At 36.3% G+C, this 144179-nt stretch overlaps 5 protein-coding genes across 9 annotated transcripts in view; 3 read left to right on the top strand and 2 right to left on the bottom strand.

Annotated features, from left to right (window-relative positions):
• Nucleotides 1-16567, bottom strand: part of LOC121367671 (malectin-A-like) — a 25952-nt gene extending 9385 nt beyond the window's left edge. The window contains exons 1-3 of the mRNA XM_041491981.1: nucleotides 16155-16567; nucleotides 5176-5355; nucleotides 245-302 (exon numbers count right to left, since the gene is read on the bottom strand). Of these exons, the coding sequence (XP_041347915.1) occupies nucleotides 245-302; nucleotides 5176-5355; nucleotides 16155-16541 (625 nt within the window). The 5' untranslated portion in view covers nucleotides 16542-16567. The remainder of the gene's footprint in view (nucleotides 1-244; nucleotides 303-5175; nucleotides 5356-16154) is intronic.
• An 863-nt stretch (nucleotides 16568-17430) lies between these two features.
• Nucleotides 17431-27247, top strand: LOC121367670 (60S acidic ribosomal protein P2-like). Its single transcript, XM_041491980.1, has 4 exons — nucleotides 17431-17456; nucleotides 18336-18531; nucleotides 23768-23857; nucleotides 25096-27247. Exons 2-4 carry the CDS (start codon nucleotides 18360-18362, stop codon nucleotides 25158-25160), a joined length of 327 nt encoding a protein of 108 aa, XP_041347914.1. The 5' UTR covers nucleotides 17431-17456; nucleotides 18336-18359; the 3' UTR covers nucleotides 25161-27247.
• Nucleotides 27248-27394: 147 nt separating this feature from the next.
• LOC121367669 (60S acidic ribosomal protein P2-like) lies at nucleotides 27395-36462 on the bottom strand. The gene is made up of 4 exons (XM_041491979.1): nucleotides 36344-36462; nucleotides 32193-32362; nucleotides 29578-29676; nucleotides 27395-27519 (listed from the first exon to the last, which is right to left on the bottom strand). Exons 2-4 carry the CDS (start codon nucleotides 32359-32361, stop codon nucleotides 27440-27442), a joined length of 348 nt encoding a protein of 115 aa, XP_041347913.1. The 5' UTR covers nucleotide 32362; nucleotides 36344-36462; the 3' UTR covers nucleotides 27395-27439.
• Nucleotides 36463-38418: 1956 nt separating this feature from the next.
• On the top strand, nucleotides 38419-48968 carry LOC121367668 (mediator of RNA polymerase II transcription subunit 21-like). Of its 4 annotated transcripts, XR_005957409.1 has the most exons (8): nucleotides 38463-38546; nucleotides 39507-39621; nucleotides 40531-40690; nucleotides 40844-40976; nucleotides 41092-41256; nucleotides 41422-41743; nucleotides 43961-44072; nucleotides 45623-45650. XR_005957409.1 is itself a non-coding variant. In XM_041491978.1 (5 exons), exons 1-4 carry the CDS (start codon nucleotides 38505-38507, stop codon nucleotides 46283-46285), a joined length of 426 nt encoding a protein of 141 aa, XP_041347912.1. In that variant the 5' UTR covers nucleotides 38419-38504; the 3' UTR covers nucleotides 46286-46292; nucleotides 48628-48968. The 4 variants fall into 4 exon arrangements, 1 of the variants encoding a protein (XP_041347912.1); XR_005957407.1 differs by lacking the exons at nucleotides 38463-38546; nucleotides 39507-39621 and adding an exon at nucleotides 39629-39809; XR_005957408.1 differs by lacking the exons at nucleotides 38463-38546; nucleotides 39507-39621 and adding an exon at nucleotides 39629-39809 and having other exon boundaries at nucleotides 41422-41713; nucleotides 45623-45641.
• Nucleotides 48969-63245: 14277 nt separating this feature from the next.
• LOC121367667 (clathrin heavy chain 1) lies at nucleotides 63246-127309 on the top strand. Of its 2 annotated transcripts, XM_041491976.1 has the most exons (32): nucleotides 63246-63431; nucleotides 76416-76623; nucleotides 77314-77463; nucleotides 78713-78831; nucleotides 82097-82108; nucleotides 88011-88172; nucleotides 88567-88680; nucleotides 89056-89229; nucleotides 91301-91498; nucleotides 92022-92225; nucleotides 92500-92592; nucleotides 93063-93245; nucleotides 96657-96794; nucleotides 97577-97669; nucleotides 98336-98407; nucleotides 99391-99571; nucleotides 100284-100447; nucleotides 100854-100979; nucleotides 101505-101647; nucleotides 102664-102786; nucleotides 104856-104967; nucleotides 105958-106226; nucleotides 107712-107895; nucleotides 108374-108566; nucleotides 109781-109938; nucleotides 110457-110621; nucleotides 110990-111146; nucleotides 112073-112191; nucleotides 115348-115911; nucleotides 116546-116767; nucleotides 123018-123093; nucleotides 124243-127309. In XM_041491976.1, exons 1-32 carry the CDS (start codon nucleotides 63390-63392, stop codon nucleotides 124365-124367), a joined length of 5043 nt encoding a protein of 1680 aa, XP_041347910.1. In that variant the 5' UTR covers nucleotides 63246-63389; the 3' UTR covers nucleotides 124368-127309. The 2 variants fall into 2 exon arrangements, with proteins under 2 accessions (XP_041347910.1, XP_041347911.1); XM_041491977.1 differs by lacking the exon at nucleotides 82097-82108.
• The last annotated feature ends 16870 nt before the right edge of the window (nucleotides 127310-144179 follow it).

Genomic DNA, 144179 nt, shown 5'->3' with positions numbered 1-144179 from the left:
TGTATGACATTGTTCAAACATTACTTTCATAAGATGTAGCTCACTCCCAAACCTTGGCATTGTCTCTGCTATGATCTAAGACTTTTTTCAGTTTTCACATTAAAAAAAAAAACCCATCAAAATTGACCAATATATTTGCGTGTATGGTCATACTGCTATATGTACAAGTGAAATGTACATAAACTACACACCACCCATATTCATCAAACAAAATTTCTTTTCTATTAATGCTATTAATACTTACCATCTACAATTCCTTTTGCTACATAAAGGGCATTCACTTTTGGGTTATCATATTCACCCTGAATGGAAAAGAAAAATGTATATATACATTGTATATATTAGCTAATGTCAATTGTCATGCTAAAACAAATTATGACCTTTTTCAGAATCCATAAAACCAGAAAAATAAAATAAATCAATACACAAACAAACACATACTTAATGCTACCATTAATAGCAAATACATAGAAATTTATTTTTAAAAATGTACTTGTGTTCATGTTTTGCATTAATTAATAAACATTGTTATAAGATAGGAAATTGTGATTACAGCTTTAACGCACATTTTATTTGTTACAAACACAAACACAAACACACACACACACACACAAAAACACTGTGGCACGAGTTTTCCCACTTACATACTAGATCCTGACCAAAAGGCAATACATTAAGTCCATTAAAGTGTCAAATAAATTGTCTATCACTGCTATACAGCCACATGTCTAATGATCCTAATCACAGAGTAAGCAATTTATGATGACTGGAGCTCTAGTGTGCTTTTCAATGACGAGGAAGTCGACATCTTGACAATGACAAGTCTTATTATATGATAATTACTTCTTAAAATAGTAAATACTATTATCCTGTTCAATTATTTAGACCCAAAGTTTTTTGCAAATGTTACGTTTATTTCCTATTCTATATTTTTTTCTTTGCATTTACATGAAAACAAACCCAAACCCCGACAGGTTTTATATACAATTCATCATATAAAATGCACGAAGTTGACTTAATTCCACTTTTTAAAAATCTCTGTGTCTTTTGAATGCACATTATTTCTCCTATAAATAACTAAGGTCATTTGCATATCAAAATATTGGGATCTGAGGCTACGTGAAGGCCATTATAGCTTGTTTCACTAAATCAAGGTTATTATTGTTTTGCAGTGTGTAACAGCATTGTCTAATCTTTCCATTAAACATAGATGTAAACAAACAGAACATGTAACCCTTTCTTGTAGGTGCATTATATTTAATAAATTTAGCTAATGTATTATGTATTTTTATTTTATTATATCAATTATATATTAGCGTACCATATCTAACCTAACACAACTGTGGTGTAGCACAGTAATAAACACAAATCACCTCACACACCGCAGGAATGTGCTTTCCAAATTTATAAATAAATTTAATGCAGGGCCGGACCCAGAAGACCGGATGTGTATGTGTGTGTGTGTGTGTGTGTGTGTGTAAAATGTCAAAGGCCACCAACATCAAATAATAATAAAAATGTTATTTAATTTGCCTCTAACGTATATATATATATATATATATATCTATATAGTATTTAGGGTGGTGCTAGGGGCTGGGGTTTGGGGTTTGGGTGTTACATTTGTAATGCGAAAAACCAAAGGCCTATTGTTCGGACTCGTATGGGTTCAACGACTTTTTCATCCCGCAGACACAGCCCTGAATGTTCAAAATACGATAGCATTGCTTGGTCAATAACATCATTATTTCGATCTATGACTGCATGTGCTATTGTAGAAATGTGTAAATCACGTAAAATACAAGTTAGGTAGGGTATATAAATTTGAGGAAAAATATGGGTAAATCGAAAAACACTTCAGTTGATGTAAAATCGTGTATTAAGAACGTTTTCGATTATTTTGAAGATGAATATCAGCGCGGTAGACCTAGGTATGCTTCTTATCGAATTGTCGATCGAGTTGCCGCTGCACTTAGTTTTGGTTTCAACAGTAAAAAGAACTGTGAAATATCTAAGCTCTACGAATCCAAGCATAGAAATCACTGTGAAAAAACGCGACCGAAAACTCATCGATTTATTTGATAAAGATGTTATTAGACGACGAGTATACAGATTTTATAGAGAGGGCGAATTACCTACATTACATAAGATTAACGTGGCTTTAAGGGAGGAATGTGGAATCAACATATCCATATCAACTTTACGAAGAACACTCCATGACCTCGATTTTAAATACCAACATATGTCTACAACTGGAAAAGTGATTTTTGAGGACACCAATATATCAGACAGGAGACTGTCCTATCTCCATGAAATATCCAGTTTACGAGAACAGGGGTATTTAATAGTGTATCAAGATGAGACCTGGGTGAATGTCAACCACACAACATCCCACCACTGGACAGATATCCACCCGGGCACAAGTACCACCAATCACCTGCCGAAATCAGACACTGCTGATCAAGTTCCTAAACTCTGTTCGGTGACTGGGAAGGGAAAAAGACTTATTATTTGTCATGCTGGCTGTGATAAATATGGATTGATAGATGGCTGTGAATTGATCTTTGAGGCTACAAAAACAGACGGAGACTATCATGGTGAGATGAATCATGAAAATTTCATCAAATGGTTTGAAGAACAACTTATGCCTTCTCTACCAGAACCTTCTGTTATCGTCATGGATAACGCAAGCTACCACAACAAATTAACTGAGATTACACAATGTCCTGCACTAAACGCTAAAAAGGAAGAAATTCAGTCGTGGCTACGAAACAAAAATATACCTTTTGAGAGTAACATGACAAAGCCAGTTCTTTATGAACTTGTGAAAAGTAACAAATGTGCAAAGCAATTTGTTACTGATGATATTGCTGAATGCCAAGGGCACTTGTGTCTAAGACTGCCGCCAAGACATTCTGAACTCAATCCGATGGAACTGATCTGGAGTCAAGTCAAAGGGCACATAGCTCGTCATAATGATGGTAAAATGACCACGGTGCGGAGAGAACTTGCACATGCATTGAACTCTGTCACACCTACACCCTGTGATGGTCCCCCTTAACGAAGATAGTGATGAAGAAATGAGTTCGTCGACTGATTATGTTATTTCTCCATACCCATCAGGAGTATTACTTTAATGTATGCATGAACTCTTTAACACCAAAAACTATTTATTTCCATATCATTCACTATCAAACAACCTAACAACCTATAAACTAATCGACTAGAAATGCATATAGACTACACATACATACGAGAGAAATGTTTATTTAACGACACACTCAATGCATTTGATATACGTTTATGTGGCATCAGACAAAACGGTTAAGGAGCATTATGACAGTGAGAAAGAAACTCGCTACCGCCACATGGGCCACTGTTTCCGATAAGCAATTTTGATAAGCAATAAGGGACGTTTTATATGCACCATCCCATAGACAGGATAGCACATACCACAGCCTTTATACATCAGTTGTGGTGCACAGGCTGGAACTAGACACAACCGAATGGGTCCACCATGTGGGATCGATCAATCGACCTACCATGAGCGAACGCTTTACCTCTGAGCTACGTTCCGCTCCATATACAAAAGAAGCCTTAAGTGGGGTTGAGGTTGTGCAGAGGGTCACACCTCCACCAATCGCATGCATACCATATTCTTCTCTCTCTCTCCCTATAACCATATAACCATAGATTAAAATATGTTGAGTGTATCGTTACATAAATGACGTCTCTCTCTCTCTCTCTCTGTCTGTCTGTCTCTCCCTTCAGCGTGCGCGCTTGTGTATTCCACAATATAATTATAATATTTGATACATATATTTTTTTCAAACTGAGGTTTTGTCACTTGAACTCCCCACCTGAATCCGCGCCTGCTTCATGTTTACAGATATTTTCTTAAATATAGGTCATACTACGATTTGTGCGGATAGGACGATAGAACCGAACATTAGTTTGAAACGCACTATACAATGATGCTTTTGATATTCAAATGACCGTAGTTATTTATAGGAGAAATAACGTGCATTTAAAAGACACAGAGATTTTTAAAAAGTGGAATTAAGTCAACTTCGTGCATTTTATATGATGATTTGTATATAAAACCTGTCGGGGTTTGGGTTTGTTTTCATGTAAATGCAAAGAAAACAAATATAGAATAGGAAATAAATGTAACATTTGCAAAAAACTTTGGGTGTAAATAATTGAACAGGATAATAGTAAGAAATGCCTAGTAAGTCAAACATTTTTGACATCGACAGAACTAACACAATACAGTTGTTTTTTCATATTATTAAACAAACAACAAATAAATAAATACACAAATAAATAAATAAATAAATAAATAAATAAATAAAACACCTTAAGTTTGCTATTAATGAAGATTGTCTGTTACTTGAAACATACTTATTAATAATAACACCACCAATCCCTCACATTTTACATGGGCTTTTACGCTTGCACACATTAATTTCATCTCAGAAGCGTATTTTATTGTCCAATTAAAAATATGGTAACAGCAAACCTCCTGCAATTCAAAACTTCTTGTTGTCAATATGTGCAAGGTTTACTCAAGATTTGTTTTATAGAAAACAAACCACTCACCTGGAGCTTATGAGGTGAGTGATTTATCACTCGCCTGAAGTTTAAATATGAAGGACTGTAACACAAACAAGTATATATTTTATTTTGAATTATTTTGTTTGGTTCTGGGACAGTAACACTCAAATAATACAAAGTACCAATATATAGTAACTTCATTAGATGTGGTGTTTGCAATGATGACATCTGTATGTTCATGAAAATGGGATGCTTTTAAATTGTAATACAAATTTAATTATGTACTTGCCTTGTCTCAAACAAGGGAATGCTCTGTTTGATACAGTCACAATACACTATACAAGCTTCAGACATCGTTAAACAATTCTAAAACATTAATTACATTTCCATTCAATTTTCATTCATATTACCATATACATGTACATATATTTTCACCTTTAAGTTGCTAATCAATTTTTAAAACAAAATGTTCCCTACAAAATACCAAGTATTGGAATAAATTCTGAAAAATAATAACTTGTCCATTAAATATGGAACTGCCATTAGTACTGTTTTTAGTAGTAAAAGTAGTACTCATTGTCAATAAAACTGCAAAATAAAATATATTTAAGAAGAACTCACCTTTATAAACTCCACTGATAACTTTCCGTCTAACTGGGAAGCTTCACCATTCACTCTCAACTTGCCTCCTTTTATTGAAAACGGTATAATTTCATCATGGGCAACACCTCTACCCACTTTAGCATAGATATCGAGTTCACTCACAACATTGTGTTCACCATTCAGTACAACATCAAACACCTGCAACAACATCATCAAATACATCTGATATATTGCAATATTGTATTCAGGGTTCTTACACTTGAAAAAACTTAAAATTCAAGGACATTTAAAGGACTTTTTTTTTTAATTTTGAAGGACATGAAATGTTCAATCAATGAATGTTTTTATAACAAACTGTTGTCTGAATTTAGACAGGGTAGGATGACAACAAAAGTACAGATGTGAAAAAAATAAACCACAAAATTTTTGGCCTAAATTTTTAGGACATTCCCAGGATACAATAAAATGTAATGCCTTTTCCAGGACATTCCACCTGTTTGGATTTTAAAATCACCAAATTCAAGGACATTCCAGGATTTCCAGGATGCGTAAGAACCCTATTATTAAATTACATGTGCATGTGTATTTTACTAAAATATATAAAACTGTCAAACCTTAAATGCACTCAAATTGGTAAAACAAATTGTAAATAGCCCTGGATATGTTTGTTGTGGGATTTTTTCATCATTAAACAATCTGTTAGCCAAATAACTTACATTAGTTTATGAATTTTTTAATTATTTTTTTAAAATCACAAACACTGGAAATTGTCTTGGCACAACCTAAGAACTTGTTTAAGGATACCAACACATTTTAAATTACACCTATAATATTTGGTGTCTAGCTATGTGAGAGAAAATTATTTCACAATGGACAACCTATGTCTGACACTGTGTTAGAATTTAACATCCTAGTTATTACATAACAATGGAAGGAAGGAAATGGTTTATTAAACGAAACACTGAAAACATTTTATTTACAGTTATATGGTGTCAGACATATGGTTACGGTCCACACAGATAATGAAGGAGGAAACCCGCTGTTGCCACTTCATGGGCTACTCTTTTCGATTAACAGCAAGATATCTTTTATATGCACCATCCCACAGTTAGGATAGAACATACCACATGCCAGTCGTGGTGCACTGGCTGGAGCGACAAATAGCCCAATGACAGGGATCAATCCCAAACCGACCATGCATCAAGCGAGCACTTTACCACTGGGCTATGTCTCACCCCACATAACAATGGAGTGGGTAAATAATGTGATCCAGTGAGAACATAAAAATGTTGTCCCATTGATATTTTGAATGATAAATGTATATAGTACAATAACTGAATCAAGGAGATTAAAAAATGAGTACTCAGGGGCTTTTGTCACCATGTCACGACAGCTCCATTGTGGTGGAATTTGCATGCATCATGTATGACACTTGAAATGATTTCAATTGTTACGCTAGTGTGTACAGGGAATTTTATTACATGATCAAGAATTGATTTTACTTCTAAAAATACTGTTCGTAGTACTGGATTACAAAAAAAATACAAGCATGGTTCCATGGACTCAATTCAATGGCTTATCAAGTACATCCAGTTAAATCTAGTTGAGTGGCAAACAAAGAACGCTCACCCAAACTGTGATCTTTGGTTGCAGGATTAAGTGCTCAATCTATTCTAGTTTTTCTCCCTTCCCAACCAAAGCTCCATGATGGGTACAGCAAATACCATGGTATGAACTATCATGTCCATAACAAATTGTATATAACAGATTCCTTTCTGCTTTTTTTTTAATGAAATCATAGGGCTACTGATTTTTATTGAGAGTGATTTATTTTTATACAGATAACCTGTCAGACAACCATTAAAAAATGTTAAAATTAAGTTCGTCCTCCAGGGCTTGACATAGAAATCCACCTGCTAAAGCTACCCCCCAAAAATCACAGGTCATTGTTTCAATTATCTCATCTGCTATTTATCTTGTAAATATTCTTTTATATTTTAAATCCATAATGCACTAAAATATATCTCAGTCAGAGGTCCTAATTTTCCACACAAACCCTCCCCCCAAGCCATATTGTCATATTTGTAACAGGAAATATTTTGTTTGGCCTGCTACTTTTAAAAAGTAATAGCAGGCCATATTTTACTTCCTGTTTCAAGCCACAATTAGTCTCTCAAGTTGGAAAGCAGGAAAGCAAGCCATTATTCTTCTGATAATAATTCCCATAAGCATACGAGATGAGGTCAGGGGGTTAAAATGCACACCCTGTGGTGGAGCAAATCTTCACATTCAGGCTATGATGAAGACAATTTTGGCAAAATTAACTGATCTGAAAATGTTCACCATGAATAAAGTTCATCATTTTACTCACAATATTAGTTGTAAAAAAATGTGCAGTGATTCATGTGAAACCCTACAATAGTTATTTGGTAGTAATGCAAATATGAATAAACCCTTTTACTTAGGTTCAGACATTTTCATTTAATTTGGTCAAAAATTAGCCTCCCTTCCTCCCCACAAAAATGGGAGCCTGTACACAATCAATAATTCCAGACGAACAGATCCAGATATTTAAAAAAATAAGCAGTATAATAATTTAAGTTAATATGACACATACTAAAGCAAACTGGTGAAAGGCAAATGCAGAATACTTGATCCACTTTCCATCTTGGGTGGGTATGAGGTGAGTGTGAGCAACTGCTCACCTCTCATAGCGAGGCCTGATCTTCAAAATGAAGTACGTTATATATGACCATTTGGTACATGCCAAAAATGTTATGGGACTGGGTTTTTGTAAGTACCTTTTGGAAATACAAGTACATACCGTACTAATGAATCATCAACAGGATGAGCGACAATTTTTTAACACTTCAGATGATCATGATGTAACATACACTGATTAATAATGAAATACATCGGCAAATTAATAATAATAAAAAATTATATATAGATCTGCCAAATTTAATTTTAATCTGCATTTGACAATTTGTCCAACTAAATATACTACTCAAAAGAATTTAAGGGTCAAAAATTTATAACCAAATAAGTTTCAGAGTGTATTAGATTGATGATGTAAACTACACCAAATTTTTTATTTATTGTTCCATATTTACAAAAAACCACAAATAAACGTCACTGTATACAAGAAAGTCACATGACATGCTGTCAAAGTTGAAGGTTGTCAAACATGCATTTTACACATTAAAACATTCGTTTAATAGTGTGTGAATCCACCCCTGGCGCGAATACACTCGACACATCGTTGCCTCATGCATTATAATGAAATACATCGGCAAATTAATAATAATAAAAAATTATATATAGATCTGCCAAATTTAATTTTAATCTGCATTTGACAATTTGTCCAACTAAATATACTACTCAAAAGAATTTAAGGGTCAAAAATTTATAACCAAATAAGTTTCAGAGTGTATTAGATTGATGATGTAAACTACACCAAATTTTTTATTTATTGTTCCATATTTACAAAAAACCACAAATAAACGTCACTGTATACAAGAAAGTCACATGACATGCTGTCAAAGTTGAAGGTTGTCAAACATGCATTTTACACATTAAAACATTCGTTTAATAGTGTGTGAATCCACCCCTGGCGCGAATACACTCGACACATCGTTGCCTCATGCTGTTGATCAGACATCTGAAGAACTCTTGGGGAATGGCCTGCCACTCTGCCATAAGAAGTTGACCCAGATCATGAAGGTTGGCCGGAGGGGCATGGTTATCCCGAACTCTCCTGCCTAATTCGTCCCAGGCGTACTCTATTGGGGCCAAGTCAGGCGAATATGCTGGCCAATCCATCCTGGCGATACCTTGTTGTCTGAGAAAGTCTGTTATCACCCTGGTGCGGTGGGGTCTGGCATTATCATCCTGTAGAACTGCCCCGCCGCCAATCTGCTGAAGGCCTGGGAGAACCAACGGCCGGATAATCTCATTCAGATAGCGGATTCCATTCAGATTGCCATCCACCACATAGAGGGGGGTCCTGTGGTGAATAGAGATGCCTCCCCACACCATGACGCTGCCACCACCGAACCGGTGACGTTGTCTAACGTTAACGTCAGCGAAGCGCTCCCCAGGACGTCTGTAGACACGAACCCGACCGTCGTTGAACTGGAGACTAAACCCGGACTCATCAGTGAACATCACTCGACCCCACTGAACACGTTGCCACCGCAGATGAAGTGTGCACCAGTGACGTCTGGCCGTTCTGTGACGTGGTAGGAGTGGTGGTCGAACAGCCTGGCGACAGCAGCGTAGATTATTGGCTCTCAGACGATTGCGTATGGTTTGATCAGACACTCGAGTTCCAGTCGCAGTCCGCAGATTGTCACGTAATCGGCGTGCAGTGGTTGTGCGTTGACGTAGAGCCATATTGGTGATGTAGCGGTCCTCTCTATTTGTAGTGCTTCGGGGTCTTCCCGAACGTGGACGATTTCGAACAGAATTTGTTGCTTGGTACCGTTGCCACAGTCGGCCAACGACACTCTGACTGACACCAAGTCTCAGAGCAACATTTCTTTGCGTATTGCCATCCTGAAGCCAAGCAATAGCCCTTCCTCGATCTTCGATAGTCAGTTGAAGTCGTACCATTGTCGAATTTGGAGTGTGCACCGTACACAAACGCAAGCTCCAATTATACGGAAATTCAGCATTGGGAACATGGAATACACGTGCAAAGCGTGCAAATGAAGCGCTTTGCGAAAAAGCAAGTTATGGGCACTTAGCAGACCTTTCGCTTTCGCCCTAATTTACGTGCAAATGTAAGCATGTTTTCGCCATTAGAACTAGTCGACAGTGTCAATGACAGTGGATTTTAATTCATTTATGGGTTGCTTAGACCCACTTTCGTCAAAATGGAACAATACCATGCATGACATTATGGTCTAGCTAATATAATTGACATTCAGAAAATAATGTCGAAAATATCGTCTGACTCTTAAATTCTTTTGAGTAGTATATATAAAAAATCAGGAGTCGAAATTTATATATTTTTTACCACTATTACCATATAACAGAATATATATTTAATGAATTTTAAGAAATACTATTTCTTCAAAGAATCCCATAAAAAGCGTGTGGTAAAACAACTATAGTAATGTACATTGCTGCTCGCTAACCAATACGCAAAACAGCACATCGATCACGCAAGTGTCAGTATACTCAGAAATGAGAACTAGAAATGAACATTAGTTTTTAATGCAAAGTTCGTCATGGGATACTGAAAGATTTTATTTAGTATTTTGTTTTAAAACTGAGTATTTTCGGAATAGTGTATATTTCGACACCTGCAAATGTCGTATCATCAACATCCTTAATTGCATTAGGTTTTAAATTATATTAAATTTGTTGCTTGGTTCACACAATCGACATCCAATTTGTTAATTTTAATTTGTGAGGTTTTTCTTCACACTTTGAAAGCATTTTCAAGTTCAGTATTAAACTTGAAACAAAGTTAAAGTTTGTTTTGTTTAACAACACCACTAGAGCACATTGATATATTAATCATCAGCTATTGGATGTCAACATTTGGCAATTTTTACATATAGTCTTAGAGAGGAAACTCGCTACATTTTTCCATTAATAACAAGGGATCTCTTTTATATGCACCATACCACAGACAGAATGGCACATACCACAGCCAGGGCTTTTGCAGATTTTATTTTTTAAAGTTAACTTTTTAACAAAATTAATTACTTTTATTATTACAGTAAGATTTTCTTAACCCTAACCTATACCCATTTTCTTTCTGGGGGAGGACCCCCATGCCACCTGTTGACTGTGGTTGCATTCAATTCCATAGCACCATAACCAATAATGTCTTTCTGGCAGAAACACTGACAGCCTTTGATATACCAGTGATGGTGCACTGGCAGGAACACTGACAGCCTTTGATATACCAGTGATGGTGCACTGGCAGAAACACTGACAGCCTTTGATATACCAGTGATGGTGCACTGGCAGAAACACTGACAGCCTTTGATATACCAGTGATGGTGCACTGGCAGGAACACTGACAGCCTTTGATATACCAGTGATGGTGCACTGGCAGAAACACTGACAGCCTTTGATATACCAGTGATGGTGCACTGGCAGGAACACTGACAGCCTTTGATATACCAGTGATGGTGCACTGGCAGAAACACTGACAGCCTTTGATATACCAGTGATGGTGCACTGGCAGGAACACTGACAGCCTTTGATATACCAGTGATGGTGCACTGGCAGGAACACTGACAGCCTTTGATATACCAGTGATGGTGCACTGGCAGAAACACTGACAGCCTTTGATATACCAGTGATGGTGCACTGGCAGGAACAAGAAATAGCCCAATGGGCCCCAACGATGGGCAATGACACCAAACCGACTGCGCATCAGGAGAGCCTTTTACCACTGGTTGAAACAAGTAAGTATCTTAATAAATAAATATGTATTAAGTTTTTTATGTTTATTCTTTAAAATGACAGATATCGAATACACTTGACTAGATCTTGTGTCAAACTGGAAAAACATCAATTAAAATTTTCAGAGCTCACATTGGAACCAATTTTGCTTCAGCCAATTTTCAAATATGTAGCTCTAATATTTTTTTAAAGCTATTAAAATGGGGTTAATTTAAAGAAAGTGTTACTTGCCAAATGTTAAATGGTGTAGCCACATTGTATACAAATTAGCAATTGGCTATTTTAGCAATATACAGGGTGAGCTCTGCATGTCAGTATGTTACGTGATCTCATGCATGCCACATCAACAAGGAAGGAAGGAAATGTTTTAATTAACAACGCATTCAACGGGGCTATGCCCCCCCCCCCCCCCCCACACACACACATATCAACAAGGGCAAATTATTCCATTTTTATGATTTTCAACTGCTTTGGTGTTAAACTTTTGTTCTCAATCATGTTCCATTACAGAATGTAATGCATGGTTCTGCCCTATCTGTAATAAAGGTAGATATCCATGCAGAACAAATGTAAATTAAATAAATAAATAAGTGTCTGATTTGTTTTAATTAAGAATAATTTATTAGAAACAAAACAATTTGCAAACTATTTACTGGTATGAACATACTGCCTATAATTCGGGGTCAATTTTAAAATTTAGGGAACCAAGGCAAACTTTTTCTTCAAAAGAGGGGCTGCGCATGATGGTGACTTACTTTCTATCAAGTTTTCACAGGAAAAAATATTCCACCCTGGTATTTTGGGTTCTAGACTAAGCAAAACTTTTTTCAAAAAGTATATTTCAGAAACATACACATCAGGCCATTCAGATATTATGTAACACTCGAGGCTGTACAGTAGGTCCAAACATTACTAAAAAAAATTGATGGTTTTATTTTCATTTAAACACTGTCATGACAATGTAGGTAGTTATAGCTAGACACACAATAGCAATTATAAGACTTGAAATGCACTTTTCCAAATAGTATACAAAAATTATATTACACTCATCAAATGACTTGTATGTGAATAGGAAGGGGTCTCCAAGCCTTACATAATATTTGGGTGGTCTATGGTCTAGCATTAAGGTGGGGGAGAAGTCTAATTTTGACAAAAATAGCATATTAGATATTTTTCAGTTTACTTGATTGGGTTCACTTTTGCCAGTTGTTCTAGAATTTTTATAAAATTCACTACCCATGGGATTAGTGATTTTAAATTTTTTTACTAGCGACAATTAAAAATTCACTAGCCCAACTTTACTTTTAATTTAATAAAATTATATTAAATAATAGTAATAATCAGATATGTCACCTAAAGAGGCACATAGAGCTTAAAAATACTAACATTGGGGGTTGGGGGTGGTAGCAGGATATTCATATAAAATTTACCAAATAGACTAAACTGCAAAATTTGACCCAAAACATTCACTAGCCACTGGGCATGGCAATTGTAGCTATTTACTAGCCCAACAAATTAATTTTATATTCACAGGGTGTTCTTCTGTAATAGCTAGTGACTTTCTCAAACATTTGTCAAACACTGGGTCATACCTTTCATACACAGTAGGCCTACTCATGTTTTATTGTGCTGTTTATTGTTAATCTAAATGTAATTTGGTAGTCACTCCAATGGTGCTAAACAAATGTGTTCCCTTTAATTTTAAAAGTATGTGCTGTTAGTCTACACTGAGTGGTAAAAAAACAAGGGTCATCTAGAAAGTATTTTTATTAAAGTTACTACTTTTCACAAACAGTTTAATGTATTAGTTCAACTGGGCTCAAAACGTCCTTTGGCCTGGGCCCATATTTTCAAAGCAATCTTAGCCTACGAAATCGTAAAATTATCGTAAGCTATGACATCACTATGGCGTGTGCTGTAGTGACGTCACACCCTGCGATGGTTTTACTATTTCGTAGCACTAAGAGAACTTTAAAAAATGGACCCTGGTTGCTAAATGTGACCAATGTCCCATTTGGGCGACTTAAATATTAAAAAATAATGGTGTTAGTCATCCAAATGATATTATTTGGGCAATCTTCTTTAGAGCTATAACATATGAGCCACTATTAATATTTGTATTGCATACATTTAGTCCACATTAAAATCTTGCTCATGGTTCAAGGTTGGCTTACCTTAATTTGCCAACATCCATTATTATGTTTTGGGCCACCATATTTTTTGGCGAGTTTCTAGCCCCGGTTCAATATTCTCAAATAACCGTGAAACGGCCTATTAACATGAAATGGTTTCTGCACATGCGCATTGTAATGTACAGTCAATTTGATGCAATAATGTTTTATCATGTTCCATTTATTGTCAAAATCAACCAACAAATGCTAATATCCATGCCATTTTCTATTGTGAAGATATTAAATGCATATCATAGTGTAATGTTGACATTCTTCAGCTACTCCCATAAATGGGGCTATTGTTTTTTCCAAGAGGGACGCCTGTCACATGATGTCACCAAAACTCTTACAATGTAACATGCAAATTCTGCAAAGCAGATGAGACTTTGACAATGATAGCAGTGAAAAACTTGTTAAATTTAGGTTTGTTTAATATTACACGCCATTTAATATAGTGCGCAGTCGTTTAGAAACATTTCCCTATATATACAACCGTGTCCGGTGATTCGGCGCACTTGGTATTTTGCTCAAGTATGGTTAGGAAGTTGTCATGTTGTCAGTGTTTTTAACAAATTAAAATTCAATTTCTTTTTCAATGGTTAATCAAGTTTCAACATATTTATTGTTAAGGATGCAATTAAAAAAACATTAGAAATCGTTTTTGGATACAAGGGGGTGTCTACATTTATGCACAATTTTAAAATGTTTATTTACTACAGACATAAAACAAGATTATGCACTGCTTTATTGGTGAGAGACACATTTTATTAAGTATTTAACAGTGTTCACATAGAAAATGATTTTTGAATGCTTAGGTGCACCGATACACCGGACAGCACTGTATGTATAAAAATCTTTGAATGTCTACTGATTTAAGTTTGTTTTGTTTAATGACACCACTAGAGCACATTGATTAATCATCTGCTATTGGATGTCAAACATTTAGTAATTCTGACACAGTCATCAGAGGAAACCTGCTACATTTTCCTAATGCAGCAAGGGATCTTTTATATGCACTTTCCCACGGACAGAAAAGCACATACCATGATAGCCCGAGTACTCTGACTGTAAGAGAGCTAGACGGACATTTGGACATAAACACGCTCTCATTACAGTCAGAGACCAACCTATGTCTTTTTTTTGGCAATTCCTGACTACCAAACGGTAGGCAACGAGTCCCGCTCTAATACCACAACAATCCTATGTTTGACGTCAAATACCTTTACATCAATCATTTTCGAGTTAAGTGATACAAAAAAAATCCACATATTAATCACTAATACACATGTATACTACAGAAAGAAACCCGACAGCACCCACATTCAGCTACGCTTCGTGACACTCCGTCGCAACAATTACAAAGCTCGGCGATCTATTTCGAGACTGGGCGATTCCGCCTTGTGCAGCAGTTACAGGGGTCGTCTCATAAGAGGAGGCAGTACGTAGCACATACTTTTGCCGTATCCTGTCGATAACACCCCAAATGTATCCTTCAAATTCAAAATGGAATCAATAATGTGTAATTGTTTTGGTTTAATGACGTAATGAAATCCAAATTCGTCGATAACACCCCAAATGTATCCTTCAAATTCAAAATGGAATCAATAATGTGTAATTGTTTTGGTTTAATGACGTAATGAAATCCAAATTCATCCAAAACGGCATTAGCCAACTCTTCCATGTTGTAACTTCACTTGATATGAGACGGCCCCTGAACTGCTGCACAAGGCGGAATCGCCCAGTGCGCGATCACGTGGTCTACGTCTCGAAATAGATCGCCGAGCTTTGCAATTGTTGCGACATAGTGTCACGAAGCGTAGCTTAATGTGGGTGCTGTCAGGTTTCTTTCTGTAGTAAGTGTATTAGTGATTAATATGTGGATTTTTTTGTATCACTTAACTCGAAAATGATTGATGTAAAGGTATTTGACGTCAAACATAGGATTGTTGTGGTATTAAAGCGGGACTCGTTGCCTACCTTTTGGTAGTCAGGAATTGCCAAAAAAAGACATAGGTTGGTCTCTGACTGTAATGAGAGCGTGTTTATGTCCAAATGTCCGTCTAGCTCTCTTACAGTCAGAGTACTCGGGCTAATACCATGATTGTTGATCAGTTGTGGTGCACTGGTTGGTACGAGAAAGAACCCAATCAGTTAAATGGATCCACCAAGGTGGTTGGATCCTCAAGTGGGCACTCCACCGACTGAGCTAAATCCCTCCCCTTTCCTTATTTGTGCACTTTGTTTTGGGGAAGGTTCTCTTAATTCAACAATAGTATTTTGATGTCATGGTTCAATCATATTCAATAAAAACAAGTCACATGTAAATCTACTGATTTATGGGGTAGCTCAGTTCACGGTTTTTCACGATACATGACAGATGCTGAGGATCAGTGATCTCACCTTTTTATTTGGGGCGGTGAACCAAACTTCGCTGAATTTCAGGACGAGAACATAATCACCATCTCTAGTCAATGGAATATCGTAGCCGAACGTTGACATGTGATATCTCTCGGTTTGGTAAAGAATCTGATCCTGTGGGACAACTCGAGAGATAGATAAGCTCTTGCCGAAGTCGGAAGCAAATCCCGTTTTTAATGGATCGCTTTGGTAGCGAATTCCGTGAACATCGGTGTGAGCTCCGCCTCCACAGTTCACTGCCCATATCGCCTCTACGGCTCCACACGTACGTACGACTAAAGAAATAGCACAAATGGCACTGAAAAGTACCCGAGTATTTGTGAAAAATAAGCTGATCCTGTAAAAAACAGATCCTACTAACGGAAACATCTTCACCGAACCACGCGACAACACGTTCTTCCGCTACGGAAGTGACGTTTTGTGCCGGCCGGTTGCCAAATGAGGGTCCTGCTAAAAACAGGATCTGACTCTGAGTAGTATTAATTTTGACGGGAAATAAAGAAAAAGAAAGAAATGTTTTATTTAACGACGCACTCAACACATTTTATTTACGGTTATATGGCGTCAGACATATGGTTAAGGACCACACAGATATTGAAAGATGAAACCCGTTGTCGCCACTTCATGGACTACTATTTTCGATTAGCAGCAAGGGATCTTTTATATGCACCATCCCGCAGACAGGGTAGTACATACCACGGTCTTTGATATACCAGTCGTGATGCACTGGCTGGAACGAGAAATAGCCCAATGGGCCCGCCGACGGGGATCGATCCCACACCGACCCCACATCGAGCGAGCGCCTTACCACTGGGTTACGTCCTGGCGGGAAATGTGTTGGATGGACACGCAAAGGTGCGTTCGACCAATACAATATCCATTTAGAGTACTATAATTAAGAAATGTATATACTTAACTTCAGTTTATTATTCACAATGCGTATACGAATAACAATTTCTTTATTATTATCTAGGTGCAGGGGGTGGGGTTCGGGGTTCGATACGTTTTCTGGGGAAGCATGTCTAGACCACCTCCCCCCCAACCCCTACCCATCTATAAAAATAAAGTATAAAAATCTTGCTTCTGATCCCCCCCCCCCCCCCCAGCCACGGTGCCCATTTCAGATATCGCTAATGTCGATTGCACAAGTGTTGTGCAAAGTTTATAATGTAGCCCATATAAACCGGTGTATATATAAATAGACAAATATTTTATTCAGCAATAAGTGAACACACCGATCTATATATATTCAATCCGACGCTTAAAAATACATATTAGAATAAGGTAAAGTACATTTTAAAACAATACATTTTTGTTCTGTTAACTGTGTGAATGTTTGGGGTGTTTTGTTTGTTTGTTTGGGTGGGGTGTTTTTTTGTGTGTGTGGGGTTTTTTTTTTTGGGGGGGGGGTTGGTTTGGTTTGTTTGTTTGTTGTTGTTTTGTTGTTGTTTTTTTAAATAGGCCAAATATTATTAAAGTACTAATCAAAATTAAACCCATGTGATTTTCTAGTCTTATATATCAATTACGAAAATCCCTGGGATAAAAACCAGAAAAATGTGTCAGTATTATCATGACCTGTTACGGTATTCAAACAACTGGTACAAAAAATGACAATAAATTACCTCTTATAGATAGAAATATATGAGAGATTTACAATTTCACTGCAAAACATATGTAATTTGAAACAGACTATAACACCCAGGTAGATACAGATTACACCGGACAGGTGAAATCACAAGTACCCAACCTAAGCAGAGTGGTGGTCTCAGGTGTAATCAGTATTAACCTGGGTGTTATAGTCTGTTTCAAATTACATGTTTTGCAGTGAAATTGTAAATGTATCTCATATTTCTATCTATAACAGGTCATTTATTGTCATTTTTTGTACCGGTTGTTTGAATACCGTAACAGGTCATGATAATACTGACACGTTTTTATGGTTTTAATTTTGATTAGTACTTTTAGGCACCTACTACATAAACAATTAAATGTTAGAAATTTCCAATCGCATCGCCACTACTATAACTTAATTTAACAAAATTAAATTGAATAATGAAAACGTTTCAGATGTTTCTGTTTTGTTCTTTCTTTCTTTTTTGCTTTTTTGCTTTTTCCTCTTGAATGTGTCATTTGTGTTTGTTTATTTGTTCCTCTTAACAGTAATTGTATACAAGAAGAAAGAGCATGCGTTATGTGGCAGCCTATATTCTGTCAGTTCTTGGCGGGAAAGCCAACCCGACTGCTGACGATATAAAGACCATTCTTGGTAGCGTTGCAGTTGACGTTGACGAAGACCGCCTGATGTTCGTCATCAGACAACTGAAAGGCAAGAACATCGCCGAGCTAATAGAAGAAGGTGGGTTTGCGTAGGAAAGAAAGAAAAGAGAGAAAGACAGATGTTATTTAACAACACACACACATACACACACACACACACACACACACACACACACTTATTTTACGGTTATATGGCGTCGGACATAGGATATGGTTAGCAGGGGCCTAACTTTCGGGTGATACGCAGACTTTTTCGGTTTTCGGCGATGGAATAAAACGCTATTAGCATAGAGAATACACGCATTTACATCATATATTTATTTTAATTTAAAAAAAAAAATTGTAATCTTAGATGCAATCTGATTAAAATTAGCTCTACTGGGTCTGCCAGTAGATCTAACAGCATTGCGTGGACTCCCATGTCCAGGTGACATTTCATCTATAAATAACAATTTAAATATCGACCAATTACACTTCGCCTTTTATAGCGTTATTCGGGAGCATACAAATTCTAAAAATATCGGGCGAGACTATTTATGCAATAGGCGAACTTGTTGGTCTATTTCAACATTGAAAAAACAGGGAGGGGGAAGTACAGTAATAAACTTTGGATTGTATACTAGTATAAACAGATTTTATGGCTATACCATCACGGTTTATTTTTTCGTCTTGAAACGAATTTTATATAAAATTTTATATTGCAATTAGTTTCCGGCATACTTCGTAATTCACCCGAATTATTTCGTATACCCTCGGCATAATCCCGAATGTTTTCAAATTCTTTTCAAATCACTGCATTCCCAGTCTGGAGCTCCTCGCGGTAAGACGTGTTTGTTTCGCTTGTGCACACTGCACGTTCTTTCGCGGCTCGACTTGGGGATACTTCACTTTGTTGTTTTTATCAGCGAAACGAAGTTTTCTACTGGGATGTATGCGGCCATTGGAACTGATTGAACGCTGGAACGCTTCTCGTTTCGACAGTCTGCACCACCAGGTTGGATTCTTTTTTAGCGAGATTCCTCGCCTCCACGTCATTTCTCCGTCTGACTATGTTGACTTGTTTTTTCGTGACTCGTATGACGGCCACTCTGCAGAACGCCACGGTTGTTCGCGTTTAGTCTCTACATGTCCGAGCCTGTCCTAACAGCACTGGAAGATTAACCGCCTCACTCTATGAAGAAATAGGAAGCGGGGTCGGCCCCTACTACTCTTTTCTAGACTTTACTTTGTTTTATTGTGATACCATCTCGTATCCTCCGGAATCGGGCCCTAGTCTGATTCTCTCTCTCTCGTTCAGACGGATCCGGCTTCTCAAGATCTGTATTTCAGCACAGCACTACACCTTCAACGTCTATTGACTGTCAATCTAGGGGTTTTCTTGATGGGATGCAACCCATCTCGTCCATACAAGCTGTGCACCCTAACGGCCTTAACGAGGCCACTCACGTGGACATATAGATCGGACTTTAAAAACTTTTAGACCTTCGTTCAAAAGTTTGTCGAAATTACTTTTCTTTTCTTTTTTAAAAAATATTATTAAATAGTCCGATCCTCTCTTCTTTCTGTTATTTATTTTTAGACTGTCCTTCTAAAATGCTCCAAATTATATAAATATTCGACCGAGCAGTCTTTTCTTCTTTTTTTTAAAAATTCTATTAACTTTTTTTACTAATTGCTATTTTCAAAATTCTGCCCATTTTCAACAATACCCCCCATCCCGAGTCAGGCCACCGATCTTATCTAATTTCTTTTTGACCACGCGATCTAATTTAGCGACCAAATTTAATGAGTAGGATTTTCTTTATTAATTATATTAATTAGAGATGCGCATCAAAATTTTAAAGGCCCACTATTTAATTTTTGGATGTAAATTTCAAAATTGTCCGCTTAATTTTTTGTCTGTCCCGGGACAAGCCCCTGGCTATCCAGAGACAGGCCCCGGGACGGACATGCTCGAAACTCTAGTGGTATATGAGCATGTAAATATTATTCGCACTCGCACTCAAATCACTGGCATGATTTTGCAAGTAATGTTTTGATTAGACGAATGAAAGGTCAACTGTACATGAACTCCAACGGGCTGCTGTTGGATCCACATGTAATAGTGGAGCTAATTTTAATTAGATTGTCTCAGGTGGTACGCAGCTGGGTACCTTTGTATATGGAAACTAGGCCCCTGCTGGTTAGACCTAAGAGCGTCGGACAAAGGATATGGTTAGGCCTAAGAGCGTCGGACATAGGATATGGTTAGGCCTAAGAGCGTCGGACAAAGGATATGGTTAGGCCTAAGAGCGTCGGACATAGGATATGGTTAGGCCTAAGAGCGTCGGACATAGGATATGGTTAGGCCCAAGAGCGTCGGACAAAGGATATGGTTAGGCCCAAGAGCGTCGGACATAGGATATGGTTAGGCCTAAGAGCGTCGGACATGGTTAGGCCTAAGGACCACAAAGGAAACCCACTGCTGCTCAAATGGACTACTATTTTAGATTAGCAGCAAGATAACGTTTATATTTGCACCATACGGTACCACAGACAGAATAATACAAAGGCTTACCACGTGCCTTTGTTACATTAGTTGTTGAGCACTGGCTGGAACAAGAAATAACTGAACAGGAAAGTTAAAGTTTGTTTTGTTTAACTACACCATTAGGACACATTGATTATTTAATCATCGGCTATTGGATGTCAAACGGTTTGGATTGATTTTATTGAAATTTTATAGGGATTTCTCTCCACCACCTTTTATTGAAATACGTTCCATAGTCCGAATCGGACGTAGAAATTGGGTGAATGGTGGAGGGTTGTTGTTTTTTTGTACCTAAATGCATAAGCGTACGAGACAGGGGGCAGGGGGTGGGGTTGTACTCAACTGCCCCTATAGTGCTGGAGGAAATCCTCAAATTAAGGCAAAAACAATAGAGATATTCGGGTAAAATGTATTTCCATCATTCTACCAGCAATATTAGTTGTAATTCATGTAAAAATGCGCAGTGATTCGTTTTCATTCCTTTATAGCCGAGGCGTGACGCAGCCCAGTGGTAAAGCGTCCGCTTGATGCGCGGTCGGCCTGGGATCGATCCTCGTCGGTGGGCCTATTGGGCTATTTCTTGTTTCAGCCAGTGCACCACGACTGGTATATCAAATGCCGTGGTATGTGCTATTCTGTCTGTGGGATGGTGCATATAAAAGATCCCTTGCTACTGATGAAACAATTTAGCGGATTTCCTCTCTAAGACTATGTCAGAATAACCAAATATCTGACATCCAATAGCCGATGATTAATAAATCAATGTGCTCTAGTGATGTCGTTAAACAAAACAAACTTTCCCTTTATAGCCGTTTGGCAGGAACTGTATTCATTTGGATTAAACTATATTTGGAATGTATCGTATGTTGACAACAGTATCTACATTATAATCAAAGAAAGGATATTAGATAGTTTTAAGCAATTATGTTACAGCAATACAATAACAACGCTTAAAGGACTTTTATATCAATATTTATTACATAAATTTAGATTACAATCATATTTAAGATTGCCAATAGAAACGCATTATATAAAAGAAATATGTAAGGTTAGAATATGCGCTTTTAATCCACACCTGTGACATCACACTACTGTTCAGGTCCAGGATTCGAATCCACTACATACAGAACTTGTACATTGTAAACAAATACAACGCTTTAGCCCACGAGACCAAGCATGTGCAACACGAAAAAAACCCTATGTAATTAAGTCTTATAAAGCTGATAGTAATGTATTCTGGACCAACACAACGAAGATTGTCGGAAACTAAATCGGAAATAGGTTACATGTTTAGCACGTGCATCACGCTTCATGCCAGCTATCCACTGCTGAGGTTTTCTTGACTGAATCGTTCAGGTTAGGTCCGAAAGGATCCTGCCATTTTGGGTAATTAGTTTTGTATTACAAAACTATTCTTTGCCATTTTAACCAATATTTGTATTTTAAAAGATCAAAGATAAGTTAATTTAGCAGTCACATAATTGTTTTTAATTAATAATGGATTAAGTTGGAGAATGCATTCGGAAGTGTAGATTCATGAAAAATAATTGACGAGCCCCGTAGAGGATCGTGAATATTTTTCACGAATCTACACCTCCTCGTACATTCTCCATTACATAAGTTAAATGTAAAATCTGGCAGGTATCGAAACATCGGAAGATCATAAACAATATATGTACTCTGTGTAATGCTAATGTTATAGAAGATGACTATCACTTTATATTAGTGTCCACAATACAAAGATTTGCGCTGTAAATCTATAAAAATGTATTAAAGCGGCCAAGTGTTTAACATTTTATACAGTTATTAACCACTGGTAACAATAAGAAATTGAATGACCTAGGAAAATACTTAATGCAAGCTAATACAATTAGAGATCGGTTAATGCAGGAAGATAGTTAATGTAATAAATGTAACTTATATTACTTTATTTGTCCATGAGTATATATAAACTACACCCACCATTGTTTTGCACAAGTGCATTTTGTATATAGAGTATGTATACGCGCGCGCGCACGTGTGTGCGTGCGTGTGTGTTGTTTTATTTATGTTATGTATTCAGCTGACGAGTTGTAAAACTCAGGCAAATAATGAACTTAAACTTGAACTTGTTTGACAGTAATCCCAATATCAGAAGCCCGTACGCCTTAATATGCACCTTAGATGTTGCAGTGATTTATGAACTAAAGCAGGCCAATATGTTAACATATTATATGCTGTCCTATTCGTGTACATAATACATTGTTTCTATTCCTAACGCTAGCATGTTTTAACACTTATTTTATTTCCAACCCTCTAAACATTCTTGCTTTAAAGTGACACTAGTTTTTAAACACTAAGAAGGATGGAAGGAAATGTTTTATTTAATGATGCACTCTTAAAGACGTATTTCTCACTATTAGAGCAGTTTTTGTAATTAAAATTAGAAACTATTGTTTAGATTATATTCATTTTAGTACAACGGAAATGTTTCTGGTCATTCAGGTTTTTGGAATACCCCGAAATAATTTTTTCATAATTCTAAAAACGCACGTTCGTCTGAGAAGTAACTGTTATCGAGCCAAACTAATCTATTCGTTGTTATATTCCCGTTTAAACGTCACATACTCTCGTTTCACTCTATTATAACTTTATCCAGATATGTTAAGGTTTGTCAATTAACCAAACTTAGTGTCCATTTTCTCGGGCTAAAACTAGGGTCTGCGCCTTTAAACTATCTCATTTGATGAACTAAAATCATCCTAAATGATGTTAAATTTAACTTTTCTTGATTTGTGTGAGGCAGGTGCCGAGCGACTTGTCACGGCGACACTACAGGGACACACCACGCCGATTCAGCATGTCGTTGTCGATGGAAACAAGAAAGAAAACAATGGTCAGTGCATTGAGAATCGTGACTGTCGGTTTATACTTCCTCATTACTAAAATTATAAATAATGTACTAAATTCTAAACACCTAGTAGTCTTTTTATCTAGGTACGATGTAAAAAAACCAAAAACAAAACATTATTTATTTGTTTAAAAAAAAAAAGAAAAAAAAAAAAGAAAAAAGAAGAAATAATCATAGCATTATAACTAAAAGGGCACGTCGATCTAAACTTTGGGAAACCTAGGGAGACGTCAGCACCACATAGGTCTAATTAACGACCTACTCGGCCTACTAAGTCTAAAGCTACATGTAGCTCCCTACGTTTACATTTAGACCGACCGTTCCATATTGCATCTAAACTCCTTCATCAAAATGCGCACCCATTCTCTTTGGCTTAACTACGGGACAATCCAAATTCCATAGCACCAAACCACCCTCCGCCTGTTACCGGCTACGGTTGGACTGCTGGTGCTCCCTTGCATGCCAGTGCAGGCGGTTTTGTTTTGTTTAACGACACCACTGGAGCACATTGATTAATTAATCATCGGCTATTGGATGTCAAACATTTAGTAATTCTGACTCGTAGTCATCAGAGGAAACCCGCTACATTTTTCCTAATGGAGCAAGAGATCTTTTTATATGCACTTTCCCACAGACAGGAAAGCACATACCTCGGTCTTTGACCAGTGCACTGGTTGGAATGAGAAAAAACAATCCACTGAGGTGGTTCGATCCTGTAACACAAGAACCCCGGGCGAGCACTCAACCGACTGAGCTAAATTCCGCCCCTTTATGTAAAAACACGTAATGATTCGTCTGGGACCCTATATACGTTGCCGTTTGGTTGTAATGCTAATGTGAATAAACGTCATTGAGACGCGGGCACCCATTAGGCTATTTTTCGCTCCAGCCAGTGCACCACGACTGGTATATCAAAGGCCGTGGTATGTGCTATCCTGTATGGGATCGTGTATATAAAAGATCCCTTGCTGCTAATCGAAAAAGAGCAGCCCTTCCTCAATATCTGTGGTCCTTAACCATATGTCCGACGCCATATAACCGTAAATAAAATATGTCGAGTGCGTCGTTAAATAAAACATTTCCTTACCTTTCCTTTGAGACGCGGGCAAAAATCAGCCTGCCCCTCTACAGAAATGGGAGCCCCTACGCTAGTGCGTATATATTAGCCATGTACAAGACGTGTGATGAATGTTTATATATAAAATGTCACTGTTTTATTATAGGTGAGGTAACGCCAGAAGACGACGACGACATCAACGAAGCTTTCTTTGCGGATATATTCGGGTAGCACGTGCTAGTGGAGAATATGTCAGTGGTATGGTATCTGTGCCCTCGTGTTGTTCAAGAATAGGGGGGAAGATGGGGATGCTTTACTTTGTAGGGTTGGTCTCATTCCAGGATGGCGTACAAGTCAAAATTACAGTACATAAAAGTTCAACATTTAAAAAGAAAGAAAAGAAAAGAAAAAAGAAAGAAAGAAAAATTAAAGATATCTAAATCCTATTGTTTTATTGTTACTGTTATCCACAGTTTACGCATGGTGAACGATACATTTGGCCAGGACCCACAGAAGTTAAGATATGACGCAAATTCCATTTGTCCGTAATCCGTCTGTGTGTGTATACTTAGCTAAGAAAAGTTTAGCAGTTAGGTAAATGTGCTTAAATCAAAGAAAACTCACGACTTACAAAATAAAACCAGTCACTGGATTTAATTGAGGCATCATTTGTCAGTATAAATAACGAGAGATTTTCAATACAAAATGAAATGTGTGACGGTCACGTCGTCGAATGGTGCTTGGGGGTCCACACACGAACATCTGAAAATTGTCAGTAACCCGTATCGGCACCTTGAGTATTGCATGTTAACAACGATACGTCGCCCATGCTTGTAATGAGAAGGTAGATATATGGAATAGTGATCGAGATCCTTTCAAGAGTTAAAACATGTTTAGGCTGTGGACATTGCGAATATGCGCATGGGTCTCTCGCACCCTACGACCCAACAAGTCCCATACCTGTACAATAGGAAACAAGTCAGGCGATCAGTTTAGTGTCTCAATATTAGGCCTATACCTCCGAGTAAGTCCAGTCGTTAGTCTGGCTGAATGCTGGCGTGCATCGTCCTGTTGAAACGAAACGCCTGGATGCTGCTGTATGAACGGAATGACAACTTGTGTGGGCTTCGTCACTGTAATGCTGATCATTCAGGTTCCCATGAATGATAAAAATGACGTTTTGTCCGACGTCATGGATTTCCGCCCACCATGACGTTGTACCAGTGTCTGATTTTATTTTGTAAGTCAGTTTTATTTTATTTAAGAACATTTACCAAATTGCTAAAAAAAACATTGGCCACGTGTATATATATATATATATAAACAAAAAAAAAGAAGAAAAAAAAAAAAACTCGATCTTGAAGGGACGAGGAAATAGTTCCGAGTTTTCGAAATTAATATACAAGAGTTCTGTACTGAAACTGCATTGAATATATATATTCCATAAATAGGCTTAATAACACTTCATTCAATCTTTTTGAGCGTAGGGCCAATTTACAATGAAGGAATGAATAGAATCCACTCAACAGGGTTGGGAATTGGTGAACTGTATAATAAAAAAAAAAAAAAAAAAAAAAAAGAAGAAAAAAAAAAGACTTAATCTAGATGGGTCCCGCAAATTCTTGAAATCCTAGGTTAAAATCCTTTGGAGGAAAGGACCATTAAAATGCGAGGAAAACAAGTGATCCGAGAATTTCCATTCCTGACTCAACCCATTTACTGGAATTTTACGAATTACGGTGTGCGCATGTGTATAATGCATGCGTGCACGTTTAGAATTATGAAAAATGTATTTGTATGTATGTACGTTTATGTATTTATGCATGCGTATACAGATTGACAAATGAAATGCGCCAATGTCGCTTGAATATAGTATAACATAGGCCCAACCACTTAAGGATCGGACATGCTGGTGTTACAGGGAGGACTAAAAGTGCCTACACAAATTTAATATCAAATTTCCGTAGGGGAAAAAAAAAGAAAAAGTGGGTAAACAAGAATCAAGCAAAGCAAGTTACTCATTAAACATCACTCATAAAACGAGTTGAAGACGGGTGATCTGAGCAAACACCAAACTCAGGGGCGACAACCCACTAATCTGAAACATCTATGCAAATCAACATGATGCACCAAATTCAACTCTTAAAACACTCGTAGACACTGGCCATGTGCATCTGGCACGAATTTGATACAAATGTAACAGAAAAATCAATCTCCACTGTAGGGGTTTGAACCACAGGCTCTCAGTACGAGCTCTACAGAGCTAATAGATTAAATCCCAGTAGCTACCGCCAGTAGGAACACTTTATAGCAACTCTACTAATCTACATACTCGGGTACTGCCATTTTATGACATGCAGCTTCGCACAATAATCTCTCCCTCCGTGCACCCTTCCCCCGATACCAGAACACACAAACCTAACCAAAAAAAATTAATTCAATAAGAATAAAAATAAATCGATATATTTTGTTGTTGTTAAAATGTTTATTTGAGTGTGTCTTCTACACTTTTAATCAAAGAGACCAAAGCCCATATCTTCATCCTCAGACTCTGACTCTGGTTCTGGTTTCTTCTTTTCTTCCTTTTTGCCTGAAAAAATTAAAACCAAAAATGAATTCAAATCCAACTTGCAGTTGCGTATCAACTGAACACAAAGGAATGAACAGAAATAAATGGACAAATACGGATTTCACCGAGTAATGAAATTATTGATCCAATATGTATGATGGGGTTTTAATGCAGAATTTGTCCAAAAATTAATTCTAGTTAAGATTTAATGTATTATAATAAACACTATTAGGTTGTATGTAAAATCAAGTACTTTTTAAGGCATGTTATTTTTAAGACCGCTTTCAATATTCGATGAATTTTTTATATTTTATCTAGTCTACTACTACGTCTTATACTTTGATTGAAATAGTAATGGCTATCACACTGAGCACACAACACTATTTACAAATTATATTTACCATCCAGAAGTTTCAAGTGTAAATAACTATCTATAAACGGCCAGAGTAGATGTAAACATATCATTATTTCAACATTAAATTTTATAGTTTAAGGAAGTGTAATACGAAAATGTTAGCCATAAATTATTTACTTGCAAAATCAGTTTTAAAGGAGAAACAGCAACTTCATATTAGTAAGGATGGGTATCAGTATAGGTAAGATGCATGGTAATTGCATCTTATTTACCCTTTAAACTACATACACAGAGTGATCGTTTCATTTATGCGTTGTTTGTGCAAGTATAGTCTGTGTAACCCATTTTAGTTCTTGCATCAAATTTATGACACCATTTACAAGATCATGATGGTTACCTGAAAATGAAATGAGTTACCTGAAAACGAAATGGGTTACCTGAATTTGTTTTTGCATAACCAGGACCCATATTCACAAAATATCGCAAGTCTAGTTTTACACGTAAACGTAAATCTACGACTGAAGAGCTATTCACGAAACAATGAAAACGTAAGTTACGTGTAAAGTTGGACGTAAATATGAGTGCCTCAGGTTGCAACTAACGCTGCTCGTAAGTTGTGTACATATAATAAATCAAGCACGATCACCGTTATTTACTATTATTTACGGAAACTAGCAGTATTTCCAATAAATGTAGCAGTTTGCGATGGCGAACGCCCACGGATTGAATATATTTTTGTTGTGATCGAACGAATGTTTTCGACTCGGCCAATTTCTCCTGAGTTATCTTTTCCTTTTTAAGAAATGTCCTCAAGTTCGTACCAAAACGCGAATACCCACCAATACCAAAATGCCATGGTTCACTGTTCGCAATGTTATTGTTAGCAGACGACAAACAGAATTGCGTTTTGCGCATTTGTTATTTACCCGGTAGCCATCGTTTCTAATATTTTTTATTAATTACTCCAGTGAGAGTGTTAAATCGTAGATTTACGTCCAACTAAGTTACGTTTACATTTACGACCATCTTTGAGAATAAGGTGCTTCTTGCACGTAAACGTAAATCTACGGCAGACGTAAGTGCTAGTCGTAGACGTAAATTTACACTTTTTCGTGAATATGGGTCCTGGCCTATGGGAATTGAAAATCTACATAGCCCATTTTATCAGTTACACAGAAATAAATCCAGGTAACCCATTTTCTTTGTGTGTGAACGAAACAATAGTTGATGCAAAATTAAGTTTTGAATGAGCAACACGCGGATCAAACAATTGTTCTCGTAATTTTCAGATACCTGCATAACCCATAAATGGTTTACACAAATTTTCAATCATCACAGGCATGATATACCGGCAATAATGCACATCCCCACAGAAGAAAAATGTTAAGGAGTTGTCCGCTGACGAAGGAAGGAAATATTTTATTTAAAGATGCACTAAGCAACACATTTTATTTACGGTTATATGGCGTCAGACATATGGTTATGGAAATCTGCTGTCACCATTTCACGGGCTACTCTTTTTCGATTAGCGGCATGGGATCTTTCATATGCACCATCCCACAGACAGGGTATCACATAACACGGCCTTTTATGTACTAGTTGTGATGCACTGGCTGGAGATATACCGATAATAATGCACATCCCTACAGAAGAAAGATGTGAAATGGTTGTCAGCTGACGATTACAGTGACTCGATTACAGTGACTCTTAGTGGTTGTTGTTACCTTCAGCGGCTGGTGCAGGTGCCCCACCGCCACCACTTGCCGCCGCCGCCGACACAGCCACAGCACCACCAGATGGCACAGACTGAAGTTTCTTCTGACCTGTACAACAAAAGAAAAAAAATCATTATGAATCCAATATCTTCTGATGATAAACACTGGTTCAATAAAAAGATTGTCCAATAATGTGGCAGTTAATTTGTATAATGCCTTATATTTAAAACAGGTTACAGTAAGATGTTTTAAAAAACAAGAAAAAGCAGGATGTGTTTATTTTGTTGGTTTTGCGGGGTATAAACAGTTTTGCTAAAGCTGAAAATGCCGGATAGTCCCTTTAATAGGTTTAATAGAAGAGGGTTGATTTTATGTGATTACAGAAAAATTAATGGAATCGTGGAATTCAGTAAAACAATTTAGAGCAGTTATTGTAAGTGTAGAATATGGTAAGCTTGACGCTCGTGTAAAGTATCAACTCCACCTAAATAAACATTTTATGAACCAGTTTTGGGTTTTTTCAAATCTTAAAATAGGAACATGAATTATTTTTAAAACAGAATTAAATAACTTTCTAAATAGCTTTATACAGATTTAAATTTTGAATACCTTTGCATAAAACTGGTTATCGTATCAAATGTCAAAACCTTGCCACACAAAACAAATCGAGTGATCAACTGCTCCTTTAACTTAAATTATATGAAGGCATTCAAGATATGGCAGTTTTAATTGATGTTATCTTTTTGTAGTACAGTGGATTCCACTTAACTGCATGTCAGTTTATAGCATAAATCGGTTATTTGCATATTATATGGCTGCACAGAACAGTTTAGCATTAAAACAGTACAAATAATATCGCTTAATTGAATGACCTTCTGAGTGTACATGTTGGTTATTTGCATGGAGAAACTGGAAAAAAATAAAAATCTTCAGTCAAATATAAAAGGTGGTGGAGAAAAAAAAAGGAGTGGGAGAGAGAGAGAGAGACAGAATGGAAAATCACAACGTTTTTTTTGTTGCCAAGTAAGCCGATCAAAATCATATTATCCAACATGTGAAACCGTAGATTGTGCTACGATAGGAATTAACACTTACCAAATCTTTTGAGTTGTTTATTACTGTACACTGTTAATTGTCAGTCATTTAAGTTACTAGAATAACACCTGTCACATTTGTTAATCTCCATCACCGACTCCGTCTAGCCAGAGTGTCGCATCAAAGCTCACTGTGTTCACTGCACAGCCTTGCCGGGCTTGCTTGGTTAAGTACACAACAATCGACTGCTGTCATTTGTCATAGCCAGTGTTTTGTAAATAAATAAACATCATTTTACTGTATTACATCCGAGTTCCTTCATGAGATCTGTTAGTTGTGGTTTTTAAAATGTAATCGAGTAAATTAATGCCTTCGAGTACCACTGTTATATTTAGCTTCAGCATGTGCCGAGATAATGCTTGACGTCATTAATTGAGGCCCTACTTGGGAGAACAGTCAATAGATGTTTTGATAATCAAATGATCGAATAAAATTGTATACAAACAAGCTTATAGTTACACATTAAGACACGAATAGATATATATTTCTTCACTTCTCGGCGCGTTAACCTGTAGGTAACAAGACAGTTCATGCTCTCGAATATGGCAAACAAACGCAAAAGAAACGATTTATCTCTTGCAAACAAATATGAAGTTGTAGAAATGTTAGATAAAAAAATATCGCAAACGGACATCGCGAAGAAACTTGGGTGTTCCCAATCACAAATTTCTCGACCAAGAAAGAGGAAATTCGTAACCAGTATCACAGCAATGCTAATCCAGATAGAAAACGGCAGAGAACAGGAAAAGTAGCGAATGTTGAGGGGGCCCTTTCTAAGTGGTTTGCGAATGCCCGCCTGAAAGATATACCGTTATCTGGGCCGATTTTAACTGAAAAGGCAAAAGAACTTGCAAAAATATTGAAAGTGGATGCCTTCAACCCAACGAGGATGGCTGTCACGATGGTGTGGTAAAAACTGCACTTTACACACTAATTTGACCGAAGCTAGTCTAGTAATGGGCCAGCTTTATAAATAGGTCAAATCTGCAGTGAAACAAACAAGGTTGCTACGCGTGTACGAAACTTTGTAGCCCCAAAATAACAACAACACTCAGGTATATAACATTTATTTCATTAATTCACATAAAAATGAACTATGAACAATCATATTATAATAGCATATATTGTTTTCTCATTGGGAATGCAAGATGTTTACGTTTCCTCCGTTATAGACTGGTGATAGGCTTTTATATGGTTACAGCAGACTATATGAACTTTACATCCGGCCAAATGGTTTATTGCATACGCCATTTAATGGCATATTTTTTTCATTCACCGGGCCTATGCAAATAAGCGGAATCCACTGTACTTTTTTTTAAATTATTCACATGTTAAACGGGAGCTAAAAGTTACTCTAACTAGAATTTGTCCCTTTAAAGTTTAAGTGGCGAAGCGTGATTGTTTTTTTCCCTTCAAGTACTGTATATTAACACATTTACTTTTGATTATGTGGATGCTTGTTAGCATGCCTAAAATTCATTTTACATGGGTGATAGTGGGTGTGGTACAAAATCTACTCAAATATTAACCTTCTGCAATCAGGTCCTCCAGATTTTTTCCATTCAGTTCAGCAATTATTTTCTTGATTTTGTCCGCCTCTGCTTCAATTCCTACACTTCCAAGTATCTTCTCAATCATGGCAGCAGTTGGGACTTTGCCTCCCATAGCAGCAAGCAGGTAAGCGGCCACGTAACGCATTCTGTAAGATCACAAATATGGACATGAAGTATGATGTACATTTTAACTGTATACTGCATTTCAGTGTTCTCAGAAAAAACACACAATTATGGGCACTAAAATGCAGCATTTGAAATTTAAAAAAATAAGTGTGCTGATTACGTGTCAGTTATATTACAGCATTGTAATGGCAATAAAAACCAGGGCTAGCTCTGGGTCAGCAGAACATTTTGCCAAATTATCCATTAAACTTACATAAACCCAGCTATTTTTATAACAAATATTAATTAATACACGAAATTATTTCGCCAAATTAAAATAAAATTTGCCAATTGTTTTTAAAATTCGCAATTAGCGAATTTTGTGAGTACCAAAGCTAACCATGAAAAGAATGTATTCTGAAAACACAAAATATTTCTTAATTGGATGTTTGTGGAATACTGTTGGTCAATGAAAAACGGCTAGTTCACTTGTTAAATACCGTACATCGCTGTGTATTAGCCAACTGGATAATCAGACACTAGGTTTCGCCTCAATATCTCGTACACAATGGTTGCTATGATGTATAAGCCAACTCAACTTTTATGTAGATAAAACGGGGAAAAAATATAGATATATCCTATCGAGATAATGTCGATCTCTGGCAACAGTGAATCCAATCTAATTAAAATTAGCTCCACTATTACATGTGGATCTAACAGCAGCCAGTTGGAGCTCATGTCCACCAATCAAAATCTTACTTGCAGAATCATGCCAGTGATTTGAAAATAATTTGAAAACATTCCGAATTATCCTGAGGGTATAAGCAGAATTTTTCACTATAGTACTGTCAGAAATAGAAAAAAAATATTTTTGTCGATTATTTCTTACATATTAACCTTCCGTTTACTGCAGGCGAGATATCTCGCCCGACGTCACATCAGTCGACATACTGTACACTGTATACATGCATTCCCCAATTCATATTTCCCGCCGTTTTGCACACGACACTCACCAGAAACGGAAATATAATAAAACAAAAAAGATTTTTTTTCAAAATGGTGGCTTTTGTTTTGATTTTTTCAATTGAAAATACCTTGAAATTTTGAGTTCAAAAAGTGGTTTTCGGCAAGTAATTTTCAGGAATCGATAGCCGATTGTGACAGCTAATTTGATAATAAATTTGATTGTTTTACCAACAACGAATATTACCAAATATTGCAATATGAATTGTAGTTCGGGTTTAAAAAAAAAATTCTGGTCAGGAAACCAGTTATCAGGAATAATGGACATAAATACTGGACAGCTGGCCACAAATGCCCGTAAGTAAACGCAACTTTTTAGATTTTTTGCCTAATTTTAATCACCATTAGCCGATCTAAAAATAATAAAAATTAAAAAAAAAAAGACACGAAAATAATACTTACCGATTCATATATGAACTTTATTTCATGTATTTATAAAATATTTAAGTGAATATATGTTAATAAAAATTATAAACTTGTACCCACTCAACGTGGTTTTTGTTAAAAATTAATCCAGTAGTCTAAAGGTTAAACTGACAAGTAATTATTTTGTAAATATCTATTTAATGATAGTCTACCTCATTTAGCATATACTTGTTTGGGCATTCATTGATGTTCAAGGTGGTGTTTACTCTTGAAATTAAAAGAAAAATGTCAGTAAACAGGTGATTTGTGCACTTTATGGGAACAGAAAATCGAACCAAAATGATAACGGTCACGTGGTATACCAACATCTGTGACATTGAAATGGAAATATCCCGTCTAAAAATAGATTAGACCTTGTCTGCTCAACGGTTTTTACTCAAACGTGCGTCCGTTTTTCAGAAATAAGAAAAATGCATTTTGTGGTATTACAAACACCAGGATTACCAAAAAACACTTCAGGTGAATGGAAATGTATATTCTAAATAATAAACTGTAAGTAAAGTGCAATTTTATTTGTGAAAAAATTGGTTTAATAGCGAAAAACAACGCCGTAATGGTTAACAACTAGCCGTAACTAGGGTGTGTCCCTTTAAAGAAGATACCTTTAACAATATGCCCATAAATGATTATAGGAAATAATTTTATCAGCTGGTAGAAAATACATTTTTAATGAAGAATCTTTATCACAGCTTGCATTATTTAGCACCTTTAAATTGTTGCAGATTGTGTCAATTTCTAATGTACTTATATTGAATTTATATTCAATAAATATGCTTGTCATAATTAATAATTTATGCTGCAATTCAAAATAATCAGTTAACTTGCAGTTTTAAATTAAAAGTTTGTTTAAGGGTAAATGAAATTGACACATATCGATCAAAATGTGTTATAGTCTGTTCCAATAAAGGTCACAAATCACCTGTTTACGGGACATCTTTAGTTTAATTTCAAGAATAAACACTACCTTGTACATCAATGAGAGCCCAAACAAGTAAATGGTAAAGTATCACTGAATGGGTATTTACAAAATATTTACTTGTCAGTTGAATATGAAAGAAATAATCTGGACTGGACAACCACCAAGGTAAATTTTGTTTGTCCGAGCAGATTTTCACTTGTCTGGACAAAGGTAAGTCAACGTACTGAAGTCTGCGGTGTATACAATTCACCGCAAACAACACGTGTAACTAGTAATATCCAGGTTTAGGGGTTCTTGTGTGATGATATAATAGTGGTATTGGGTAAGTATTGGGTAAAAATCGCCGCACCACAACAACGCAGAGTTCGAAATGGTTTTAGGACGAAACGACCTGGATTCATATATTTGACAAAAGGTACTTTTTATTTCTTTCATCTTTTAAAATTCTAAACTGAATATTTTGTCCAGAATTATTAAAAATATTTGCACTTCCCAAAGGCAGGATAGCACAAACCATGGCCTTTGTTGAACCAGTTATGAATCACTGGTCGGTGCAAGTGGTTTACACCTACCCATTGAGCCTTGCGGAACACTCACTCAGGGTTTGGAGTCGGTATCTGGATTAAAAATACCATGCCTCGACTGGGATCCGAACCCAGTACCTACCAGCCTGTAGACTGATGGCCTACCACGACGCCGGTGTATTGAATTAGTCCCCCCTTAACCTAAACGTCCCGAAACGAAATGTCATGTCGGATTGATAAATTGCTGATCCATTTATCTTTGAAGATAGTTTCCGCTGTTTGAATAATTTGTTTTTGTTCTACAGTCGATGACCTAAACATTGGAGATGATCGTTATTATAACTATTTATGTACATGTGTTCTGTTGGTTTTTTGCGTACATACGTGCGTATGTATTTAATGTAATAAATGTGGGAATTTGGCAAATGATGTCTTTTGCGTTATTTCTATAGTGCAATACTTCTAGAAACCCATCCGACACACTACGATATGCACGTACGACATGCAGAGTTGTCATTCTTAATGGTGACCATAGTTGGGCGGTATCTATCAGTATAATGCATTATTATTACTATAGTCAGTGTTCTCGCTGGGTGGCCGGTTGGCACCACACCCTTTCAAAAAAAAAAAAAAAAAAAAAAAAAAAAAAAAACCCACCAAAAAACGAAATAAAATAAAAAAGGGGGGGGAATATCCGCCCGGTCCCCCCCCCCCCCTAACCCCAACCCTTAACCCCTAACCCCAACAAAAAATAATAATGGAGGGGACCGGGCGGATATTATACCGCTGTCTCGACGTGGGCAGAGTTGTCTCCGTCTGGATAGGCCTACTTCATAAATATAAAAAAAACCCACCATAAAAGTGTGTTACTTTGTTAAAACATGGCTATTAAACTTAATAAAAGTCGACAAGCCAAATTTACATATGACGTTTTTTTGTTAATGTAAGTAGTTACAACACGCGTAAATTCGGCCCGCCATGTTTGTATTTTTAACTACTCCACGTGGTGGAAAGCAATTGTTAGTTTAATGTATGAATTCAATTTTTAAAACCTAATTTACTTAGTAACTGCCTTTTGTGGCTATGTTAAATCTATATTTTTTATTTATTTCAAGTGGTGTTGGTCTTACTTTAAGTCGTAAGTAGACACGAAACGTAGTGCACGCCTTGTTCTTGTGAAATTCTTTGGTCAAAGAGATCAAATGGAGGCTCGATATTTTCAACCTCGTTTTCACTTCGGCATTTTTCGTAGATAGTCTTGATTTTCTTTAAGTCGAACATCGTGACTTTTAAAGAGCGTTTCCCCTCTAAATAATTTATGCAACATTTCTTAAAATATTGACACTTCCTTGCTTGAAATAGTATTCTATTCTAACTGTTTCGTCAATTCGCTCCACAAGGTTATATGGCGTCGGACATATGGTTAAGGACAGATATTGAGAGGAAACCCGCTGTCGCCACTTCATGAGCTACTCTTTTCGATTACCAGCAAGGGATCTTTTATATGCACCATCCCACAGACAGGATAGCACATACCACGGCCTGATATACCAATCGTGGTGCACTGGCTGGAATGAGAAATATCGCTCCACAAGTTACCAACTCGTCTCAGTATTTGGTCATCTCGCCAAGTCCCACTTTATTGTCCATAATTGTGACATTGGCATTTGGCATTCGGTATGCCATTTTCATTTATTTATTAATAATATTACAGTGTAATTTCCCCAGCTGTTTTAAAATATCACTTGTTGGTCTTATTAAAAGTGGTCTTAATATTGGGGCGGCCATAATTATATTGGATTGCCAATAATACACAAGGGCGTAACCAGGCTTTCGAAATTGGTACTCAATTCCGTAGGCTATGTATATGGCAAATGTTGAACGGCCGTGCGAAGTAAGGAAAGAATGTTTTATTTAATAACAACGCACGACTATATATACCAGTAGAGCTGATTTAAATCAGATTGAATTTAATTACGGTCATATATAGCGTCATATAATGAGAGATGAAACCCGCTGCCGCCACGCCATGTGTTACTCTTTTTTATTATATAGCAGCAAGGGATCTTTTATATACACAGACAGAATAATTCAATAGTACATGTCATGCACGGACTTTGCTACACCAGTTGCAGAGCACTGGCTGGACGAAAAACAACCCAATATATGATCCATGCACCTACGGGGATCGATCCTAGACGGACCGCGCACCAGGCGAGCGCCTTACCATTGCTCTACGTCCTTCCCCCGACGAAGCACTATATCCCCAGGAATGTTTACTATTAGATAATACTAAAAACATTATCCTCAGGAGAGGTCTAGATTGTAGCGAACGACGTTTTTAAGGGTTCGAGTCATGAATTCTCCTTCGAAAAATATATATTTAAAAAATATATCAAACTGATTCGTTAATTTGAGCAGTCATTACGTTGATAGTAATGAATTACCAAATGTTTGACATCCAATAGCAAAAAAGTGCAGGCGATTGCAGGGCCGTAGCCAGAAAACAAATTAGCATTACTTACGCCGAAGGAGTGCCCGAGCGGTGTGTGTGTGTGTGTGTGTGTGTGTGTGTGTGTGTGTGTGTGTGTGTGATTCGCCCCCCCCCCCCTCGTGAAAATTTTGAAACTCAAGACGCCTGTAAATGAATTCTGAACATTTTCTGAGGCATTTTTTTCTCTCTTTTTTTCGAGTCAATTTTAAGAGGATATTTTATGGAACAATTATAGACAGCCTCGACCTATTCCGGGATTTTTTTTTTTTTTATTATTTTTTTTTTCTCTCATTACGCACATGCGTACTGTGCGTACTGGGAGCTACGCCTTTAGATTGGAACAGTTTTGACAGGTACTACAGTAAAGTTTTCGAACTAAAACCCCCCAATAAATTACAAAATATAATAATAATAAATAAATAATAAACATTTAAAATATATATGCGTCCCCTCCCCCCCCCCACCTCCGTTGAATTTTTTTTTTTTAATCCGACAGTTTACAAGAATGTAAAATACTACCTTTTCCAAATTTGTTTCAAAAGTGGTCTACACGGTCATACATTTGTTGCGCAACAACAAGTGGAAATATTTGTCCTGGTTTGTCCAACAATGTTTTTGGACAAATGTATGATCATGTAGACAGCTAGGTCCTTAAGTCATAATTATCCATGTAATTATAATATAGAACGTGTACCTTTAAGGTTGTTTAACGCCGTTTAAAGGGGAAATAATTTGGCTAGATCCGGACTAGATAATCGAGGTTCACTAAATGGCGAACAAATTTGAGTTTGTTTGCAATGGCTGATAGATTAACTCAGTTACAGGATGCAGTGAACCAGGTAGCGTAGTATTTATTATATTGTTCTCTTTGAGTTATTCAGGTATAATCGTAGGAAATGCTTTGAGGGGCCCATGTTATCAAAACTGAGAAGTATTTTAATGTTAAAGTGACAAAGCCTATTATCGATGACAGTCAATTTTCGCACCCTTGTTTTGACTTCGTACCAATCTAATTAAAATTAGCTCCACTATTACATGTGGATCTAAAGACAGCCAGTTGGAGCTCATGTCCACCAATCAAAACCGTACTTGCAGAATCCTGCCAGTGATTTAAAACTAACAACACTGCTTAGTACCCAATGTCCAGGTAACATTTCGTCTGTAAATAATAATTTAAATATTGACCAATCACACTTCGCCTTTTATACCGTTATTTGGGAGCATACAAATTCTAAAAATATCGGGCGAGTCTATTTTAGTGGCCGCAGTACAGCGAACCATACCAATACGTATGGGGTGGGTTATCAGTCTTCAATTTTACATTAAAAATTATTTATTTATTTATAAAATAAAAAAAACCTAAATCAGTCTTCAGTTTTACATTACAAATTATTTATTTTATAAAATAAAACATGTTTTATGGCATTCGTAATTCACACGAAACATGTCGTGAATGCCAGACAACTCGGACCCGTGGACAACTTGGCCCAGACAACTCAGCCCAGAGTTCTGAGACAACTCGGCCCACCGCAAGACAACTCGGCCCGGAGTCCAGAGACGACTCGGCACATGCACAATATTGTCTATTGTTGAAAAATATTGTTGAACAAGTGTTGTTTTTTAAATTAAAGTATTCTCATAGAAATAAAAGAGTGTATTTTTTGTTAGTTTTGAATTAGTCTCACCTTAACATAAACGTCCCGAAACGAAGTGTCATGTCGGATTGATAAATTGCTGATCCATTTATCTTTGAAGATAGTTTCCGCTTTTCGAATAATTTGTTTTTGTTCTACAATCAGTGACCTAAACATTGGAGATGATCCCAGAAAAAACATGCGAAAGTTATTTATCGTTGTAACAACACTCGTGGATATAGCCTCCTGACTTCCTGCTTTAAAGAAGTAATTCCAATTGGTGAGCATGATGCCATTTTCAAATAATGTGTATAACCGTCCGAATTATTGGACATCACTTTCTAATATCACTTTCCAACAAAATGCCGACATATCCGTGTTGCTTTTGTTCCAATGAAGTTCGACCCAGACAACATGCATTACGCTGCGACGTTTGTTCACGATGGCAACACCGCACCTGTAATACTGGTGAGTATATATTATGTCGCGAAATTAATACGCACGCACTATTTTCCACTTTGCTTAAAGTAATGTCTAGATTTTCTAGTAAACCATAAAGGAAAACACAAACAAAATACAGTCATAATTCAATTTATTGAAAGTTGTATTATAATGTTTTAAAAGGTAACACCACTATAGACTATGTGGACCGCAACTGGAGAAAGGAATACAAATAAAAATAAGAAAATCATTTAAAAGGTGATATTTGCCGAATAGTGCTGAAAAAAAAAAATTCATATTGTCATTTGTATATTTTTTATATTGAATCCTAAGTGCGAAACGATAAACATATATACCAGCTGTCCTTGATGGCGACTAATCGTTAATTATTTTACGTAACTTCAATCGATGGCGACTAATCGTTTATTCTTTCATCTACCAAAGGGTGTTAACAGTTAACACATGAAGCTGTGAGTTGTGATTCTAATACAGGTGAGGTGGGTAGGGCCTAATCCCCTTGATGTAGGATAACAGAATATTGATTTACAGACAGTAACTTTATAACAATTACAGTGAGCTGTCTCTATCCACTTTTTTTCTGTTTATTTGTTTTATATTGCTTGCGATATGTGATATTTGTAGTACAGTATTTGAGTATTTGGGTAACGTATTACCGTAAAATTTAAAAGTGACTGTTATTTTATGTTTAAGAAAAATAAAAATGGTAATAATAATTTTAATAATGCAGGAATCACTCAAGAGGATTACCGGCAGATGGTAAGGGTTGACACAGAAATTGATTGGACCTGTGCACAGTGCACAGTTATCAACCAAACAGATGCAGATGATGAGGGAAATTCTTTCAATGTGACGGCTGACTTCGACATCCCTCAGCGTATAGAGGAAAGGTAAGCATAAAGTGTTGTAATAGGTCCTTAATAAATCATAAAATAACATAATAATGGTATCAGCGATAAACTTAGTATTAGGAATAACACATTTCACGTATTCACGTACCGTTATATGTAGTATATTCATGACATTCCTGCTTTCATTTATAGGTCCATTGTGGAGGAACCCCCCCAGGAGCAGGCCGCCACAGCTGATGATGAACCACACTATCAAATTCTTGATGCGGTTTCTCAACGACGGAAACGAAAATTAGTCAACAACGGTTACTCGTATACCGTTAAGGTATACTATTTCGCAAATACTATACAGTTAATCGGAACAAATATTATTAATTATTGTTTTATGTTTAGTGTATTTATTATTAATTATTATTATTAATAATTATTCTTTCTTGCAGAGACAACGTGGCGATGGTACAACGTGGTGTTGTTCCGTGAGGAACAGCAAGATGACGTGCTCAGCCACTGTTCAGCAGACCGGCGACACCTTCGTCAACGGAACCAGGGCACACGTCCACGGACCGGAGGGCGGCATCCAGACAACGCTTGCCGTCAAAGCGAAGGTAACGATAATAAGAATGGTACATAATATATATATATATATATATATATATATATATATATATATATATATATATAATAGAATATAACAATAAGAATGGTACATAATAATAATGATATATATAATGGAATATAACATAACAATAATAATTTTGTTTATTTTGAAGATCAAGGAAACTGCTAAAACTGACGTTTTCCAGCCGGCGAGTGCCATTGTTGAGGGTGTCATTATTGACGATGTGGAGGGCTGGCATCACAGACTGAACCATCGTGCCCTCGGAACAGCCCCTCCCTTTTACAAGCTGATCCCAATGCTGCACGAGGCCAGGCTGATTCCGCTGATGTGTCGGAGAGGAAGACGCGACCGCGACAGAGGAAGATGCGACAGAGGAAGACGCGACGGCGACAGAGGAAGGCCTTTGTAGATGTACAGGGCAAAATCTTTCAACTGTGGGGACGGTACACAGCTGGTGACGTGTCGACGTCTAGGTTTTTATCAGCCTGTGGGAAACTCTACGCCCCTGTTGCCCACTGACTTTTATCACATCTTTCTATGTTCTTTTGGTGATTCTGTATTATAAAATATATGTAGGTGGTCGAATTAAAAATAAAAGAGAAAATGTACTTTCTCGTTCTGCTTCCCGGGTTTTTTAATACACCACTCTTGCATGTAGCACGTTGCGGCAGTCATTTTGATGTAACAGAAATTGGTCTGCACATGTCGTAATTTTACTGCTTTGGCATATAAATACTGTATTGATTGAGAAATACTAGGATAAACTGTTCAATTCTGCTACTTGAAAATCTGATTTCGACATATAGCCGCTTTCCGCAAGTATCAATGAACCTGTATCAATAACTCGGGGCCGAGTTGTCTGGGCCGAGTTGTCCATGGGTCCGAGTTGTCTGGTCCCCCATGTCGTATACCCTCAGGATAATTCGGAATGTTTTCAAATTATTTTTAAATCACTGGCAGGATTCTGCAAGTAAGGTTTTGATTGGTGGACATGAGCTCCAACTGGCTGTCTTTAGATCGACATGTAATAGTGGAGCTAATTTTAATTAGATTGACTTCGTACACAAAATTATAACAAATGTGGAATGTTTGTCCATGAAATAAATGATCTCTTATTTTATTCAATGGAATTTTTATTTTTTTAAATATATGATATATTTGACGAACGGTATTTTTAATTTTTTTTTCATATTTTAAAACTTAGATTTAATATTTTGTCTATTGTCCGAACTAAATTATTAACAACTACGAAAATTTACTCTCCTGCCTTTAATTGCTGTTAGATATCCTCCAAAATTTGTCCAGACACAAATCTTGAAAAAAACATTACAATGACACAGATTCCATATACCAGATGATATTAACCATGTCACCTATATCGACTTCGCTGAGAGTGCATAGGGAAAAAAGCATGTAATTTTTTGAAGTGTTTGTGGTAGCCCTAGCTATTTGTAGGAGGATGGGATGGACTATTTTAATTATCTCAGGGTCAGAATGGATGTTCGGACCAGACATAACAATGCATCAATCTTTGAACTGTTACTTGCTATATATATATTTTTGAAAAAGGTTCCTTTTTTGCCAAAAAATTGAGGTGCCGTTATACTTATGGCCAAATTGGTTCCGTTTTCGCTAACAAAAATGGTTCCGTTTTGGTAGTACTGCCGTTTTAGCCTGATCCCCTTCTGAGAAGTAACAGTTATTTTGTACAGACCTCTAATCTATTTTATAAGAGCATTTTTGTGTTTCATCATTACAGACTCTTATTTCACTCTGTTGTATCTTTATCCAAATGAGTTTCAGGTTTATAGTTTAATCATATTTAGTGTCTGTTTTCATGTGCTGAAACTTAGATCTGTGACTTGCAGAGATGGCATTTTAAAAGAACTAGTACATTGAGAATTCTGCAAGACATCGCAGCATTTTGCTAGACATACCTGTGTGATAGATGTAAAATGTTCCATTATAATCGAAAATTGATCGGATTGGCTCTTACGATGTGATGATGGATTATAAAAATCCATAATCGATTATGTGGGAAAATGTTAACTGTAACTGTGCCTCCAGTTTAGATGATAAAATTGATGGAAATGTACAGTGGTTTAGGTTTGTTTTCATGTGTACATAAAGAAAAGTTATATTAAATAGTTAATAAACGTACAATTAGCCATTTGGAAGCTGCACACGACAATAGGTACATGGTCCTTATAATTCAAAGCCTTCTTATGGTCGTGGAATTCTAACCGATTGTGTAATCGAAAGTTGATTATAATCAATGATGAAATCCCAAGCGATTCCCATCACTAGATGTAACTTCTTATTTAAATACAAGCTTGCTAATCTCGCACCTGATGAGATATAATTAACTTCTTGTGGTTGAGTAAACGGCTCCTGAAATTTGGATTATCTGGTAAATCAGTTCAAATGCAATTTTATACAGAAATAAAGTAAATACTCAATAATGATAATTAAAAGATGGGTCCACCAAGGGGATTTGATCCTATGACCCCTGCTTCTTGGGTGAGCTCTCTACCAACTGAGCTAGATTCCTCCCTCCACGACAGGACATTGTGACAGCATTGTTATTATTATTACCGTATATTAAACAGTGATAATAAGCTTAATGTATGGGCATGATGCCTAACAATAAAAACATGTTTTCTTTTTAAAATCATGTTTATTTCTTGCAGCAAGCAGACCACTTCTGTAACAGTATTGGCATTCTTCAGCAATGTGCGCAGCCTAGCCCGCTCACAGAGTTTGAGAAACCAGCTGGAAAGGTGCCAGCTCCACCACAAGAAGGTTACTTATTTAATCACATCTATAATATAGTTTGTTAAAACACAGGTATATAGTAAAACATGCCCATAACAGGGCCTTGAAATGATAGGGTTCACTGTTACCATGGCATTGACGAAAAGTGGCATGGTTGCACCTGTTACTGTTGTGCCCAAAAAATCAAACTTCATAAACTACAAGAAAAATGTCATTGTCCATCACCATGCCTTTCCCATACATCCCCTTTGTATGTGTGTGTGTGTGTATATATATATATATATCTGTGTATGTATTCTTAAAATTAGCAAAATAATAAACATTTACTAAAGAATTGACTGTTTGGTGACAAAATTTGCAGCTGGGTGTTTTTCTCGATTTTTAGTAACCCTTTCAACTAATTTTGCCTTGCTGCTCTGCCAGCTTGTCTTGCTTTCCTAATTTTGGTTATTAAATCAAACACAACACTTGTTGTGTCACCCCCACACCCCCAAATAAAATTTGACACCTGAATCATTCATCTGAAATAAATTGTAGAAAGTTTTTATTTTCTTCTATTTTCTTATTGGAAAGAGGTGTCAGGTTTTATGTTTTGTTTGTTTATTTTTTAAAAACAAAATGTAGATGCATTCTTTATTAAGAAAGAAGAGTGATCACTCTCTCTCCCCTCCACACTCGTCTGGAAGATTTTAGGAGAGCTGCAAATTGATTGCCTTGCAATATAATATGTTGGTGATATTTTATTTGAAACTTTATAGGACTGCTGGACATTCACCACAGTAGTGCAGAAAAGGAAAATATTTCATCAGTCAGCTGGACCAAAACCAACTAAAGGTTTACTAGCCTGCCAGAATCTCTGCTAGATTTGACGAATCAATAAATGTGGAAATATTCTAGTAAAGACAAAGTTTTTCACAAATGACATCCCACAAGTATTTAATAGAACATTTTATTAAAAATTCACCGGCAACATAATTTAAAGATAAATAAGCCATGTCCAGGAAGTATCGATCTTTGACCGGCTCTGTATCCTAAATATCGCACTTGTGCAGTTCAGAACTCTGAAGTTGTTTTTTGTCAGTGAGGAACATGTATTGTTGTGCATTTTGTCATCATTCTGAGCTGTTTGGATGGTTTGGAATTTTGGCATGGCTGATGCGGAGTTGCAGATTTGATGCCAAAAAAAACCATACAGGCAATCGGAAAAAGACTGATCTCCAGTCGGACTGATAGTTGCATTTTTAACTCATCCATCAGAATTTTTACTTGCATTTGGCTAGTGGCCGAGTACGTTCTGAACCCTTGTGCCATTTTAAGAGAGTGATCTCCAGCTCGAGTTGATTTTGTTCATGGCGAAAACTAGATGCAGGATAGGCCTAAATGAAAATACATTGATGACATAGTACATTATTTTGCAGGGTTTTTTTTTTTTTATCAGATGGCCCTATGTGAGGTGTGTAATTGTAATCATGAAAAGTAGACATCTGAAAATTGCTGCTGGTTGTCTCCTAAGGAACACACTCATTTAGTTTATGGTATGAAATATTTTGAGAATTGAATTTTGAAATATTTTTCAGATTATGCCGTTCTCTTCTCTAAGCTGATCGCCAGAACAGCCAAGGATATTGACGTGCTGATTGACTCTCTCCCAAGTGAAGAGTCCACATTTGAACTCCAGGTATGTGTTTTCATTTGTCGGTGTTCTGTAATTAATTCTTTACCTTTGTTAATCAGTCACTGTCAAAAAATATGTGGTGAGAAACGCTGTAATAATTTAAGAAAATAGCATAATGAGATGCATAAACACTGGCAACAGAAAATAAATAGGAAATAGAAAAAAAAAGGAGTAGATTTTCCTTCTTTTGTAGCTGTAATTTGCTATTAACATTATTTTTCTAATTGATTTATGATTTTTCTTTTTCTTTTCTCTTTGAATTGGTTTATTAATTAAATATATGATAGTCTGCAGAAAATTAAGAATGGTGCTACGTAACCGTTACATTGTGAGTTGATCTGGAGTAATAACTTTTTTTTAAAGATGGTGTTAACTTATGATGTGTTATTTTCAGATGGCAAGTCTGCGTAAACTGGAAATGGAAAACCAAGAGTCGTCCAAACACCTGGAGTCTGTGGTGCACTCAGGAGAGGTTCTGTTGGAGAACATACAGAATGCCTTACACGACATTGCACAGTCACAACTCTACTGTCAGGCCATGGAAACTGCAGACTTATCCACGTAACATCTAGGTACTGATTACAGGATTCTTAGGGAATTATGAAAATCTTGGGTCTTTTCAGGAAAGTTGTGGAATTTTTAGTTTTGTTATGGGTAGTTGTGAAAAATGAAAATTGGTTGGTAATTAACTTTTCCCATTTAAAATAGCCAGTCTTAAAGAGATTGGCAACCTGTGTCAAAACATTGTAGTCTTATTAGATTTCTGTAATGATTGCAGAAAAATTCATAAAAAGTTTATAAAATTTGGGTAATAACAAAATTTATCCCACAATTTACCCATGATATCCATGTCATAAACCCATGTGATAATTTAGTGCATTAACCCGGTTAATAATGGTATGCAAATTTGCAAGGTCTCTAGATAATGTGTTGCTGAGGATGGGTCATTTGTTTACAAGCCAACAAGACCTGTATACCTGAGCATTAAGTTTTTAAAGATTTAGTTGAAATGTGTGACATCAAACTAATTTGTGCTAATCGTGATGACATCATATTACCGATGGTGGTGACTTTAGTACTGTTATTTATTAAAAATTGAATTAAAATGTTATAGGATAAATCACATCTATAGTTTGTTAAAACACAGGTATATAGTAAAACATGTCCATAACAGGGCCTTGAAATAATATGGTTCACTGTTACCATGGCACAGAATAAAAGTGGCATGGTTGCCCCCTTTACTTACTGTTGTGCCCAAAAAATCAAACTTCATAAACTACAAGAAAAATGTCATGGTGCCCTACATAATTCACCACCGTGCCTGTGTGTGTGTTTGTGTGTATATATATATTTATTTATATATATACAGTTGAATCCCGTTGGCTCGAACCCTGTCGGTACTCGAGAAAGTGTTCGACCCATCGGGTAGTTCGACCCAACCATTCAGTTAACATTGTGTAAGTGTAACTTGGGACTTTGTTTTGGTTCGAGCGTTACAGTGTATACGACCCTTCGGAGTTTGACCCAACGAGATTCTAAAGTATATGTATATGTATTTATCCTTTAACTTACCCATGAATGAATGAATGAAGGTTTAACGACACCCCAGCACGAAAAATACATCGGCTATTGGGTGTCAAACTATGGTAATGCAAATAAATAAAGTGATGATCATCATCAATATAAAAATTCAAGGTTTAAACAAAAACAGTGTAAAGAACTGTGCAAAAATACAAATACAAATATCACAGAATTTTACGGACACCGAATTTTACTCTAAACTTCAATTTGTGCTGTATTGGCCATTCTCAAAGAGAATGTTACACCCCTGCACCACGGTGAGGTTACAGCACGCGCAGGGGCTTACCCATGATATCCATGTCATAATGCCATGTGATAATTTTCTTTATTAACCCGGGTTAATAACGGTATGCAAATCTGCAAGGTCTCTAGGTAATTTGTTGCTGTTGATGGGTCATTTGCTTACAAACCAACAAGACCCGTGTACCTGAGCGTAACGTTTTCAAAGATTTGTTTAAAATGCGTTACGTCAAACTAATTTGTGCTAATCGTGATAACATCATACTATCGATGGTGGTGACTTTAGTACTGTGATTTACTAAAAAAAAAAAAATAGAATGTTATTTTAGAAGTGTTATAGGATAAATAGAATTCGCTACTCGTGTTTTTTAATATGTAAAATATCAACCTTGTCTAGTTAATTGGTACTATTTGTCGAGGCTCTGCCGAGACAAATACCGATTAACATAGACTCGGTTGATATTTTCCATATTAAAAAATACTTGTGACGAATCCTCTATATATGTATCCTTAAAATTTGCTAAATAATAAACATTTGCTATTAGAATTGACTGTTTGGTGACAAAATTTGCTACAGGTTTTTTCTCTCGCTTTTTAGTAACCAAACACTTTCAACTAATTTTGCCTTGGTGCTCTGCCAGCTTGCCTTTGGTTCTGGATTGAATTTAATTAAAATGTTATTTTAGAAATGTTATAGGATAAATAGAATTCTTTACTTGTGTTTCTTAATATGTAAAATATCAACCTCGTCTAGTTAAATGGTAATTATCTCGGCAGAACGTTGACAAATACTGAATAACATAAGACTCGGTTGACATTTTCCATATTAAAAGACATTCATGACGAATCCTCTATGTATGAACCATGAATGATATAAAACAGAACTTCATATTTTTTATTATTTTAAAAAAATTATATTAAGTGTTTTATTAGTAAGTACATGCTTAATTTGATTATTTATTCTGCAATGTATGTCTACATTTTCAGTCCAACATTAAAAAATATTTTAGCCTGTATTTAACTCTTTTTTTTATTTGTATTGTATTGTATTGTATTGTATGGTATTGTTTTTTGTCGTTTTTTCAGACTTTGGACTGTGCACCTGTTTAATGTTTCTGAACTGCTCAAATAAAAGCATCTTAATGCTGGCAGTGAAACGGAAGATATGATTCTGAAAAACATGGCTGCATGGATTAACCATTTTGATGTAGAAACCTCAATGAAGTCAGATGATTCAAATAATCGCTAATGCAATCAAAAGTATATGCAATGTGAGGAATCTTTATTTACAAGGCAGTTGAAGACCCACAAGTTTATTAAAACTATAGCTGTGTTTGTGTTTGGCTTTGTAAAGCAGTGTTATGGGATGAGGAAATGGGACTGCAGCTGTAAAAGACATGTACTGAATAAAACAACTTCCAATTTGATGTATTATATTGTTCTTTATGCATTATCGTGTAAAATCACTCCATAGGCCCACTTTCCATTAACATCGCCCGGTGTTTAGAGATACTGACCTATACTGCAGCTGATATACTGTACCATTTTCAGTGTACTAAGTCTATTGATAACAGATTTTTAGTGACATTAAAATGCAGTTTACTACTAACTTAAAAGTACAGTTTGACGAAATAAATTTTGTATAGTAATACCCCTGTGAATACAGATAAGAAAAAACATGTATGGTATATTGCGTTAATGGAAAGTGGGACAGAATTCCCTATATGTAAAACATGAGTTCGATATAAAATAATTTTCTGAGATGTGATGGATCATTTAATAAATCTAATTTATCATTTGGAATGTGGAATATATTTGTTACGCTATTGTGATGCAACAAAATGTGTTTTTAATATATTTCTGTTAAATAGGATAGCACATACATGCGTTCCACTAAAAAGAAAAAAACATTTTGTAGGTCGTGGAGGGTTACAGTAGTAGCCATTTTTTTTATATTTTAAAAAAATATATAATTCTTCCAAATGTGTTGTGTAAATTATTAAAAACAGACGGCATTTAATTCAAGTTTAAAACGCAGGCTTAAAATGACATTGAGCATCAATAATCATTGACATATTTTCAAAAAAGGTCGAACTTCATTAAAACAAATTAATCTAATAAATTTCATCTCCAAATATTTGTATTTAGAAACGGCAACGGCATATTTACTTTATTTTTTAAAACCTCTTGTGGAATACCTGACGGACCAGTCTTTGATATACCAGTAAGCAAGTACTGACGTCACAGTTGATATACCAGTAACGAAGTACTGATGTCACAGTTGATATACCAGTATCAAGCGAGCGCTTTACCACTGGTCTACGTCTCGCCCTTTAACCAAATGAGCTAACAGAGATGTTCCCACTAGTGCCTAGTAGTACCAACACTACTACATAACTGCCACATCCCCAAGTGAAGCCATCTTCCCCAAGTTGTTTACATATGCAGTAGAATTGTTGCCGATACTGATCTGTTTATAACTCTGTTATTGTGTTTAAGAACACCTACAATCTCTACACTGAGAGCTCCAAATGTAACCACAGTCATCTAAGGGTTTGAACCAACATAGCTTTGTGTACGGGTGCGTGCTATACCAACTGAGATAATAGGAAATTATCACCCCCTACTGCCAGAAGAAGTACTTTTTATTATATAACATTTAGTGAAATATCTTAAAATATCAGTGAAATAAAATTGTTACCAGTCAATCTGTGACGATAACACATTTTAGAGTGAAAATTTTACTATTTCACTCTAAATGGGTTATCGTCACTGTAGAAAGTGTTATCTTTACTGTAAGAAAGCCGGAACTCTTTTGCTGCTGGCATTTTAAAAATAAAGGTAAATTGCCAAAAAAATATATATAATAAATAGAAAATGGCATGTTCTTTGTCAAATATGATTTATATCTCATCTCGTGAAGTTTGCAATCATATCACATTCGTTGCGCAAGCGCGACTACGGAGATATTGCAAATTTCACTCGATGAGATATAAATCATATTTGACACAAAAAAAAACCCCCATGAAATATCTTCTATATATAGAGAATAATACATGAGTGGCCGTTGGATAACATTTATCTCATGAGTTGTTTCAAACCGTATCTAACGAGTGAAAGCGATTTTGATATACGTTTTTAAGCAACAAGTTGTGTAATAAATGGTATCTATTAAACAGACCGGCCTCGGTGGCGTCGTGGTTAGGCCATCGGTCTACAGGCTGGTAGGTACTGGGTTCGGATCCCAGTCGAGGGATGGGATTTTTAATCCAGATACCGACTCCAAACCCCGAGTGAGTGCTCCGCAAGGCTCAATGGGTAGGTGTAAACCACTTGCACCGACCAGTGATCCATAACTGGTTCAACAAAGGCCATGGTTTGTGCTATCCTGCCTGTGGGAAGCGCAAATAAAAGATACCTTGCTGCTAATCGGAAAGAGTAGCCCTTGCGACAGCGGGTTTCCTGTCCAAATCTGTGTGGTCCTTAACCATATGTCTGACGCCATATAACCGTAAATAAAATGTGTTGAGTGCGTCGTTAAATAAAATATTTCTTTCTTTCTTTCTTTCTATTAAACGGACACGAATGTATTATTCTATTTCTTACATATTCTCAAAATCCAGGTTTTAAGCAAATTTTAACATCTTTTTTGACTAAAAGTTATTTACAGCCGTTGCACTTGTAGCTAACTTACGCGTCACAGACACATGATTGTCAGGTTAACTATACGTCACAGTGTAATCTATTTCCACCGTGTTGTTTTTCATTGGCTGCATGGCACTGGTGACCTGGTCATCACCTAGGAGTAGCCAGTCGTATGTCTTGGAAATGTTGATACACGCACGTGTTAACGTGTGTTAATAACCTATGTGTTATCAAAAATAATGCATGGTGTTCTCACCAACGAGTGTGTAAGAAATATGTATTAACATTATTCACATTTTATTTATAAACATATTCTTTAATTGTTTCCATGCTTATATAATAGTGTGCATGGGGAAACAAAGAAGTGAAACTGTTAGAAAGTTCCTATTAAAACATATATATATTTAAGATTCAAACACAAATGCCCATAACCTGTCGGATGAGAACTGCGGTTAATGGTATGAACAGTCACTTTGGGCTGCATTTAAACAAAATATTTCTGTCTCAATAAAGTTATATTTCATATTTTATATACATTTATTTATATTTAGAGGCAGTGTCTAGCTCAGTCTGTAGAGCGCTGACCTCGGGTGATTGGGTAAGAACATTTGATATATGTATATTTAGAGGTAGTGTCTACACTGTATCGGTACTCGGTTACAGCGAGAGTGGACTGTTGACGATTTCTGTTACAGCGTGTTGCTTGCTTCTTGCACGAGCTCCGGTAGATTTGTAGACAGTATTGTTCATCTTTATACGGTAAATTTCATATTTAATTATTTAAACCACTCAGATATTGATTTTAACGTACCGTACACAGGGCCGTAGCTAGGATTTTTTGTTTTGGGGGGGGGGGGGGGGGGCAACTGAGTAGTTAATAGTCTAAAACTCCTTAACTGTCGAGAAGAGAATTTTGTTTAAGTTTCTATAATGCTTTCCGGATTTGCCCCTCCCCCCCCCCCCCCCCCCCCCCAGCTATCTACGGCCGTGGTACATATATGCACATGTTTAATTTAGTGCATAGCGAAATGTATAGCCTAGTTTAAAGTACTATTTAATAGTGTCATGCAATATTGTATGCTAAAAAAAAAGATCCGTAGAAAAATATGTTCACTGTAACTTTCATACAAACAATTTGTTGTCAAAACATTGCTTTAAAATGTCAGAAAATGCATGTTTATCTTTTCTAAATCAAAACAGAAATGATACGGAGGTTTGACGATTTCGTTTTATAGATTACGGCGTTTTTCCAACGGTCTTTACCGAATTCGTTTGATTATGGAATTGTCATTCATTGACGAATCGTCTGTTATCATTAATGAAACTGATATATCAATAAACATTTCTTTGCCAGATGTCAAAGAAAACAATATCACCAATTCTGACAACTGTACTGATATTAATGTTGACATTAACAACTGTAAACATGTTATAACATCAACCCCAAAATCAAAGGTTAGTGGAGTATTAAAGAAAAAAAAGAAGTGATCCTTGTACTTACGAAAGTCCAGTTGGCAGTAATTTGAAACGACATGTCACGGCTAAGTATGAGGAGAAAAATATCAGCTGTGACAATGTTCGAGAAGATATTCCAGTAAATTTTATTTAAAGCAGTATGTTACTTTTTCGCACGGTGATGCCAAACTGCTTTGTGAGGTGTGTTGGTCTATAAAACTCTGACAGGAACTTTCTATACACAAAAAGCGTCACCATGCTACAACATACATGTGTTCGTGTACATATTGTGATAAGACATACTGTGATAAGTCACTTTATTTCGGCCATTTGAGTAACCATATTGAAAACAACCTTTCTACTGGCCCAAATGCTCAAAATACTTTGCATATGTTTCAAGTATGCGAAAACACAAAGGACCATGTATCGGTGATAACCCTGAAAAATATGCATGCAAAGAATGCGGACCAAAACTCAAAACATCAACTTCCCTGCAAGATAACATGGTTGGTAAGCACGGTGATATGAAAAATGTGCGGATGTGGTAAAACATTCAAATGGCGTCCATCGTTTGCACAACACAGGAAGATGTGTAAAAATTGCCAAATGCAACTTGTTTAAAACCTTATGTGGCAAAAAAATAAGTACGAGTACACCCGAAACTTCTGTTGTAGCTTTAACTTAATCATTTGACTTTTTAAGTTTTATTTAAGAACACTGTTAATTTTCGATTGTATTATATTGGTACGTACTCAACATTTGAAACACCCATTCTTCTTGATCCAGGTTTTGTTTACAATTCAGTTGATTTTATTGGGTAATGCTAATTATTCATTTGCTGGATGCATTTACGTTTAATAATGATTTCTCTTTTGTTATGTACTGCAAAAATATTACAATACTCGAATAGCTTAAAGTGATTTTCGTTACACCAAACCAGTCAATATCATCATCACAGGCAATCTAACACATTACGTTCAGAAATATGGAATATTTAGTATGACGATTTTATATTCAATGCAGTTGAATTGTTGATTGGATTGTTCATTTGACTCTTTGTCATTATGATACTGCATTGGCTGTTCCTCCTCAGATATTAATAATTGAAAAAGTACATGATTTTTTTTACCATTATAAAATGTTTTTGTTTTGATCAGATAAAACATAGTTGATAAACAATGAATATAGGTTTGTCATTTCTAAAATTCAGAAGTGCATTCAATTTATATGTCGGATAATCCCCTCCGAATATGGGCCAGGATCTTGGAGCTATCCATTTGGAACAATTGGCGAACTGGTCTTGCAGGTTGGTCGACACTAGACACAGCTACTTTCGTTCGCTTTGGTTTGACACGTTGTCGTTCAATCAAATAAAAACTGTGATTTCTACAAGATATATATACGCACAAGTATGCATATATACACGTAAACTCGTTTATTTTGGTTTATTTTAAACACTTAGGAAAATTAAGATATGACAGAGAGAGAGAGAGAGAGAGAGAGAGAGAGAGAGAGAGAGAGAGAGAGAGAGAGAGAGAGAGAGAGAGAGAGAGAGAGAGAGAGGGGGGGGGGGGCAGACCGACAGACAGACAGTATGTTGTGTTCACGTAAGTGTTCTGTGACATCTGGTAGAAGAATTTGTAATTGCTTAACAATATTCATTAAATATTCGGTTTCCACTGTAACGGAAACATTAGTTTGCATCATAGATAGGCCTACATCATCAGTTTCTAAATCTATCACTGAACTTCCACTTTCCACAAACAGTTGTTTTTAAGAATTTTTAGTGGGAGTATTAATTCGTGACACTTTTGGAAGTGGACTTTTATTTATAGATGTTACTGGTATGTTTAGTTTATTGGTAGTTTCATAAAAATATACATCCTTAATATCGCATCCAAAATTTTCTCTATACATCAAATGTTCTTGTTCGATATTTAGATGTTAAAATGTCACTGGATGGTATCAAAATTGACACTTTCTTTTTTGGGTCAATCTCCAATATGTGTCCGACAGCTGACGTAACATTTTCATTTTTTGGGGGACAATATTTGCATCTTGATGTAGAATTCTGGAACAAATAAAACAAAAATCATAAGTCAAAAATCGTAAACACTCCGTAATTCGACTTTAAAAATCAACAACAGTTCGTATCCAGACAGTAAACGTTCCGTAGCATTTTCAGTGATTTTATTAATTTAATTTACTATATTTCTCTTTTCTGTCATAATTGAGGCTTTCGCAGAAATTTATGATATCTGTATCCTACTTTACTTATAAATTTTAAATAATTAATAATCAGGAAACTTTATTAAATAATATTAATATTATTTTTGCACATTTCCATACGTCCAAATCTGTATAATATTTATAGATATTAAACGGACTTACATTTCGTATCATGTTTATGTCCCGAGTGAAATAATTTTTAATTGTCACGAGCTTTAGCGAATGACAATGAAAATTATTTCACGAGGGACATAAACATGATACGAAATGGTAGCGAGTTTAATATCCTATTTATTACCCATAATCGATCTTAATTTATATCACTCATCTCGTTTCGTTGACGTTCCTGTAACTTAGGTTGTATTGCGCTAATTGATGATGTCATCGTGTGACGTCAAAAGTGTTACGTCCCACTTGGGACGTATCACTTTGATATGTACCAAGATATTTGTAACCATATATGAGTAATAATATAGAATATGTATTCATTTTGAAGAGTATAACATGTGTTTGTTTCTATACTTCAATGCAGATAGAGGTTTTGACTGTGTTTTTGTTGTCTGTTCCATAGTAACAGCCACAGCCTGTGCTAATTGTACTAAAATCAGTAAAATGTAAAACGTCCGTACCAAAAACAAGCAACACGCCGTAATAAAAATCATCAACAGTCCACTCTCGCTGTAACCGAGTACCGATACAGTGGTCTAGCTCAGTCTGTTGAGCGCTGGCCTCGGGTGCTTGGGTAAGAAGATTTGATATATACTCTGTCAAAAAAGAAACGCATAGGCGAAATATTCATGGAATTATCTCTTTAATACAAAGTGGCATAATTTCGTTATTCATGATCGTATCACAGTCAAATGTGACATGAGTATGTGACAATGTTCTTGCTATGAACTGACGTCAGTGGAGGTGTTTTTGTCACCAAACAGCGTCGCACGAGGGTGCGGAAATCAGTACCTTGTGTGGCCACCAGCAGCAGCAATCACTGCGCGACATCTGAGTCTCTGAATCCGGGCACGTGGAATCCTAGCCCATTCTTCCTACAGTGCATGTGACAGTTGCGGAAGCGTCTGAGACTCTGGGTCACGCTGGCGTACACGTCTGTCCAGTTCGTCCAATAGATGTTCAATGGGGTTGAGATCTGGCGATTTTGATGGCCATGGCAGCACATTAATGTTCTCATTCTGTAGGAAATCCATTGTTACACGTGCCGTATGCGGCCTGGCATTGTCCTGCTAAAAGAGTTCTCTCTGTCGATCCAAAATGGGAAGTATGTGACGGCGAAGAATTTCATCCAGGTAGCGTACAGCTGTCAGGTTGCCTTGTACGGACACATGTTCACTTCTGCCAGTGTATGAGATGGCTCCCCACATCATGACACTCCCTCCACCGAATCTGTCAACTTGGGCGACGCAGTTGTTGGCAAAACGTTCATTGCGGCGTCTGTAAACACGTTGTCGTCCATCACGTCGCTGTAGAAGGAAACGTGACTCGTCGCTGAACCATACTCGCCGCCAGTTTCCCTAAGTTCCACCCCTGAACATTCGTGCACCAGCGAACACGTAAATGTCGATGTTGACGTCAGAGCAGAACAGAACTGTATTTACTCTCAGGCCGTAAACCACGGCATATGAGGTACATAATACAATTATACATATACTTTGAAAGATGGCAAACGTATAAGTATTTCACATAAATAAATAAATAAATAAATAAACAAATACATATATTTATATATACATACTTACATACATAAAATACATATCCATATAGGTATTTAACCGGGGGATTTAAAAGTATTCATAATAAATTTACAGAAAATTGACAATTTACGAAGGACACCGGTTTTCTTGCTGTTGAAGATATTAAAAAAATTATATGTATTAGGTTTTGATTGACAGTATTGTGGTAAGTAAATAATTCTGGGTTCTTTAAAAAATGGGCATTTAAGTATATAATGGAACTCGTCTCCGATGTCGTTACTGTTGCAGAGGGGACATATTCTATCATGTAGTGGTATTCGATTCCATCTACCTGTTTTAATGGGGAGATTATGGTTTGAGTCTAAAACGTAATAATGGACACCAATGTTTTTTTCTCAAGTGATGTTAAATATGTCTCAAACGTAACACAATATTTTAACAGTTTATAATTTGAAGCTTTTCCGGAATTATCGATATGACTGTACCATGTTTGTAGGAATTGATCTTTAAGTCTTAAAGAAATAAATTCTTTAAAAAGTGTAGCACTTGCAATTCTATTACATTGTGACATCCATATATATGTACAACCAATGTTATCCAATATTGATTTTACAAAGTCTATCCATTTATGTTTGTAAATATTAATACTGTAGTCATTCAAAAACAATCTATAAACAAATAATGATAACTTGGACTGCTTCCCTGTAATTAGTCTGAACCAAAAAGTAATCATCCTTAGCTTTACAGTTATAGTTACCGGGAACGTCCAAGTTCTCCATACAACATGTACAACGGTGTAGAATTCCTCACTGGTAACAGTAGTTTAAAATTTTTATTATACAGTTTATCTATGGAAGCTAAACTTTCGAAACCCCATGTTTCGCATCCGTATAAAAGGACTGGTATAACCATGCAATCAAATAATTTAAGCTGACAGTGAATAGATATATTACAGCGTTTTCCATCTTTAAGAACGAAATACATAGCTTTATGTGCTTGTTCGTATAACATTTTTCTTGCATTAGTAAATTTATTGAATTTATGGAATACAACACCAAGGTATTTATAAGTATCTACTTTATCAAGTCTAGACTTTCCCAAATAAAATATTTTGTTGTAGTCCTTCTTGTTGCCACTAAAAATTAAAACTTTTGTCTTTTTACAATTGACAGTTAGTTTCCATTCTGTACAATATGAATTAAAAGTATTTAGTAATGTCTGCATATCTTCAAAATTATCTGCGAAAAGCGCTGTGTCGTCTGCATAGAGTAAGACAAAAAGAACAATAGTGTTAATCAAGGTGGCATCTGTGATTAATCCATCTATTTGGATACCATTACATTTATTCTTTATAAAAGTTTCTTCAAGGTCGTTAAGGAACAAGGAGAACAGCAAGGGTGAAAAATTTTCACCTTGCCTAACACCCACACAACAAGGAAAATTACCGTGCATTATGAGCAGTAACACAAGATTTGATATTCTGGTACATACTATATATGACTTGGAAACATTTACCATTTATACCGTTTTGTATAAGTTTACTCCAGAGTCCTATTCGCCATACTGAATCAAATTCTTTGCTAAAATCTATAAATGTACAAAATAGTTTTTTCTTTCGTGCTTTTAATAATTCGATAAGTCCACAGAGAGTAAAGATATGATAGTTCGTAGAATATTCCTTTCTAAATTCAGCTTAAACTTCTGAGAGTAAATCATTCAATTCGAGATATAATTTCAGCCTATTATTCAAGACAGCAGTAAAGAGTTTCCCAAGACAGCTGAGTAATGTAATGGGTCTATAGTTTTCGGGAGCCTCCCTATCGCCGCTTTTATAAATAAGTTTAATTATACCAACCAACCAGGAATCTGGAAAAATACCGTTATCTAATACTAAATTAAAGAGTTTGACATGTACAGAACTCATGCAATCTATTGTCTGCTTAATATATTCGTTAATGATTTGGTCTGATCCAGGTGCCTTGTTGTTTTTTAGACTTTTAACGACAGCGAGTATTTCTTCTTCTAAAATGGGTCCATTTAGGATTGTGTTATATTCTGAGTCTGTAGTGAAATTTAGTTCATTTATATCTGCTGTATGTTCATCGCTGCTGTTTACATCTTTAAAGTAATCGTAGAGCTTATCTAAAGGTAGGACGGGGCCAACATACGGTCTCCTAGCCCGTAAACCAGCTTCTCGAAGTCGGTTCCGAATGGTTTGTGCAGACACCCTTCTCAAACCAGGTATGCGTCCAACAGTGTTCGTTGCTGTGGCAGTTCGGTAACGCAAATGCAGAACCCGGATGTAGCGATCTTGTGCAGTTGTTATGCGAGGTCTTCCTATTCTGGGCCGGTCTTCAGCTGACTGAAACTGCTGGTACCTGTTCCAGAGACGTGAAATGGTGCTCTGATGGACGTTCATGTGGCGTGCGACTGCTGACTGTGATTCACCTAGCTGGAGGCGGCCTATTGCAATGTTTCGATTCGGCAGGCTTAGTCTTGGCATCTTGTAACTCGTTTACGTCGAAATGGAAATAAGGCATCATTGCGAGCATTGCAGCTTTAAATACCATCACTATCCCAATCTTTTCCCCGAGTTTCACGTGCATTCGCCAACATCTTATCATTTCACGCCGATTTCCTGTAGGCCTAAGTGTCGCACAACGTACCACAACGTGCATTACATTTGTTTAAGGTGCATTTGGGCATGCTGTCCCATTCCAGGAACATTAACAAACATGGTCATTCAGCAACATTGTACAAAAAACCCCGATATTTTGTAAAATCAAACATTTTTCTTCTTTCCCTATTGCCTATGCGTTTCTTTTTTGACAGAGTATATTTATATTTAGAGGTAGTGTCTAGCTCAGTCTGTAGAGCGCTGGCCTCGGGTGCTTGGGTAAAATGATTGAAACCCCTTGGTGGACTCATTCTCTGATTTTTTTATATATTTTTTTTTAACTTCTTTTCACCACAACCAGTTCTCCAGGATTAGTATATCGATGGCTGTGGTATGTACTTTCCTGTCTGTGGGAAAGTGCAAACAAAAAATCCCTCATCGCTACTGGAAAAATGCAGTGGGTTTCCTCTGAAGACTAGGTGTCTGAATTAACAAATGTTTGACATCCAGGGCCCCGTTCCACGAAGCGATCTTAGCCCTAAGTGCATAGGGTAGCTATGCGCTTACGGTAATCTTAGGGCTAAGATTGCTTCGTGGAACAGGGCCCTGGTCTGGTCGTTTTAACGTGCACATTCAGAACAAGTTGTTGTAGCACACGCCTGTCATGGCGCAGGCACGACCTCAGCCGGCTCCTCCGCCCAGGACAGGAAAAGGGTTGGGTGGGAGGGGCACTGACTGATCGGGTACAAACTATATCAGATTTTGATTACAATGGCAAACATTAATATGTGTTGTATTGGAGCGTGAACCGGGTAGGCAGCTATTCCGTGTTTTTGCTATATAGAGTTGATCTCTGGCTGAGAGAGTGAACATGTAACCGTCCAAATGTGTCGTTTCGCACTCGGGCTAACTTGAAATACTTCATCCGTGTTGCATTTGCTAACACTAAAGGTCAATTCATACTTTGATTTCCGACCTCATACGCAACTGAATTTTTTTTTATTATTATTATTAGGTAAACTAAAAAGCGTTGAACGAACTCACGCTAAAATTTAATATGCACTGTGACACTGCCGGGTGACTGTGTTAAAATCAAACTGATTTGACTGAAAAAACAATCAGGATTAGGTTTGAACAGGAGGACTGGAGGAGTCAACTACTTGCCGACAAAAAAGTCAGCGTGAAGTTTTCAGCTTAAGACAAGGCAATCTCAAACACCTATCGGTGCTATACATAAACAAACATAAATAAATAAAAAAAACCCACAAAAAAAAACACATAAAAATTTTCGCATCAATGAACGATCGGGATTAGATTAATCTTTGATCCCATCCATACATCCATTAATGGTTTACGGTGGGCTACCACTGGGCCAGCTTCTGACATTGCCAGCCACGGTATTCAGGATAGAAAGGGGTGTGTTCTTCGGTGTATGTGTCACCGATATTTACACGTCTTTGTGGGAGTTCCCCCTGAAAGCCGTCACATGAGATTAGTTTTGATTGGAGTACTACTTGGGGTCAATCCCAATGACGTCATAAAAGTGCGGAAGAATGTATTATTTCTGTAAACATATAGTGCTCGAGTTCTTAAACATTTGTGCAATATTAATAAAAAGATGTCGAAAAATATGTATATTTTTGTTTACAGTAAGTTTAGTGAGCACACCCGAAGCAGTCCGTTCGTTATTTGTTTTAGAACCGAATTTTAACGATTTGGGGGATGTCTTTTACATTAAAACTGAATTAAAACTACTAGCTAAAGAGCTATTTCAATTTGGTTTTAAAACGTTTGTTTTGTTTAACAACTCTACTAGATCACATTGATTTATTAATAATCGGTTATTTTATGTCGAACATTTGGTAATTTTCACGTATAGTCTCAGAGAAGAACCCGCTACATTTTTCAAATTGAAGCAAAGGATCTTTTATATGCACCATCCCACAGACAGGATACACATGTGGTGCACTAGATGAACGCGCAATTTTATTTTTGTTTCACGAACTAAAAAGGATTACTACTTAAATAAGAGACAAAGCCGACTTTCTATTTAAACCAATAAATAAAATAATCATTGGGGAAAAAAAGTAAGTCAAAATCAAATCAAGTCAAATCAAAATCAAATCAAAATGAAATGAAATATAATTTGAAAAATATCAAATCAAAATCAAATGAAATAAAATGAAATATAATTTATACAAAATAAAAGAAATAATATAGGTAATAAATAAATAAATAAATAAAATAAATAACGGTAAATCATTTTGTAAATCAACTTTCCTTTTATACGTCAAAAAGTATTTATTCAGCACCAGCATAACAGTTCTCATGAGTTCTGGAATTATGTTACAGTAAATTTACAATATAATCTGCAGATAAAGGCCGCCATACTGAATGTCGCTTTTGAATATGGAAGAGACATTTTTAAAATATAGTTCTTATACAAGATGTCACTTAGAACAAGCTAATTCTTTGCGAATTTTAAGGAACACTGTCATTCATTGGGACCGTTTGAACATTTGCAGGTATCAAAATTTGTATGTCTGCTATAATAAGTTTATAATATTATTCTTATATTTTCATTACACTGAACTCAACAATAAATTTACCTTTTTGAATAATTCTCGCAAAAATCTATTTTTAAAACTCGAGACACATACAAAAGTAAGTGGATGGGCTTAATGCAAAAGTATATATTAATATTCTTAACATTCTTTAAAACATTAATCCAAGCTGCAATCTCGAATATATACTTACGGTAAAAAGTTAACGAGCATTGTTAAAATTTCAGTGAAACATATATTTTTAAATTTTAAAATATTGTGTTTTACATAGATGTACTATTTATCTGTTAAAAGTACAGTGATCCTCTCCTGCCTTCTGAACCTGAAGTACTGTCTACACAATGCTTGGTGCGCCGTCGGTGCCGATGGAACAGAACAACGTATTGAGGTACGGTCATGGTCGTACTTTGTGATCACCTAATCGGTTGCGTTCAGTTCTTCCACTGATTGGCCTTAACTCAGGGATGTATTGGGGTGTTAAACTTATTATTTCCAAATTATTCCATATGTGTACCCGCTTGATATGGACGATTTGTTAATGTGACGTTAGGTGTTCCCTAAACATGGAAGATCTTTAGTATCCCTAAACTGTCGAGAACATCTCCGCAGACACTGCATAGTATTTTGGTAAACACCAATGAACACCAAAATGACTAGCAACAACGTTGTGTCATTCTAACATCATTCATACCCATCGTTCGAAGAAGTTCATTTTTTAGAGGCGTGGCATCACACTGACGACGATCAGATACCAACAAAAGTATTTTTCTGAGTGATGAGAATCCATACAATAGTTTTTAGAGTCCAATGGTAAGAAAAGTTACGTCAAGTAGGAGCACGTGACCAAGAATGCTAATAATGCAACTTGTGATCACAAAGCATGAATAGCTCGTACAAATAACAGGACACCGCTGAAATATCGGAGGAAGTGTTTACATGTTCGTTTACTGAAATTTTTATGACCAGATTTCAAGTAAACTATATTCTATATGCACATTTGGTGCACATGAACGTTTTTCCGCTAGTACACACACACACACACACACACACACACACACACACACACACACACACACACACACACAGAAATTGAACATAAAATTTATAACTTTTTGTGCAGCTGACATTTCTTAGCACCCTGCTTCACACGATGTAGAGTTGCACTGCTACAGAATTCCATGGTAATAAATTATATGTATATATGTGTCCTGCTCAGTGTTCTAAAAAGTTTCGAAATGTAGGCCTATGTGTCTAAACTGGGCTACTAAATTTTGTTGTCCTCCCAGTTGTCAAAATACCTTTTTTGCTTAACGTATGTAATGGTGAAAGTTTATTTTTGATTAACGACATCATTACGAACACACTGATTACGTATGCAATGACATTAAGATATTATATTCCTTTCAATAGATGTTTATTGGGAAATCCCAACTAATGTACAGAAAATACATTATGCAATGAAACCGGAACTACTTCCGCGAATTTCGCCACGGTGGCCGCCATCTTTGTGGGTAAGCAAGGTCGGTCAGCAGCAGAAGCCACCTTTTAAGTGCAGTCATCGTTAATCTGGGCCGTTTATGATAATATTTCGTGTTCGGGCAGCATCAAGTCCAACTCATCTGGTGAAAGACTATGTCCCAGATTCTCCCTATACGGTTTCAGGAGCACCTGCAGGTGAGTTTCTTTCGCCGGGTATCATGCTGTCCCTTACTTTTTACACGCCCCTATTGAAGATGGCTGCCGGGTGAAATGACACTTATGTGTCAAATACCACCGCTAATTGGATGTTTTAATGATTACTTGTTAGCTTATCTAATACCACAGATGTGTGTAGTCTTTGCTAACGACTGCTAATCGCATGAACAGCTACTGATTATAAACAATTGTTTCTTCTGATGACTTGGCACTCGGTTTCCATCTTAAACCGGAAGACATTTTTACTTTCTTTGCTTTATAATATAGGTATTCACTAAGGTGCAGTAACTCAATTATATGATTTGTTTTTATTGTTCTGATTTTTGTTTTCATTTAAATACAATATATAAAAAAGGCATGTATTTTTAAGCCAGTATTAAGTGCACTGTATACATAAAATGAGTCATTAATTTATTTTTAAACTTATTGTCATATTGTGATGGATATTTGATTTTCCATATGCATTAAAATGGCACTGGCTTTTATACAGATGTATTAAAATAAAAAGAAAAATCCCTATCTATATTGTGTTAAAACTAGAAGATATCTTATTTGAAGTGAGCTCCACCCCTCATCAGTGTACCTTGACCTGTCATATACAAGTACTTATAGTATCAGTAGCATGATTAAGATAAGTATTTGCTTGGGTATATCAAACTATTACTGCACATGAACATTGAAAAATATTATTTTGATAATTTGACAGTTTTTAAAGACTGCTGACTTTTTATTATTTATTATTTAATAGCAGGTAAAACTGGTACCTTTAGGGCTCTTGATGGGAAATTCAATCTAGGGGTCGGTTACTTATGGGTTAATTTTTCAGGTGTCAATTATAGAAAATTAATTCATTGGCTCAACTTTTAAGTCATTGTATTTGTTTTCTAGCCAATAATTTACATTGTTATCAAGGGTGCAGAAAGTACTCGCCTGCTCGCCAAATGCAAGTAAAAATTCTGATGGACGAATTAAAAAATACAACTACCAGTCTGACGGGCCATCTGTATTTTTTTGACTGACTAATTTAATTTATGTACATATTTAGTTTTTGCATTAAATCCGTGGTGAATAGATTGTTCTAATAAACCAGGGGTGAAGAAAGTACTCGTCCGTTTGCCAAATGGGAGTAAAAATTCTGATGGATGAATTTAAAAATGCAACTACTAGTCCGACGGGCGATCTATCTTTTTCTGACTGACAGTCATGCAAGAATTCCAAACCATTCAAACAAATGTTTTAGAATGATGTCGAAGCACACAATAGTACATGCGCCGCACTGCCAATAAACAACTTAAAAGTTCCGAACTTCGCAAGTGCGACATTCCAGAAACGGGTTATAGCAAAAACTGAACCATGCCAAAACAGCCCCAAACGAAAATAGAACCAAATTGGACAAAATGGAACCTAGCGTTGATTGAAACGGCTCCCCACAATCTATTTATCTACAAAGATACATTTTTTTACCATTACTTTGAGGTGCCGTTATAGTCAACTCGGTTCTGTTTTTGCCAACAAAAATGCAGGCATCGAAATAAGTGGAGTATGGTCGTTCAGGTTACCGGAAGGTTACCACATACATGTAAGAAAAGTCGAGAACGGTGTTTCGTTCTTGACAAAAAATTCCACGTAACGGTAGTTTCGTCTCCGAATGTAAACCAGGCAATGTATTCTGGATTTCCGCAATTCATTTTCTAGTAAGGAATTGCATCAATGTTGCACTTGTAAGTAAGCAAGCAAGTATAATCATTCCGCATTTAAGCAGAGTCCACTAGAAAAATTTACTTCCGCATTTCGTTTTCTCATACCAATGTTTGTGCGCACTGATACAATTTCAGAACGTTCATAAATGCATGTATACTAAAATAATCATCTGGCACCCATGTAAGGGCATTAAAAAGTAGTAGTAAGTGGAATTCAATTCTAACTATCATATAGTTGTGGTAACCTATAGGTTACCAGGCTATATTTTGTGGTCACCTGTAAATGGGTTACCAGACACAATGCTTATTTCGATGCCTGAAATGGTTCCGCTTTGACACTGGTTCCGATTTAGCCTAATTCCCAGGAAACAGGGCCTGTCAAAGGTCAGTAGTTCCTAAAATATAATGATTTGTTTACGTTAAAAGTATGTAGAGCCAGTGTGTTTTGAATAGATTCTTCTTTTAAATACTTGTGGGATGTCACTTGAACTTTGTAAATCTATATGAAAGAAATGTGGATAATGTAGTCTTGATCAGAATATTTCAACATGTATTGATTTGTCAATCAAGGTTTGGGGTCTGATTTTGTTCGTTTGCCATGTGATGTTGATAACTTACAAGTGTCCTTAATGTTTTTGTCATTAAATATATAGGAAGGTGCCAAAAAGTGTGGGAGGGGGCACACACACATATATGCACATACATACATGCTGCTACTGGATCAAGAAAAGTGCCCCCCGCTTCCTACGCCAGTGATATTAAAATATAACTAAACAAAAGTATATTTTCTATAGGCTGGCGGACTAGTAGAAATTCTGGCAGGCTAATAAATTTTAGTTGGTTCTGGTTTGGTGGGTTAGTGAAATATTTTCCATTTCTGCACCCCTGGTTATGAATTTATATCTTAATTTAACAAACATGAAAACATTTTGACTTACTCTTAACAGTATTAGCCATCAATTGAAGATTACAGTCATGGGAGTTTGATTAGTGATATAACATTTTCAATTCATTTTTAAAAATACAGTATAAAACAATACATTGTTATAATTTGACCCACACACCTAATTTGGGACATTTCGGCTGTATTTAGTAATTGATATTTACCAGATCAAACATTTCCGACTATAATATTTTCGTACTTAACAGGGCTTCTAGATTATGGTAGCCCCACTCCCATAGCTATTGATAATGAATGTTGGGCTAGTAAATAACTGCTATTGCCATGCCCGATGGCTAGTGAAAAAAAAGTTGTCAAATGCTGCATTTAAGTCTTATTTTGTAAATATCCTGGCCCCCCAATCAAACCCCCAATCATAGGGTTTAACCCCTGCAGGACAAGATTTTTGTGTTAGTGATTTAAGTTCATGTGTCATGGAATTCATTTATAACGACCTCTTGCTGACTAAGATATTGTATCATCTTTTAGATCCAAGGTGGCAATAAAAATGGCTTCCAAGAGTAAGAAATGGCAATATCTTACATTCGATATATTTTCCCCAAACAAATAATTTTTTCTTCACATACAATGGTTTAGTATGGGACAAGGATTTCAGCCTCTTCACTTTCCTCCTTGTAATATTGACGAAGGTTGATTCTATATATGCAGTGGTTGTGCGACCATTTCTCACACAACAACTACAGAACATTATATGGTTACCAAGCTGCTAAACATCCACATTTCGCATTCAAAAAGGGTTTTTTTTTGTTGAAAAGGTATACCAAAAATAAAACTTTCACAAACACAAATGATACCCTGAATGTAATCCTTAAAATAAAAACCCACATAAAAAAACAAACAAACAAGAAATAAACAAAAACAACCATTGATACTAATCCTATGCGAGTGTGCTTCCTCATTTCATTGTTCTACTTCCCAAGCCGACACTGTTACATTAGTAGTAATATTATATCAGGCATAGTATAAATAAATTATAATTTATGTTTAAATTTACTATTTAACATTTGTATCAAAACTTTTACATAAATTAACATTTGTATCAAAAAAATTGCCATGTTTTGTTTTTGTTTTATATGATTGGAGGATACTTTTTTAGTAATGATGTTGAATTTTCATGTAGAAATCCTAAAAAAAATCACCAAATTCAGTGCCTGATATCATATTGTATATTAAGGGATGACCCTACATGTACTTTCTAGTTTGACACCCAATAGTCAATGTATTTTCTTGCTGGGGTGTCGTTAAACATCTATTCTTTTCTACTGTGTTTTCTGATTTGTGGACCTATCTCAGTAGTTTTTGCTGTCACAAATTGTGTTTTATTGGTGACATGTTATAAATACAAATAAATATAAAAGTAAAAGTTATCTCTTCAACTGACAGCAATTATTTGTATTCTGCAGCAAAAAAACTGCCATTGGTAAAGCTTCCTAAGTTTTCTGCATTGTAATAAAATATTTCTACGATTACACTTGCATATTAAATACATTTTCTTGTTTTGAATATCAGTGTCTGTATATTCAGTGTGTTTCTGGTTGTCTTAAGAAGCCCAAACTGGATTTTGTCTTGAAATAATTTCGTATGTACGAAAAAATAATATTTTAGGAAATAAAATGAAATATAACCTAGTACAAATATCAGAACGATCAGAAACATGTTTATGCAGAAAAAATATATTTGATATGTAATTACAATCGTTAAAAAGTCTCTGTTAGTTGATAACATCTTTAAAATTGTAGCAAACTCAGGAATTTCCCTTTAATGTATTGTAATTCATTTCACAACTATGGCATTTGTCATAAGTGTCATTATTAAGCTTTAGTTTGTATACACTTCACTTCTATAAAAACAATCAGTATGCAAAAACAGGCAACACTTGGTCGTATTAATGGTATGGTGCTGTCCGTCTGTAAATGTTATCATCAAACCTTGTATGCTATGCTATTACAGCTTGGAATGGTGATGTGTCATGTACTGGGTACCATAACTAGGTATCAGTGACCTATGTTTTATGCATCACTGCACATTAAAGAAAATCCTTGTCTGGGTCATGTGTTCATTATCAATTCATATAGCATCATCAAACCTTGGATTCTAGTACAATTTAGTCTGATGGTGTGTCACATACCATAACTAGGTCACCACGACCTATATTTGACTTATTACTGCACACCGGCCTCGGTGGCGTCGTGGTTAGGCCATCGGTCTACAGGCTGGTAGGTACTGGGTTCGGATCCCAGTCGAGGCATGGGATTTTTAATCCAGATACCGACTCCAAACCCTGAGTGAGTGCTCCACAAGGCTCAGTGGGTTGGTGCAAACCACTTGCACCGACCAGTGATCCATAACTGGTTCAACAAAGGCCATGGTTTGTGCTATCCTGCCTGTGGGAAGCGCAGATAAAAGATCCCTTGCTGCTAATCGGAAGAGTAGCCCATGTAGTGGCGACAGCGGGTTTCCTCTCAAAATCTGTGTGGTCCTTAACCATATGTCTGACGCCATATAACCGTAAAATATAATGTGTTGAGTGCGTCGTTAAATAAAACATTTCTTTCTTTCTTTCTATTATTGCACATTACAGGAAATCCTTGTCTGAGCCATATTTTTCTTTTTTTAAATTTATTTATTTAAAAAAGTTAATACTAATGACAACTTTGAAAACAAAATTGTATATGGGTTTAAAATGAAGCCAAGAAGAATAAGAAAATAGCACTTATTCATCAAATGTCCATCTGTGATGATGATGTTCAAGAACTAATTCATCTGCTACATTAAATAATGAATATACTACAGTGTCAGTTCAATACCAACATTTATTTTACGAGTTGTTTCAAAAGTGAAAGCAAGTTGGATATATGTTTAAACAGTGAGTTGTAAGGTTAATGGTATTTTAACGGGCACAAATGTACTAGTAGTACAAATGTCTATTTCTTACATATCTAAATTATAAAAAATTAAATGTCTTTTCTTGAAACCTTTTTCCAGTGTCAATGTTTCTACCATAATTTTTTTTTTTTGGAATGGCACTAAGGAATTGAATGCAACAACAATCAACAGGGTGTATGGTAGGCCTCCCCAAGAAAGAAAATGGGTTATATTTAGGATTAGTGTTAAGAAAATCATACAGTAATGATAAGAGTAATTAATTTTGGCAAAGATTAAGTTTAAACAAAATATCTGCAAAAGAATTTGGGTATTTTACCCTGAACAGTACAGCAATTAGTTTTAGTTAAACTTGTACGATATAGAACAATACATTTTGATCAAGTATAACCATAGTGACTGGATTGTCACCTAGGAACAAGCTATCGTATGTCTCTTTAAATTGATACATGTGTGTAATTGCTAGTGTTTCTGTCAATGTTATGAGGGTAAAACGGGTAAACTGCCATCCACCCCAAAATATTATTTGGGTATGTTGACACACCCAAATTTGTTTGCAGATTTGATTTTTTTTACTTGACCTTTTGACAAAATTAATGACTTTTTTTTATCATTACTGTGTGATTTAATATTGGCTTTAAAATGATTATACAACTATTCTTTTCATATGTACCTCAGGATGACCCTTTCAGGAAGAAATATACAAAGGGAAGTGAACAGAGATTATCTACTAGTAGTCCTATATAAATTATATCACTTCAGTTATTCTAATGGATTATTAATTTTGTCTTCCATAGCACCATACCTAAACATTTATTTCTGGCAGAAACCCTTATTGCTGTTTGATCTCACCAATGGGTGTGTAAGACAATACATTCTTAAATTATAAACGTCTTCATACTTTGAGCCAATATTTTTTATTAATATTTCTGATGAGGAGTTACAAATTTAGGATGTAAAAGCTGAGCACATGATTAGTAATTAATATTACCCATAAACATCCTGTCCAGTGTTCAGCATTTCTTGAAAACATACTTGTTTTGTCCATAGCATTTTGATTTACGACTATCTTTTTTCAAATTTTGTTTTCACATTAATAACTAGTTATTTATTTGAAAACAAAATTTGGAAAACCCCCCCACACTATAGAATTATCAAACAATACATTACATGTATATTGCATGTACATGTAATGTATTTGTTAATAATTCTATGCATTTAAAAGGAAGCCAACAAGGCTGATGGCAATTGTCGCAGCTTAGATATGAATTGCTATAGACCTGTCAGGGTGATGAGCCCATTGACTACAGCAAAAACCTTTTAAAATTCTCGTTCCAGCCAGTGCACCACGACTGGTATATCAAAGGTCATGGTATGTGCTATCCTGTCTGTAATGGTGCATATAAAAGATCCCTTTCTACTAATGGAAAAATGTGGGTTTCCTCTCTAAGACTATATGTCAAAATTACCAAATGTTTGACATCCAATAGCTCATGATTAATAAATCAGTGTGCTGAAAAAAAATGTTAACAAATTCATAAGTTCGAGCCATGTGCTAAGAATAAAATTCTTTTCATAATCAAATGTGTCCATTGAAGTATTAATTAATCTTTTGCAATAAAACATTCTTAAAAACTTTGTAAATTTCTTCTTTGTACTTTGTAAATTTCTTCTTTGTACTTTGAACCGATACTTTGTGAAGTTTGTGTAGAGAAATGCATTTAAACTAATTTCTGGAACAACGTTTCCAAAACTACTTCAAGTACTTGACCAATTGCAAGCAAATTTAGTTTGAAGCTTCTTTGGGGAAAAACAAATTTGTGAATTTGCTCATTCTGACCACCTAGTGACCTGGGGAGTGGGGCCCAAAATAGTAAACTTAACCCAGTTTAAAAAAAAAATCATCTCAAACTATATATGACAGTTTCAACCAATTTTGTTGCAAGCTTCCTTGGCACATGGAGAAACAAATTTATAAATTTGGTCATTCTGACCCTTCCCCTCCCCACTAACATGCACACATATATCCATCCATCCATCCATCCATCCAGAGGCCTGAGGGGTTGGGTCCAACAAGGTGTGAAATTAAAGCTATTTGTTAACAACCCTCTACTTCTACAAATGCTCTAACTGAATAGTCTTCATATATTTAAAGATCAAGCAGTGTTTCTGCCAGAAAGATTTTACAATGTGTGTGCTGAATGCAAATGCAGTTGATAGGTGAAACCCTGTCAAGAGATGGCTTATCTACATATAATTTATGAATGTCAGATTCCCCAGGGAGTGGGCATTTAAACAATAATTTTTTCAGATCTAATTGACCATTTCCAACTAAATTTGTTGGGTGGCAACAATTAAGAGTTCCATTTATTATTAAATATGCGTATCTGTATTTTCTATTTTGCACACATTACGGTTTTATCTTTAAAGGAAACATGTAAAAGTCACCTTGATATTTAGAGAATCATAATAATCGTATCAATGTCAAGTATTGATTTCTTCATATTTGTATCAGGTGTACAGATACACTCTAGTATTGATGAAATATCAGTCAGTGCCACGTGTTATTGAGATGTTGGCTGGGTTTTTTGCTCTACTTATTGATCTTTTTGATCCACCTACACAAATTGGTCAGGCAGGTTTACTTTCCATATCGGGTTACAGTGCCTGTGCAATCATGCCTCCTGTTCTTTTCAGATGTCATAGATTTCTGCTTGTAGCACTGCAATCATAAGAATTACAGTGATTAAATAGGCACAGAGGCAACTGTATTTCACATGTCAAGATGAGCTTTCAGTCATTGACCAAGTAACCTATTTTTACTATATTTAGGATTTAAATTTTAGTCTCACATCACTTAGTCGAAAGTGATATATATATAGATGTAGATATAGATAGATAGATATAGATAGATAGATGTAGTATATCTATATATCTATCTATTACCCATATGGGCTCAAATATACGGGGTAATATTTTTTCAATCTCTGCACAGTGTGCAGATTGCTTCTACAGCCACTGATTGGCTGGCTTAAAAATCATGATGTTTGGTTGGTTGCTTGCCATTCATGAGTCAGATTAAACATACGTTATACGATCTACAAAGATTTACAAAAACAAATGGACTCATTTCTTTCGTAAACATGAAATAGTATATTTTCATAAGCAGCGGCTTTAGTAATATATAAAAATAATTATTTTCAAATGCAAATACAGTTGTATTATTTTGTACTGTAAACATTTGGCTGTAAAAAATGTATGTAACATCTAGGTATTAATTTTCCACAGGGCTGATGGATGTCAACTTTGTGTTTTAACTTGATGTTTGTGTTTTTGCTTTTAACTGCATTTTTCACAAATAATAATGCCCATTGCCATGACCATGAGTTATTTGGCCTGATGTTCTAAAAATTATTAATAATTCTGTGATTCATTAATTCCTTGCCTCACACTGATTTCTGGTTAGACCTATTGATATATTTAGAATATGTTTACCTTGAGGTACAGTTTTAAAACCACCAGTTTCCATGTTCTAACATTAAAACCCATTCAGCCAGTCTTACATGAGTTACAATACAATTTATTCTGATTGTTAGATATCTTCGTGTGTAAACAGTAAGTGGATAGATATTTTAGGTTACATGTATAAAATTACAATTACCAGATACAACATCTGCGAATACCAGATAATTGGCGTAGGCAGTAAATGCTTGAAGAACTATATAAAGTGTGATGACCAAATGTATCCATGATGCGTACAGATACACATTGTGGAAGTTCCCGATAAATATGTGGGCTGAAGGCTTGGCCAAAGTGTGTGCATTCCTCAGGTTATTGGTGCCAATAGCCGGCCTCATTGATTTTATTCACGAGGGACGTGCAGCTTGTTCTAGCTTATTGCATTAATCAACTCATAGAATCCTTGGGAGATCTTTTGATGAGTGTCCATTCAACCATTGCATTCTCAATGTGTGTAAAGTGATGGGGCCTGTGGTTAGCCCCAGGAGTCATATCTGACTGGTGGGGGCAGAGGGCTCTTTAAGCCCCTAACACACCCAAACACCCAGTCAGCAGCTGAGACAGACAGTCTGGCAAACATTTAACGATTTCCATAATGGAATTGGGATCAATTGATAGTGGAAATTAACTCTCTTATTGATAATAGTCAACAGCTTTTTGTAAGCAGCCGCAGGTTTTTTATTTCACTTGTAAGTAAAAGAATGCCATGATAGTAACTGTTGAATAAATGTGCCAGGATGTCATTAAGCAAACATTCCATTTCATCTCTGAACTTATTATAGTAAAATATTTGTCACCTCTTCCATTGGCGCGTGTGCGCGCGCACGCGCACACACACACACACACACACACACACACACACACACACACACACACACACACACACACACACTCACACTCACACTCACACTCTCTCTCTCCCCATCCATCTCTCTCTCTCTCTTTCCCCCATCCCCCATCTATCTCTCACTCTTTCCCTCATCTATCTCTCTCTCTTTCCCCATCTCTCTCTCTCTTTCCCCATCTCTCTCTCTCTCTCTCTCTCTCTCTCTCTCTCTCTCTCTCTCGTACAATTATTAATCAACTTATTAATTGTAGGTTCATTTCTCCTCTGTATTCAAAATAAATTTTAGGGGCTGGTTAACAATTATCAACACTTATGAGCTGGTTATGTAATGGCAGCATATAATTTTTAAAACAAAAAGCAAAATGTCGGTGAAAGTAGCACTAAAAAAACCCCACATTTATAATGTATATTTTAGATTTAGATGGGGAGGTGGGGTAGCAGAAGAGAGTATGTTTGTGTTAATTGTAATTGTGAATGCTCTTTATTATTTTATTTATTGATTATTTATTTTATTTATTTATTTATTTATTTATTTATTTATTTATTTATTTATTTATTTATTTTATTTATTTATTCTTTTATGAATTACTGAAAGAAAAGTATTTGAGTTGATTGTTGTATTTCTTGTACAATTTAGTGTTTTTTTGTTGCCACTGCAAATCAATTCATAAAGATTACCGTTTTTGTCCTGATTATTGATCCAGACCCGTAACTAATTACCATTTATCGTTTGTAAATCCCCCAGCATGCTAAGAACCAGAAATATTCTTGAGTCTTGCGCTATTGACCACTCAAGTCTAATTTTAGCTTGTGTGGCATCTCCACCCATCGTCCTGCTTTTATGTGTTCACTGTTATTGTCTGCATGACTGGATAAATACTATGTTCAGCATTCCCGTTTCGACTGCTGCGTTAATGTTATTATGTCTTGGATGTTTTACCCATTTCTTTCAGAGTGTTACTTTAAATATTAATGCTAGTAGGGCTTGAACTTAACGCGGGCACCTACCACAATTGTTGTCAGTGAGATATAAATTGTCGTAGGTAGAGGAGCATCACCAACGGCACTTTTGAGTCCTGAACAGTTGCAAAATGTGTACACCTGGTGTACATTATCTACCAATATTTAACATTTACACATTTAAAATGTGTCTACATACAGCAAAATAACCTTTCAGTAAAGTTTATTGCTGCAAATGTCACTTTAAAAAAAAATTGCCATAGGCAGGCTCAAAATTGCTGTCGGTGGGCTGTTTCACCCATGGCAATTCTTTTTAAAATTGGTGTGGAAGACAAATTCTAAAGTTTGAACCCTGTGCTAGCTAATAAATATTTTGTACATGGGCATGTGTTGTTGTTTTTTTACTTTTCCAAACATAATTTTTTTATTGTTTTGTTCTCAATGTTTCATGGGGTTGATTTTTCGTGGGCTTTTTAATTATTTTTTCATAAATGCAGAGTGCTGCAACATGTAAAACCTGTTTACCAGTATGTGTACATGCACATTAATTTACAGTTTCTGTGTTGACGGTTAAGTATGAGATGCTACATATTTTGTGAAGGCTTGTGTGTTCATTATAAGTTGTGCAGCCAAGCATTAAATTTGATGCTTGACCACTGGAAAGGTAAAACAAAATGTAATATAGATATTTTACTATATTCATGCTTTCAAGCTGGAATCTGGCATTCATGGAAGCACAAAATCCTAAATTTGCAGCATGGCAAGTTTTTTATTTATTTTTTTATTATTATTTTTTAAAGGCAATAAAAACGCCATACAACAAAGTTCTGTGTACATTTTTATAACACAGCTACGTCTACCAAGTTACTTTTTTTTCCTACTTTTTATTTTTGCTAAGTGTTGCAGTATACTTGCAAATTTTGAACTTTGGCTTAAAATTAATCACAATAAAACATTTTTGTTGGGTCCCCCCCCCCCCCCCCCCCAAGTATGCTAATGGTTTATTAGGGGTTAGGAGGCATCTCAGTGTTAGAACAGTGGCCTGAGATGCAATGGGTCATGGGATCAACTACCCTCAGTGGACTTTATTTTCTGTCCCACCCAGTGTACTACAATTAGTATGTACATTTCATTTCAACTTATGTTCATGGTTATATCCAATTAAGGTTCAAGCACGCATTCCTGGACACACCTCAGCTATCTGGGCTTCTGTCCAGAACAGTCAGTTAGTTGTTAGTGACAGAGAAGGTGTAGTGGTCTTACACCTACCCATTGAGTCGTTAAAACTCACTCTGGGTGGGAGCCGGTACCAGGCTGTGAACCCTGTACCGACCAGTTTTATGTCCGATGCCTTAACCACGACACCACCGAGGCTGGTAGTATGTACATCAAATGCATTGAAATATATACTGTAAATCATGAAATTAATGCGAGCAAGTAATTAATGCGAAAAATGCGGCGACCACATCGACGCAATAATAACTTGACGCATTTTGTTTAGTCTCATTCCCAATACCAAAAAATGTGCAGGATTTTACTATATAATACTTCTAAATAAAATAAAACTTTTATAATATAAAGATGAAACGAAATACAAAAAAATTTTTTGTTAAATGTCTTTTTGTGAATACTTCAAGAATCTTTCTTTCGTTTCGATGTTGCCATTCTATTTTAACTTTCCTGGAATATCATAGCGGTTATATAATACAGTGATGTTCCAACTACTGACTTCTTTTAACATGAAAGATGAAGCCCAAACAATATAAATTATAATAACAACACAACTGTGGTTTTTATGTGATGTGGACTTTTGCCCGACGCATTAATAAAAAGACGCATTTTTGTTCACTTATGTACGTACGCAATAATATCATGACGTATTAATTACATGATTTACAGTATGCACTGTCCTGTCTATATTCATAGAAAAGATCCCTTGCTGCTTTTCGATTGGTGTAGCCTGAAAAGCAAAATCAGGTGCCCTCTCTTTTTCTTTAGTGCAAATGTTAAAATAACTGTTAGGCACCAAATAACTACAGTTTACAATGTGATGAGGTGTTATTAAACAAATATTCCTTCCTCATCCCCTACAGCTCCAGAATGTGGGCATCAACGCAGCCAACATCGGGTTCAGCACCCTCACGATGGAGTCGGATAAGTACATCTGTATCCGGGAGAAGGTGGGGGAGACGGCGCAGGTTGTCATCATCGACATGAACGACACGTCAAACCCCATCCGCCGCCCCATCTCGGCCGACTCCGCCATCATGAACCCTGCAAGCAAGGTCATCGCCCTGAAAGGTGAGCATAGAGGGTCCAAATGTTTGAAAGTTTTTTGTTTTTTTCTTGCTGCAAAGTCATAGTGCTCAAAGGTTGTTTTTTTATCCTTGCTGGGTGCATGTTAATGTTGTAATTTGTGAAATTGAAAGTTGTAGAAATTGGTCACATAAAATCTAGCTGGCTCCCAGCAGTAATTTTGCTGGTAATTATTGTCTAACAACAGTTATAGTTAGCTGCCGTCACAGAGAACATTTTGTTCAGTATTGTGTCATGATTCGCTACACCAGTTTCAAAGATCGCTACACAATTTTAAAATGTTAAACAGTAGTTGCTAAACAATTTTCAATCAGCTGGAAATATCTCTTAATGAATATTTTGAAAACAAATGTTCCCTGCGTCATACAGCATGCAAGTTAGTTGCCATGTTTTTTTTTTAATTCATTGTAACACAAAGCAGCTAGAGGAATTGCATCCCAATGCTATGTTAAAATGAAGAAATTTGCAATTTTTGTGCTATGTATCTGTGTTATATCAAAGAATGGTTTGTAACAATAAGAAAATTATAACATCATTAATGGGATGATCGTTTTTTTCTAAATGGTTAAAGTAATAAATTGTTGACATTATGTTTAACACAATTCAATTTTTTCTTTGAATATGCAGTGGAATTTATTGCAAATTTTTTTAATTTGTTTTATATTGTTATTTTAGCTGGGAAAACCCTGCAGATTTTCAACATTGAGATGAAGAGCAAAATGAAGGCACACACAACAACTGATGAAGTGATCTTTTGGAAGTGGATATCTGTAAACACCATTGGCCTCGTCACAGAAACAGCGGTCTACCACTGGGGCATGGAAGGTATATCTTTTATTGGTTCTGTCTGTTGGATAAATTGCCACTCTATCTTGATTCTCCTGATACATTGTTTTAATGGTGAATAATTGTTATGGGACCAGTTCTACTTTGATACATAAAAGAAAAACACAATATTGACTTTTATTGTTTTCTTTGTGATAAGATAATATTTTTTTCTGTATTTGATTTTATTACAATTTAGACATATGTTAATAAAACATATTGACATTTTATCTTTTTCTTTGTGACAAGATAAGTTTTCTGTAATGGATTTTATTTAAGGATTGTCTGTTATTTCTTTTACGTTCATCGGGGTATGAACAAAAAAAATCATCCACAAACTGTGTGAATCGACGAAGCCGTTCTCACAGAAGTTTGTGGATGATTTTTTTTTGTTCATACCCAGATGAACGTAAAAGAAATAACAGACAATACTTATAATTAAATTTGAATCATACATGCTAATAATAACACTAAAACGTCATACTTTATTTTGAATTATTTTTTATCCATAAACAATAATGCTCATTAAGACGACTTGCCCATATAAAATGATGTCATCACATATGGCGTTCCCTGACAACGTAATTTTTACGTTCATCGAAAAATGAACAAACTCCTGTTGCTACGTCTGGACCAATGGGATGACGTTACGTTGTGATGAATGTAACAGAAATTTAATTATTACAATTTAGTCCAAATATATTTATACATATATATATGTCCACATTTCATTTTACTTTTAAAATTACCCTGATTTATCTGATTTCATCTTATTTCTTGATTACCGTCAGTGGGCCCGTTGAGCTATTTCTCGCTCCAGCCAATGCACCACGATTGGTACATCAAAGGCCGTAGTATGTGCTATCCTGTCTAGGGGATGGTGCATATAAAAGATCCCTTGCTGCTAATCAAAATCAAAAAGAGTAGCCTATGAAGTGGCGACAGCAGGTTTCCTCCCTCAATATCTGTGTGGTCCTTAACCATATGTCTGACACCATATAACCGTAAAATAAAATGTGTAGAGTGCGTCGTTAAATAAACTATTTCCTTCCTTCCTTCATCTTTTTTCATCTTATTTTGCATAAAATCTATTACACAAACTATATTGCATTTGCTAATACTGAACCCCCCCCATTTATTTGAGTGTTTCAACTTCTAAAACATTGCTTGAGATAGTTATTTTAAAGTAGGTACGACCTCCTGTTGCGTCTAACCTTGTAACATAAGAGTCATTGTGTGTGTTATTCAGGGGAGTCGATGCCAGTGAAAATGTTTGATCGTCACTCCAACTTGGCCGGCTGTCAGATCATCAACTACAGGACTGATGCCAAGCAGCAGTGGCTTCTCGTTGTCGGCATTTCCGCACAGGTGAGTTTAGTCACAAGTTGTTTATCGTGTGCTGGTCTTACTAGCAGCCAGAATTACCCAGAGTATATCTCGGAGAGTTTTTTTTACAGTAACAATTGATTTTTAATCATTGTATCATCTTCCCTCAAATTTTGAATAGACAGTTTTGTGTTGGAAGTTGTTTACCATATGCAGTATTTCTAGTAGGCAGAATTTTCCAAAGCATATCTGAGAGTGTTTTTTTTATTTTTTTATTTTTTATTTTTATTATACGATAACTTCAAAGTTTTAATTGTTGTATCGTTATCACTAATTTTGATAGACAGTATTGTGTCAGAAGTTGTTTACCATATGCCAGTTGTACCAATAGCAAGAATTATCCAACAGATATTAGGTTTTTTTTAATGATAACTTTAGATTTGTTATTGTTGCATCATTGTCCCTCTAATTTTGAATGGTCAGTATTGTGTATGTGCATGCAGTTGACCTTTTTGTAGCTGCACTTGTCTGTAAGATGGCTTGTTAAGCCATTAGCAGCTTTAACCTGCTGATTAAAACAAAATACTGGAATAGGCTGATGTAATCTGTGTAGACTACTGATGGGAACTTTGTCACATTTGACTTGTCACAAATAGCAGAAAGCAAAAACTGAAGGAAATATTCTACTTACATTTTAACTATATGATTGTAAAAATGATTACTTCTGTACGGGGGGCAAGACGTAGCCCAGTGGCAAAGCGTTCGCTTGATGCGCGGTTGGTTTGGGATCGATCCCCGTCAGTGGGCCCATAGGGCTTTTTCTCGCTCCAGCCAGTGCACCACGACTGGTACATCAAAGGCCGTGGTATGTGTTTCCTGTCTATGGGATGGTGCATATAAAAGATCCCTTGCTGCTAATCGAAAAGAGTAGCCCATGAAGTGCTGACTTGGGTTTTCTCCCTCAATATCTGTGTGGTCCTTAACCATACATTTGACCCCATATAACCGTAAATAAAATGTGTTGAGTGTGTCGTTAAAACATTTCTTTCTTTACTTCTGTACGGGATCTTCTGGGCAGAATCTAGCTTAGTTGGTAGAGTACTCACTGGAGTGCTTTGGTCACATGATCAAAACCACTTCATTAGACCCATTATCTGATTGGATTTTTCCTGTCCTAACCAGTGCCTCCACGACTGGTATATCAAAGGCTGTGGTATGTGCTGTCCTGTCCATGGGAGTGCATATAAAATATCCTTTGCTGCTAATGGAAAAATTAAGATTTCCTCTAAGACTATATAAGAGTTTCCAACTATGATGTCCAGTAGCCAATGATGAATAGATGTATGTGCTCTAGTGTTGGTGTTAAACAAAACAAACTTTAACTTTAATACAGACAGGTCAATCGTCTGAGTATCCATGCACCTGATGTTTGTGTGTATTGTATTTAGATTATTTTACATGCGTGTTCAATGGGCGTGCACACAATAATCTGTTATTTATGGTTCAGTGCCTCTGGTTTATTTTATAGATTTTTATCAGTGTTGAGGTTGTCGCTGGTCTTACTCTATTGTAGATTACAGGACTAATTAGTTATATCAAGAGAACTTAACAGACCGCAACATATATCTGTGATTAACAGACCAATGTCTTGTCACTATATACGACAACATGGGATTTCCAATTGCTGTGATAAAATGGTTACGCACTTGAGTCTTTTTGTAAGAAGAAATGTTTGTTTAGCACATTGTTAGCACAGGAACTGGTAGCATTAACTATCGGTCAAACTTCTTTCAGGCCTACCTTTTTTTTTTTTTTTACATGTATGAAAAAATTATTTTCCTCATCTATAAAGTGTATTTAAAAAAAAGAAGTTTATTGAATAGAATTGGTCTTTCCAGTAACATAAATTTATTTATATATTAATAGTATTGACTTTCCTCTAAGACTAAATGTTAAAATAACCAAATGTTTGACATCCAGTAGCCAACTTAAAATTTGTGTTTTATTTAAACATTCTGTTCAAAAGTCTAGTGATTTTTGTTTGCTTATCCTCATATCAAATACCATAAATAAATGTGCATTGCCTTACTGTCTTAATTACGAACCTTTTGCTTGACCATGTCATTCTACATAATTTTCTGTTGTATCTTTGTTAATAAAATTTGCTGACACTTTAATATTGTTTGTGTACACTTACACTTTCTAGAACTTGAATTACACAGAAGTTGATGATTATAATATCGTGGACCGCTTAACTGTAGTAGTTGTAATGTTGTGGCCTGCTTATCCACAGTGGTTGTGATTTTATGGTTACTTAACCACAGTGGTTGTGATTTTGTGACCCGCTTAACCTCAGTGGTTGTAATTTTGTGGTTACTTAACCACAGTGGTTGTGATTTTATGGTTACTTAACCACAGTGGTTGTGATTTTGTGACCCGCTTAACCTCAGTGGTTGTAATTTTGTGGTTACTTAACCACAGTGGTTGTGATTTTGTAGCCAGCTTAACCACAGTGGTTGTAATTTTAGGGTCTACTTAACCTCAGTGGCTGTAATTTTGGGGTTCACTTAACCACTGGTTGTGATTTTTATGGCCCACCTAACCACAATTAGTTGTGATTTTTGGCCCACCTAACCACAGTGGTTATGATTTTGTGGCCCACCTAACCACAGTGGTTGTGATTTTGTGGCCCACCTAACCACAGTGGTTGTGATTTTGTGGCCCTCCTAACCACTGGTTGTGATTTTGTGGCCCACCTAACCACAGTGGTTGTGATTTTATGGCCCTCCTAACCACAGTGGTTGTGATTTTATGGCCCTCCTAACCACAGTGGTTGTGATTTTATGGCCCTCCTAACCACAGTGGTTGTGATTTTATGGCCCTCCTAACCACAGGGGGGAAGGACGTAGCCCAGTGGTACAGCGTTCGCCCGATGTGTGGTCTGTGTGGAATCAATCCCCGTCGGTAGGCCAATTGGGCTATTTCTCGTTCCAGCCAGTGCACCACAACTGGTATATCAAAGGCTGTGGTATGTACTAACCTGTCTGTGGGATGGTGCATATAAAAGATCCCTTGCTGCTAATCGGAAGAGTAGCCCATGAAGTGGCGACAGCGGGTTTCCTCTCTCAATATCTGTGTGGTCCTTAACCATATGTCTGACGCCATATAACCGTAAATAAAATGTGTTTAGTGCGTCGTTAAATAAAACATGTCTTTCTTTCCTAACCACAGTGGTTGTGCATTTGTGGCCCGCTTTACCACAGTAGTTGTAGTAAAATTCACATTTGCTTATGTTTTACAATTTCAGCAAGACGCAAGTGTGAGTACATAGATGACTTTAGTACATCCATGCATCTACTCCTGTACACTGCCTTTAACCCAAGTTTGCATTACATTGGTTGGATTTTATTTTTTAATGGGGTTGAATGTCCTTTTTTTTCTTTCTTTTTTAAGTACAAACTGCATCCTAAAATCCTTAATTTGACAAACTCTTCATATCAAGGTGTAACAAGTTATCAGTTAATTTTTTTTTTAAATCATCAGTTTCGTAATGGAAGAGTGTGTAGTTATTTTAATGTTTTAATCACTCTTAACATAATTTTGCATTTTTTGCTTAAAACAATGTAGAAACGCTTAAACATTTTTAATTATTATAAAACTTTCTACTTGTTGGTTGGTACTTAATGTCAGCCTCAACCAATTATTACTTTGACAAGTTTGACGCAAGGAAGGGTAAAGAAACAGAAATTTAAACTGGTTATCTACCTACAGCATGAAGTGAATGTATCCTAACACATAATTTTGAGGAATATAAAAGCACTTTATAAGTGAAACTTGTTAGTATAATCAACACCCACTCACACAAACTCCACCCCCATAAAAGAGAACTTTAAAAGAGCTTAATGTGCACTTACCCTGTAGACGAGTGGAGATGTTTCATGCTTATTAAAAGAACGAAAGAAGAAAAAAAAAATCCGCAGAAATGTGGACACCGGTTGAATGGCCTTGGTTTGTATTAGATATAAGCACACACAGTCATTCATCCTTGGAATACTTCATTTTGTTTAGTTGTAGTACAGTTAATGCAGAAATTAGTTTTAGGAAGAAATACAAACTTTTTATGGGATATTATTCAGCTGGGGTGGGGGATACTATTCAGCTGGGGTGGGAGATACTATTCAGCTGGGGTGGGAGATACTATTCAGCTGGGGTGGGGATACTATTCAGCTGGGGTGGGAGATACTATTCAGCTGGGGAGGGGATACTATTCAGCCGGGGTGGGGATATTCAGCTGGGGTGGGGGAGATGCTATTCATATAGGTTGGGTGATACTATTCAGCTGGGGTGGGGGATACTATTCAGCTGGGGTGGGGGATACTATTCAGCTGTTGTGGTTATCTTTTCTTTTGTTGTCTATTATTTTAATTTTTACTATATTTATATATTTTTATTAGTAGTATATTACCTCTAAATTTAATAGCACTGAGTTTGGTTTCGTATCCAAAGGGATAATGAGGAATACTAATATGCTGAGAGGGCATGGTTTCTAAAAACTGAGATATTTACTTATGACGTCCACACCCTCCCCCTCCCAAAAAAAAAAAAATGTGTGGGGCGGGGGTAGAAGCTTCTTTTAAATAATTTTGGCTATATTCCATTGATATTATAAACAGATTTTGGCTATTAGGTTTGTTTTTTAATGTTTATTTTTGTTAAATGAAATTTTTAAAAATAAGTAAAAAGATGACAATTCTGTTAGGGTGGTGGATATGCATCTTCTGGTGTTAGCCATTAATAAGGGATTTTTGTGTAAGATAAGTATGTTTTAGCCTTCACAGTTTCCTCCTTTCTACAGTACGTTGAGAAATAATTAAAAATAACCAGTTTCAGTTGTGATTCAAGATCGAAGAAATTGATGAACCAAAAAATATTTACTTCTATCTTCTTAGACTACTTCCTGTGGTGCATACACTTCTATAGAATTAATGGTCGTTGGTGTTGTTTTAAGTAGTTGCTTGTTGGTCTGTGGTGAACATGTATTTTTTGTTTTATTATTCATTAAACTATGTTTGTTATGAAAATGTTTGTCAGTAACAAGTGTTACATTTAATACATATTAAATATTTTAATGAAACAAAATTAATATGTGCTTGACGAAGCTTGATGTAGCAGTTCATGTTGCCACGTCATCAGCCGTAATGTAATAAGTCTTAATTTGTACAGATTGCATGGGTTCTGGTAGGAGTTTTTTCTGAAACTGTTAGAAATTTTTATTGGGTTTTCCTTTTTGTCTGGCTTTTATGAACTAAAAACGGGGAGATATATGTATTACTTCTACGATGGTGTCAACTTTTTTCTTAAAGTTTAACATACAAATTTCATGTTTAGGTAAGTTTCTCACAAACTACAAGTCCGAGATAATGAAACTTGGTTTATAGACTCACCTATGGATATTTAACACAGTGCACCGGAAAGGTTTATGGTAGGTGAGACATTTAATTCCACAGGATTCTTGTTTATATCCTAAAGAAAGGAAGGTATGATGGCTAAGGAATGCTGACATTTTGCTCATTACTGGAACAGGTATTTACTGGTTTGTGACATATTCTTTATATTCTTGACTAGTGCTTTGGTTTAACAGCCTGAGAAATATAGTCACTTTGAAGTGAACGTTATAGCTTGGTTTTTTGCCATTTATGTAGTTCTTTTTATCTCGAATATGCTGTTCATCAGCAGAGCTTTTTTGATACCTTTTTGGTTTTTTTTTCAGTAGTCCATTAACTTTCTTAGGAAGGCTTAATTCAAAAATGTTTTATAATCTTTTTTTAAACTTGCTACATCAAGGGTGGAAATTCTCCTTGGATCAGCTATTTTCCTCTCATGGAACATTGCGTTTCCTCACATTTTAATTGTCCTTTCCTCCAAAATGTGTCAGATGACACAGATTTTAACCTAGGATTTCAAGAATTTTCGGGACCCTCTTAGATTTCCTCTCTGGTTTTTTACAGTTCACCAATTCCCACCCCTGGTACATGGAAACCCTGGGACAGTTGCCACAATCTAATTGACATTCTAAATTTATATTTTATTAAATATTTAATGAATATTACACATTTAAAAAGGAAAGGAACATATGAACTTGTCCTCCTACACTTTTAATCAAAGCTCTATACTGGGGTTTTCCGGGGCAGCCTGTACAAATATAGTGTTTGATGATTTTTTCAATTTCAAAACTTCTTTCCTTTAATAGTTAGAAGTGTACCTCCTTTTTTTCACAGATCTAATGCTTAAACATTTTTGTTTTTGTTTTACCAATTTTACCAATTTTATATATACAATGCAAGGAGGAAAATTACTTTCTTGAAGTTATAGCTTGGTATATGGGTTCTATAAAAATATTACTAATCATTTACTAAAGAAATTACTTTCAGATTTGATATGCATTATGATGTTTACCGGTACTAAGGAAAGTGTGCCTTATTTGGTTGTGCTGGCTTCTTATGTTTTAGTTTCTCCATATATCATATTAGTTCTTTTTTGTTTTTTCTGCACCTCTGATTTTTAACCAAATTTGGTATGTATATAACTTACAATACTTAATATGTATATTGGTACAAGATGGTTGCAGTGTAAAGTGTCTTGCAAGTGTCTTACAGTATTAAGTTCAAGGTATTTTGTGATGGTACAAAATAACTTTAATGTGGATCTTAGCCAACCGTTGATCATCTTCATATATTTGGTATTGTATTCTCTCAATTCGTAGTTTTTGACCTAGTAATGGTATACAGGAACATATTTTAGTTTGCTAGGATGGAAAGAATAACTGGTTAATAGAGGGGACGATTTTCCGCGATCACGGAAAAACAGACGGAATCGCGGAATTTGGTAACTGAAACCTAATTCGCGATTTTTTTTAAAATAACCTTCAAAAGGTGTATTTCTGGTTCAAGCACCATAATAAATATTTTTGGTAGTTGTAAGATTCAATATTGATAATATACGCATAGTATTTTTGTGTGCGAACTTTCATGGAGTGCACAGTATGCCTAAACACTTTCAGAACTGTTCATTCTCGGAAGTTATGCTTAATTGCCGTAAGCTTGCCACAAAGCATGTACTGTTTACCTGTGTCACTTTACACAGTGAAATTTAACTTGAAATATAAAAATAAACATGTACTGATACAATTTTAGAATGTTGATTATATAATAAGATTTCTAGTACGTTCAATTTCGATATTTTTCAATAATACTTATTACGATTCGTAAGCATAACCAATTTACACGATGCTTTCATTGGAAAACGTAATTTCGTAAAACTTCGGACATATTCGTTATCTGTACGGAAGCATTTCACATTTATAGTCCGTCCCACAAGGAACGCCTTTTTTCATGCTACGGAATTTACTACAAGTTATTTATTTCTGAACCGATTGTTTTCTAAATTTCACACAAAAATAGCATTTTACTTTTCTTCTCACCGGTTTATTATAGTAGCACATGTAGGACGTGCTACGCTTCAGGGGGTCCCGCAGTGAGGCATTGTGTACACTTTCCCCAGCTCATTTTCCCCCTCTCCCTGAGGTGGTTGCAAAATATATATCTTGGAAATTGAGCCCCGCTGTTATTTGTGCTACAGGCCCTGCGGATCCTTAAACCGGCTCTGAATATACAATTCTAGGCCTTTTTTTTTTTTAACAGTTATAAAATAATGTGGAAACTTTAAACGATCGACAGGACAGTGCTTAGTTTTGGTTCACTGTCACTGCCCTATATCCAGCTTGACCCAACCTCGTTTGAATATGTAATTTGTGCACACGGCACGCTAGTTAGGTTACAGAGAAACATACATGTGTAATCGAGTGAGTAGGCTACTAGTAATTCTTAATCAGACTGGAACAAATAAAATGTTATCATGTATTTATTTATTTATTTATATATATTTTTTGGCAACTAATGTAAGATAACAAACAATGCATTACCAAAATTCTTGTTCATATTTTCGTGAAAATAGCGGGGTTTGTCAAATGTGTGTTTTGTTTATAAATGAAACTTGCCCATAATCCATTAAATGAAATGAAACTGAAAGCCACACAGTCAACAATTATTTGTTTGAATTTAAGGGAGAATGGATCTCTTTATTATTATTAAATACAAACAATAATTAACCGCAATTAAGATTGTGGCTTTGTTTTAACTGCGCCTTATTTAAAGGTGCAGTTTATACACCACTGCGTGTAATAGTAGCATGTAGACATTACTTAACTTTTTTTTTTTTAAAGTTTGTTTCAACAAAAATGTTTACAGGTATTTAAAAAAATAGCAATAGCAAACCAGCTCAGAGCTGGAACAATAAAACAAATGTATATAGTTTATAACAATAAAACATGACACTAATTGAACACATTAAACGGAAAAAAACTGAATTTGCAAAAATGTGAAATGGAATGTGGTAAAATCTGAAACGGAAAATCATTCCCTTTAGGTTAAGTAATCTAAAAATAATTGTGTTTTCAAAGTTTCCTAGACTTTCGTGGTACGTTTAAGTACATGAAAAGATGTTTGCATTCCATTGTGTGTTTTTTTGGTTTTGTTTTTTTACATCAATATTAAAAACTGATCATTGGATATTTCATATAACCCATCATAACATTTTGTATCATATCATATATTTTAGTACTTTGTTTATATATCACACCAACTTTTTACAATTTTGATTTACAGATTGTATTTGATTTTTAACATAAGTAAAAATTTATTAATCATGGGTGTTTTTTTGACAGAAGCGAAATCAAGGTGCACATAGGGTACCAGTCCAATATTTTGAATAAAAAAAAGATTGGTCTATGCGCTTGATCTGCTACAAAACCAGTCCAGACATTATCAAAACAATCAAATTGGTATTGTGTTTGGTTGATTCCATCAGAAACAAATGGTACAATTTGCATTACATAATATTATATGTATTTGTGTATTCAATTCAGCTAGTGACGAATACGAATGCAACTATGATATGGATCTCTGTTCATTGCACCGAATATTTGAGTATATCGTTACACCCCTAGTATAATCCAAATACAATGTTTTTGTTGTTTTCATCAAAACTAAAATGTGTATGGGGTTGTATCAAAATTGTTTTAGATTGTTTTTTGTCAGCTTTCTGTCTCTCTCTTTCTCTCTCATATTAAAGAATCATTATTTGTTTTTCTTTTTATTTCACAGCAAAACAGGGTTGTGGGTGCCATGCAGCTGTATTCAGTGGAGCGTAAAGTGAGCCAGCCAATTGAGGGCCATGCTGCAGCATTCTGTCAGTTCACCATGGACGGAAACCCCCTCCCCTCGACTCTCTTCGTCTTCAGCGTCCGTGGGCCACAAGGAGGAAAGGTTGGCTGATCATTTTGTCTTCTGCTAATAAAAGTAACATTTGCAGATAACATTTCCAGTATTGCCTATTTATTGTTACAATCTTGTTATTAAATTGTGGCTGGTGAAATTTACTAAACGATTAGCTGTACTTTTCTGTTCAAATTAAAGAAACTGAAATGTGAATGTTGTTTAATCTGCAGGGGATTTTTTAGGTGGTTTTTTTAGTGAATATAAACAATGATGTTAGACTGGCATTGCTGCACTTGGAAAATTGCATCAGTATGTCTTCACAAATGCTGATGGTGTTATGCAGGCTTGGTGTAAGACCGATCAAGCCTGCTATTTGAACTTGAGTGTACTGTAAATGTCACTTATTAGTCTTCAGTTTAGGATTGTTTGTTTTATTTTTCAGCTTCATGTGATTGAAGTTGGCCAGCCTCCAGAAGGAAATCAGCCGTTCCCCAAGAAAGCTGTTGATGTGTTTTTCCCAGTTGAAGCCCAGAATGATTTTCCAGTTGCCATGCAGGTACAGAATGAATTTATATCCGATATTAATTAACAGATTTGATATGGGTCATTAACAGTATCCCTGGTTTGATTGACAGTGGGAATCTTAAAAAAACTGGCTGATTTAAAACTAGAATTAATCGGCTGCTTGATAATTTTTGCTGGAAATAATAAATATTTCAAACTAACAGTTTTAATAACAAAAGAAATGGATAATCAGACAGTTATATTTTTTCTTTCTAAAAATCCTAAACCTTCTTATTTTCTATCTGGTCTGGTGCCATATAACCATAACATAAAATGGGTTGAGTGCACCCTTAATAAAACTTTTCTTCGTTCTTTTATCATGTGAATGATTACAGATTTATAAATCATGAGTAATATTTGTTTTTAGGCGAGTGAGAAACACGGGGTGACATTCCTGATAACCAAGTATGGCTACATCCACTTGTACGATATTGAGACAGGCACGTGCATCTACATGAACCGCATCAGTGGTGACACCATCTTCGTAACAGCGCCACACGAGGCAACAAGTGGCATCATTGGAGTGAACAGGAAGGGACAGGTTTGTATGCAGATTAATATAAAAACAAATGTACCTAGCAGGATAAAATATTAAGCTTCAAAATATAAAAAAGGAATGGTCTTTTAACAGTGCTCATGTCTTTTAAAAAGAAATGTGTGGAATCTTTGTTGAGTTCCTTGCAGATTATTTTGTGTAGGAAATTGAAGATTCCAATAGAAACCAGTTCCTCAGACAAACATCGGCTTTGAAATGGCTTCATGTTTCGTACTGGATCTGACATACAAATGTAAAAGAAATACTTTAGCCTGTTTGCTTCGCAAGAAGATCAACTGTCCAATAGAGATATACTTTGATAACAAACCTGTTATGTATTAGAACATTATTTAAAGTTAAGATGTCTTAATTGTATAAACAAAATCTAACACGTGCATGCGCCCCACCCAAAATTATTTAGTCTTTATTTATGTGTCTTAAAAACCATGTTTTCTCATCATTATGTTCCAAGCATTCAGATGTACATGATATATATATATATATATATATATATATACTCTTCAAAAGAAGAAACGCAAAACCACATTGTCGTAACATTTGGAGAATTGATTTAATTATTGAATGGTGAGTCCGATAATTACCAAATGTTGCAGGATTGTTCACAATTCACTCTAGTCCATTGTGAGTAAGTGATAGGACACACCACCAAGGTCAAGGTCATCTGGAGTCAATACCGGGTTTGGCCTCCGTGTGTGTTGACAACTGCCTGGCACCGCCTGCCCATTGAAGCAACCAGAGTACGGATGATGTCCCGGGGGATGATGGCCCACTCGGCCTGCAAGGCTGCTGCCAGCTCGGGCAGGATCTGGGGCTGTGGTTGTCGCTGTCGGAGGCGTCGGTCCAACTCGTCCCATAGATGCTCAATTGGGTTCAAATCCGGTGATATCGATGGCCAAGGAAGGACATTAATGTTGTTGTTCTGTAGGAAAGCCGTTGTGAGACGTGCTGTGTGAGGCCTGGCGTTGTCATGTTGGAACACTGTGTTGGCGTTGGCCATAACTGGAACGATGTGTGGCCGGAGGATCTGGTCAATGTAGCCCTGTGCATTCAGGTTGCCCTGCACGTGGACCAGGTCAGTTCTGCCAGTGTGTGAGATGGCTGCCCACACCATGACACTACCCCTGCCGAATCTGTCCACTTCCTGCACACAGTTTGCTGCATAACGTTCACCACGACGCCTATACACGCGTCATCTTCCATCATGACGTCGGAGCAGAAATCGGGACTCGTCACTGAACCACACCTGTCTCCATCGCAGTTGAGGCCATTGTCGATGAATCTGGCACCACTGCAGTCGGAGTCGACGGTGTTGTGGTGTTAAGATGACACCTCGAACTGGACGTCTGGCACGAATTCCTACCTCACGTAGGCAGTTCCGTACGGTCTGGTCGGATATCCTGCGCAAACCTGGTATTGGTGTGGCTGTGGAGGTGGCAGTAGTCAATCGTTCCCAAAGGTGGCGTACCCGGATGTAGCGGTCCTGCCCGGGGGTAGTGACCCGTGGTCGACCGGATCTAGGGAGGTCACATGTTGATCCATGTTGCTGGTAACGGTCCCACAGTCTGGAGATGGTGCTTGGGGACACATGGAATGCCCTGGCAACGGCCGTTCTGGACTCGCCTGCGTCTAGTCGGCCGATGGCATTGTTTCTCTGCGGTTCACTGAGACGTGGCATGTCCTGGATTGTCAACTGTCGGCCAGATACAGAGGCCAGGCAAGCGAACACCCTGCACTTTTATACTGTCGGTGTTCATGTTGCACGTGCAGACAACGCACGTGCAGTGGTGACATGGTTTGCACGTGGCTGCGTTTTTGTGAATATTCACATTTTGGAACTTTATTGTACAGTAGCTGCGTTTTATCGCATGTAACCGTGGGAATGTGTTTGGGACATGCAATGACCTTATATTCACAAAGCATGAACCGGTAGGAAACATAAAATCGGAGTTATAACCCATTTGTACCCTTTTGCGTTTCTTTTTTTGAAGAGTATATATATATATATATATTGTGCAGAAGAGTAAATAAACAGTTTTTGGTGTTGTTGATACTGCAGGTTTTATCGGTGAGTGTTGAAGAGGACACGATTGTCCAGTACATCAGTAGCACGTTGCAGAACCCAGACCTAGCACTGAAGATATCGTCCCGCTGTAACCTGCCAGGAGCCGAAGACCTCTTTGTGAGGAAATTCAACACCCTGTTCCAGAACAGCCAATATGCCGAGGCGGCTAAAGTAGCAGCCAGTGCACCAAAGGTAGTCATTCTAGCCATCGGTGTATATATTGTATAAAGATATATTGGTACCACTATTTTCTGTGTTTTGTTTACTGGCTTTTAGTCTTCAGGTTTGCTTGTATTCAGAGGTGTGTGGGTAAATGTTACATTTAATCTTTGAAACCCTTGTCTCTACTGATGATTTTGCTATGCTGTACTAGTCCAACTTATAAAACTTTCCATCCATTTATTTAAAGGACAAGTAAAGAGAGCTGGTTTCAGAAAGAAATTAAGTCTAAAGGGAAGTAACTCGCTGGTTTAGCTGTACTAATTAATCTGTTAAGGGGGTTGCAAAAATAAAGAAGTTGTTCGCGCGTCCACACAATATTGCCAGCTACAGTTAATATGGCATGTTGACATATCAGAAGTTTCAGGAGATACATTTTTAAGAATTTCTCTCTAAAATTGAATTACCCTTGTTTAAAGTATATGCTACAGTTATTATTATTATATAGGCATTTGTAATTATATGTTAATCAGAGAATAACTTTTTTAAATCCTAGGGTATCCTGAGAACCCCACAGACGATACAGCGATTCCAGCAGGTTCCAGCACAGCCCGGCGCCTCGTCGCCCCCACTTCTACAGTATTTTGGCATCCTGCTGGACAGGGGCCAGCTGAACAAGTACGAGTCGCTCGAACTATGCAAGCCAGTCCTACAGCAGGGCAGAAAGCCGCTCATCGAGAAGTGGCTCAAAGAAGAAAAGGTTTGGATATTTTACTTCAGCTCTTGGCATACTTCACTGTCACTTGTATCCTTTCTGTAGCAACTGCTATCCATGCTGCATGGATATTTTAAAATTCATTCTATTTAAAAAAAATATTAATAATAATCAAATTTCTTTTTAGCATACTTAAGTACGTAAGTACGTACATACATAACGGACCAAATGTTTAAAACTAATTGTTTTTGGTTGTCTTGTATTGCTGTAGTATACAAGGGTATAATTTTCACAATTGCTTGATGTATTTTTTTTACAGTTGGAATGCAGTGAAGAACTTGGTGACTTAGTTAAAGCTAGTGATTTGAACCTGGCCCTCTCTGTGTATCTAAGAGCTAACATCCCACAAAAGGTACGTACATCTTTGTTTCGTTAGTTGGTATGTTTTTTTAAATATATACTTTTTGTAATATTCAAATCAAGTTTCACTTCTTTGTTAAATACACAAAGTACTTTTATGAAATGGAAATACAATATTAAAGCTACTTTGGCCTGGAGTGGTTTCTTATATCATTTGATGGATCTAGGGTGTTTTGAAGAAAAAGAACAAAAAGGCCTTAAAACGATGCTAAAGAATTATTTAAATTATTTCAATATTTATATCTTGACAATTTCTTGAGCATTTTATTTTTAAAAACTGATCATTTCTGCCAGTAAATAAGCACAGATAACTTTTTGTTGTAATATTCTTCCACTAAACACAATCAACAACGTTCCACACATGTTGATAGTTGATCTTGAGCTTGAAATTATATTACATTTTACAATTTTTAAAGAATAAGTGTATTTGTTAAATGTTTTTTTTTTTTTTTTTGATAATAGGTAATCCAATGTTTTGCGGAGACTGGTCAGTTCCAGAAGATCATACTGTACGCCAAGAAGGTTGGTTTTACACCGGACTACATCTTCCTGTTGCGTGGCATCATGCGCATGAACCCCGAGCAGGGGCTGCAGTTTGCCCAGATGATGGTCCAGGACGATGAACCACTGGCCGACCTGAACCAGGTAATTACTTCTAGCATGTGCTAATGCTGTGGTGCTAAGAAGGATGTAAAGGTTTAATTTTTCATCCAATTTCATCTTTTGTTTTCATAAAATACATTTGATCTAAATTGCTGAAAAATTACCTTCATAATGAATATAGTTTAGCATTTTTTAACTTTTAAAGAAAGCTTTTATTTTTCAAAGAGTATCACATCATTATGATAGAGAATGGTTGTAGCATGGGGTTAAGTGCTTGTCCAAGATGTGATGACTCTTACGATCTCTACTAATTGAACTGGGCCACGTCTTAAAATTGTTCCAACCAGTGCTCCTTGACTGAAATATATCAAGGCCCTGGTATGTGGTATTCTTTGTCAAAGTTCGTATTAAAGATCCCCATGCTGCTAATCGAAGATGAAACCATATGACAGAAGTGAGACCAGGGGTTTTTAATTGTAGAGAAGTGAACCAATTAGACCCCTAATAGCTGATGATTAAACTGTTTGCCATGGTGTTGTCGAACATCATTTTTCTGATTTAAATAAGAATATGGAATCTTTGTTGAGTTTCTTGCAGATTATTTTGTATAGAGAATTAAAGATTCCAATAGAAACCAGTTCCTCAGACAAACATCAGCTTCGAAATGGCTTCATGTTTCGTATTGGATCTGACATGCTCATACTGAGATTTTATATTTTTGTTGCTTTCTCATCTTTTTCTTTTTATTATTATTTTTAAAAATCTGTTTTAGATCTATAAATTAAATAAGAATCAGGAATTGAACTCGTAGTAACCTAATAAAATTCATACTTTAACCTTCTGACTACTGCAGATGAGATAATGTTCACTGTATACAGTGCATTCTCCAATTCATATTTTGCGCCGTTTTGCACATGGCACTCACCAAAAATGATAATAGAACAGGAAAAAGTTTACTTCAGAAAATACCTTGTAATTTTAAGTTGAAAAAGTGGTTTTCGGCAAGTATTTTTGCTAGACAACAATTGTGGAACATAGTGATTTTAAGGAATTGATAGCTGATTGTAACCGCTAATTTGATAATAAATCTGATCGTTTTAGCAACAACAAAAATTACCAAATATTGGGATATAAATCATAGTTTGTTTTTAAAAACAATTCTGGTCAGAAAACCACATTTATTGGGAATAATGGACAAATACTGGACAGTTGGTCACAAATACTCCTATGTAAACACAATTTTTTGCCTAATTTTAATCAACATTAACTGATCTAAAATATCATAGATTTATTTTTTAAAACACAAAAATAATACTTACTGATTGAAATATGAACTTTATTTTATACATTTATAAAACATTTAAGTGAATATATGAGTAAAAATTGTAACCGTGTACCCACTCAACGTGGTTTTTGTCAAACATTAATCCAGTAGTTTAAAGGTTAAATAAGAATATGGAATCTTTGTTGAGTTCCTTGCAGATTATTTTGTATAGGGAATTAAAGATTCCAATAGAAACCAGTTCCTCAGACAAACATCAGCTTCGAAATGGCTTCATGTTTCGTATTGGATCTGACATGCTCATACTGAGATTTTATATTTTTGTTGCTTTCTCATCTTTTTCTTTTTATTATTATTTTTAAAAATCTGTTTTAGATCTATAAATTAAATAAGAATCAGGAATTGAACTCGTAGTAACCTAATAAAATTCATACTTTAACCTTCTGACTACTGCAGATGAGATAAAGTTCACTGTATACAGTGCATTCTCCAATTCATATTTTGCGCAGTTTTGCACACGGCACTCACCAAAAATGATAATAGAACAGGAAAAAGTATACTTCAGAAAATACCTTGTAATTTTAAGTTGAAAAAGTGGTTTTCGGCAAGTATTTTTGCTAGACAACAATTGTGGAACACAGTGATTTTAAGGAATTGATAGCTGATTGTAACCGCTAATTTGATAATAAATCTGATCGTTTTAGCAACAACAAAAATTACCAAATATTGGGATATAAATCATAGTTTGTTTTTAAAAACAATTCTGGTCAGAAAACAACATTTATTGAGATAAATGGACAAATACTGGACAGTTGGCCACAAATACTCGTATGTAAACAAATTTTTTTGCCTAATTTTAATCAACATTAACTGATTTAAAATATAGATTTATTTTTTAAAACGCGAAAATAATACTTACTGATTGAAATATGAACTTTATTTTATACATTTATAAAACATTTAAGTGAATATATGAGTAAAAATTGTAACGTTGTACCCACTCAACGTGGTTTTTGTCAAACATTAATCCAGTAGTTTAAAGGTTAAATACAAATATGGAATCTTTGTTGAGTTCCTTGCAGATTATTTTGTATAGGGAATTAAAGATTCCAATAGAAACCAGTTCCTCAGACAAACATCAGCTTCGAAATGGCTTCATGTTTCGTATTGGATCTGACATACTCATACTGAGATTTTATATTTTTGTTGTTTCACATCTTTTTCTTTTTATTATTATTTTAAAAAATCTATTTTAGATCTATAAATTAAATAAGAATCAGGAATTGAACTCGTAGTAACCTAATAAAATTCATACTTTAACCTTCTGACTACTGCAGATGAGATAATGTTCACTGTATACAGTGCATTCTCCAATTCATATTTTGCGCCGTTTTGCACATGGCACTCACCAAAAATGATAATAGAACAGGAAAAAGTTTACTTCAGAAAATACCTTGTAATTTTAAGTTGAAAAAGTGGTTTTCGGCAAGTATTTTTGCTAGACAACAATTGTGGAACATAGTGATTTTAAGGAATTGATAGCTGATTGTAACCGCTAATTTGATAATAAATCTGATCGTTTTAGCAACAACAAAAATTACCAAATATTGGGATATAAATCATAGTTTGTTTTTAAAAACAATTCTGGTCAGAAAACCACATTTATTGGGAATAATGGACAAATACTGGACAGTTGGTCACAAATACTCCTATGTAAACACAATTTTTTGCCTAATTTTAATCAACATTAACTGATCTAAAATATCATAGATTTATTTTTTAAAACACAAAAATAATACTTACTGATTGAAATATGAACTTTATTTTATACATTTATAAAACATTTAAGTGAATATATGAGTAAAAATTGTAACCGTGTACCCACTCAACGTGGTTTTTGTCAAACATTAATCCAGTAGTTTAAAGGTTAAATAAGAATATGGAATCTTTGTTGAGTTCCTTGCAGATTATTTTGTATAGGGAATTAAAGATTCCAATAGAAACCAGTTCCTCAGACAAACATCAGCTTCGAAATGGCTTCATGTTTCGTATTGGATCCGACATACGCATACTGAGATTTTATATTTTTGTTTCACATCTTTTTCTAATTCATTATTTTTAAAAAAAGGTTAACATATTAATATGTTAACTAACACATGTTATGTTTTCAGATTGTGGATGTCTTCATAGAGTTCAATTTGATCCAACAATGTACATCCTTCCTGCTGGATGCACTCAAGAACAACCGGCCATCCGAGGGCCCCCTTCAGACCAGACTGCTTGAGATGAACCTCATGTCAGCACCACAGGTTGGTCATTGTACAAGTTTTAGTGTAGTCGTAGAACACTGGCTTGAGTTGTGATTACACCAGTCTCGATGACTGTCTTTAAAGCTTAACAACCGGCCATCCGAGGGCCCCCTTCAACCAGACTGCTTGAGATGAACCTCGTGTCAGCACCACAGGTTGGTCATTGTACAAGTTTTAGTGTAGTCGTAGAACACTGGCTTGAGTTGTGATTACACCAGTCTCGATGACTGTCTTTAAAGCTTAACAACCGGCCATCCGAGGGCCCCCTTCAGACCAGACTGCTTGAGATGAACCTCATGTCAGCACCACAGGTTGGTCATTGTACAAGTTTTAGTGTAGTCGTAGAACACTGGCTTGAGTTGTGATTACACCAGTCTCGATGACTGTCTTTAAAGCTTAAGTGTGTATATATACAAACAGAACATAAATAGAAAATGAAAATAGTTTGTCATAGGTTTTATCTTCTAGTGGGATAAATTTGTTCCAACCAGTAAACTGGCCATGGTGATGAAGTAGTTGTACATTGTGACTAATTAGTTGCCGAGTTTGTCTCCCAGTACCTGATCTAACATGCACCGAGTTGTAAGGACTTAGTGGGGAAGTGTGAGCACACTACAATCAATGAACCCACGTTATGTTAACCTGATAGAAACAGCTAATAAATATATGATAAAATACTAGACAATAGGCTATATAGCATTTCGTAATACATTTAATGAAAGAAAAATCTGTACACACGGTAACTTGCCATTATATTAATTTTGACTTTCTTGTTTGCCTAGGTTGCCGATGCCATTCTGGGAAACCAAATGTTTACACACTACGACAAAGCACATATCGCCCAGTTGTGTGAGAAAGCAGGCCTCCTACAGAGGGTGAGTGGATGTCTTGGGTGGTTAAAACTTCAGTATCTCTAGAATACACTTGTTTTAAAAATATGGCTGTCAGTTTTGTTTTCTAAGTTCGTCTAATGGACATTGATGAAAAGGTGGGCTAGGCTGTCATTAAGTTACATTCTCATGTACCACGACTTGAATGTGTATCTTGTATATATGTATTCTTGTTGGCAATATTTTTGCAAGGATTTATGTTGTGTTTTATTTAATACCTAAAACTACTTGGCTTCGTTTGACACCCAGTAGGTTTTTAATGGGGACATTAATTCATCACGTCCTCAATAGAGTGTATGGATTGGTTTATAATTAATATTTATTTTGTACTTTGTTTGTATTTTACAAATGTGATGGTCTTAACATAATGACCATTATTGTGTCACCTTTATGATATATGTATGTTCATAAAATGAATGAAATTTATTCTTTAAAATAAAATTTAAATATAATATAATATATTTTTTTTATTATAAAAAAAAAAGGCATTGAGAGATAAACATGCAAGCGTCGGAAACATCTAATAGGTTTATGATAGACCAAACATTTAATTCTGTAGAATTCTTGTTAAGTCTGGATATAATATCTGTTGCGGCACCTATCAACTGATATTTTCTAATACATAATAAATGAATTTTTGTTTTACTTCAGGCTCTAGAACACTACACTGATCTTTATGATATCAAGAGAGCTGTGGTTCATACTCATCTACTGAATCCAGAGGTAAGTTTGGGTCCTCGGGCACTGTCATGGGCTTGGGATTGTTCCCTGTTGGTGACCCATTGGGCTATTTCTAGTTCCAGCCAGTGCTCCACAACTGGTGTAACAAAGACCATGGTATGTACTATCCTGTCTGTGGGATGGTGCATATAAAAGATCCTTTGCTGCTAATCGAAAAGAGTAGCCCATGAAGTGGCAACAGTGGGTTTCCTCTCTATATCTGTGTGGTCCTTAATATATACGCCATATAACCGTAAATAAAATGTGTTCAGTGTGTTGCTAAATAAAACATTTCCTTCCTTATCATGGGCTGTTCAGCAGCTTGTATCTTTTTAGTTGACTGCATTCAAAATGTTGCAGCCATGGTATAATAAACAAGATATAAACGTTATACTGGTAAACCTGCACTGGTTTAGGCCATGCACCCGACCCCACTACAGTGAATTTCTAAACTGGTATCATAGTTGTAGCTCAAAGAGGAAACCTTGTCATGGTACAAGATGCTTTACAGCATATTACTATTTAAATTGTAGTTAATTTGTCTTTGTCTGAAAAGAGTACTTTACAGCATATTACTATTTAAATTGTAGTTAATTTGTCTTTGTCTGAAAAGAGTACTTTACAGCATATTACTATTTAAATTGTAGTTAATTTGTCTTTGTCTGAAAAGAGTACTTTACAGTATATTACTATTTAAATTGTAGTTAATTTGTCTTTGTCTGAAAAGAGTACTATGCTGCATTAGCATTTTGTCTTCTCCCACGCTGTAGACTTTAACAAATTATATTTAAAATTAAAATATAGAAGCATTTTTAAATCTGGTTTTTGCTTCTATTTAATCTGTACAGCTTGAAAAATTTGCTGGAATTGTTTTTTTAAAGTATGCAGGTACAGAATTTCTTAAATCTATAAATGAGTACAACTGTTGAAGGGAAGATATGATTGATATATTCTGTATTTTCAAAACTGTTTTGTTTTGTTTTCAGTGGCTAGTAAACTACTTTGGTGCTCTCTCAGTGGAGGACTCACTAGAATGTCTCAAGGCCATGCTGACTGCCAACATACGTCAGAACCTACAAGTGTGTGTCCAGATCGCATCAAAATACCACGAACAGCTGACTACCAACGCTCTTGTGGAACTCTTTGAATCATTCAAAAGCTTTGAAGGTTAGTTGAGAATTAAGGAGTTAGTTATGGGGTGGGAAGGAAGGGAGAGTTTCTCACAGAGCAACTAGTAATAAGGTCTAAACATTTTGCTTGAGAACCCCCAAATCGTAACAGTTTCTGTATATACTACAAGTCATCATTAGATCAGATTCTATTTCCTGCTACAAATAATTGCCAGTGCTTAACCAATCAAATCATTTTAAAATATGCCAATCAGGAATTACATTATCATAGACTGAATAATTCATGTATTATACAATAAAACAGTATACTGAATTAAAAAAAGGCTAATAAAGTACAATAGACCAAATAATATATGTATTATAAAGAATAGAAAAAGACCGGTAGACTTATTTGGAAAATGGCAGAGGCGTACAGGCTCCGATTTTTAATTTTTTTTTGCCTGAATTAAATGAAAATGCCCAAATCTATATAACAACATTTATTCGTATTGACATTACTGCCAGACTGATATATAGGGTTGCAAATTACAACTAATATTGTGGGTAGAAGTATGGAAGTACGTGGTGAAAATGATTCAGGCAAGCTCATTTTGCCCAAATATCTAATATTGTTTTATCAAATTTGAGTACTAAATGTGTAACATCGTCCATGCCTTATCCCTATTATCCTACATTCAGGATAAAGGGAGATATTGCAAATAGCATAGACAGAAACTCTGATTTATTTTTTTGTCTGTTCTGTTTTTCAGGTCTCTTCTATTTCTTGGGATCCATTGTGAACTTCAGTCAGGAGTCTGAGGTGCACTTCAAATACATCCAGGCAGCCTGTAAGACCGGCCAAATCAAGGAAGTAGAACGCATCTGCCGTGAAAGCAACTGTTATGATCCAGAAAGAGTGAAAAACTTCCTCAAGGTAAGAGATGCTTCATTTTAACATTTTAGGAAGACATTTAGTTAGTTTATTTTAAAATTTACAATCAGTTACATTAATATTTTGTTGTGCTTTGAAGTCTGATATGGATAAATTATCATTGATTTGTTTGTTTACACTGTTGAATAATGTTACTACTTTTAATACTAATTTCTTCAGTTTAGCAATCTTTTGACTTTAAAGTTTAAATTTATATTAGTTTAGAATTTTAAATAATGTTCACACTTTAATTATTACTTTTAATTCAATTTACTACTTCAAACACTAATTTCTTCATTTTATTAATAACTGATTTTGCCTGCAGTATACTAATAATTTTAAATTTAGGTTTGTATAAAATTTGCTATGATGTTCAGTCTTTTATTATTATTTTCATTTCTGTTTCTAGGAAGCAAAACTGACTGACCAGCTTCCACTGATCATAGTGTGTGACCGTTTCGACTTTGTGCATGACCTGGTTCTCTATCTGTACCGAAACAACCAGCAGAAATACATTGAAATATATGTGCAGAAGGTAAACACTGCTTTATGATTACATTCTAGAAGTGTGCTTAACAATTTACAGAACTGGGCCATTGTACTATTTTAAAGGATGTTATTTAAGAAAAGACTAAATATGGAGTTGTTGGGGCTATTTTTCACAGATTTTCATTTATTATTATGTGACACCCAAAATAGCCACATTTTTGTTGTTGTTTGTACATGTATTTAAACATGCAATTCAATCATTCACTTTATATATTTTATGAGTAGAATTGAATATACTAATTGATTGAATCGATTGAATGTTTAAAAGTTAAGGTTACTTAAGTAATTTTTTATTTAATTTAAATATTTTTTATTAAAATAAATAAAATTGAATTATAAGATGAAGAACTGTTGAAATTGCATCACATGAATTTTAAAGTATCATATGCTACCAGGCTCCTAAGTTGTCATTCAGTATGACAAGAATTATTAGTTGACTATGAGTTGTGCTATGTTAGGATATTTTCCCCTTTTCCTTAACCACACTACCAACTCTTCTGTTTTATTTCAGGTGAACCCAGCTCGTCTGCCCGTGGTAGTTGGTGGACTGTTGGATGTTGACTGTAGTGAAGATGTTATCAAGCAACTCATTCTGGTTGTTAAAGGGCAGTTTTCGACCGATGAACTCGTAGAAGAGGTAGAAAAGAGAAACAGGTACTTCTGTATATTACTGAAGATTGTGGGCTATGTTGACTGACAAGAGGAGAGGTATGAATGGTTGCAGGGTTGATCTCCCTTAGTGGACTCTCTATCAGGGTTTTTTCTGCACAATCGGTGCACCATGACTCCCTTCGATGTAGCTCAGTAGTACAGCGCACGCCTGATGCGCAATCGATCTAGGATCAATTCCCGTCAATTGATCCAATGGGCTATTCGCGTTCCAGCCAGTGCTCCACAACTGGTGTAACAAAGGCTGTGGTATGTACTATCCTGTCTGTGGGATGGTGCATATAAAGATCCCTTGCTGCTAATCGAAAAGAGAAGCCCATGAAGTGGCAACTGCAGTTTCCTCCCTCAATATCTGTGTGGTCCTTGACCATATGTCCAACGCTATATAACCGTAAATACAATGTGTTGATTGTGTCGTTAACTAAAACATTTCATTCCTTCCCTTCCTGGTTATAGGAAAGTGCATATAAAAGATATACGCTGGTCTGAGTTTCATCTCGTACTCTAGACCAAGCATCAAAATAACGGTATGCTAGACACCAAATGATCATGGGTTGAAATGTACTGAGGTGTCATTAAGTAAAAATTCATTGTTTGTCTTCCATTCATTTGTGCTGTTGTGTTGGGTAGAGCATTTAATCATCCTTTATTTTTAAAATACTAAGCAACTGAATTGTTTTGTTTCTGTTTCTGTTGTTTGTTGTTGGTTTTTTTGTTTTTTTTAAGTTCATTAAGTTGACACCTAGCACAAAACATTTTGAAATGGCCATTTTCCATTGCATCCATTGAAACTTTACTCCTATAGTTGTTCAAATTTTGTACCCGTTTTATTTTTTATTAATGATAATAATTTTCAAATACAATATAGAAAATGTTATTTGAAATGGCATGAATATTTCACAAAGATTTTTAAGTGTTGGTGCACAGCTGTGATAACGTGTGTGCTCAAGGTGAAGCTATTAACTTTTGACTGGTTTCTAACTCAGTCTAGATAATTTCAGATTGAAGCTTTTGTTACCGTGGCTGGAGACGAGGACACATGAAGGGGTTACTGAGCCTGCTACCCACAACGCTCTGGCTAAAATCTACATTGACAGCAACAACAACCCAGAACGATTTTTAAGGTATTGTCTTTCTACTTACTCTCCCTTTCTTAAAGGGACTATCCTGAGTTTCTAGTCGTTTTAAAAGGTTTTTGTCAAAGAAAATATTTGTACATTATTAAAATTACAATTTACTTATATTTCCTTACTTACAGTATGAATATCTCTATAACCGATGTATTTCTGGATATATTGTTTTGTAGTATCTCAATATTGATTTTTGTATAAAATAATTTCATATGTACAAATTTATTTTTTCTTCATACAGTCAAACGAAATTTGAAATAATTCTACCAAAAGTCATTCCAAATGTATTTATCCGTATGCTTAATATTTAAAACATGTTAAGGTAAGATATTACAGTGCATTAACTTTGGCACGAACAATTTTGTTGTTAGTCTGTCGGTTATGCAAAACCAATATCAACATAAATGATGGATCGTTCGTGCAAAAGCTGTAATCGTTTATCAGAAAATCTAAAAAGACGTGTTGGCTAATTTTATCATTGTTTTTGGAAGACAATAAGAAGAGAACGGGCCTACTTTTCCGGTTTGAGAAAGATACAATGTATCCGCTTGAAATAGCACCACAGTTGATACAAAGTCTGCACCGCGGTGATACAAATTAAGGTGGCGCAAGCATTCTGGGAAATCCTTGTCTATTATTGTTTGATTCAGACTATTGTTTGGCGAAAACAAGTAGTACTCCTCTGTAAAAGAACCAATGGGGTAGAGTGCTGAAGTGTACATGGCAGCTTTCAAGTTGGTCCTATTGTCCGAACCAAATTGTTAACAACTACAAAAAATTACTCTCCTACCTTTAATTGCCATTAGATTTCCTCCAAAGTTTGTCCAGACACAAATCGCAAAAAACCCACTATAAATATACAGATTCCACACACGAGACTGCAACAATGTCGCCGATATCGTCTTTGCTGAGATTGCATAGGGAAAAATACATGCAGTTTTCTGCCGTCTGCCATGTTGCTTGTTTATGGAATATTCTTCAAGAGGGGTGAAAGCCTCCAAAGTATGTGACACAATTAATATGAAATCAATTATCTCTAGTGGTATCATTTAAAAAAAAAAAAAATAATAATAATAATATGACGTCATCACGTTTGCTTTTATATCATAACATGTTATGACGTCAGATTAAGTCCTATCCTTTCACCCCTCTTGAAGAATATTCCATAAAAAGTCAAAATGGCGGCTGGCACCAAATTACATGCTTTTTGCCCTATGCGCTCTCAGCGAAGTCGATATAGGTGACATAGTTATCATCTGGTATGTGGAATCCATGTCATTGTAATAGTTTTTTCAAGATTTCTGTCTGGACAAACTTTGGAGGAAATCAAACGGTAATTAAAGGTAGGAGAGTAATATTTTGTAGTTGTTAACAATTTGGTTCGGACAATAGCATACTTTTCTTTTCGTTCTTTTTTTTGTATTTATGATAGAAAATGATTTAATTTGATAGAGAAAAGCTACAGAAATGTACACATTAGATTCTCGTTTGATTACCGTGCCCCATTAACATTTTTATTCGTATCTGAACTACTTGTATTATCCCAGGAACCCGACCTTGCCTAGAAAAAAGAGCTGACCCTAGTTATTATTTGGATGCATACATGTGTTTATTTTGTTGGAAGAACAAACTGAAGTGTTGTTAGGCCTGAAAATACAGGATATCCATTCAAATAAGGCTTTACATTCAGTATATATTTATTGTTAAGCATTAAGTTCGTATAATGTAGTACTGTTTGATGATCATGTCGCTGTGGATCAGCTTGTTAAAGTTTGTAGAAATTGTAAAGGTATACATATTTATATAAGATCTATGCAGTATCTAGCACTCTGTTTCATTTTATTTATCATTTTTATTCAATCTTTTACGATATTTAGTAACACTGACTGAGACCTTCTTATTCTTAGATAAAATACATTGAAATTGGGTTAATGTGAGATTTTATTGTACTAATTGCAATGATTAATAAATGTGTGCTGTATTAAGGTGAGATTAAAGACCATAGGGAATTGCATTAACAGCCTGTTTTGTAACTAACTGATGTGGTGTGTATAATGTTTCAGAGAAAACCAGTACTACGACAGTCGAGTTGTAGGCAAATACTGTGAGAAGAGAGATCCCCATCTTGCGTGCGTTGCCTACGAGAGAGGCCAGTGCGATCAAGAACTCATTAAGGTATGATTTATAGTTTACAATGATTGTGATGGCTAATTTGATAATTGACTGTTATACCAACAATGAAAATCATAAAATATTGGGATATAAATCGTAGAACTTTCAGTCTCAAAACAAATTTTGGCCAGCAAAACACTGTAATTGGGAATAATGACACATCTGCCAGTAATAATACTTACCTTTTACAACTGAACACTATTTTATGTATTTATGATTTTATAAAGTGAAAGTATGTGAGCTAACTTATAAACTTGTACCCCCTCAACATGATTTTGTCAAAAATTAATCCAGTGGTCTTAAGCCTCAAAATGTCGGTTGAGCATTCCATAAGGCCACAGAGTGCTAGTGTCCGTTAAACTCAATGTAATGTCCAGTATTGGAAGTAGATTTGCTAGATCATGTGTCCCCTGACGTTAACCCTTCAACTTAAATTTAATTGGTGGGAATATTTTTTTTTCAAAAATTTTATTACTTACGGTACTAACCAACTTAAAATTAGAAACTATTATTTAACATTTTGAAATTATGTAGTGATCTCTGAAATTTGCATATCAGTTGTACTGAACAAAATGTTCCCTGTAACATATCACAAAGTGGACCACTAGATTTTGTTCCCTATTTTTTTTTCATGATCTCTTAGCTTTGTTTGTAATTTACATTTAATATAAGGTGTGGTGGGGTTACATATCCCAGTGATAAAGTGCTCGTCTGATGCGTGGTTGGTTTAGAATCGATCCTCATCGGTTGGCTCAGTGGGCCATTTCTCATTCCAGCCAGTGCACCATGACTGGTATATCAAAAGCTGTGGTATCTACTACTAATGGAAAAAAATTTCAGGTTTCCTCTGTAACACTATATATCAGAATTACCAAATGTTTAACATCCAATCGACGATTATTTAATCAATGTGCTCTAGTAATGTCGTTAAACAAAACAAACTTAACTTTTCATTATAATCAGCATTGTTTTTGTTTTGTTTTTAATCTTTAGGTGTGCAATGAAAATTCACTCTTCAAGAGTGAAGCAAGATATCTAGTGAGGAGAAAGGACACTGACTTGTGGGCTGAGGTGTTGAAGGAGACTAATGAATTCCGCCGTCCGTTGATAGACCAGGTAGTGCAGACAGCGCTGTCGGAAACTCAGGATCCTGAGGAGATATCGGTCACTGTTAAAGCATTCATGACTGCTGACCTTCCAAACGAACTTATTGAGCTCTTGGAGAAGATTGTCCTGGAAAACTCTGTCTTCAGTGACCATAGGTACGGTTCAGTTTCCAATATTTCCAATGCGAATATTTGTCTTTACATTTATATATGCAAAAAGCAGATTTGGTGACCTATTTCTTTTTTTACTGAAAAGGGGGAAACCCCTTTTTAATAGAATTGAATGTTGTGGTATCAAAGATCCTTCGGAGCTGCTACTTTGCTATAACATTTAGGTTCCACTAAAATCAGATTTTAGTCTGAAGATATCATTGTTAGTTACCGGCCTCGTGGCGGCGTGGCAGGCCATCGGTCTACAGGCTGGTAGGTACTGGGTTCGGATCCCAGTCGAGGTATGGAATTTTTAATCCAGATACTGACTCCAAACCCTGAGTGAGTGCTCCGCAAGGCTCAATGGGTAGGTGTAAACCACTTGCACCGACCAGTGATCCATAACTGGTTCAACAAAGGCCATGGTTTGTGCTATCCTGCCTGTGGGAAGCGCAAATAAAAGATCCCTTGCTGCCTGTCGTAAAAGAGTAGCCTATGTGGCGACAGCGGGTTTCCTCTAAAAAAAATATGTGTGGTCCTTAACCATATGTCTGACGCCATATAACCGTAAAATAAAATGTGTCGAGTGCGTCGTTAAATAAAACATTTCTTTCTTTCATTGTTAGTTATTTTTGTTAACATGCTACAACTCTTGAATACCTATAGATGCTTTGTAGCATTTGGACTATATTTTTTAAAAGAGGTGGGACTTGGCCTAGTGGGAAAATGCTCGTCATGACTGGTATATCAAAGGCTGTGATATGTGGTATCCTGTTTGTGGGATGGTATATATAAAAGGTCCCTTGCTACTTGTAGAAAACTGTAACTGGTTTTCTCTCTAAAGACTATATGTCGGAATTAACAAGTGTTTGATTTCCAATAAATCAGTAGTGGTGGTGGTAAACAAAACACATTCTAACTTGCCCAAACATTTTTTAACTACATGAATCATAAATATTGCTACACATTGTTATATTCCTCCCTAGAGTGTCATTGTAAAAGTATGTAAATTCTGAGAGATGAAAATTCTCTACATTTTACCAGGAGATTTTCAATACAAAATGAAATGCATCACTGTCATGTCTTTAAATGTAACATGGGTGGGTGTTACAGTATGGTGCAGTAGTACCAAATTGCTAAACGTTTTTGTTGTAGTATGGGGCAGGATGTAGCCCAGTGGTAAAGCACTCACTGCGATCCCAGTTGGTGGACTCGTTGGGCTATTTCTTGTTCCAGCCAGTGCACCATGACTTGTATATCAAAGGCCGTAGTATGTACTATTCTGTCTGTGGGATGGTGTATATAATAGAACCCTTGCTACTAATAGAAAAATGTTGCGGGTTTTCTCTCTCAGACTATATGTCCAAATTTACCAAATGTTTGACATCCAATAACCGATGGTTAATAAATCGATATTCTCTAGTAGTGTCGTTAAACAAAACAAACTTTAACTTTGTTGTAGTATAGACATGGATATATTTGATATTGCAGAAACCTGCAGAATCTGCTGATCTTGACTGCGATCAAAGCTGACCGAACACGAGTGATGGAGTACATCAACCGTCTGGAGAACTACGACGCACCCGACATCGCAAACATTGCCATCAGCAATGAACTCTACGAGGAGGCTTTCGCAATTTTCAAGAAGTTTGAAGTCAACACTTCAGCCATTTCTGTACGATCTCTAGCTTATTTCACTCATAACTTTAATAACAAGAGACAAAAAGATATTTAATTAAAAACTTTTTAAAAGGTCATTACCATCACATCGCATCACCTAAGATATACTACACAAATGACTTACTAACATCCTTGCTAGCTCTACCAACATCCTTGCTAGCTCTACCATTTCTGTAAATGATAATCTCAAGCCTAATTTGACAAAAGCTCCTTGTTACTAATATTGCTTAGAACCATTTTAAACACAGGTCTAACCTCAATCATTTGTTGTTATTAAGGATGATATTTTGATAAATGGGATACATTTCCCCCATCTTTTCTGCAAATGTAACCTTCTATGGTGACTCAAATCCAGACTGCAAGAAATAGGATGCCCTTTGAAAACTGCCTTCGAATATGACCTAGATTGAAGATAACATCACAGGAAGAAAGTTAACATCGATGATCTGTTGTAATTTATGTTTGATACCCAGGTTTTGATTGAGCATGTCAACAACTTGGATCGAGCGTATGAGTTTGCTGAGAGATGTAACGACCCTGCCGTGTGGTCACAGCTAGGACAGGCTCAGCTAACCAAGGGTAACGTCAAAGAGGCCGTCGACTCCTTCATCAAAGCCGATGATCCATCACAGTACCTTGAAGTGGTCCAGATTGCTACACAAAATGGCAAGTCAATCCTGTCTTTTATGGGAAATTGGAGGTGTGGGGGTGGTAAGGTTGAGGGTTTAAGCTTTTGTTTGCCAAATGTAAATTATAATTCAATTCGGCAAAAAAAATTTCCCTTGTTTGCAAATAAAGCCAACTAATTTTTATTCTCTGGGTGATGGATAAAAGTCATCTGATTACGAAAATTTTATTTTAAAATGTCTTCATTTTGTAAACAGTGACTGGAATATTTGAGAATATTCAGCTGCACTATACATACATAAATTCATTGGTCAGATATTTTTGCCTTTTTTTCAAATAGGCTGTTAAAATATGCTTATTAAAAAAAAAAATGAGGTCTAACAAATGTGTTGATCAAGGTTGAGATTTTTCAGCCTTGTATTCAATTTTGCCTCTTTCGTGTAAAATAATATCCATAAAGTAGATTTAACCTTTAGATTACTGGATTAATTTTTGGCGAAAACCATGTTGAGTGGGTACAAGTTTATAATTTTTACTCGCATATATTCACTTAAATGTTTTATAAATACATGAAATAAAGTTCATATTTGAATCGGAAAGTATTATTTTCATGGGTTTTTATAATTTTTATGATATGAATGTTGATTAAAATTAGATAAAAAAAAAAAGTCATGTTTACTTACTGGCATTTGTGGCCAGCTGTCCAGTATTTATGTCTATTCCCGATAACAATGGTTTTCTGACCAGAATTTAAAAAAACAAACTAGATTCATATCCCAGTATTTGGTGATTTTCGTCATTGGTAAAACGATCAAATTTACTATCAAATTAGCTGTCACAATCAGCTATCAATCCCTGAAAATTATTGTGACGTGCCGCCATTCATGTCAAGCGATAAATACTTGCCGAAAACCACTTTTTGGACTAAAAATTTACAAGGTATTTTCCATTGAAAAACAACAAACAAAAGCTAGCATGCTATCAAATAAACTGCTTCCTGTTAAAAAAATATATTTCTGGTGAGTGTCGTGTGCAAAACAGTGGGAAATATGAATTTGGGAATGCACTGTACACAGTGTACATACAGTACTTGTTGGACGAGATATCTCGCCTGCAGTAGTCAGAAGGTTAACGTCGTTGAACAATTTTCTTTATTTAACTATAGTATAAAGTTTTCAACTTTTATTTTTAAAATTAGTATAATGTCCTTGATTAATTTTTCTGGTGTTTAATGATTCTGAACATGTTTTCAGACAACTGGGAAGAACTGGTGAAGTTTCTGCAGATGGCTCGCAAGAAGGCCAGAGAGACTTTCGTGGAGACTGAGCTGGTGTATGCTTACGCCAAGACCAACAGACTTGCTGACATGGAAGAATTCATTTCTGGACCAAATCATGCCAACATTACACAGGTAGGATAGCAGACGAAATAGGAATTAGTAACTTTATTTATCTGTCTTTGCAGGATTTATATTTCACTCTTGGAAGTAACAGCATGATAAATACTGGATACTCATTTCAGTAAAAATTACTTAGTTATAGAGAAAAACCCCTCTAAACTGGACACCCACCGGATTAAGAGAAAAGTCTGGTTTTAAGGGTATCTGGTTTATAGGTTGATGTTCTATATTGAATTTTAAAAAGGGACTGAAAAATGTGTAGTTTTAGGGGAATTTTGTTTTAAAGATGGTATGGTTTTGGGGGATTTCACTGTATTTGTTTATGTTCAAAGGAAATGCCATCTAAATCTACTTCTCAAAAAAAAAAAAAAAAAAAATTTGTACTAAAACTTTATTGATGCAATTTATTATTTACTTGATGTTTTTTAGTTTCATACTGAAATTTTTATTCTTAATTTAACTGACATGTTATTTTTTATAACCAAAAGTATTTACTGTTTTGAAGTAATGATATTTCTGTTTTGTTCTAGGTTGCTGACCGATGTTTCGATAATAAAATGTATGAAGCAGCTAAAATTTTATACAACAATGTATCAAACTACGCTCGCCTCGCGATTACACTTGTCCATTTAGGAGAATACCAAGGAGCTGTGGATGGAGCGAGGAAAGCCAACAGCACAAGAACGTGGAAGGAGGTAAACGAAAATGCGGATATTATTAAAATAGAAACATAGAACAGTGTATGCAGCAACAGGACATATTTAACTGTATGATTACTGGGGTACAGAATTTTAAACTTTGCCCTGCCAGAATGTGTTACTGGTAAGAAAGGGGTCCTTGATCAAATCTGAAACGTTTAATTCATAAAACTTCAACTGTGTGAAAAATGAGATGGATATATGTCAATGCTTATAAAAACTTAAGATGCAAGACTTCTGCAAAGTCATTAGATGTTTACTACATGTTATTTGTATGTGCAAAGTTTCATAACCACAGGGTCTGGCTCATTTTTGACCTAATTAGATATATGACATTTTAAATTAAATTGGTGTGTCTTTTGCAGGTGTGCTTTGCATGTGTAGACAATGAAGAATTTAGGTTAGCCCAAATGTGTGGTCTACATATTGTGGTGCATGCAGATGAACTAGAAGAATTAATCAACTACTACCAAGATAGGGGCTACTTTGAAGAACTTATAGCACTTTTAGAAGCAGCTTTAGGTTTGTACATTTATATTTTTATCAAATGTATCGTGTGTAAATGTATGGCCTACATACGGCACAAAAGTGCCTACAGGATTAGTGTGCAAGTTTATGATGACTTGAAACATTTTTTATTTTATCAATCTTGAGGATAATTTACTGTTGAATAAGCAGACAAAATAAATGTTTCATTAGAAGGTGTGTTTTTTTAACGACACCACTAGAGCACATTGATTTATTGATCATTGGCTATTGGATGTCAAACATTTGCTAATTTTAACAGTCTCAAAAAGGAAACCTACATTTTTTAATTAGTAGCAAGGGTTCTTTTATACCTACCATCCCACAGACAGGATAGCACATACCACAGCCTTTGATATACTGGCTGGAATGAGAAAGATCCTAGACCGACTGCGCATCAAGTGAGCGCTTTATTACTGGGCTACGTACTGCAGTTAGGTTGCATTATTGCCACCATTAATGAGAGATAAAGAAGACAGTCTATTTATTTACTTGTAAAATATTTATGTAATAAAGTTTATTACCTGTCATTTGACCCATTGGGCTATTTCTTTTTCCAACCAGTTCTACACAACTAATGTAACAAATGTTGTGATATGTACTATCCTACCTGTGGGATGATACATGTAAAAGATCCTTTGCTGCTAATCAGAGTGGCAGCAGCAGGTTTCTTCTCATTATTTTTGTGGCCATTAACCATACATCATTAAATAAGAAAATCTTTAGTTTACTAGTGTGATCTTCCTAGAAGTTATTTTTACAAGAGTTATGTCCCTTGCCTTGTAGCATTTAAAAAAAAACCCCAAAACTTGGAAATTCATTAATTAATTTGATTTATTTATTTAAACTGTATAGCTTTCCATCCTTTCTCTTGCATTATTCCATCCTTTGTAATCCGAAATAAACTCATTGTGTTTCTTCAGGTTTGGAGCGGGCACACATGGGTATGTTCACCGAGTTAGCAATATTGTATTCCAAATACAAACCGGAGAAGATGAGGGAACACTTGGAACTCTTCTGGTCACGAGTCAACATTCCGAAGGTTTGCTTTAACTTAGTAACGATTGCATTATTATAATTAGAAAATTTGACAAGTCAGTTGTTCAAAGTCTATGCTTAGGTTATTTATTACTATTATTATCCACAATTGTTAGCTGATATCCTTAAGAAAGGCTAATCAAACATTAATTCCTTTTCTGTCATAGCTAACAAGTTTTAATCACTCTTTGGATACTGTACATCTTTATATCTGTCTTGGATTTTGGGTTTTTGAAATTTTGTTTAGGTGGATGAGGTAGTCTGTTAATTGAGGTTTATCATTGATTTGACAGCATCACCTAGTTCTGACAATTCTTGTGGTCAACTCCACACACATCCCAGTAGTAGTGTTCTCTTCAAACTTAGTATTTGCTTGTTTCATTGTTAAGCTATAAATATTCACAGATTCCATTCATCTGTGATATTGTAATGGTTAATTTGGATTAGTCTTCACAACACTCCCACAATAGTCCTGTTTTATCCCCCATAACTGGTACATCAAAGGATGTGGTATGTACTACCCTTATGTGAAAAAATGCATGCAGAAGATCCTCTGCTGGAAGGAGTAAAGGAGTAGCCTGTGGCAGCAGTTGGTTTTATCTTTCCATCTCTCTCTCTCTATCTATCTATCTATCTATCTATCTCTCTATCTCTCTCTCTCTCTCTCTCTCTCTCTCTCTCTCTCTCTCTCTCTCTCTCTCTCTCTCTCTCTCTCTCTCTCTCTCTCTCTCTCTCTCTCTCTCTCTCTCTCTCATAGTCTTAGTTTATGATGGTGTTAAACAAGTATTTCCTTGTGAACACAAATTGTATGTATACACAGGGCTTCTAGATTATGGTAGCCATACTCCCGTGGCTAGTAATATTCAATATTGGGCTAGTAAATAACTACTACTGCCATGGCCGACAGCTAGTGAAAAAAAGTTGTTATATGCTGCATTCAAGTCTTATTTTGTAACTGAATACTCTGACCCCACCCCCACCCCCCAATCTTAATAGATTTAAGCTATAGCTCCGTCTTTAGGTTATATTTATAACCAGTTATTACTATTAGTAAATTTGTATTTACTTACAGTAAAGTAGTGCTGCAACGATAAACCAGTATACCGGTATACCGCGATAATTGATCAGCTCGATACGAACCGCGGTACAGTTTTGCGTACCGCGATTTTTTGTCCTTGTAACTTATTTGATTTGAAATAGGCAAACAAACAAACAAAAACCACATCATTTTATTAATTGGTGATGACAGGAAATGTAACAATCACGTCAAGCGTAGTTGGCTTACTTGTTGGCATACGAAGTGATAGGTCGGTTATACTTGGTTCTAACTTCTAAACAAAACGTGTCAAAAGTCCAGTGAAAATAACCAGTTAACGATAATTACAAATAAATGTTTTGTTACTTACACATTATCATTCGTTGTTCATTTACGTTGGAATACGGCTACGGCTACGGCTATCATCTTCAAAGAAATAAACCAACAAATGAGAATCACACTTCTCTGTTTTTCACTGAACTCGGAATACTTCGGCCGATCGTTCAAAATACCTCGGCTAATAACCTCGGCTCTGGTTCGGTCGATCTGGCGAAACATTGTGACTCAATACGTACATTTCCGTGTTAAGCGAGCAGCAACGGAAAAGCCCGATAGTAAGGATTTCCGAATGTGACAATTTATGAATAGTTTGACCATTCACAGTCTGGAGCTCCACGCGGTAAGACGTGTTTGTTTCGCTTGTGCATACTGCACATGCTTTCGTGTGCTCGACTTGGGGGGTCCCTCATTTCGTTGTTTTTGTCAGCGAAATGAAGTTTTCTACTGGAATGTATGCGGCCATTGGAACTGATTGAACGCTGGAACGCTTCTCATTTCGACAGCCTGCACCACCAGGTTGGATTCTTTTTTAGCAAGATTCCTTGCTTCCACGTCATTTCTCCGTCTGACTGTCGACAGGTTTTTTTCGTGACTCGTATGACGGCCATTCTGCAGAATGCCACGGTTGTTCGCGTTTAGTCTCTACATGTCCGAGCCTGTCCTAGCAGTACTGGAAGATTGACCGCTCTAAGAAGAAATAGGAAGCGGGGTCAGCCCCTACTACTCTTTTTCTAGACTTTACCTTGCTTTATAGTGATACCATCTCGTATCCTCCAGAGTCGGGCCCGTCCGCACCACTATACCAACCCATGACGACTGGACTATACCCTAGTCTGATACTCTCTCTCGTTCAGACAGATCCGGCTTCTCAAGATCTGTATTTCAGCACAGCAGTATACCTTCAACGTCTATCGACTGTCAATCTAGGGGTTTTCTTGACGGGATGCAACCTATCTCGTCCCTTTAAGCTGTGCACCCAAACAGCCTTAACGAGGCCACTCGCGTGGACATATCGATCGGACTTTAAACTTTTAGATCTGCGTTCAAAATTTTATGTCGAAATTACTTCTTCTTTTTTTAAATATTATTAAATAGTCCAATCCTCTCTTCTTTCTCTTATTTAATTTTGGACTTTCCTTCTAAAATGCTCCAAATTATATAAATATTCGGCCGAGCAGTCAATTCTTTTTTATTTTTGGATTGTAACCTTTTTTTTTTCTTATTTTATTCTATTAACTTTTTTACTAATTGCTATTTTCAAAATTCTGCCCATTTTCATCTCCCCCCCCCCCCCCCCCCCCCCCCCCGTCGGACTCGGGATGGGCGTGTTCAAAACCCTAGTGGTATATGGACACGTTAAATTAGTTATCATCATCATCATCATCATCAATAGTTTGACACCGTCACGCCAGTGTTCTAGTAGACTAGTATTGTGTTAAAAAATAAAAATATGGCCTAAAACATTTAGCCTGACAGCTGAAACTAATAAAGATCATTAAAAAGTTATGCCTTCTATTTTCATTAAAAAAAACCCCAACCCATAAATAATATCAATTATATTGCAATACATATTGCAATACAGTTTCTTATATTGCAATATATCGCAATACGGTTTTGACCGTATCGTTGCACCCCTACAGTAAAGTAGGGTTTGTGGATCATTAATCATGGCTAATAAATGTTTTAAATTACTGATCCCATGGCTAGTGGATTTTATAAAAAAATTCTAGAATCTGTGTGTGCACATAACAGATGTTGATAAGCCAGTACCCTTGTGTGTTTCAGGTTTTACGCGCGGCCGAGCAGGCTCACCTGTGGTCGGAGCTGGTGTTCCTGTACGACAAGTACGAGGAGTTTGACAATGCCATCATCACCATGATGAGCCACCCGACGGAGGCGTGGCGCGAGAGCCAGTTCAAGGACATCGTCACCAAGGTGGCCAACATCGAGCTGTACTACAAGGCCGTGCAGTTCTACCTCGACTACAAGCCCATGCTGGTGAACGACCTGCTGCTGGTCCTGACCCCACGGCTCGACCACACCCGCATGGTGAATTACTTCATCAAGGTGAACCAGATCCCACTGGTGAAGACGTACCTGCGGTCTGTGCAGAAGAACAACAACAAGGCCATCAATGAGGCCCTCAACAACCTGTTCATTGAGGAGGAGGACCACCAGGGCCTGCGCGCCTCCATCGACGCCTATGACAACTTCGACAACATCACGCTTGCGCAGCGCCTCGAGAAGCACGAGCTCATAGAGTTCCGCAGGATAGCGGCGTACCTGTACAAGGGTAACAACAGGTGGAAGCAGTCCGTCGACTTGTGCAAGAAAGATAAATTATTTAAGGTAGGTCTTTGTGCTTGTTGTAAAAGCAGTGTTTGTTGTATATAGTTAATCTCTCTGAAATAGCAGGTTTTGTTTGGATAATGTCACATAATATTTGGAACTGATGGGTATGGGTTTTTTTGTAACTCAAAATGAATAGTACATTTTAAAAATTATTGCACATCCAGGGCTTTAGATTAAACAAAAATCAAGGCGATAAACTTTAAAAAATAATGATGCTAGATTAAGTTACAGAGATACAAATTTTCCAGATCGTCTGAACAGTGTTTCCGTGTTTCCACCGTCTGTCAAACATTTGGTCCATATTCCTCACCCAAAATGTATGATACGGTTTCAGCTTATGCTTGGCATACATTGTGAATGGGGCCTGCTATTTTAAACCATTGTGCGACACTAACCCTAGGGCCAAGCTCAGTGATTAATATTTCCAGATTTGTTTTGGTAAAACATATCTATTTCATCTCAAAGCCATTGTACTAAAATAATACCTGTTGCACCAAATTAATGAAATGTAAAGCCCAGATAACGTTCGTCAGTATATTTGCAATGTGAAATTGCTTTTTAAAAACAATACAAATAATTTAATATTTCAAAAAGAAGATGTTGACACCAGAAATGTTTATTTCTCTAACAGGATGCCATGATGTATGCCGGAGAATCACGACAGGTGGACATTGCGGAGGATCTTATCGCCTGGTTCCTTGAGAGCGAGAACAATGAATGCTTCGCCGCCTGCTTGTTCCAGTGTTACGACTTGCTGCGACCCGATGTTATCCTTGAGCTGGCGTGGAGACACAACATCATGGACTTTGCTATGCCCTACATGATACAAGTCATGCGAGAATACATTGGAAAGGTAACCTGTTGTACTTTTTGTTTTAATTCCTCAGCACTGAATGGTGAAGTGGACATATAATGCTAGATTTACCCATCCATTAGGGTACAGAGATATACTGCAGAGATATAAATACTCACTTTTAAAATGTATGAAAGAAAATGAGATCTTGCATGGTTTGTTTGACCTATTTTAGTTGTGCACAGAAATTTCCATGTTAATTGTAGTGGCTCTGCACGGTTTCAAGCACAATACTACCTGCTGCACAGGGCCCCGTTCCACGAAGCGATCTTAGCCCTAAGATCACCTTAAGTGCATAGCTGCCTTATGTACTTAAGATGATCATAGCACTAAGATCGCTTTGTGGAATGGGGCCCTAGTAATTAAATGATGTGTATTTACTGGCCAGATTAAACAACAAGTTATGACCAAGGTCAGTTGAATATTTGACCAATGCTCTGTTTTTGACCTGGTGAAATACTCTTTGGTATGGTACCATGACTAGGATATATGCATGTCAATCCAACAGACAATCAGGTATTCCTGTGTTTTGTTCAAGAAGAGCACTTACAAACAGTTTGACTGTCCAGTTCTGTTCTCGCCTATCACATTCATTTAACATATGCAAAAACCAGTCTTGCAAGTGATTGGGAGCATTCTTCCTCCTGAATGTGCAAAGGTGACGATACCAAGGTACTATGTCACAGATGTCTGAAGAATGTTTGTTTGAGGTGGGATGGTGGGAGGGCAGTTAAGTATATTAATTGTTGATCATCATTGCTGGTAATATTTCCAGTCTACAGTACAAGCAGATCCATACCAAAACACTATGATTTTGAATTTTTGATCTTTAAAATGATTATTTAAATTAAACTTCTTAATATTTTATTTCATATGTTGCATGTTTCTTCATTTCAAGACTTCGGTCCTTCTAAATCTAAATGGTTAATTATTGATACTGTTTGTCGTGTCTTACAGTGTAGTCTTCTACATGCTACATGTCATCTTAGGTGATTGCTGCTTTACGTCAGGCTAGGTTGAAGAGGATGTAGCATTTTCTCATCAATGTTTCATTGTTAGAATAGTATTTTACTTGTTTAGATCTTTTTTGTGATCAGTAATTTGTAGGCAAGTTGTTAACTAATACCGATATTTCAGATAACCTACCTGTCGGTCAAGGTAAGCAGGAAAAGGAATTTCTTCAACTAACAAGCAAAATGTGTCTGTTTACTTTGCCCACAGATTTTTTTTGCAGTATGCACATAGTGTTAATGCATAGCATTAGCAGACATATCAGTAAAATGTAGACTTTGGCTAGCTAATACAAGTCTTGAGAAAATTGCCATCTAAAGATACGTCAGCAGTTTTCACCTTTTTTCCTCTCTGGCACATTGCAGTTGTACTGTAAAAGTGATTTTCACAAATTTTACTGCTCTGTAATATCTTAAACTGTTTTCCAGAGTTCCACAGTAATAGAGCGTTCACATGAGGGTTTTTTTAGTGACAAGCAGTGAGCACAGTTATTAAAGGACTCCATTTCTACCCTCCCCTTTAACCACTGTTGAGTCAACATCAGTGTTAAAGATGATTAAAAATCGCTCATTGGTACATTGTTTGATAGAAGTAATGACAAACAGTTTAAATATCAATAATCAGTAATCATATATGATCAACCAGTTTTACTGATGACCCGCTTATCCAGCCCATCCCGACAAATAATAATAAAATAAACAAAAGCTAACAAAATAAACAAAAATGTTTAACAAAGCAAGCAAAAATTAAACAAAAATGAAACAAAATCAAATAAGACCAACCACTAAACTATTTTGGTGAAATGTTTTAATTTAGATATTTTTCATTCATCATCTTTGTGACCCTAACCACTAACACTTAGCTAAGAAAGTATGTGACAAACCTGGTTGTTTTTGGCTCCGTTGATACAGCAGGTAACTTCAAATAAGGTTCAAACATGACGTTAACTTGCCTGTGTCCCCCAATCAGGCTAATGAGAAAATCCACCTCTACCACATGGGTTTAGTGACAAAGATCTTTGTACTTTCCCATAGACTAGACAGGAAAGCACATACCATGGCATTTTGATTTAATAGTCATTGAGTACTGGCTAGTTTATATGGCTTTAACCTCCCTATTGAGCATAGCAGTGCATTCTTTTATGGATGGAACTGGTAGTAGGATGTAATTTAATATATTCAAACTTGTGTTAAACAGCCGTCAAATGGAGTGACAAAAAGTGGGCTTTTAAGATAGGTGGTTGCTTAATACAGGTTATTTTACACTATATTAGATGATTTGGGGGAATAAAATATAGGTGGCCACTAGAGCAGGTTCCACTGTACTTGGCATCCTTGACCATTGTTCATAATTATATTGGACTATATTATAAATGTCTTTTCCATTGAGCTATTTCACGTTCCAGCCAGTGCACCATGACTAATGTAAGAAAGGCTGTGGTATGTGGAATGGTGCATATTAAAGATTCCTTGCTACTAATAGAAATTTTTTGCAGGTTTCGTCTCTAAGACTGTCAAAATTACCAATTATTTGACATCAAATAGTCCAGTAGTCAGTGATAAACAAATCAGTGTGCTCTAGTGATGTTGTTAATCAAAAAACAAAGTTTTAACTTTAAATGTCTTCTAGCCTTGATTACTGCCATTGGTGACTTAGTGGTTTAGCCATCACTGGTATGTGCTAGGTTGTTTTTCTAATACCAGCTCCAACCAGTGACTTTTAGTGTACACTACTCCAACTTCTCTCTCACTAACCACAACAAATGACTAAACATTAACTCTTGTTCTGGACATAGTCTAGATGAAAAATATGTATGCCCAGGATAGTGTACTTGAACCTTAATTGGAATTAAGCATGAAACTAGAATACCCCTTCCCCCAACCTCACTCTCCCTTCAAACATTCTTCCTGTTGTATTCTTCAGTAGAAACCAAGAATAATTGACCTATTTAGTCAATAGTTGTTTGTCCAAGATGTAACGTGGCCCTTAGTGTTATTATGGACCATTCTAAAATGGGTCACCTTTTATCCTGTCTGTTGTACACATGCTCTGATGAGGATTTGCCTGTTGTGTGGTCAGGTATTGTTACATTTTATCTAGTCTTGTTTAAACATGGAATAAGCTATCTGTGACCTGATTAAAGGGTGTACGTTTACACAGTTGACTTAAATATTACATGGACGTTTACACAGTTGACTTCGATATTACATGTTTTATCTGTGCTACTGTGAGGTTGTAAAGTTCTTCTAATTGGAAATAGGTTTGAGTACAGTCAGTTTAACCTGGTTGTTAAATGTACTGATTATACTAGGTGCTTGTTTTCATTTTATTATTAAGAATAATTTTATAAAATCCTGTACCAAACATGTGTTATGAGCCACTCTACAGCATATTTTACTTTTTAGGCCCCAATATTTATTGAATGTGAAGTAGAAATTGGTATTTTTCTCCCAGTCTTGAATTTAGTCTGTCTTCTGTTTTCCACCATAGTGACTTCCCAAATCTGTGAGAATGATAATTTTAGTAAGTCGACTTAAGGAAAAGAGTAGTTAATGACACCCAGAGCGTCTTTAACAATGTACAAAATTGTGCTTCACTAGATGATAAAAAAAACTTTTTCTGCAACATGGGCTGCTCTGACTGATTTCATTTTAATTTAATTTCGTTCTTACTGTTCAAGGTATTTACTCCCTCAGACAAGGTAGCAGTTACCATAACCTTTGATTTAGCAGTTTGAAATCCCTGTCTGGAACAGGAAATAACCAAAGGTATTCTTAGATTGAGACGGATCCTACAACACATCACATATCGGACATGTGCTCTACCACTGAAGGCGTGGGGAACGTAGCCCAGAATGAAAGCATTTGCCTTATGCATGATCAGTCCATGTCACTGGGCCCATTGACCTGTTTATCTTTCCAGTCAGTGCTCCACAACTGGTGTAGCAAAGGTGTGAAATGCTTATTATAAAAGAACCTGCCTCGGTGGTGTCATGGTTAAGCTATCGGAAATAAGGCTGGTAGGTACTGGGTTCACAATCCGGTACCGGCTTCCAACCAGAGCGAGTTTTAATGACTCAATGGGTAGGTGTAGGACCACTACACCTCTTCTCTCTCTCTCACTAACCGCTAACAACTAACAACTAACCCACTCTCCTGGACAGAGCCCAGATAGCTGAGGTGTGTGCCCAGGACAGTGTGCTTAGACATAAGCACAAAAATAAGTTGAAATGAAATTATAAAAGATCCCTTGCTGCTAATTTAAAATAGTAACCCATGAAGTGGTGGCAGCGAGTTTCCTCTGTCCAGGTCGGTGGGTTAGTGGTGATATTGTTAGAGATTAAAAACTAGTTGAAGTAGTCACTTTACATGTTTTAACCAGCATGCTGACAAGGCCCGTAGTAAAGATAACATTATCGAAGGTTTAACAACCCCTGCAGTTGTCCACGGCAGTCGGCATTTGCCGTGGAGATTGCTGTGGAGTTTTTAATTCTGCACAGCACTTTTTTGCCTTGGACTATATATTCAGTTTATTTTCAATGTCATGTTTTATTGCCGTGGACATTTTCTTAATTGCAGGGGTTGGTTTAATGAAGGCAGTAGTAATAAAAACTTGTAGTTGGTCCACATTTTTAATAGAAAGATAGTGCAGAGATACAAATTCAGCTAATTAGTAGCAGAAAAAGCATGGCTTTCACAGTTTGCTTATTGTAAAGAGAATGCCAAATAGAAATCGTCTCACAAAGGAAATTATTTGAATTTTGATCTTTATTTGCTACTGTTTTGTTACTGCTTTCAAAACTGTTGTGTTTGTGACACAGTGCAACTTATGTTAAAACAAAGCAGCTTTCACTTCCATTTTGTTAAAATTCTGTTGCTGAATCTTTTTTTGTTTATTTTCCCATGCAAGTCACTTGCTTATGAAATGTCTTATTTAAATGCTGACTTAATTGCAGTTTATGCATACTGTCTAATCTCTCAACATTGTAATTATAGGGACAGTTATCCTCTTTATTGCACATCTGTAATACGTAATATGCAGATACGGTTTTAACGTGCTCATATACCTCTATGGTTTCGAACACGCCTACCCCGAGTCCGGCCTCCGATAAGATCGGTGGTCTGACTCTGGGCAGAAAAAGAACACCATTGATCATGTTTATCATACTAGCAATACTGTAAATGAACTCTGTGGGTAGCACACTACTATTACTGAGTACTATTGAAGCCATAGTGGAGCATTATTAAATGAACAGTTAATATTAACCAGTTACCGTATACTGAAGGTGTTCCAAACCTGTGGTGGATTACAGTAGAATATGATGATGACTGTTACTTGTTCTTGAGTTGATAGTCAACCCTGTTATATACTTGGTGCTATTCACAAATAAATATTTAGTGATTTCTGACTTGTTCAGCACTGACATGTTTTAAAAACTTGATGTGTACACCATGTAACCAATGTGTTGTGCAGTGTCTACCATATCCTGTATGCATGAACAAAACAATTATAATAAAAGCAAGCAATCACCTAAGTTTTGTATTGAAAGCACACAGTATAATGTTGTTTTTTTATTTATTTTTTATTATATTAAACATAGTTCAAGATCTTGTTATGCATTGTTTACAGTGTAATGCAAGGGCTTGATATTGATTGTATATGATATATCAGCAGATTTTTGTCATGAATTTTATACAGTGTAACCTAACCATTTGTTATGAATTGGGTAGTTTACTGCAGGAGCTTGCCATTAATTGTATATAATGTAATACAAGAACTTAGGAACTATATACAGTAATATAAAAGCTTGTTATAATTTGTATACAGTTCAATACAAGAGCTTGCTGTGAACTACACAGTGTAATGCAAGAGCTTGTTAAGAATTGTATACAATGTAATACAAGAGCTTGCTGTGAACTGTATACAATGTAATACAAGAGTTTGTCAAGTAATATACCCAATTCAGTGTTCTGCCAGAGGGTAAAACAAGTATGGTGCCATACCCAAATTTGCTTGCAGATTTTATTTGTTTACGTTAACCTTTTGACAAAATTAATTACTCTTATCATTACTGTATGATTTTCTTAACCCTAACCCATTTTCTTTCTGGGGGAGACCCCCCATACCCACTGTTGACTATGGTTGCATTCAATTCCATAATGCCATACCCAAATATTTATTTCTGGCAGAAACACTGGCCATGTAATACAGTTTGTCATTGAGGAGTTGTTTGTTACAGGTTGACAAGCTGGAGTCATCAGAAGCTGTGCGCACCGAGGAGGAACAGAAGGCTGAGGAACGTCCAATTGTGTTTAGTAAGTAAATGTGGACTTAACTTCCATCAAGATGAAATTGAATAATTTTTTTAAATGAAAAACTGCTACTTATTATCTGCTGAGAACTTTCAAGGAAATATAAAAATTAGCATAGTTTTTAAATGTACACTAATGTACAAAATACAGCTGAAAAGTCATCTTTAATCAAATGATAATAATAATGGTTGATACAAAAAGAGCAATTTTTCCACAACTTGTTTTTGATTAAAAACAGACAGAAGTGCCTAAAACATAAAAATTTTGTTTTTCTTATGATGGCAAAAGTTGTTATAGATGCTTGACTTTGTGTTTTGAGCATAAATAATTTGTCAGAACAATCATTACAGCAGTGTTCATTTGAACCATTTGAATAATACTGACTTTTTATTTCTGTAGATACGAGGCTGAGATCTAGCTAAGCGGGTTCAACCCTTGTTAACTGTAATCTGTCCCATCATCCTACAAACATGTTTTTTGTAAATAATTTCAGTTTGGTTTGAAGAAAGAAGAAAAGAAAAATAACAGAAAAATACTATTTTTGTTTGCAATTTAAAAACAATCGGCTCAGAAATAAAGAGTTTATTTTGTTTAATGACACCACTAGAGCACATTGATTTATTAATCATCGGCTATTGGATATCAAACATGGTCATTTTGATACAGTCATAGAGAGGAAACCCGCTACATTTTCATTAGTAGCAAGGGATCTTTTATATGCACCATTCCACAGACAGGATAGCACATACCATGACCTTTGATATACCAGTTATGGTGCACTGGCTGAAACGAGCAATAGCCCAATGAGCCCACTGACGGGGATTGATCCTAGACAGAATGCACATCAGGCATGCGCTTTACCACTGGGCTATGTCCCACCCCATGGCTCAGAAATAAATAACTTGTAGTAAATTTCATAGTATGAAAAAAGGCATTCTCTCTGGGAAGGACTATAGTGCCACATGACTGGTATATCAAAGCTGTGGTGTATGTTGTCTGAAATATAAAATATACTTTGCTGCTAATGAAAAAATTTACCTGAAGAACATGTCAGAATTCTAAAACATTTGACAACCAATAGCCAATGTGCTATAGTGGTGTCGTTAAACAGACTAACTTTATTCTAAATATAATTTTCAATTTGTTTTCCAGATGAACCACAGTTGATGTTGACGGCTGGACCAGGAATAGGAATTCCGCCAGTAATCCCACCACAGCCTGCCTACGGTGCTGCGTACGCGCCTGGGATGCCCACTGCCTACGGATACAGCATGTAAATAATGGACTTCAAACCAACATGTAACACAAACAAAAACATGTCAAACACACAAAAAAAAGACAGTGAACTGAATGAATTTGCACGTGTAAATTACTCCCAGTGTAATGAAAGTGATTGTGTCGCACACGAATGATGAAAAAAAGAAAAGAAAAGAAAGATAGGCAAGCCGAAATTTGTTGTTGATACCTGATTGGTATAGTAAAGTTGTTACTGTTACGATGTATTTCTAATCCTTTGTATACACTCATACTCACATTCCTTCTGCGTAAAGACTTTTTTTTTTGTGTAAGTTACTCTGGATTTAGTATTTTAATTGCATTGGGTCAATGGGTCGTGCAGGTTTCTTCGCTTGCTATGTTCTCGTCATTGATGTATCAATTTGAAGCCAAAGCCATTGCTCAAGTTGTAATTCTGCTAAGCAACGCACATCATCATTACCACCATCATGGCAGTCTTTGTGCATGGAACCTTTTATCATTAATTAATTTATTTATGTCTGTTCATTTGAGGTTTAATACAGAAATCCTCTGTTCATGAAGGAGTACAGATTTAAAGGTGGTTGCATTGTTGTGCTTCATTAAATCTTTCTGTCTTTTTCGCACTCTGGTCCGCATTGGAATTGTTTTGAAATCAGTACATTATGCTGTGCTGTCATGGAAACACGGGTGTGAGTTTTGACCCATTGATCAAATGCTTTTTGTTTAATATTGGTGCCACCGGTTACCGTATCGGTATTGACGTGCAAAAGTTGTTTTGTATTTAATTAATTAGGTTTTGTTTTACCGAATCATAATTTTTCTGAATTATAATTTTTTTTTGAATTATAAATCGTCTTAGGTTTTGCATATAAAGATATAACTGCCATTAGTGATTTAGGTGGGCGTAATTCCAATATTTGGCCCATATGTCAGTACTTGATAGAAAATTAAATAATTCTGCAGTTAATTAGCTAATTAAAAAGGTGTTGTGTAACTTTCTTTGACTTGTGTTTGGAAAAACCAAGTTGTTGACTTTATTTATTAAATTGCACAGATTGACAACCATTACTATTGATAGTTCACCCATGTATAGAATGTACCTTGATAGTTTTGTCTGTTTTCTCATATCTAATCGTCAGTGCACCGAATGAATTTATAAATAAATATGGCGGGCTCACCCTGTCTTTGTTTCTTCTTGGTATTTTGTTCTACAAATATCAAAAATATTCGTGAATATGTTGACAGTCGGCAGTATATTAGGATTAATTTGTAAACAATACATAGAATACAATATCGTTTTGTAATTTGCCAATACAAAAACTGTTGTTATTTGAATTTAAATGCTTAAAATCACATTTATATGTTTCAAGTGTATGTGAAGTTATTTCCCTGTTTATCTGCTCCATTATAATAAAACAATCTTTTAAAGAATTTTTTTTTTTTTAAACCCAAATGACAATGTGAATATTAATGGGGTGAGCTGCGGCTTTGCCAGTGCTTGTTAGTTATGGCCTAGGAAATTGTCTGGTTTGTGTATGGTGATAGTTGGACCAGTTGCGCTTCACAGCAAAACTTGAGAAAAATATTTCTGTTTGAATCACAGCACATTAGCCTAGTTAAAGTTATTGTCACAGATTGACTGTTAACAGTAGAGTAGACCCAAGTGTGATGTGGAAATCTGGGCTCTGTAATAATATGCAGCCGTGTGTTAGAGTAAGAGGTGTTGTGATTTGTCTGCTGTCATTTATTATAAATCAGTTCTATCTCCTGTTGTGATTGGTTAAATTTTTATGAATTGTTGTGATTGGTTAAATTATGTCACATGCTTGCTTATTTAAAAATATTATTATTGACTTTGGTTATTCATTATTATAAACTTTGGTTATTCATTAAGTGATCATTTTTATTGCATATTCGAAATGAATTCTTTCATAATCTGAAAGATTTGCCTTCATATCTTCGGATGACTCAATCAAATTAAACCTGCATTGAAATGTTTGAATTTCTTAATGATCCTTTATTCTTAGCATTCCAGCAGTTTTTCATTTCAATTGTACAAAATAATCCGATTAGGTTGAGCCACTCTTCAAGCTTCAAGTAATATCACTTTAAATGGTTATTCTAAAACCTAGTTGTTAACTGATGAACAGGACAGAAAACTAATTCATGCAACAACATTTTAAATATTTTAAACCACAAGGGTTGTGTTATCACTGGCATTATATCTTGGTTAAGGAAACATTATATTTTGGATAAACCATTTTAATCTCTATCCAATTTTGACGTACTATATTATACTACCAAAAGGACAGCTTGATACTGCCTCTCTGTGCTGCGTTTTCAAGTAGCTGGTTCACCAGTCATTGCAGGAGAATATTCATAACATTTATCAAACACACACCAACCGTCTGTGTATGTGTGTGTGTGTGTGTTTATCATCTAGCCTGTGTAAAAACTTGCTGTATATCTTGAAATATTTTACCGTGCCTGATGCTGCGTGAATCTGTGCAACCACCAGTTTACCAGGCTACCTGAGATGTATGGTTATCTTGTTATCTTTGTTGTTATTAAAGGCTTTGTTTTGAGTTGTCCAAAATTCATGTTACGTTTCCCGTTTATTTTTGAGTTTTTAATTTTAGCCAGGTGATCAACACAGCACCGTCATCAGTCTGATATTAAGTAGCAATCCATGTAATAATAATAATAATAATAATATCCCAGTAATACCTTTGTTTTTATGCTGTACGTAGCTAACGTAATCATGTTGGACCCTCGTCCGGGCTGCAAGAATTATTAGAATCATATAGAAGACGACAAAACTATAATTATTGTAATGAAAGGGACATGTAGAAGTACTGGTCTTATTTATAATTAAGTCCTGTACATGCGTAGGAACATTTGAAAATAGCTGTGGTTTTTAGATGTATTCACTACATGTCATAAATAAACTGTATGAAGCAAATTGTCTCTTTGTGTCATGTGTGTTTGGCTCAGTCGAGTTTTATTTTCTCAACTTACATTTTTCTCATCTTTTGTAAATAGTTTTGTATCATTAAAAGAGTTTAATATTAGTCAGAGGTACAAAAGATCCTGTTCCAAACCCCCTGGACTTTAACGAGTTGTTTAGTAAAGTTACAGTGGTGCTTGGAAGTGACAGACCATATCTGTCTATGAACCAACATCTCTACACACCTCCAGCAGCACATGAATATGAAGCAGCTTGGGGTGGGGGGGGGGGGGGGGGGGGGGGGGGGGGGGGGGGTTAAACCTTTACAGACTGTCCTGAGTTTGCTGGTCATAAGATTTGTTAATTACTAGTTATTTCTTGTTTAAAATACTGGTGTCTGTTTATATCAAATGAGACAAACTGATTCAGATCTTTACGGCAGTTGTATGAAAGAAAGGAAAGGAAATGTTTTATTTAACGACGCACTCAACACATTTTGTATGAAAGAATTAAAAAAAATAAAAATGTTGGGGTCCTTTGCTTTTTGAAACAACACTTCTCCTTTTTTTTCGTACATAAAAAAAAGTTATTGGATGGTTAAATCCAGTTTGGGTTAGGACGAACTTGGGGACCTTGTTAGTGCGGACGCTGGTATTCTAAACAAAGTAATGTATTTAATCTGCAACTTCAGTCGTTATAAACGATGTAGTGACTGAAACATCTTGGCAATGGCAGCAACTCTGGACAGTCTCAAAGGTACTTAACCGACAAAATATGATTAGCAATATTTTTGTAAAATACCTTCAGTTTCTAGCTTGAAATATTGTTCTATGCAGCTCGCATGTTGTTCAGACGACATTCGGACGTGGAAAGGTTTTTGGCGCCTTTACTGGTGTACGCAATGAAGTAGCAGTTCTACAGAGGGACTTTACACCACATACCGTGGTCAAGATCAATTCGACTTTATAAACTGCATACCTTCACGACTCTTATTACAGCTTCATTTTGGAATCTGTCTCATACAGAGATACGGTATTAATATGATAATGGTAGATTGTAATTTAAATTTTTATGTTTTGTCGAGTAGATTAAGGCATATTATCAATGTTTGGGGTGGGAGCCTTCCTTGTAATGGCAAAGTACTTTTATACAATGTGAGACACAAAAAATCGTAGTCATCAACCCACCAAATTCTAATTGCAGCTGAATTTCATTAATTCGCCAAAAAGCTATTTTAAAACTTAAATTTGGCGACAGATTTTCTAACGAAATTCACTGAATTGCTAATATTAAAGGTGTCTGGTGGTCCGACAAACGACTGAGGTTCCAATACATTATTATTATTATTATTTTTTTTTTAAACGTGTTTTTGGAAAAAGAGGACTGCCATAAGGTCTCCAAAGTGACACTAACGCTATAGCGACAACAGCACTGATGGAACAAAGTGTTCTTCAACAAACGCGCCTCGAAATGTTTTCATAGTCACGTTGAGTAGCGAAACCATTCATTAAAGGCATATTGTCACAGACCACTGACCTATTTAATTGTCTAACAAGTATTACCTGAAGAAACAAAAAATTGATTTTCCCAAAATGTACTTTATTCAACCATCTTCATAACCACCATACTCCATTTATTAATATTTTGTAAAAATAATATGAATTATGGCAATGGTCCATAATTCAAAAACTAAAATTGCCGAGAGGGTTGACATGGATTTTAGTCCATCATGGATTAGTTACGGTGATGCAATAGCTAGATTTGGTTTCCAACAATTAATGTAATTTTTTTTGTATTAATTATCCATTTTTAGAGAAATAAGGTCCTTAAACCCGTGACAGTATGCCTTTAATCTAAGTGTAATGTTTTAAATTACATTTGTAACGTGTGTAGTTATTTTAATGTTTTAAATCATATTTGTTACATCTGTAATCAGTGTAATGTTTTAACTCGTATGGTTTGCTCAAATGCGCCCAAACGATGCTTTTCGTTGGCTAATGTCATTGTGTTCCACGGCGGAATCCAGCTTCCAAAAGCTTTCTTGCGCCCATGTGCTGTTTCACGATGGCAAATATCGTCGGGTGTTCCGCTGTGGAATCCAGTTTCCAAAGGCGTTCAGCATCAAATAATGCTATTCTCAGACTATCAACTGTCAAGATGAAGTTGGGCATAGGCGTACGGGCTCCTAGATTTGTAGGGGGAAGGCTGGTTTTTACCCGAATTAAACAAAAATGCCCGAATCTGGATAACATTTATATTAGTAGTATTATCAATTATCAATACGCAATTTTACATGGATTACAGCTAATTTTAAGGGTCGAAGGAAATGTTTTATTTAACGACGCTTTAAGGGTAGATTGCTGGAAATCCATGGTAAAAAGGTCTGAGGTTAGCACATTTTGCCCTAATATCTTTATCATGTTGGCCCGAATTTGATGTTTTGCTCCAGCACTAGGGGGTAGGTGCCCCTCCCCGCCCCCGTCTCTTACGCTTATGAAGATGGCCAAGTAATCGGTCATAGGATTTTATACGACAGGAATCGAGTTATAAGAGCGCTCAGACTAGCAAATAGAGTCGTAGAAGTGACAGCAGAAAGTTGGCCAACTTTGTGCTAGCATTTGGTAATCGGAACCTAGCATAAGGTTGAAAATACTTATTGTAATGCTAGCGTCAGACTACCAACTGTTACGACGAACTTGACCAACTCGCTGATCTCCCGACGTCTACGACTGTCCAGTTGTTAGTCTGTGTGCTCTTAAAGTACAGCTCGATTCTCGTCGTATACAACTACGACAGATTAATTGTTAATTTGTGCGCACCTATCGTAAGTCGGGAGTTGGAAACATTACAAAGCAACCATCGAGTTGAATAAATTTATCGTGACACTGACAGTGGATAGTCTGGACCTAGCATATGACAAAACGGCCCTGTTTGCTAACCAACAAATTAAGATTAAATATACTAGTTGTAGAAATAATATAAAGGAGAGCAAAGCTTAAACGTGATATGCAGTGCATATCGCTGTTGAACGTTTCAAACTGTTTTTTAAGACACCAAAGAAGCTTTTATTTCTAGCTGACGTAAATCGTTAAAATTGATTAGCATACAAGACGCGGAATGACGTCAGTTCTAAACTGTATCGCATGTTTAACCTGGTCACTGACATGCCTTCCATCTTCCTTATCGTGCAGTTCACAGCTTCTCCCGTAAAGCAGCGGACGATACGAGAATCTGAGCTCATCTTCGGAAATTACTTTGTTTTGGCCGACAAGCTGATGCTGGCAAACATGTCGTTTATAGATACAGCCGGCAAGATGCCAACATTAACATGCATTGTAAGATATGATGACTTCATTATCGTTCATAGAAGAATCCTTTCCAGAACCAAGACATTTCGCAAGTAGCGACTTGGCCTTTACTCATCTAAATATCACCAAGTAAGCTCCCAATCTTCCAGGGCCCTGTTCCACAAAGCGATCTTGGCGCTAAGATCACCGTAAGTGCATAATATGTTAGCTGTGCAGTTACGGTGATCTTAGGGCTAAGGCCGCTTTGTGGAACGGGGCCGTACCTAACCTGAAATAAGGGATTTCAGTAGCCACAAATGACCCCTAAAGTAAGAGGTTTTATGGCCCCAACCCCGTCCTTGTGACAACTTTTCCATCTCGCCAAAACGAACAGTTTTGATGGGCATACTAATATAGCAGATCCTCCTGTAATAATTTTGGTGTCGCACATTCCGACATATGATTTAATTAACTGGTGAATAGGTCTAGACATAGACTACAGAAAACCGAACAAAGGGAAGACTGGAAAAATACAAATAAATAAAACTGACTTTCCTTTCACTTTAAAACATCTTAAAATTCTCTTTTTGGCTGGTGGCACGCACTCACACACACCCACCCACATACATGCCCCCCACCCACCCACACACACCAACCCACATACACGCGCGCACACACACATACACACCCACATACACGCGCGCGCGCGCACACATACACACCCACCCACATACACGCGCGCACACACACATACACACACCCACATACACGTGCGCGCGCACACACACACACACACATACACACCAACCCACATACACGCGCGCGCACACACACATACACGCGCGCGCGCGTACACACACCCCTACACACACATACATTACTGTTCCTTTTTTTTTTTTTTTTTAATTATTTTCTTTTACTGCGTCTTTGTTACATTAGACTAGGTAGGCTTACAGCCTTTCGTCAATATCGAATGTTTCAAAATGCTGCTCTTTATTTGTTAATACTCGCAGATAGAACTCAACAAATTCCTGGGCATTACAAGTTACCACGTGCCTATATGAGTGACAGTTTATAATTAGTAATTTCCGTTTGTATAAATAGTCTGACCCGCTTGACCTCGGGACTTGTTATTAATGGCATTAATACTGGTGACTATGAAGACGTTTCTCGTGATGTGTAGTCGGTCTTTACAGTCTTTCGTTCCATCGTCAGTTTGAGAATGTTATAGAGTAGTCGGTGGATGGGGATGAAAATAAGAAAAAGTGACTTTTCTTCTAATTTAGAATCGCCATTTTTGTATAGCTGGAGAAGACCGAGTATTAGACGTACTGCAGACTCGTAGGGACGATATGTGGAGGGAGGGGGTGGGGGTGAGTATGGGGGTGAACACAATTTCTAGTGAAAGGACTCAGTCTAGTGGGAGGGGGGGGGTGGGAACAAGAAATATTTTTATCTTTATTTATATAGAGTAGCACACAAGCGTACATTTTTGTTCCCAGGTTGTGGTGGTGGTGGTGGTGGGCACAGCCCCCCCCCTCCCCATCCCCGGTTCCTACGGATCCGTGCTGTGCCCTAATATTTTTACTGTCGACCACCCCCTAATTATTTTAAGCTAGATACGGCCCTGCTCAGGTGGTAACATGTAAAAATAATGATCACAAAGCTGTCACGCTTTCTTCTTGCTAAAGCATGTTCATTGTATGTATCTTATCGCGCGGACGGGCGGAACGGAAGTTCTCCACATTACAAAGTGTCTGGTGTCGGATGACGTCGGCTTCTAGCACGTCTCGGGACGTCGTTCACACTCCAGTTGTTTGAATTGGGTCCCATCTTCAGGAAGTCACTTCCTATAGACACAACAAAAGTCATCTTAGAATTCGTTTACTCGGACAGACAAAGTATGACTAAATTAGGATGACTTACCTGTAGGTGTTCGAATTGTGTGAAGAACACTACATAGACATAACACTACATTATTTAGTCATTAGAATAGTATGATATTTGTTTGTGTCTAATATGTTTTGCACCCAGTTCCGTATGTGGAATGTCTATATGCAATAAAGTTTTTATCTTTTATCTTTTAGACAGATCTTTGATTTCATATACATGTATGTAAAGAAACAAAAAAGGTATTAAATACGTAGTTATTAAATAGAGAATAATACATGAGTGGCCGTTAGATACCATTTATCTCACAATGAGTTGTTTTAAAATGTATCCAACCAGGGTTTAAGCAAATTTTTATATCTTTTTTTGACTAAAGAATATTTACAACCCTTTGAACTTGTAGCTTACTTACGCGTCACAGACACATAATTGTCAGGTTAACTATATGTCACAGTGTAATCGATTTCCATCGTGTTGTTTTTCATTGAATATATGGCATTAGTGACTTGGTCATCACCTACAAGCACCCAGTCGTATGTCTTGAGGGGAGACACGTACGTGTGTAAACAAGGTATATTTTATCATAAACGTATTGTGTTCTCGCCAACCGGTGTGTAAGAAATGTGAAATTAGCCATTTGTAAAGTCTAGATCCCGATGAATACCACAATAGGTGCATGGTAATTTAATTCTGATTGTGTAATCGAAAATTGATCGTTGGTGCCAACCGATTATAATATTTTAAGAGGGTGGTGGTGGGGGTATTTGTTTGTTTTTTTAAGGAATAATTATGATAACTCCATTATATACCATGTACTTTACAATTCGTTGTTTACTCACGAATATAACCGACTTAAACTCACTTTCTTTAAGCCAAACATTACACAATAATCACTGATTAAACAATATGTTTAAACAAACGAACATTCCTTCATTTTCTTTTCGTAAAACACTTATTTCTGACAGAAGGGAAGGAGCAACACGTGTGTGTCACAGCTAGGGTCAGAACCTGGTTCACTCGCGTCAGATGACGGCCACGACTTAATCCACGGCGTCGCTCCCTCGTCGACGTTATCAAAAGGGCCGACAACTTAATCCACGGGATTTGTCCAACGTCGACAACGACTCGCAATCGCAAACAGCCACGTCGAACTGCAGGCTGATAAAATCCCTCTCAGTAATAGACTTCAGTATCCGCGCAGGTTTCTCTTTCTACGACACGATTCCACTGCTATTGCTTTTATTGTTGTGCGATTTCAAACAATATTTATTTATTTGTTTGTTTGTCTGTTGCTGTTGCTGTTTTTGTTGTGTTTGGTTCTTTTCTTCTTTTTTTTTTTTTTTTTTTTGGGGGGGGGGGGGGGGGGAAGAGTTGTTGTTGATGTGTTTTTTGTGGGTTTTTTTTTTTTTTTTTTGGGGGGGGGGGGGGGGGAGGGTGTGTTAAAGTGCGGAGGTGTCGTTAAACAATTATTCCTTTCTTTTCCTTTCGCATTCAGTGTTAAACTTTTGTTATAGTTTTTTTTATTAGGCATACTAAACCACAGGTACCCACAAACAACATCCCCGGGGATAGTGCTATTGACCATATAACATTATACACGGCGTTATTGTTTGGTAATACAAAACCAAAACAAATTTTAATTGTACCAAAAATTATTTATGATGACCAAGAATACATCAACAATTAAAAATCGTGTTTTGAGACCATAGTCCGGACTATTGTTATCAAACCCGCCCCTTCCATGAATATATGTATAGTCCTGCACTCACTCCAGTCCACACTTCAAAATTCTCTTCGACGGTCATATCAAAAGTAATACGGTATTATAATCTGGGAATCATTTCCGAAACGTCTTAACCAAGTTGAAGTTATGCTGAGTAGGGGAAATTACCACTTGAAATCCACATTAGAAAACAAAGCGACCATTTAACTTTGGACGCAAAATCATGTCATGTGACAAAACATGCACACAATCGTTTATATAACAAACGGTATTGTTTTTGCAAATCTCAAAGTACAAAATGACCCAGTTTGACAATGCATTCACAAGTAGTGCATGAAACGTTTGCCTCCAGTTTCCTACATCTGATCTAAGTACATGTGCTATAATTATACATTGTGCTCTCACGCAAATCTTTTACACTGAACTGAACTTTATTTATCTTCAGGCCGTAGTCTACGGCATATGATGATATTTACATATAACAATCAATGTAGTTATTATTATAAACACATGGTGAGTATACATTGACGTGCAACAGTACAAAAATACACAGAATACAAGCGAGAGGATTTGAAAATTTCCATAATAAAATGTAGAACGTTTTCTATGGACTTCAGCTTTTTGTTTTTTTAATGAAGTAATTTATAAAGTGTATGTACGTTGGCTTAGACTGATAGAAAGATAGTAAGTAATAATGTGTGCATGAAAACACGTTCACTTCTTTTCTAAGCCCATGTCTTTGACAGTCCAGTCCTTTCAGAATTATTAGGTTTATGCTAATTCTAACAAAACAACAGTCTTCACACCCCGAGGAAGGAAGGAAATGTTTTATTTAACGACGCACTCAACACATTGTATTTACGGTTATATGGCGTCGGACATATGGTTAAGGACCACATATGTATTGAGAGAGGAAACCCGCTGTCGCCACTTCATGGTATACTCTTTTCGATTAGCAGCAAGGGATCTTTTATATGCACCATTCCACAGACAGGATAGTACATACCGCGGCTTTTGTTACACCAGATGTGGAGCACTGGCTGGAACGAGAAATAGCCCAATGGGTGTACTGACGGGGTAAGAAGAAGGATACTAATGTCTAACCTTCGTTTATGAGGCCGCTAACAATAATGCAATTTACAATTAAAACTAAAACTAAAACAAAACAAAAAACTAAAACAAAAAAACAACAAACAAAAACCCAAACATGCAAAAACAAAAACAAAAAAACAAACAAATACCACAATTAAAACGTCCAATTCCAATAAGAACCATGCCAAATGGCCTCCTAGCCATAAACACACCAAGCGGGTGTGGGTGTGGGTGTGGGTGGCGGTTAGTCAACTTCCCCCTACTCCAGTGCTAGTGCAAAATCTTCACATTTGGGCAAAACCGATGCAGATGTTCGGGCAAAATAAGCGGCCTGAATGCTAAATTCACCATGTATTTCCATCACTCTACAAACAATATTAGTTGTAATCCATGTAAAATGCGTAGTCATTCATTTGGAAACCTGTCAGTAATGTAAATATGAACAACCGCTGTTATCCAAATTCGAGCAATTTTGTTTAATTAAACACGAAAATGGGAGCCTGTTCGCCTGGGATCCTAACAATCTTCTCTCCATGTGAGGACATTAAAACAGTATTATTCACAGGGAAAGACTCCTGGTGGACAATGCTTCATTTCATTAATTAATCAGCTGGCGATCCAGACGTCACGTGTTGTGAACACGACAACAACTTTCTCTTGGGAGTTAATCTGTTTACATTATCAATATGATGAACTCCAGTTAACAAAGTCGTGCATATTCAAGCGACCATTTATAATCAATGTCTCGTTGTTTCGGCACTACTCTGTGCAGATAGCAGATCCATACATCTGATTTATGGGCGAAAGTATTGAATATTTAGTATGCGCCTTTATCTCCTAGCAGGCCATCGGTCTACAGGCTGGTAGGTACTGGGTTCGGATCCCAGTCGAGGCATGGGATTTTTAATCCAGATACCGACTCCAAACCCTGAGTGAGTGCTCCGCAAGGTTCAGTGGGTAGGTGTAAACCACTTGCACCGACCAGTGATCCATAATTGGTTCAACAAAGGCCATGGTTTGTCCTATCCTGTCTGTGGGAAGCGCAAATAAAAGATCCCTTGCTGCCTGTTGTAAAAGAGTGGCGACAGCGGGTTTCCTCTAAGAAACAGTGTCAGAATGACCATATGTTTGACGTCCAAATAGCCGATAATAAGATAAAATAATCAATGTGCTCTAGGCGCGTCGTTAAATAAAACAAACTTTTTTTTTATCTCCTAGCAAGTTAACGCGGAGGTGAGATTAGAATGCCCGATGTTTACAAATAAAGGCTATTTTCTGTTATCGTTGTGTAGCAGAAGTTTCTCATCTCCTAGCATACAGATATAGAGTTTTGCTGAAAAATAAAATAAAATGATTTGATGAAATTCGAGCCTTAATGAGATATCTGAGAAATGATTACAATAGAGTGAATCACGCAACTTCTGAAAACGTCCCTGAGGCAGGTTTGTGTTGCGTGCCGGGAAATCATCAGTCCTGTCAAAATATCATGGTTTTCGTCTGATGGGATCACGAAACAAGACTCCCGGGTTGATAACAATCCAACATAACTAATCTAATATTACAATTATAACCATGTAACCATATTCCTTCTCTCTTTTAAAAAAAAAAAAAAAAAAAATTGTAAAACGTTTTTCAAGTTTAATATAGAAAGAATGAGAATAGATCAATGCATCAAACAATAACATGTTTTTTTCTGTTTGTTTTGTTTCATTTGTTCGTGTGTGTGTGTGTGTGTGTGTGTGTGTGTGTGTTTGTGCGAGTTAACTGTATACCCAACATGGCAATTTTATGACTGTTGGACCTGTTGCGTTATAGCTTTTAAGGGTCACCGGCCTCGGTGGCGTCGTGGCAGGCCATCGGTCTACAGGCTGATAGGTACTGGGTTCGGATCCCAGTCGAGGCATGGAATTTTTAATCCAGATACCGACTCCAAACCCTGAGTGAGTGCTCCGCAAGGCTCAATGGGTAGGTGTAAAACCACTTGCACCGACCAGTGATCCATAACTGGTTCAACAAAGGCCACGGTTTGTGCTATCCTGCCTGTGGGAAGCGCAAATAAAAGATCCCTTGCTGCCTGTCGTAAAAGAGTAGCCTATGTGGCGACAGCGGGTTTCCTCTAAAAAAATCTGTGTGGTCCTTAACCATATGTCTGACGCCATATAACCGTAAATAAAATGTGTTGAGTGCGTCGTTAAATAAAACACTTCTTTCTTTTATAGCTTTTAAGGGTGCAAATTGATAGTTACAATTGTCATATTTAGATTTTTTTTTACATCAGTTTTATTTGTAATAAATACCTACAAACTAATCGAGTCAACATATAATCTTTGCATAAATAAATCAGAAATGTCGAAAATACAATGTCCTTACAGTATGAACAGAGTAGTCTTCAGGGCATCTAGATTCTAACTAGTGTAATATTATTTACAGATTTTATTTTGCCAAAAAATATACATTTTATAGGCATACATACATATTTATAGATAAAATAATATAATGTGCACATTGCGGGGAAGGTGGCTGGAAAAAAAGTCACAGAAAAAAAGTCACATTGATGTTAACAGTAAGGGTTGTTTCTATCATCTTACGCAATGCACCTGGCGTAAGATTCAGGACTTAGGCTTGGGTCCACACTATATACTATATGACCAATGCTGACTTTCACCTATTTTGTGGTATGATGGATGCTCTCGCCTTTTTGCCAATAGATGAAGTTGAGGAGGATATGGAACACCTTAAAGCTGTCATGTCGCAAGATCCACCTGAAGTCGAGGACTTACTTATATACTTTGGTTCTTTCCGACAGATTCAGCAGCCAGTAGACAGGTCCGGTGCTCAGGTCAGGTTGCGCCGTGTTCCACCAATGTTCGCTCCTGTCCTGTGGAACGTTCATGAAGTAAAGTTTGTTTTATTTAACGACGCCGCTAGAGCACATTGATTTTGTATCTTATTATCGGCTATTGGACGTGAACGTTCATGACGTCACTTGTGTGAAGGTTGGAACAACATGTTGTTCAACCTTGTGGGCTACTAACACCCCTCAACCTGGTGGGTTACTGAATGATCTCACCGTGAGCAGGCGACAGTGAGCACCACCATCCAGCAGGATGTGGTTGGCAACCCACCTCGACAACTGGTTCGTCGATGCTACGTGCAGCTGCAAGAGCGCCGTCGCAACCTGTGTGTCGATCGTCTTGGGGACCGCAAGACTGTGGCAGAATTTCTCTGTGGCATCGGGTGGAACATCCGCTTAAACCACCAACATTGAAAACAAAGAACATTGACAAAAACTCTCAGTGACAAAATGTGTTTGATCTGTCTTTCATTGCCTAATATATATTTTAATTGAAAGTTGTGACTTTTTTCCCTGTGTTTTTTTTTTTCTATGACTTTTTTTTTTTTTTTTTTACCTGTGACTTGTTTTCCTAGATTCGCGGGGAATGGTAAGTAGCAACGGGTTACAATCGATAAAAGTCAACAGTAAATAGGTAATACATGCATAGCATACAATATAATAACGTATGTCATGTATCAATGGTGTCTGTTCTATGCGTGGTAGCAGTGTTCAAATACTTACACAATTAGCTGTTTTGAATTATCGCTGGACAGTAATTGCGTTCATTTAAATGTTGATGGTTTATTATAATAAAAAGGTTTAATATATTTATCTCTTACGGTACTGTAGAAAGGACACACTAGAACAAAGTATAAGTTGTATAACTTGTACCTAATCCATTTGTTCTTTAAAAAGCAATAAAATATGTTCAATTAAAAACAAAGCGACATTAGTCTTCTACTACATTCATATTGCACAGACTATAAATTCTATTATTTCTGTCAATATTGTGGTATCTGCCCGTTTCTATAATAGTCCAGCAGCCAGAGAGAAAAGCGTGCAATGAGGTCCATACAAAGTTTTTTTGCAGTTTCTATATTTTTGAGGGGTACTGATTGGAAATCCGAGTGAAGCAAATTAAGTCCGCCATTATACCAAGGTCCATTTTTGTCAATATCTCAAAAAGTATGAGTGATAACATTATAAAAATACTACGTTTACCAACATTTTCAGGGTTGAAAATGAAGATACATACAAGTTGAAAGTAATCAGCACGTTAATTAACATAAATTATGCAAATTAAGTTCAGCCATTACCGAAAAATAGCATGACAAAAGTTGTTGTTTACCTATGTTTTGAGGATTAGAGTAATATGTTAAGAACATATTCAGTGTCTAATTAAGTGGTAATAATGTTCAAATATGGTCTCATCGTCAAACAAGAGGTAAATAATAGTTTCCAGCAGTTAACTTTTTGTGGAACCGGACAGTTTGGGGGTAATGGTTAGCCTTCCACCTTAAAAACATTGTTTCACAGCTCGTCTGCCATGTCATTGTCTTAATCATCGACAGCATCAACCGTTTGAGTATGTTCATTTAGACACTCCACTTCACCCCGGCAACAACAAAACATAGTACATGGTAAATGAGAAGTGAAGCAACGACACAATGCTGAAGAGCATGGTTTATCTGAAGCACAACCGCATCTTATCAACTTAAGCACCTCGGGTGGAGCTAGACTAACATTGGATGGGATGGTCATTGGAATTAAACACTTTGTTGTCTCATCTCGCGTCCATCCATATTCTGTTGGATCCAACCTGGGTGGTTCAGCACTAAGAGCTGCCTTCCAAATAGCTGTTTGAAAGTGTGCCCGCCGTACATTTTCTTCAAATGCCTTCGTTGTTGGAGGTAATGACTTCAATTTCGGTGCCTTGGTCACTTTCGAGTTACCCATCCGCCTAGACCAGACATCAATACGAACCTCTGTCATATTGGACACCCTCGTTTTGCAACCATAGCATACAGCTATGAAAGCAGTCGCTTCTGCATTGACATTATCAACATTTGCAGAAATATCACCAAGGCTCTGTAGTGTATGTCCACTTCTAGTGTTTTGATCACAGTTGCTTTCGCTATGCCATACAATTGTGCCACCGTATCACAACCAGAGAGAGCATGTGCAGCTGGTAATTGTGGTAGTAAGTTGGCATGCTTCTTTGATGTGGCACCAATGTCTACTATTGTTCTACCGGTTGTGAAACTCTGCATCGTGAGGAGACAGGTAAGATTCATTTTGGCATAGTAATGTACCAGGAGGACGAACACGTCTGTGTCTTCACACATGACATTAATTATGCCAGCACCATTCTGGGCTGCCTTCACCACTTGCTGTATCATAATGACATCAGCTTCTTCGTGAGTGGTCGAGAGATCTACACGATTGGAAATAATTCCATCTCGAAGTTCAACTGGAACTGAATCACTGTTTGTAATAATCAGCCTGTGCTTGTATGTCTCCCCTAAAACTTGGCATCTCCCTGTCAGCTGCTGACAAATCAGGCCTATCACTTGGACTTTGTTTTCAGTGACTGTCAGGACAATCTTCTGGGGTGGCAGAGGCGTTTGCAGTCCAAGCTTATGTCGTCTGCTCGCATGTTCACCGGCTCTTGCTGATCGTGTTCCACTTTTGATACTGAATTCAAAGTATCTATCAAAAACCAGGTATATATCACTATTTGCTAACCGTTGCAGCACATAGGTTATAAAAGATTCCACAAAATCTGCTACAATGCCTCTGTTAGGCCAATGTATAACCCACAGTACAGCGCAGCCATCCAGAATCTCGACATCTGGCTTTTCGACTAGTCGGGATGACACATTAACCTGCAACTTGTTTTTTAAAGTGGACTTGGATTTGGTAATTCTGATATCGCCTTCTTTGTCAAACATGGATGTTGGTACTGGTGAAAGTTCATGTTGAAGAAGAGTTCGAAGGTTCATGTCTCTGGATTGCTGTAGCCCCAATACCCTTAAGTAGATGAGGTTTGTGTCATAGATATAATTGGTTCCAACCTTTATAGATTTGCGTTGTACTGACATGGTGACAACCTTCTTTGATAGGGAACAGTGGAAGATCTTCATTTCTGATTTACCAATTTCAACTGCCTTGTGTACATTAACGTTGTCGGGTGCGATTCTACCAGTGACTATGTTGAAAATACCAGCTGGATGATCAACATTTCTTCTTTTCTGAGACGTCGAAATCGTTGGCTATCATGTATTTTCTCCTTCTTTTGCGAATCCACACATGTTAATAACATAGCTAACGAATGCGTAGACAGAAGACCATTTTGAGATGAAATGTTTGCATCAAAATTATCTGAAACGAACTGCACAAGACTGTCATTGGGATTCCCAAGTCCACGCAAACTCTTGTCACGTACAGCAGCAGCCGCTGCTGAAGCTTTGAACCGAAGGACTTCATCGTAAGTGCTGCAAGCCAGAAAACCATTAAATTGCTCAATAAGGCCTTTCCTGCTTAAAATTACACCAAGTGATGTTTGAAGAGTTGTGAATTGGCCTGTTATAGTATTTGTCACAATATTTCCAATAAGTGCAGCTGGCATGGTGCGGTTGAGCTTGGGTGACACTTTTGACAGCAACGCCAGAAGACTTGGGCTCACTGCATCAAGAGCAATGTCCATGTTAACTCTGCTTTCATAATAGTTATTGTTATTTGACAAACCTTTCACTTCACGGATAATATGACGGGCAGCCGTTTCCAAACATTCTTCAACATCATCATCTTCATCATTGGTCACTATCTTCAATGCACTAGACGCTAGTTCCACACGCGCGACTTTTCTGCCTTCATTGCTGTGACTGTTGACTGAAAAGCTGTGTCGATATCACTTTTGCTGGCAGTAGCTGCTTTAACTGAACGAGGCGACATAAACGAAACATGGCAGTCTGCATGATATCTGCCATCTGCAGCATGGAGATCACCAACTGTTCCAAGAACACGAGTCTTTACCTCATTTCTAAGGTCGTCCTGCCGGGATTCACAAATATCTAGAATAGCATCCTTGAATGTCTTTATATTCATGCCACGATCTGCAGTCCTGCAGAGAACAACCCGCCGCCAGCGGTCTGGATGTTTTTGATCCAAATCCATAATGCGTTTCTCACCGCAGAACAGACAATGTTCATTAAAGTCAAAAGTCTTCATTTGCGATCGACAGAGTCGTTTAACAGTTGGACAAGTTTCTGAACTTGTGGCAGATGTGCACATTCTTTTCAAATATCGGTCTGTGTGTGATCGAGATGTATAAGTGGAAACACAACTTCGGTGACATGGCAGAGTCAAATGTTCATCATCAGCCAGCCTCCGCTCGAGATCTTCATGAAAACCGTCATTCCTAACTTTACTTGAGGTTATGATAGTTCGTATACGATCTGGACCTGCATGTGAAATTGACTTGCTCTGTCCATCACTACCACAGAATATACACAGTTCCATCTTAATTACTCAGACGTGCAAAGAGATGGAACAGAGGATACATAACGCGTATAACACCAGATGTCATTAGAAGTGTCCTGAAACTTACTTTTCCCATTTCTGCATCCCATAATTTGCATATTCGGGGTCAAGCAATTGAGTAATCATTTTAAAGCTGCATTTATTTTATTCATCACCCACCAAAACATGGGTATAGACATCAAATTTATTGTCATATCATCAATATTTACAGAGATATCATCATGTTTTGGTTTTTAGGTAATGGCGGACCTAATTTGCATATTATGCAAATTGCCCACGGGTGCCAGAGTGGCATCACTCGGATTATTCAAAATATCTTTGTATTTCAGAGCCATTTTGTGCCTGTTGGACCTGTTGCGTTATAGCTTTTAAAGGTGCTAATTGATAGTTGCAAATGTCATATTTAGATATTTTTTACATTAATTTTATTTGTGATAAATACCTACAAAGTAATCGAGTCATCACATAGTCTTTGCATAAATAAGTCAGAAAGGTCGAAAATACAATGTCCTTACAGTATGAACAGAGTGATTCTCTATGCATCTAGATTACAACCTTGTCAAATTGTCTGTAATCGGAGAATCCACACAATTTGGCACGTTCACTGTCAGCGGCAAGACAGGGCTTCCAAAGACAGATGAGTTGCACAAAACAGCAAACTTGTCGGCGATATCCTCGAGCCATAACGTTATGGAGTGTTCGTCTGAACTGAACGCGTCTAATTCCGGTAGTCATCCTCTGAAAATTCTCCAATAAAAACCTTCTTCTACTAGTAAATTAAATTATTTGTTTGTAATTTATATGGCATATAGTTGAAGGTATAATGGTTACTTACATTTTTGCGGGAAGCCACCATTATGTAACAATGACATAGCACCTTCAAAATATGCCTAAATACATGCTAGAAGTTTATGTGGTGTCTGGTTATGGTATAAGTATATTATTTTTGTGTGGATAGCCGCCATCAACAATACATGTATTCTGTATTCTAAACACTCATGTAATCATACTTACATTTTATTAAAATAACTTAATTAAGAAAAACAAATAATAATTGGTAACACGCGTATGGAGCTTATTAAAACTAAGGAGTTGGAATGGACTGTACATATCTGATTTTTGTTAAACTGTATCAAAGCAAAAAATGAGGATACGGGTTGATGGAAGGCCAAATGTTTTATTTACACCACCCAAAATATCAAATTATATAATTATCTTCATCGGTATTAAAACTAAAATTATCTCATAATTATTTTAAAAAAATTATTATTATTTTTTTAAAATGTTTATTGCCCCAGAAAAACAATAGATAATGTCAAGGTTGAGGTCCCGAATCATTACCGTACATATCAATTATACACAGAATATACCCTGGAGAGAAAGGGGAAAAAGCTGAAATAAGTATTTCCTCTAAACCAGCAACATTGTAAAACAAACAACCATAGTTTTTATATATATAAAAAGGCTGGTCGTTTAAATATTTTCCAAAAATCTTAACCAACAATCCCAGTTTTC

This window comes from Gigantopelta aegis, chromosome 3 (assembly GCF_016097555.1).
Source record: "Gigantopelta aegis isolate Gae_Host chromosome 3, Gae_host_genome, whole genome shotgun sequence".
NCBI lineage: Eukaryota > Metazoa > Mollusca > Gastropoda > Neomphalida > Peltospiridae > Gigantopelta > Gigantopelta aegis.
This window is presented reverse-complemented; position numbering and strand designations above follow the sequence as displayed.

What these genes read in the sequence shown, in the direction of transcription:
- LOC121367670 (XM_041491980.1), top strand. Translation starts at nt 18,360, where the DNA reads ATGCGTTATGTGGCAGCCTATATTCTGTCAGTTCTTGGCGGGAAAGCC. An exon ending in CGCCGAGCTAATAGAAGAAG is followed by an intron (nt 18,532 to 23,767) that starts GTGGGTTTGCGT and finishes TGTGTGAGGCAG; the next exon opens with GTGCCGAGCGACTTGTCACG. An exon ending in AAACAAGAAAGAAAACAATG is followed by an intron (nt 23,858 to 25,095) that starts GTCAGTGCATTG and finishes GTTTTATTATAG; the next exon opens with GTGAGGTAACGCCAGAAGAC.
- LOC121367669 (XM_041491979.1), bottom strand. Translation starts at nt 32,361, where the DNA reads ATGCGTTACGTGGCCGCTTACCTGCTTGCTGCTATGGGAGGCAAAGTC. An exon ending in GGAGGACCTGATTGCAGAAG is followed by an intron (nt 29,677 to 32,192) that starts GTTAATATTTGA and finishes TTTGTTGTACAG; the next exon opens with GTCAGAAGAAACTTCAGTCT. An exon ending in ACCTGCACCAGCCGCTGAAG is followed by an intron (nt 27,520 to 29,577) that starts GTAACAACAACC and finishes TAATTTTTTCAG; the next exon opens with GCAAAAAGGAAGAAAAGAAG.
- LOC121367668 (XM_041491978.1), top strand. Translation starts at nt 38,505, where the DNA reads ATGGCTGATAGATTAACTCAGTTACAGGATGCAGTGAACCAG. An exon ending in TACAGGATGCAGTGAACCAG is followed by an intron (nt 38,547 to 43,960) that starts GTAGCGTAGTAT and finishes TATTTCTTGCAG; the next exon opens with CAAGCAGACCACTTCTGTAA. An exon ending in AGTCCACATTTGAACTCCAG is followed by an intron (nt 45,724 to 46,114) that starts GTATGTGTTTTC and finishes TGTTATTTTCAG; the next exon opens with ATGGCAAGTCTGCGTAAACT.
- LOC121367667 (XM_041491976.1), top strand. Translation starts at nt 63,390, where the DNA reads ATGTCCCAGATTCTCCCTATACGGTTTCAGGAGCACCTGCAG. An exon ending in GTGGGCCACAAGGAGGAAAG is followed by an intron (nt 88,173 to 88,566) that starts GTTGGCTGATCA and finishes TTTATTTTTCAG; the next exon opens with CTTCATGTGATTGAAGTTGG. An exon ending in ACTTTTAGAAGCAGCTTTAG is followed by an intron (nt 111,147 to 112,072) that starts GTTTGTACATTT and finishes GTGTTTCTTCAG; the next exon opens with GTTTGGAGCGGGCACACATG.